Genomic DNA, 144,179 nt, shown 5'->3' with positions numbered 1-144,179 from the left:
GAGAAGGTACAAATAGTATCAAAAGTACCTCTGAACTCCAAACTGCTTACCTTGGGAGTAAGTGCTTGCTAACAATACATATCCACGCTAACAAGAGGTTAGATCCAGGAAGCTCAGTGAAGGCAGGCTGAAGAAGACAAGGGGTCAGAGTGCCCGAGAGCAGCATGGGCTAGTGGAGTTGATGAACTCTGATCTCACAACAGCTGTTGCTCTTGATTTTAAAATATTTCCTACTAAAGACTGAGTTGTCTCTGGGGTCTAATATACTTACCACTGTCTTGCCAATGGGATTCATCCCTGGGCAAGTTCGTTATGGATTCAGTGTGACCAAAGAAAATGATAGTAAAATGTTCCTTGGGTGAAAGGGTTATACCCAACTTTATTTCCAGGGGGCAGGTCAGTCACTAAAATCCTGTTCACTCAGAGTGAGTCTGCAGGCAGCAAGCTGGTCTCTCTCCCTCTGGGCCCCTCTGTCCTCATGGTCATCCCACACAGCCGTCCTCTGGGCCTCTCTCCTTGGCACTGCCACCACTGCAGCCTCTGCTCTGCTATCCTGCAGCCTTGCAGCCCTGCCACCATGTCATGCCCAGAGCACTGGGCAGAGCTCTTTTTTATAGAGTCAACAGCCATGTATTGCTCACAGGTGTGCAGTGAGCTAATCAACCAGGGACAGGTGAGAAGCCTGGCCACAGGAACTCTTATTTTATCCACACCAAGCACAGAAATAAGCAGCCTCTGAAAGGTTTCGGTCCCTATTTGAGGTAAGAACAGAGATACCAGAACTGCAGGCTGGTTAAACTCTGTAATTCCAAAATATTGACTGTACATTAGAATCACCTGAGGGGCTACTTTTAAAAATATTCCACGCTAAGTGAATCTGATTCAGTATATTTGGAGGTGGGAGTTGGCTAAAGTTTTGCAAGTAATTCTTATTCTTGTACAAATTCTTGTACAAATTCTTAACTTTGTACACTGGGATGATTCCCAGTGTACAAAGTACTGGTATAAACATTACCACTAATAACAATTCCTAACTACCCCTATTGAGTACATTTCATGTATTAGGTCCTCTTTATGTGCTTAGATTTAATTCATCAACAAAATGGCCTTGTGAAGACCAGGTGAGGAAATACAAGTGCTCATTCTCACTCAAAGGAAACAGACAAGGAAAGTTATCTTGACATAGAGGCAATAACTTTTCACTTAACTATAAAGACATGGAAAATGTGATTAGCACTGATTAAGGCAATAAAATGATTGGTGATGTCAGGCCTAGTCATGAAAAAAAGACTGAGAAAGGAAAACATGTTGAGGCAGCATGGAACAGTGCCTGAACTGAGATAAAGAGCCTTTGCCTCTCAAACATGACCAGTCCTGGGCTAGTATAACAAGTTGGCTTCAAGGATTCTGCACTATACCAAAATGAGTCTAAATTCCAAGTTCAACATTCTCTCTCCCTCAGTGCCAACTTAGGGTTACTACTAGGCAGAAAAATAGATATGGGCAGGTTGAGAGAGAATAGGCCAGTAAAGCTCACTAAAAGGGACTCAAAGAGTTAAGCAGATAAAACCAGAGAGCCACAAAGGACTCAGAGTTAACGAGTTAATTCCAAAGGCCAGGAGTAACTTAGAATGTCCAGATATTCCCCAGATAAAGTATCCAAGCAGAGCCTGTGTTTCCATTGTCTCAATTAGATCATGCATTGTAAAATCTACTTAGTCTGCAGAAATGGCCCAGCTTCTTTAACTTAACCTATATGCTGTTTTTTTCCTCTTCCTTCAGCCCCTAATCAAGCAACTTTGTAACCAGGGCAGGAGACAGACCTCCGATGCGTAAACAAACCCATGTGGACAAAGAATGCTGAAGTCCCAAACAGTCACCTACATAACCCGTCTTAAGACAAAATTTCAAAGGAATTATAAATCACCTGTGCACATCATGCCTTATGCTGATCTTTACCCAAAAAAGCCCTATAAAACCCCAAACTCTACACCCTTAAGTGTGCCTCCTCTCTGAGGTTGTCCACACTCACCTTTCTTCAAGCATGTCACTCTCTCTGTCCTGCTTCAGACAAGTAGAGAGAGGGGCTACTGAGAGCTCTGATTTGAGCTTCTAAATTCCCATCCCCTGGGTGATCCAGACAGAGCTGCAGCTATGCGATCATGCTCAGCAGCCTGCCTGAAAATCTTCCTTTGCCTTTAGGAAGTTCTCAGAACATAACCTCACTCCATCCAGTACTTGCGGCTCCCCCAAATCCTGGGGTGGTAGGGACTTAGTTCTCATGGTGTGCAGACTCCAGCAGACACGACACCAAGTGACCTGGCTTTAGGAGTTGGCAAGGGATTATGCTCTGTGCTGAGCACCAGTTCAATGAGCTTCCCTTTCCTCCCTGTTATTCCTTCCTCTCTTGCTTTATTCAAGTAAACCTGTCCTTGTCTATCTTGACTCTGGCCCACTTCTTCCTTAGAGTATATTCAAATAAAACTTTTAGTTCACTTCACTACTGTTTCTCTGCCCTTCAGTTCTTTGTTGTGGCGGGGACAAGAACCGAGGAAAAATAACTTAACACCCTTAACAATACTGACCCAAAAGACCTACACCCTCTAGGTCTGAGTAGAAATAGATTGGCTTCCTGAACATCCAAACCCTTAAGACTTCCCAGATCAACCTAAGAACAAGACTTCCCAAATCATACCTAGTTTGAGGTCATTCTGACCTTGAGTACTCACCATCATCTTAAAATGTAACTGGACTGCAGATATGCTATGAACACCTCGTTTATTTTATATTTAATTTCCTGCCTGTATCTTGTATGATCTTTTGTATTACTGACATTTTGGATCAATTCACAAAAGGTGTCTACATAATAGTACTTAGCACTGGCATACCTAATTACAACTGATAAATGTTCTTTGATAATGATGATATATGTAACCTAGGAGATAAGAACCACTACATACTACATGAAATTAGGATCATGAAAACCTTGAATATAAAACATTGACATTATGGTTAATATTTTGTGGGTATAAGGATTTAGCATCTCTTTATCAGGCTGACACTCAAGTCCAGGGACACATAGCTACAATATGAAAAAAAATAGAGGTCAGACTAAGCTAGAAGTTAAGTACCAAGTCATTTCCTAACTCCTATTCCTGAAATGAAGGCTACTTCTGACTTGAAATGATGCATTTCTCAAGTTTATGTGCCCTGTGCTCAAAATCTCCTCCTTTCCTTTCTTCCTCCATTAAACACCTCCATTTAACAACACAGCAAAGAAATTAAGCTTTGTTAACCTGACCTTTGTACAAATAGTCATTAGAGCTTAAAACAGTACTTCAGAATCAGAAACAAAAACCAATTACCGTAACATTAACGTTTATCTTCTCAGGTTGCCACACTTCCTTTAGTTACTACTTCCAACATCGCGCCTATTGTCGTTCTTAACTGTCATGTTAATTTGTCTATAAATACAACAAAATCGGTACAAAGTAGCATAAATCAGCATATTTTAAGCAGTTACTCTTTTTTTCTCCAGTCCCAATGAAATTTCTTTGGCTCTGACAGTATCTCTAGAAATGTTAGTTTAATTTAAAAAATTAAACATTTAGACAATGCTTCTGATAAGCAGAAAGGTAGAAAATTAAGCAGCTATAATATTATAAGATTCATGCTATTAAGAGGCAGGCTTAGAAGTCAGTATCCATAAAAATGGAAAAAAAATGAAAAGCTGGGCACAGATTTTAAACTAATGACATCTCATGTTACTTGTATCATGAAAACCAAACAATGGTCACATGAGTTTTCTGATCTTTACAAACATGCTTATAAAAAGTAAGGCTATCTGTAAGAGAATGAAACTGGATTATTGTCTAACCTCATACACAAAAGTAAACTCAAAATGGATCAAAGACCTGAATGTAAGTCATGAAACCATAAAACTCCTAGAAGAAAACAGAGGCCAAAATCTCTTGAATATAAGCATGAGAAACTTTTTCCTGAACACATCTCCTTGGGCAGGGGAAACAAAATAAAAAATGAACAATTGAACTTCTTCAAAGGAGAAATTCAGATGGCCAACAGGCACATGAAAAGATGCTCCACATCGCTAATTATCAGAGAAATGCAAATTAAAACCAGAATGAGGTATCACCTCACACCAGTAAGGATGGCTACCATCCAAAAGACAAACAACAACAAATGTTGGCGAGGTTGTGGAGAAAGGGGAACCCTCCTACACTGCTGGTGGGAATGTAAACTAGTTCAACCATTGTGGAAAGCAATATGGAGGTTCCTTGAAAAACTAAAAATAGAAATACCACTCGTTGGTCCCCTTCCCGCCTCAGACATGCAGATGAGAGGAGACGCAATGACATATCGAAGACCTGAAAGGGCCAGCCAGGGGACTCAAGGCGTAACAGCTCAAGAGCAATGCTGAAAAGGCACTTATATTTATTGGGTAAATGAACTTACAATGAACTCAAACATCATTCTCTGGCCTTGAGTCTAGCCCAAGGATGTGACGCTTCTCAAGGATACCAAACCTGTGTGAAGGTGGCTCCGAGCCATGAGAACTGCTTTGGTTCTCATCACTCAGTCCTTGATTACACATCAACAGAGTGTGTAGGAAAACCAATCAAGCCATGTGTCCTTATACATTTGGTTTCTGCATTCCCTGAATTATGTATTAACCCCATCAATCCCACATATCCCCTTTTTCTTTTAAGTAATACATAGACATTGGAGTATATTAAGTAGACAATTTCTAATGGAAGGTTTTTTTTTTTGACATAGTGCAGTTCTCTACATTCTACAGTATAAAATAAAAGTCTATGTTTTGAACTTATGTAAAGGAGAGTAAAGATAGAAAATAAATATAGTGCAATTACAAAGTAGGTGCAGGTGAGCAAGTCTATACCTATAGACTGTGTTTTGATCTGAGCCAGGCAAGGGCAACAAAACATCCATGGGCACAGAAGATTTCTCTTAAAACTGGGGGGAGTGAGGTTCTAAGCCTCACCTCTGTTGGCCCCCAATTCCTCACCTGATGGCCTCCCTGAGACTGTGCCTGTCTTAGGTTGTTCTTCCCTTGAGGTATCTTACCTGTCTCTGGCTAACCAGCCATCTTCTGGGGTCATACACAGAGATGTAAAGTTGGTGAGAGAGAAGCAATATTCATTGAAAAGGTTAGTTTTCCACTTCTTTACAGATTTATACCCCGTGGCTTATGTCCAACACTTGCTTTAACACATCTTTGCCAGTGAAAAGGATTATGAGGCACAGCAATTTTAAGTATAAGGCATGAATTCTAGTAAAGAGCTGTATTTTGAAAGGAAGAAAAAAAGCTATAGAAGTAGCAGATGGAAGAGAATATGAGATTGGTTTTTTTCTTTAACACGATTTTTTGTAGAGTAACATAAGCATGTATAGGTTTATTTTATTTTATTTTATTTTATTTTATTTTTTTTAAATAATTATTTTTTATTGAAGGGTAGTTGACGCACAGTATTACATTACATTAGTTTCAAGTGTACAACACAGTGGTAGAATATTTATATACATAATTCTAGGTTCCAGCTATCACCCTACCAAGCTGTTACAATATCTTGACTATATTCCTTATGCTATACATTACATCCCAGTTACTTATTTATTTTACCATTGGAAGTCTGTCCTTTTTTTTTTTTTTGTGAGGGCATCTCTCATATTTATTGATCAAATGGTTGTTAACGACAATAAAATTCTGTATAGGGGAGTCAATGCTCAATGCACAATCATTAATCCACCCCAAGCCTAATTTTCGTCAGTCTTCAATCTTCTGAGGCATAACAAACAAGTTCTTACATGTAGAACAAATTCTTACATAATGAATAAGTTACATAGTGAACAGTACAAGGGCAGTCATCACAGAAACTTTCGGTTTTGCTCATGCATTATGAACTCTAAACAGTCAGTTCAAATATGAATACTCATTTGGTTTTTATACTTGATTTATATGTGGATACCACATTTCTCTCTTTATTATTATTATTTTTAATAAAATGCTGAAGTGGTAGGTAGATACAAGATAAAGGTAGAAAATATAGTTTAGTGCTGTAAGAGAGCAAATGTAGATATCAGGTGTGTGCCTGTAGACTATGTGTTAATCCAAGCTAGACCAGGGCAATAAAACATCCACATATGCAGAAGATTTCTCTCAGAACAGGGGGGGTGAGGTTCTAAGCCTCACCTCTGTTGATCCCCAATTTCTCACCTGATGGCCCCCCTGCGACTGTGCCTGTCTTAGGTTGTTCCTCCCTTGAGGAATCTTACCCGTCTCTGGCTAACCAGTCATCTTCCGGGGCCATACAGGGAAATGTGAAGTTGGTAAGTGAGAGGGAAGCCTTATTGTTTGAAAAGGTTAGCTTTTTACTTCTTTGCATATTTATGCCCTGTGGCTTCTATGCCCAGCATTTGTCTTGAGGTATCTTTACCACTTGGAGGAGTTATGATGCTCGGTAAATTTGATATGAGGCACGAATTCTATTTAAGGGTTGTAATTAGGAAGGAAGAAGAAAAGCTATAGAAGTAGCAGGCGGAAGAAAACATGGGAAGATTGATTATTTCTTTGACATATCTTCTTGTAGAGTAACTTCAGCCTATATAGGTTTTAAGCTACTACTTAAATTGCGCACACACATTAACATAATAGGAGTATAGTTACATAACCAAAGCATATCTGTAATTACCAGCCATCTCCAGTGAAACCAAGAAAACCATTAAGGCACCTTAGGCATTTGTGAAAACTTATCTATGATATGGTGGATATTGTCCAACTGAACTTGAACAGTCTGAGAGAAATCAGACAAATTAAAACAACCCATTCCTGGGGACTGTTCACATGCCATATGTTCTTTTAACAGTAAATAGTCTGTAGTTGTAAGAGTTTGGAGCGCTACAATTTGCACTTCTCCAAATTCTTGGTTGAGTTCCAACAGTATAGATCCAGTCAAATTTGTTGTTTTACTGTATGCACAGGCCAGCTTAGATATCTCCTTCCTCATTCCCATGGCAAGTCCAGGAGCTGGTGGGATGAGTGCATCTACAGCTGTAGCAGTGCATGGATCTTTGTTGCGGTTTTTGATGATCATCTTCTGGCATGAGTCTTCCAGAGAGTGCTGATGTGGGAAGTTCTCTTTCATATCGTATCTTAGTTCATTTTCGGGGTAGCCCAATTAGGCTTTGATCTTCTGTATAAATGCAAACAGACCCTTTGCCTACACTTTCATATGCCCTTTATACCCTTGTGTAGAACCCATTGGAGTTTACCACACAGTAACTGCCCTTTTTGTTTTGTTTTGTTTCATTTTGTTTTGTTTTTTGTATCACTAATCTACACTTACATGACGAATATTATGTTTACTAGGCTCTCCCCTATACCAGGTCTCCCCTATAAACCCCTTTACAGTCACTGTCCATCAGCATAGCAAAATGTTTTAGAATCACTACTTGCCTTCTCTGTGTTGTACAGCCCTCCCTTTTCTCCTACCCCCCCATGCATGTTAATCTTAATACCCCCCTACTTCTCCCCCCCTTATCCCTCCCTGCCCACCCATCCTCCCCAGTCCCTTTCCCTTTGGTACCTGTTAGTCCATTCTTGAGTTCTGTGATTCTGCTGCTGTTTTGTTCCTTCAGTTTTTCCTTTGTTCTTATATTCCACAGATAAGTGAAATCATTTGGTATTTCTCTTTCTCCGCTTGGCTTGTTTCACTGAGCATAATACCCTCCAGCTCCATCCATGTTGCTGCAAATGATTGGATTTGCCCTTTTCTTATGGCTGAGTAGTATTCCATTGTGTATATGTACCACATCTTCTTTATCCATTCATCTATTGATGGACATTTAGGTTGCTTCCAATTCTTGGCTATTGTAAATAGTGCTGCAATAAACATAGGGGTGCATCTGTCTTTCTCAAACTTGATTGCTGCGTTCTTAGGGTAAATTCCTAGGAGTGGAATTCCTGGGTCAAATGGTAAGTCTGTTTTGAGCATTTTGATATACCTCCATACTGCTTTCCACAATGGTTGAACTAACTTACATTCCCACCAGTAGTGTAGGAGGGTTCCCCTTTCTCCACAGCCTCGCCAACATTTGTTGTTGTTTGTCTTTTGGATGGCAGCCATCCTTACTGGTGTGAGGTGATACCTCATTGTAGTTTTAATTTGCATCTCTCTGATAATTAGCGATGTGGAGCATCTTTTCATGTGTCTGTTGGCCATCTGTATTTCTTTTTTGGAGAACTGTCTGTTCAGTTCCTCTGCCCATTTTTTAATTGGGTTATTTGTTTTTTGTTTGTTGAGGCGTGTGAGCTCCTTATATATTCTGGACGTCAAGCCTTTATCGGATGTGTCATTTTCAAATATATTCTCCCATACTGTAGGGATCCTTCTTGTTCTATTGATGGTGTCTTTTGCTGTACAGAAGCTTTTCAGCTTAATATAGTCCCACTTGTTCATTTTTGCTGTTGTTTTCCTTGCCTGGGGAGATATGTTCAAGAACAGGTCACTCATGTTTATGTCTAAGAGGTTTTCGCCTATGTTTTCTTCCAAGAGTTTAATGGTTTCATGGCTTACATTCAGGTCTTTGATCCATTTTGAGTTTACTTTTGTATATGGGGTTAGACAATGGTCCAGTTTCATTCTCCTACATGTAGCTGTCCAGTTTTGCCAGCACCACCTGTTGAAGAGACTGTCATTTCGCCATTGTATGTCCATGGCTCCTTTATCAAATATTAATTGACCATATATGTCTGGGTTAATGTCTGGATTCTCTAGTCTGTTCCATTGGTCTGTGGCTCTGCTCTTGTGCCAGTACCAAATTGTCTTGATTACTATGGCTTTATAGTAGAGCTTGAAGTTGGGGAGTGAGATCCCCCCTACTTTATTCTTCTTTCTCAGGATTGCTTTGGCTATTCGGGGTCTTTGGTGTTTCCATATGAATTTTTGAATTATTTGTTCCAGTTCATTGAAGAATGTTGCTGGTAGTTTCATAGGGATTGCATCAAATCTGTATATTGCTTTGGGCAGGATGGCCATTTTAACGATATTAATTCTTCCTAGCCACGAGCATGGGATGAGTTTCCATCTGTTAGTGTCCCCTTTAATTTCTCTTAAGAGTGACTTGTAGTTTTCAGAGTATAAGTCTTTCACTTCTTTGGTTAGGTTTATTCCTAGGCATTTTATTTTTTTTGATGCAATTGTGAATGGAGTTGTTTTCCTGATTTCTCTTTCTGTTGGTTCATTGTTAGTATATAGGAAAGCCACAGATTTCTGTGTGTTGATTTTGTATCCTGCAACTTTGCTGTATTCCGATATCAGTTCTAGTAGTTTTGGGGTGGAGTCTTTAGGGTTTTTTATGTACAGTATCATGTCATCTGCAAATAGTGACAGTTTAACTTCTTCTTTACCAATCTGGATTCCTTGTATTTCTTTATTTTGTCTGATTGCCGTGGCTAGGACCTCCAGTACTATGTTAAATAACAGTGGAGAGAGTGGGCATCCCTGTCTAGTTCCCGATCTCAGAGGAAATGCTTTCAGCTTCTCGCTGTTCAATATAATGTTGGCTGTGGGTTTATCATAGATGGCCTTTATTATGTTGAGGTACTTGCCCTCTATTCCCATTTTGCTGAGAGTTTTTAACATGAATGGATGTTGAACTTTGTCAAATGCTTTTTCAGCATCTATGGAGATGATCATGTGGTTTTTGTCTTTCTTTTTGTTGATGTGGTGGATGATGTTGATGGACTTTCGAATGTTGTACCATCCTTGCATCCCTGGGATGAATCCCACTTGGTCATGGTGTATGATCCTTTTGATGTATTTTTGAATTCGGTTTGCTAATATTTTGTTGAGTATTTTTGCATCTACGTTCATCAGGGATATTGGTCTGTAGTTTTCTTTTTTGGTGGGGTCTTTGCCTGGTTTTGGTATTAGGGTGATGTTAGCTTCATAGAATGAGTTTGGCAGTATCCCCTCCTCCTCTATTTTTTGGAAAACTTTAAGGAGAATGGGTATTATGTCTTCCCTGTATGTCTGATAAAATTCCGAGGTAAATCCATCTGGCCCGGGGGTTTTGTTCTTTGGTAGTTTTTTGATTACCGCTTCAATTTCGTTGCTGGTAATTGGTCTGTTTAGATTTTCTGTTTCTTCCTGGGTCAATCTTGGAAGGTTATATTTTTCTAGGAAGTTGTCCATTTCTCCTAGGTTTCCCAGCTTGTTAGCATATAGGTTTTCATAGTATTCTCCAATAATTCTTTGCATTTCCGTGGGGTCCGTCGTGATTTTTCCTTTCTCGTTTCTGATACTGTTGATTTGTGTTGACTCTCTTTTCTTCTTAATAAGTCTGGCTAGAGGCTTATCTATTTTGTTTATTTTCTCGAAGAACCAGCTCTTGGTTTCATTGATTTTTGCTATTGTTTTATTCTTCTCAATTTTATTTATTTCTTCTCTGATCTTTATTATGTCCCTCCTTCTGCTGACCTTAGGCCTCATCTGTTCTTCTTTTTCCAATTTCGATAATTGTGACATTAGACCATTCATTTGGGATTGCTCTTCCTTTTTTAAATATGCTTGGATTGCTATATACTTTCTTCTTAAGACTGCTTTTGCTGCGTCCCACAGAAGTTGGGGCTTAGTGTTGTTGTTGTCATTTGTTTCCATATATTGCTGGATCTCCATTTTGATTTGGTCATTGATCCATTGATTATTTAGGAGCGTGTTGTTAAGCCTCCATGTGTTTGTGAGCCTCTTTGCTTTCTTTGTACAGTTTATTTCTAGTTTTATGCCTTTGTGGTCTGAAACGTTGGTTGGTAGGATTTCAATCTTTTGGAATTTTCTGAGGCTCTTTTTGTGGCCTAGTATGTGGTCTATTCTGGAGAATGTTCCATGTGCACTTGAGAAGAATGTATATCCCGCTGCTTTTGGATGTAGAGTTCTATAGATGTCTATTAGGTCCATCTGCTCTACTGTGTTGTTCAGTGCTTCCGTGTCCTTACTTATTTTCTGCCCAGTGGATCTATCCTTTGGGGTGAGTGGTGTGTTGAAGTCTCCTAGAATGAATGCATTGCAGTCTATATCCCCCTTTAGTTCTGTTAGTATTTGTTTCACATATGCTGGTGCTCCTGTGTTGGGTGCATATATATTTAGAATGGTTATATCCTCTTGTTTGACTGAGCCTTTTATTATTATGTAGTGTCCTTCTTTATCTCTTGTTACTTTCTTTGTTTTGAAGTCTATTTTGTCTGATATTAGTACTGCAACCCCTGCTTTCTTCTCACTGTTGTTTGCTTGAAATATGTTTTTCCATCCCTTGACTTTTAGTCTGTACATGTCTTTGGGTTTGAGGTGAGTTTCTTGTAAGCAGCATATAGATGGGTCTTGCTTTTTTATCCATTCTGTTACTCTGTGTCTTTTGATTGGTGCATTCAACCCATTAACATTTAGGGTGACTATTGAAAGATATGTACTTATTGCCATTGCAGGCTTTAAATTCGTGGTTACCAAAGGTTCAAGGTTAGCCTCTTTAGTATCTTACTGCCTAACTTAGCTCGCTTATTGAGCTGTTATATACACTGTCTGGAGATTCTTTTCTTCTCTCCCTTCTTGTTCCTCCTCCTCGATTCTTCATATGTTGGGTGTTTTGTGCTGTGCTCTTTCTAGGAGTGCTCCCATCTAGAGCAGTCCCTGTAAGATGTTCTGTAGAGGTGGTTTGTGGAAAGCAAATTCCCTCAGCTTTTGTTTGTCTGGGAATTGTTTAATCCCACCGTCATATTTGAATGATAGTCGTGCTGGATACAGTATCCTTGGTTCAAGGCCCTTCTGTTTCATTGTATTAAATATATCATGCCATTCTCTTCTGGCCTGTAGGGTTTCTGTTGAGAAATCTGACGTTAGCCTGATGGGTTTCCCTTTATAGGTGACCTTTTTCTCTCTAGCTGCCTTTAACACTCTTTCCTTGTCCTTGATCTTTGCCATTTTAATTATTATGTGTCTTGGTGTTGCCCTTCTTGGATCCTTTCTGTTGGGGGTTCTGTGTATTTCCGTGGTCTGTTCGATTACTTCCTCCCCCAGTGTGGGGAAGTTTTCAGCAATTATTTCTTCTAAGATACTTTCCATCTCTTTTCCTCTCTCTTCTTCTTCTGGGACCCCTATAATACGGATATTTTTCCTTTTGGATTGGTCACACAGTTCTCTTAATATTGTTTCATTCCTAGAGATCCTTTTGTCTCTCTGTCAGCTTCTATGCGTTCCTGTTCTCTGATTTCAATTCCATCAATGGCCTCTTGCATTCTATCCTTTCTGCTTATAAACCCTTCCAGAGTTTGTTTCATTTCTGCAATCTCCTTTCTGGCATCTGTGATCTCCTTCCGGACTTCATCCCATTTCTCTTGCGTATTTCTCTGCATCTCTGTCAGCATGTTTATGATTCTTATTTTGAATTCTTTTTCAGGGAGACTGGTTAGGTCTGTTTCCTTCTCTGGTGTTGTCTCTGTTATCTTTGTCTGCCTGTAGCTTTGCCTTTTCATAGTGATAGGAATAGTCTGCAGAACTGGGACGAGTGACGGCTGGAAGGACTTCCTTTCTTGTTGGTTTGTGTCCCTCCTCTCCTGGGAGAACAGCGGCCTCTAGTGGCTTGTGCTGCGCAGCTGCGCGCAGACAGGGTTCCTGCTTCCTGCCCGGCTGCTATGGAGTTAATCTCCGCTGTTGCTGTGGGCGTGGCCTGGCTCGGGCAGCTACTCCAAAATGGTGGAGTCGCGTTGGAGCAGGAGCTGCTGGGAGGCTATTTATCTCCGTAAGGGGCCTCCCTGCTCCCTGCAGCCCAGGGGTTAGGGTGCCCAGAGATCCCGGATTCCCTACCTCTGGATTAGGTGACCCGCCCTGCCTCTTTAAGACTTCCAAAAAGCACCCGCCAAAACAAAACAACGCCCACCAAAAAAAAAAAGAAAAAAAAATTATTTTAATTTAAAAAAAAAAAAAGTTTTTAATTAAAAAAAAGAAAAAAAAAGGTGGTCGTTCGTTTTTCTTTATTCTCCGGTGCCAGCCTCAGGCCTCTGCTCACCGGTCTTTCTGCCCTGTTTCCCTAGTATTGGGGTCCCTATCCCTTTAAGACTTCCAAAAAGCGCTCGCCAAAACAAAACAGCAAAAAAGCAAAAAAAAAATGGTCACGTGCTTTTCTTATGTCCTCTGTCACCCAGCCTCCAGTGCCCGCTCACTGTTCTTGCTGCCCTGTTTTTCTAGTATCGAGCGCCCTGCACTCTGGCCTGGATGGCTGGGGCTGGGTGTTCGGCAGTCCTGGGCTCCGTCTCCCTCCCGCTCTGCCTGCTCTTCTCCCGCCGGGAGCTGGGGGGAGGGGCGCTCGGCTCCCGCGGGGCCGGGGCTTGTATCTTACCCCCTTCGCGAGGCGCTGGGTTCTCTCAGGTGCGGATGTGGTCTGGATATTGTCCTGTGTCCTTTGGTCTTTATTCTAGGAAGGGTTGTCTTTGTTATATTTTCATAGATATATGTTGTTTTTGGAGGAGATTTCCGCTGCTCTACTCACGCCGCCATCTTCCGCCCCCTCCCAATCGCATGTATAGGTTTTAACAAGGTACTAACTAACTTGCATACACACATTAACAGAACAGGAATACGGATACAAAATGAAAGCCGACTTACAATTACCAGCCATGTCTAATGAAACCAAGAAAACTAGTTAGGTAACTCAGGCATTTGTGAGAATTTATTGATGATATGATGGATATCATCTAATTGATTTTGAATAATTTGAGAAAAAGCAGACAAATTGAAACAAGACATTCTTGGAAACTGTTCACATCTCATGTGTTCTTTTAACAATAGATAGTCTATAGTAGCACGATTCTGAAGTACTGCAACTCGTACTTCTAGTTCTTGGTTGAGTTCAGATAATATAGAAGCAGTCAGATTTGTTGTTTTACTGTATGCACAGGCCAGCTTGGATATCTTTCTGCATTCCTACAACAAGTCCAGGAACCAGCAGGAGGAATGCAGCTGCAACTGCAACAGCAGCAGGATCTGAAAGTTTCAAGTTGTCGTCACAGTCAGATGGCAGAGCTTGGAGAAGTCTCTTGCACTTATATCCAGGACGGTCTATTAGAGCAGGAAGAATGTGTCCCACACCACAAACACCTCGATAGTGTGAAGAAAGGCCTTGATAAGTTTTGTCATTACACAAAAATACCCAACCATTTGGAAGTCTATATCCAGAAGACCATTTTACATTGATTGTAGAATTACAGTAAGAGGGTACATGAGTACAATGAATACACACACAGTCAGTAATTATAGTAGTGCTAACAGGTAAATTTAATTGGGCATCAGGAGTAAGCACCTCACGGGGAAGAGTGATATTTTCTGTAACATAAAGCAGTAATTTTTTTATTCAGTAATAAAGTTTAGCACTATTCTTTTTGACAGTGCTTTCCAGGTAAGTAAATATCAGGTAAATAAGCCAAATTAATCAAATATTTTCTTTGATGAGAAGAAATTCCTCTGACATGTTCCAGAGTTAACTAGAGGTAAAGTACTTTTTTAAATTTGGTGTTGGGAAGCTGTCAAAAGTTTTTAAGACATTGCTTAAATAGAATTACAGTTATTAAATACCACTTGTTATTTAACCAGAATGATAATAAGAAGGCTTAAAAGCAAATACAGGTTACACAGTTGTTAACAACACTTAGCTTACTGTCCTTTTAATATTAAGATCTCATTTCTTAAGTACTCAGACAATTCATTGAGATTTTAAGCATAAGAAACTGTTTTAATAAACAATCAGAAAACTTTTTACAATCTTTCAACATTAAAGGTAGAGTAATAAACTTGTTATTTTAACAAACAAAAATTCTAGTTTTGCTGTGTACTTGATATCAAGATTTATTTGCTTCAATTTCACATAGCATGACTATATCAATTTTTTACAAACCTTTTACAACTTTCTTCTTACATTTAGGGTTTTCTTTTTGAAAAAACAGCTGTACTTTTGAATAGTTATCTTCTTTTTCAACACAATGCATTTCTATTCTTTATACCTTCTCTTATTAAAACATACATTCTTTAGCATACAGAAATGTTTTCCTTATTATATTAAGTAGTTTTCATTAGAACTTAAAACTATTTGGTACTTTAACCTTCAGTGAACACTGAAAAATAGACCATTATAAACTGTTACACCAGCATTCTTCAGATTGATACATTTATGAACATACTTTATAATTTTTGGAAATGTGACTTATAGCACGATTTCTCATTAAGCATAAAATATGTCTATATAACTTAGCAGCTTTAAGAATTTTGGTTACCACAAAAATTCTCAGGCTGTTTGCAGATATATACACTGTTATACATTAATACAGTATTATTATTAAGATGTTCATTTGCTACGCTGTTTACTTATTTTTAGCAACCAAGCAGACTACTTATAAAACTTTCACTAAACATTAGACAAAGTCAAGCTTTTCTTTAAGCGTGTTCTTGAAATATTAACAGGTAATATCAACTTAAATGACTTAAAGTAAACCTTGGCAGCTGATAACTATAAGGACATGTCTTTTTCAGTTAAACTGAAATTAGCATTAATGCTTAATATTTTTATTAGGTTTTCTGGAAGTTTTAGAATGCCCAATTTTCACAAGTGTTGTTTTTAAACCAATTTTTATTAATACTATCTGGAGGTAGAAAACATTTTTTATTTACACACTTAGACACACAAACATACAGACTGAGATGTAATGACTACAGTTAGCAACACTTTTCATATAAAAGTATATACACAAACTGATACAAAGATTTGAGTTACTAATATTCAATTGCTTTCTTTCTTTTTACTTTCTTGCTTAAAAGTACTTCAGTGTTCAAGAATACCCTCTAAGGGCGAGCAGTTTACATAACTGGGTTAAGGATTAGATGGCCCCGACTAAAAGGGCCGATGAAGGCTCTGAACTGATAGGGACTGTGTGTGTCCAGGGGGCTGGAAATGAAATACAAGTACAATTCTAGCAGCAGTTATTTAAAGCTAGGCTGTATTGTAAAAGATAAATTTCTTTTATCTCAGGGAGTCTACTTTAAGACTTCCCAATTTTCAAAGATAATGATGAACTTAATAAGTAGAATAGATTTTCACTAAAAGAATTAAGAAAACTAGTTTTATATTGTAGTAGTTCATGGGACTTTTGACTATTTTCTTTCCTTGTGGCAAAATATATTTAGCTGCATAACATTATATTGCATACTTCTTTCAAGGGCCAAGACTCTCTAATCAGAGTGTTTGTATTGAGGCCAGGTTTGTGTGCAGAAGATAAGACACTTCTTTTTTAGAGTTTAGGGATCGAATTGCTCCCAGTTAGTTTTCCTAGTTTTTTCTGCCCAAGCTTTAGTCATTCCTTGAGGCCCCTGCCTGTCTGATAAGTACAGGGACTGTGTGACTTTTCACCGCTTGAGTCTTCATCTGAGTCACAGGCTTGTTTCTCTTCCCTGGGGCTGCAGACAAGGAAATGCTTAGCTCTAGGACGACTGCCTCTAAGGAAAGGAGTTAATAGAATAGAGCTATTTACATGTTGGTCTGAGGGTTCAGCTTGATTACTTTACAGGCTCTATTTACATTATACAGGAGAAAGTGGCACAGGCCTACGAGGACTGCTTTGAATGGGGAGCAAGGTAAATTAATAAAAGTAAAGGTTTGTGTAAGTCAATTTTTAATAATTGAGCTTTTGAATGTGTTGTACTACCTCCTTAAGTTCTTCAGCTTTTAAGGTTAAGTCTCTAGGACTATTACGATCTGAGGGTCTTTGCAAAATACTGAAGAGATGTTGCAGTTTATATGTAGGAATATTTAATAATGGTTGGATCCAATTGATATCTCTTAATAATCTTTGAAAATATTTAACGTTTTAAGATGAGATGTCCTTATCTGAATTTTCTGAGGGATTATTGAATTTTCTTGAATTCTATTCCCCAAGTAATTCATTGGGTATTGTATTTGTATTTTATCAGGAGCTATTTATAAGCCCCATTGTTTTCATTCAACTTCGGTCTCATTGAGAATAGTAGTAAGAGATAGATGTTTATGTAGAGTTATGAGAATATCATCCATATTATGAATGATATAAGCTGAGGGCCATTTCCTAAAGATAGGCTGAAGAGTCCTATGCACATAATTTTGGCAAATTATGGGGTTTATTAGTATTCCTTGAGGAAGCCTTTTCCATTGAAATCTTTCTGAAAAGGCCTGTAAATTTAAAGAAGGGACAGTAAAAGCAAATTTTCCCCTATGTGTTATGGCAAAAGGAATTGAAAAAAAAAAACAATCTTTAAGATCAGTTATAACCATGTTCCAGTCTTTTGGAATCATAGTCAGAGAAGGGAGGCTATGTTGTAAAGGTCCCATAGGTTTAAGAATTGCATTAATGTGTCTTAAGTCATGTAAGAGTCTCCAATTTCCTGACTTCTTTTTTATAACAAATACAGGGGAATTCCACAGGTTCATGGGAAATTCTAATCTATCAAGCTGAAGCTGTTCTTAAACTGATGTGTGTAAGGATTCCAGGTTTTCTTTATTAAAGAACTATTGATCCAACCAAACAGGCACAGGGATAGTTTCCCTGTCTGTGAACCGTTTTAAAAATCTCTCATAACATTAGCCCAGTCTGTTTGATGGTTCCCTGTGGTGGCAACCAATAACAATGTTTCTTAATATATTTATAAAGCTGAGCAAAATCTCTTTTAGAAGTTTTCACTCCTGATGTCTTTAGGAGGGCACGGAGCAATTTTAAATAATCCTCCAGTTTAGCTGTTTTGGTTTCAGTTTGGCCCATTATAGTGTCCCTGACGTCTCGATCCTATCCCTACGCGCGATTTCCTGGGAGTCTTAATAGATCTACGGTCTTCGGAGCCTGCTCGCTCTGCTTTTCAAGGGTCTCCCGAGTGGAGCTTCCCCACTCTGGGTTTCAACTGTCGCCGTTCTGAGTTTCAACAGTGTCTGTTCTGAGTTTCGATGGTCCCTGTTCTGAGTCTCAACCGTCCCCTTTCCGCCTCTGACCCGCAGATAAGGGAGGAGACGCAATGAGATATCGAAGACCTGAAAGGATCAGCCAGGGGACTCAAGGCCTAACGGCTCAAGAGCAATGCTGAAAAGGCACTCCTCATATTTATTGTGTAAATGAACTTACAATGAACTCAAACATCATTCTCTGGCCTTGACTAGCCCAAGGATGTGACGCTTCTCAAGGATACCAAAACTGTGTGAAGGTGGCTCCGAGCCATGAGAACTGCTTTGGTTCTCATCACTCAGTCCTTGATTACACATCAACAGAGTGTGTAGGAAAACCAATCAAGTTATGTGTCCTTACACATTTGATTTCTGCATTACTTGAATTATGTATTAACCCCATCAATCCCAAACCATTTGACCCAGGAATTCCACTCCTAGGAATGTACCCAAAGCAAACAAGTTCTCAGATTCAAAAAGACATCTGCACACCTATGTTTACACTACTTACAATAGCCACGATATGGAAGCACTAAGTGTCCATCAGTAGATGGATGGATAAAGAAGAGGTGGAACATATACACAATGGAATACTCTTCAGCCATAAGAAGGAAACAAATCCTACCACTTGCAACAAGATGGATGGAGCTAGAGGGTAATATGCTCAGTGAAATAAGCCAGGTGGAGAAAGACAAGTACCAAATGATCTCACTCATATGTGGAGTATAAGAACAAAAGAAAACTGAGGGAAAAAACAGCATCAGAATCACAGAACCCAAGTATGGACTAATAGTTACCAAAGAGAAAGAGACTGGGGAGGACAGGTGGGAAGGGAGGGATAAGGGAGGGAAGAAAAGAAAGGGGGCATTACGATTAGCATGTAAAGTGTTGGGGGGGCATGCGGAGGGCTGTGCAACACAGAGAAGACAAGTAGTGATTCTACAGCATCTTACTATGTTGAAGGACAGTGACTGTGAACGGGGATGTGGTGGGGACTTGGTGAAGGGGGGAGCCTAGTAAACATAATGTCCTTCGTGTAATTGTAGATTAATGATACCAAAATGAAAAAAAAAATAATTAAATGAGGTAAATGCAAAATGGTTCAATATTGTTCATTTTGTTTCAAACAATGGAAAGGAAGCATTTCAGACTGAAACAAACAAACAAAAACCCCAACTCAACCCAGGCAATGCTTAGTTAACCTAAAGTGAAATTCTGTACACATGTAACCTGATTTGCTTTTTGGGAACTGTATGCAGCACATTGTGCTAAAAGTATGGAATAGCTAACACTTTCAGTCATTTACTGGAAATAAACATGTAGAAACTAAGCAAAAAGTTAAAAACTTTAATGCACAACTCAACTTCCAAGTTTTCAGCACGGAGCAATAAAGCAGGTAACTGAATAATTTAAGTAGATGCAAATGGACCGGACCTCTTCATTCACAATTCTTGGCAATCTACTCAGGAAAATTAATTTCTTGGCGCAGCTGAACAATTCCATTCCAATCTCATCTGAAAGAAAGAAGGTGATTATATTGACAGACAAAACAGGAAAGGAGGAGAAAGGCAAGGAAGAAGGGAGGGAGAGAGGAGGGGAAGGGGGGAGATAGACGGGGAAGAGGGAAAGCAGGAGGGAAGGAGAGGAGGGGAGGGGAAGAAAGGAAGATTGATTTAAGAAAGAAATCGGTGAGTTCTGTCAGTAACAAAGGCTTGAATAAAGTCTCTCAATGATGATGAAAAATATCTGTGTATTTTTGATCATCTACTCTTAGAAACCATTAAAGACAGGGCACACGATGACGACTTCTAAAAAAACCAGTGAATATTTTGGCTATGAGAGGGAGGGATCAGAAGAGAAAAAGGAGGGAAAAATGATATAGAAGTAAAACATCCCACAGGGGCAAGCAACAGCTTGTCAAAAGTAAACAGAACACACAGCAATGAAAAGGAATTAATTTTACATGATCAACAACAAAAAAATGACATTTCATTTTTCACAAAGACACAATTTTAACAGTGACTTACATTAAGATGCAGTGTCTGCTAAATTATAAAAATTGCTTTAAAAATATCTTGCTTAATTACAGTCATTTACTTTTATGTATTGACATTTTTCAAATACTGCATATTGAAATAAATTCAAAACATGATCATTACAACATGTGGCAAATAGCTTCATATCTGCCTAACATTGTTCTCAAATTTTAAACTAATGCTTAATGCATTAAACTTTACTGACAAAATACTACATTCAAATATTTCATAAAACCAGAGCTACCAGGGCCTTAGAAATCATATGCATGATATGCTGACAAATAATTTACATAGTTTCTATACAGCATTCTGTTTATACCAAGTACAATCTTGACATTACCAATTTTGGCTGTAGATACACTAAAGTTGAACTTACAATTTTAATACCTAAAATCCATTGTTCATGTCCATCATTTATGACAGATAAACAAAATGTTGTACACATTCATACAGTGAAGCACCATTCAGTTATAAAAAGAAATGAGGTTCTGACACATGTTGCAACATGGATGAACCCTGAAAACATGATGCTAAATAACAGAAGCCAGACACAAAAGGTCACATATTTCATTATTTCATTTTTATGAAATATCTGAAACAGGCAAAGTCATGAAGACAAAAAGTACATTATTTGTTCCAGGGGCTGGGGTAAGTGGAGAATTGGGGTCTCTTTTTGGGGTGATGGAAATGCTCTAGAATTACTGGTGATTGTTACAACATAGTGATTATACTAAAAACCACTTTTAAATGGCAATTTTTATGTTCTGTAAATTTTATCTCAAATTTTAAAAATTACCTCCCAAAAAGTCAATGTTCTAATAAAGAGTATTGTGATATCAGTAGACATATAGGGCCGTAAGTAGAATAATAAATCGATTTTCAGTCATCAAGACGTCACAATGGAATTATATCAATGATAGTTTTGATGACATATTTAGGGACATATCAAAGGATAAAACTGTTGTTCCTGTTAAAATACATGAAGATGATTTTTTCCCAGGAACTGAAATTAAAATGTTAACATGATTCCAAAATCCTCAAGCAATATAATCGTCCCAATATTGTCAAGCTTATAGGAGTTCACACACAAATACCGCCTATCTACAACATTAAAGAATTGTTTCCAGGAGGTGATTTCCTCTCCTTTCTGAGACAGGATAACTAAAACAGTGAAATTTTCATTAGACACCGCTTCTGGATGGTGAATCTTGAGTAAAAATTGTACACACAGGGACCTTGCTGCAAGAAACTGCCTGGAGGTGAAAACAATATTGTGAAAATCAGTGACTTTGGAATGTCCTGTCAAGAGGATGGTGGTGTGCATTCATCTTCTGACCTAAAGCAGACTCTGATTAAATGGACAGCACCAGAAGCTCTTAGTTAGGGGAGAGAACGTTCTGAGAGTGACGCATGGAGCTTTGGCATCCTCCTCTGGGAGACCTTCAGCTTAGGGGTCTGTCCATATGCTGGAATGGCAAGTCAGCAAGCACAAGAGCAAGTGGAAAGAAGATATGGGAGGTCAGTCTCTCAGCAGTGTCCGGAGCATATTTATAAAATAATGCTGAAGTGTTGGGATGACAAACTTGAAAAGTGCACTCAAAGTCAGTGAACTTCAGAAAGAACTGCCCTTAAGAAGAAAGTCCCACAGTGATTAAACAGTGCCAAACCCAGCCTTCAGGACTCTGTCCTCCAGCAGAGTAGTATTTTCTTCTCATTAACAATGAATTTATACCACATTGCCTGGAACATTCTTCCAAGGTTTTTTTTAAATTAACTATTTTAAAAAAAATATGTGCTACTTTAAGCATTGTAAATAAGAAAAAGGCTCTAAATGCAAGAGATCACAGAGATCTCTCTTTTTCACACCTAGGCCTGTTGATGTTTCTCAAAGGGTTTCAGTTCAGAGCTGGGTGTCCTCCATCCTAGACACTTCTATTCTACCAGGGCTATAAACTGCCTTGGAAATACCATGTTTGCAGGACACATTCCAAAAAAGCAGGCTTTCCACTCTGCGAAGACAATATTATATCTGTAAACATCACATTCTACTGGGAATTTTCTGGGCATCCTTGGGCTTCCCCCACACCCTGCCCTTTTTTTTGGCCAGACATAGGCCCTATTTATTATACTAGTAAAGTCATTTCCCTATATTCCACCATGCCCTCTTCCTTTGTCAGGGCATCAGGAAACTATTACATGAAATGCCCTCAAAGAGCACCTTCTCAGAGTTGAGACAGCTGATTTCAAATGATGTTATAGAGTGGTGACATCAAGAAGCAAGTCTGAAAAGTTACAGTGCTCTGGAGAAAAGAGCAGCTAGACTGGTGATCAACACCGAGAAGAAAAGCAAATATAAAACCAGCCTTCTTATCAGAGGTATACCTCATAAACACGCACATATTCTTTCTAATTTGATGATCGCATTCACCAACAAGGTCCTAATAAATGTTTCAACAGTTCTCAGATTCCTCATAAAAGAGCCCTCGTGATGGCAACAGATTTTTTTTAGAGAAGCCATAAACTACAAGCCCACCAAATTCATTATTTTTGGTTCAGTGTCTTCACCTCAAAGGAAGTATCCCCGAATTTAGTTCCCTTCATTTGCACGAGTGTCTGAAGCTGTCAGGATTTCATGATCCTACTTCTCACACATACACCCACACCACCCCGAGTAGAAAGACATATATGGGCGAAGGTGACAATTAAAAAAATGAAGAAAGAAGTTATAGGAAAAAGACAGGGACAACCCTCCTAATTCCTCATTATTCCTTCATTTACCTATATACTACTATCTAGAAATCCTTATCATGACAAACACAGTCCCTGAGATGTTCCATGTAGATAACATATGTCACAGTTAAAACAAACTGAATCTTAGCATACTCAGGATAAATGCATGTGTAGGGATAGTGCCACTTAGAGGTAAATGTGGCAGGGGAACCATTTAAATGCTCACGCCCATGTCTAGATAAAAAACAGCACAGCACACCGTAGCAAATATTTGGTCTACCGTAAGTGGAGGAACAGAAACAGACAAATCCTCTTGTTCTCTCCAACTATTTGGTGTCCATGAATACCAGTGCACAGAACTCACACCAAGTACTTTAAAGAGTATAAAGGATGATAATGAAGGGAAAAATAGTTTCTGTCTATCATTCCAATCTCCTAATGAAACTTTCACACACATTTAATGATTACTACACACAGAACCAAATGCAAGCATAATAAACCTACGCTCAAAAAATATGGTACAGCACACAAAGCAATTTATCCTTATACAGTATACTATCAAATGCTGTAAATAGATTGAATCTTCTTTTGAGGGCAAAAACAAAACAAAAAAAGCCAGTGCTATGTCTCATCAATCCCCAAGAGATGTACATGTCTCTATTAAAGTTAACAGAGTATCTGAAACACAGCAGGTAATAAAGAAAAAGAAAAATACTTGACTGTTTGATTGGAAGGAAGTGATGATGTAACTGCCTTCAACAAGATCACAATCTAAGGAGAGGGTCATATGACACACTTGTATATACACAGGAATCAGTTGCTAGGACTCTGCAGGCAAGCTGACACACACACACACACACACACACACACACACGTAAGCAATGGGGAACTACTGAGAAAGAAACTTAACTGAACACTCCCTACTCCAACACATATTACCAGCATCTAGGGTTATGCCTTGAACTGGCAAACATTCCTAAAATAAGCCATCTTTGAGCACTTAGTAGGCCAGTTTCCAAGTACAGACTGAAGAAAAAAGTCTCAGAACAGGAATTACAAATCAGTTGTTTACAGGAGTCAGTTCATAATGGAAACAAACGAAGTGAGCTGGATGGGGACAGACTGAGGTAAACTATAAAAAATAAAGACTCACTCTATATGAGAGGCACAAGTACCTAGGTGGGTCTTGCTGACTGGTGCTATGAAGAATTCAGGACACGATGTTGCCAGATTCTCCAGTTCTTCAAGAGGAACTGATACTTGGATTTTGTCAACTCTTCATTTTTAAAGGCAACCAATTTACAAAATGGTAAATATTGTGTGAGATCAAAAAGGTACACCTAACAAGCCACATTCTGCCCAAGGTCTGAGAATTTTCAACCTTGGTTTTAAAGGGTGAGAGAATTAGGACACATACGAAACCAGAGGTGAAAGATGGACCTGCAAAATGTATTAGGCCTCACTGGAGTGAAGGATTAGAATAGGAATGTAGTATATTATAAACACAGATGGAAAGGTTAGAGCTAGTTGCTTATGTTCTTTGAAACTAAGAATCAAAGTCCAAGAAGACTGAGCTTCTCAAAGTCTGTGAGCAAGTCTCAGTTTAGCACAGCACCTACTTCACAAAAGGACTCATGAATTGAAAACCACACACATCAAAGTAAAACTGAGAAGCTAAGGGATGGTTCTATCAGGAAAACTTCAATAGGCAGACTTTTAAAAGATGAAACTATGACCTATACCCCAAAAACTACAAGACACTCTTAAGAGAAATTAAAGAGGTCACTAACAGATGGAAACTCATCCCATGCTCCTCGCTAGGAAGAATTAATATCGTCAAAATGGCCATCCTGCCCAAAGCAATATACAGATTTGATGCAATCCCTAAGAAACTACAGCAACATTCCTCAATGAACCAGAACAAATAGTTCAAAAATTCATATGGGACCGTCAAAGACCCCGAATAGCCAAAGCAATCCTGAGAAGGGAGAATAAAGTTGGGGGAATCTCGCTCCCCAACTTCAAGCTTTACTACAAAGCCACAGTAATCAAGACAATTTGGTACTGGCACAAGAACAGAGCCACAGACCAGTGGAACAGAATAGAGACTCCAGACATTAACCCAAACATATATGGCCAATTAATATACAATAAAGGAGCCATGGACATACAATGGGGAAATGACAGTCTCTTCAACAGATGGTGCTGGCAAACCTGGACAGCTACATGTAAGAGAATGAAACTGGATCACTGTCTAACTCCATACACAAAAGTAAACTCCAAATGGATCAAAGACCTGAATGTAAGTCATGAAACCATAAAACTCTTAGAAAAAAACATAGGCAAAAATCTCATGGACACAAACATGAGCGACTTCTTCATGAACATATCTCCCCAGGCAAGGGAAACAAAGGCAAAAATGAACAAGTGGGACTATATCAAGCTAAAAAGCTTCTTTGCAGCAAAGGACCCTATCAATAGAACAAAAAGGTATCCTACAGTATGGGAGAACATATTCATAAATGACAGATCCGATAAAGGATTCACATCCAAAATATATAAAGAGCTCACACACCGCAACAAACAAAAAGCAAATAATCCAATTAAAAACAGGAAGAGGACCTGAATAGACAGTTCTCTAAAGAAGAAATCCAGATGGCCAACAGGCACATGAAAAGATGCTCCACATTGCTAATCATCAAAGAAATGCAAATTAAAACCACAATGAGATATCACCTCACACCAGTAAGAATCGCCATCATGGAAAAGACAAACAACAAAAAATGTTGGCAAGATGGTGGAGAAAGGGGAACCCTCCTACACTGCTGGTGGGAATGTAAACTAGTTCAACCATTGTGGAAAGCAGTATGGAGGTTCCTCAGAATGCTCAAAATAGAAATACCATTTGACCCAGGAATTCCACTTCTAGGAATTTACCCTAAGAATGCAACACTCCAGTTTGAAAAAGACAGATGCGCCCCTACGTTTATCGCTGCACTGTTTACAATAGCCAAGATATGGAAGCTACCTAAATGTCCATCAGTCGATGAATGGATAAAGATGTGGTACATATACACAATAGAATATTACGCAGCCATAAGAAAAAAACAGATCCTACCATTCGCAACAACATGGATGGAGCTAGAGGGTATTATGCTCAGTGAAATAAGCCAGGCGGAGAAGGACAAGTACCAAATGACTTCACTTATATGTGGAGTATAAGAACAAAGGAAAACTGAAGGAACAAAACAGCAGCAGAAGCACAGAACCCAAGAATGGACTAATAGTTACCAAAGGGAAAGGGACTGGGGAGGATGGGTGGGAAGGGAGGAATAAGGGCGGGGAAAAAGAAAGAGGGCATTACGATTAGCATGTAGAGAGCGTGGGGGGCACGGGGAGGGCTGTGCAACACAGAGAAGACAAGTAGTGATTTTATGGCATCTTACTACGCAGATGGACAGCGACTGTGAAGGGGTATGTGGGGGGGACTTGGTGAAGGCAGGAACCTAGTAAACATAATGTTCTTTCTGTAACTGTAGATTAATGACACCAAAATAAAAAAAAAGATGAAACTATGAGAAAAGGTTAAAGGCAAAGCAGCTAATAGTGTTCAAGAGACTAAATCAAGGATATGTAAGATGAATTTGGACTTTAGCAATAATAAGTAATAGTAAAGATACAGAGGATAAGCAAGCATAAAGGACTTTGCAAGTAAAAATTATGAGATAGGAAAAGAATACAGAAGAGTTTGGAAGGAATTAATCTTAGTCTAGAGCCACTGATTCCTCTCAGTGCATTTCCATACCTCTAATATTAATGTTTCTGAAACCAGGGTAATGCTTGCAAATCAATGTTATTTTCCTACTCACCCTTCCCCAAAAACAGTTCTAGAAATCAACAATGAATCTTAGTATTAATGATATCTTTGAATCATGAGAATGTGTCATATGCAGCAGCTCTCCTTTCTGTATAATGTAACATAAATTAAAAACAGAGCAGCTATTTGAAGTAGCCTGAGTTTAAGTAAAGGTGCCAATCAGGAACGCTGAGAACTCTAAGAAAATAAAAGGAAGAAAAACAGAAAGACCTGACCAACCCCAGAATGTATCCAATACGAGGCGACCAGAACAGCCAGAAAAAGGAAAAAAATCAAGAAGAACCTCACAAATTAAAAGTATACTCAAGAAGAAAGTATAGGACATAGTTGTCAACAAGAAATTGAACAGGATGAACATCAAGCTCAATGTACCTTTAAAGGTTATCTGAACTCAGAAGCTTTACTACAAGACCTCTAACCTAATACCTAACACCCAGGCCAGTCTTCTCATGCCTTTAGTCCTGAGAGATTATATAGACAAGTAAAGCACAAATCCATGGACCACGCAAATAAGAACTCCCAAGAAATCTACAGCATAACCTTCATAACATCAATTAGGCAGTGAGCGAAGAGCAATGTATAAAATCACAGTGAAAGTTCTCAGTGACAATGGTTGGGCCATTCTTAATGAAGATTTAAGAGGGAGGTTTTCCTGTTTCTTTAATAAAGAGGCCATGTGAAAGTAAAAAGCAAAATGGCAAACTAAAAGAAAGGTTAAGGTAAGTAATAAAAAAAGAAGATTGGCCATTTGATAGCTAAGTACTTCATAAACATTATCACACTGAATCCCCCCCAAAACCTCATGGAAACTACTATCCCCTTATTTTTGAAATGAGGAAACAGGTAGAGAGAAAGGTGGAAACAGCTGAGCAAGACCTGTTAGGTAGTAAGTGATGGAAACCAAATTCAAACTCAGATCTGTCTGAATTTAGCACTCCACCACCAAATGGCACCATTTCGGCAGAAATAAGTATGCAGACATTTATAATGGATGATCTGTCATGGTACCAGACTACTGGTTTTGTAATCTGAGAGAGAATCACTTATTGGCAATCTCAATAAAACCAATTTGCATTTCACAAGTAACCACCTTTGTCCTTGCTTGTGAAATGCTATACTCTGTAAGCACCAGCTCTGGCATGGCTCTAGCAAAAGAGGACAGAACTTTGGAGCTGATGAAGAGGAGGAGATGAGGGAGGGGGAACAAGGGAGCAAGAGGAGAAAAAGAAATAAATAAGAAAATCATTTTTTAAATGATATCTGGGCAGGAACACAGAATGGTACCTCTAGTATATGAAGCCCATACATGGACAACTACAGCATAATCTTATTAGAGAAGGTACCAAATACACATAATTGAAGTCTGAAAAAAAATCAAAGCAGTGGATCAAAATTAATAAAAACTAAAATTTAAATTAAAAAACGAAGAAAGATTAAGAGTTTATAGTTAACTAGAGAAGAAAGCAAAGTTGTTGGGGCAGGGGATGGGTAGAATTGAAGAATGGGCAATTAATGTATCTTTTTCAATCTCTCTAATTTAAAAAAGAACCTACTGAAGTCCAAATGCTCTGTCTTAACTCTCATTTACCCTCCTCTAGTATTCAGCTAACAAGCACACAGTAACAGAGCAGAAAAAGCACACCACTTGTCAGGAAGTTTCCTATCTGGCAGCTTCAAAACCCTGCTTTGGCAGCTAAAATAAATACAACAAAAAGCAACCCCTAATGCTCACATACTCTTACACAGAATGGGCTCTCAGACATTTCTCACTCCTAATTTAAGCAACTGCAAACAGCCTTGGTTATCTACCTGGTTTTGTAAAAGATTAGAAGCAGCAGATAATATTAGGGGGAGGGTACAGACAGCAAGCATACGTGATATCATTCAGTGGTGACAGCTAATATGGAAGCAAGAAAATAGGGTACAAAAAAAGTCAACAACTTCAAATACAGCCATCTCCAACCATTAAAAGAAGAGGGCAAATCATGCTACATACCTCCATAATCCTAAGGCATCACCAAATAAGAACCGTTCAGATGGTGATCTGAGTGCTCAAAAAACACTAAATTAGGTTCTGAACACTCTGTCCACTAAGATAGAGTGGACTATTGCTCACACACAATTTACTTAAGATGGCTAAAACGCTTTTAAAATTTCATAAGATATAACTACCTCGACAACAAAGCCGCCTATTCAAAATTCCAGAATTGAAAGCATGGACCATATTTTTAGACTTTAGAAAACACATGGGCAGTGATAGAAAAAGAGGCACAAAAACTTAAAAATCTCTGCATAACATCTTCATGAAAAAGCAAAATGAAGAACAGAGAACAGGTAAAGGGCAAGAAGACCTACGTTTGAGTTCTGGCTCTGTCAGCTAATATCTCTGTAACCCTCTTCAACTTAGTCTCTGCCTCAGTTTCTTCACCTATAAATGCAGATACTAACACCACCTACAAGGCTATATATATAGGTAATTTAAAAAGGTAATAAACTATCTAGAGATGATGGGAATGAGTGTAGAAGTAAAGCAGGTGTTCTTAAATACATCTTGATGCAAAAAAAAGTGTGGCTAATGTGCAAGCTTAAAATGAAAACAGCTTAAAAATAACTGTGAATCTTCTTTTGCATCTATACCCAAACACCTGGTCATCGTATTTACATGAAAAATTCTAGTTATATCTGGCAAAATGGATCTAGTTTCTTCAACATTCTCAGACCTTTATTTTATATTTCTATCTTTAAATGAAAAGAAGGTGAGAGAACACTCACCTTGACTCAAAGTCTTCATTTTCTGTGCTTGTCGGAGGACTTATGAGTAGACGACAAATTAAGAGAAAACAATTTGGGAAAGAAAAAAAGAGAGAACAGCATCTCATCTTTTAGTTCAATCCCTCAGTCCGCAGGCCTAATTGGCTCTGACCAGCCTGGTGGCCTCCAACTCTACACTCTACCAGCTCTGCTCATCTGCCCCATCATCCTGCCCTTCTATTCCCCATGCCCTAAGCCTAAGGGGCTTTGTTCCTCTTCTTCCTCTCAGTGCTAATACAGCCAGAGGGCATCTAAATCCCTTCGTGGCATAAAACAACCTCAGTCACCACAGAAGTGAAAAAGTAATCAAGTGTCCCACTTCCATATTTCACGTATTTGAGAGGGTTAACTGGAGAGACCACTTAAAAGCTAATAAGCCTTTCAGCATTTGGGCCATATACTATAAGGGTACAATTCTAAACATGACCAGTATCAAAGCTTTCCATTCTACTGATTAAAAACATCAATAAGATGAAAAGGATATTGTTTCTTCTCTTCCCTTCCTCCTGAACTCTCCCGTTTCTCTTTCCTTTCTATCTTTTCTTTATCATGCCTAGACTCCTATAAGGAGTGGCGGAATTAGTTCGGGAAGGGAAAACCAATTATGAAAAAACAGCTCAAAATCCTTTTTCATCACCCACCAGTCACAAATTTTTCTTCAAAAACTTACTTAAAAAATATGACACCAAAAGCACAAGAAGCACAAGCAACAAAAGAAAACATTGGACTTCATCAAAAGTGCAAAATTTGATGCATCAAAGAACACTAACAAGAAAGTGAAAAGGCAACCTACAGAATGGGAGAAAAACATTTGCAAATCATGTATCTCATAATGGTCTAGTACCCAGACTACATAAAGAATTCTTATGACTGAGCAACAAAAAGACAATCCAATTAAAAAATGGCCAAGGCATCTGAATAGACTTCTCCAAAGAAGGCATACAAATGGCCAACAGGCACATGAAAAGATTCTCAACATCAGTAGCCATTAAGGAAATGCAAATCAAAACCATGAGATACCCCTTTAAGCCCATGAGGATCGATATAATAAAAAGCAGAACAAAAACAGAAAATAACAAGTGTTGGCAAGGATGTAGAGAAATTGGCACCCTCACACATTGCTTGCAGAAATGTAAACTGTGTAGCCACTGTGGAAGTTTGGCAATTCCTCAAAAAGTTAAACATAACATTACCATGTAACCTAGAAATTCCACTTCTGGGTATACACACAAAAGAACTGAAAACAGGCTTTCAAACAAATACTTCACAGCAGCACACAGATGTTCATAGCAGCACTATTCACAATGGCCGAAAGGTGGAAAACAACACAGAAGTCCATCAACTGAGGATAAACAAATGTTGTACATCACACTAGGGAATATTATTCAGCCATGAAAAAGAAACGAAGTACTAATACATGCTACACAATGGAAGAATTCCCAATACATTATGACTAGTGAAATAAGTCAGTCTACATTATTATACAATTCCATTTATATGAAATAATCAAAATTGGTAAATTCATAGAGACAGAAAGCAGATTAGTAGTTGCCAGGGGCTAAAGGGAGGGGAGAAATGGAGAATTATTGCTTAAGGGGTATGGGGTTTCCCTTTGGAGTGATGAAAATATTTTGGAACTAGAGATGATTGCATTACATTATAAATATACTAAATGTCACTGAGTTCTACACTTCAAAATAATTAATTTTATGTTATGTGAATTTTACCTCAATTGAAAAAATACTTATTAAAAGGAGCAGACTCCCACTTAAGAAACTATTAATATATGGAATACATTTTTAATATGTACCATAATAATGCTTAATAAACACTTTAAACTTTTGTAATGACTTGCTTATTACTAAATTATTACTTTATGGCAAATGCATGAGATATATTTTGAATATCATCCACTAGTATCTAAGAAAATGCACACTACCTAATTTGAAAATCAAAAAAAGTTTGCCAACAAGTTTATCAGGAGAAAATGTTATAGAAATATGTTTAAAAACCACGGTTAATAAAGACTTTATGACAATGTAAGGATCAGGGAGAATACATCTGACCATCTTTTAATCTCATGAATGAAGAGAAACTAAAAGCACTGTTGGCAGAGAAAAAAGAGAACACAGAAAGAAAGGCTGAACCATGAACAGAGAACTAGGTGGGAGTGGAATGGAGAGGAAAGGAATTTTACAAGTAAACCAATTCTACCTTCCCAGTAATTTGGGACTGAACTGCCTCTAATTCCCCAAAAACCTGCCCTCCCTCAAAGCCTCCTCTTCCCACCTCCAAATAATTAACAGACTATTTGTGACTGCAAAAAAACCCTCAGTATTTGCTAACTTTTCAGAGTTGGCTTTCTAAGAAAAACTATATTGTTCCTTTGTTTCTCTAATTTACCTTTTTGCCAAAGGAGATTTTATCCATCTTTTCAGATTTAAATGAATCGCCGCTTTTTTCTCTGCCTGAAGATTTTGACATTTTTTCCCTTGTCTTTCTCATTTGGATAAGGAGACTCACACGGACTTTCACTTTTGCGCTTTGGGACCCCCACTAAAATTATAAAAAAGAATCATGAAAGCTTCTTCTCATTGAGGGTGGTGACTGCTTTGAAAGTATTAATAAGTCTACCTACTTATGCCATTTTCCTCTTTTCGTCTCTTGGTTAAGTCTGGTGGTACTTCACGGTCATTGTTTGAGCGATCCTAGAACCAAGAATCGTGAACTACATTGATCAAGAGTTTATGTTTTTGTTTTAATAAAATATTACTCTTACACAAGAAGGGCATAGCTAACTAGCATTGGAGAGTATCTGCCATAGTTTCACATACTTGGTAAAATGACATGAAAGACAAGCAGAGCTGGCAGAAATTATTAGGCTGAAGATGCTTATTACTGCAGAAGATTCACACTTTAAGATGAAAATACCAGTTATCAGACTGCCATGCAACAAACTAGTACTTTTAAAAAGGCAACAAAACATGCTACTGTATATAATAGCATTCCAAACTAGTTTTAAAAAAATTACAAACCCTTTTCCGCTCTTTCCTGTCCTTCTCATCTTTTTTCTCTCTTTCTCTGGATCTTTCCCTTGACTTGTCCAAATCTTTCTTGTCCATTTCTCTCCCCTTACTCTTGGACAGCCGTGGAGCATGATTAATGTAGAGCTGTTAAATTAAGGCAATATTACTAAAGATTATTAGTTTGCCAGTATTAGCATCATTTGCTTGATTGTTTATTTAATGAAAGATAATTGGTAGTTAGACCCAAAGTCAAAACTGGTCAGCAGTCTGGATTATGAGAGGTAAAATAAAAAGAGCAGGACACAAATTATGCAAAGATTTCGATTCCTGGCCGTATAAAAATGATCATTTAAACCCAATCAGTGAATTCTTGCCTCAACTGAGACTCATTAGTAAATTTGTAAATTAGTAAATAGCTCCAGTTCCTTATACAGCTCTATTATGAAGACCTGTAACTACCATTACAAGAGTCCATATATGAAAAATAGTAACTAGACTTTCTCTACTGTGAAAAAAATACAAGCCTCTACACAATCATAGAAATTTTGAATAGTTTTCCCATCCACTGATAGGCAATCGATGACAGTGAACAGAAGTATAAAAATAAAACCAAGCTGTAAGTTTACTGGTCTTTTCTGCCTCAGCATACACCATGCATAGATTATCCTAAATTATTTTTACAAATGTAAAGGCTGTACATTCTTTACTTCAGAAAGTGCCCCAATTTACATCAAATAATCACAACTGACTATGAAATTTGTCTAACTATTGGTTCTAAATAGCCCAGAAAACCATATCGTCATCTGAGAATGATGAAACAACTCAAAAAGACTGGAAAATGATGAAATAATGTTCTCTGCCTATTCTTTCTCTGCCAAAACGCCCAGAGGCAATAAAAACAGACAAAGATCAAAGATATGCTAACTTTAAATAATTAAAAAGATGACCTTACTTATGCAAGCTGTTAATATGGAAATCCATTATAAAAGAAAATATGAAGGAAGTAATCAGATGTCTAACCTTATGGCACTTATAACTGTGCTACAAGCTTTTTAAAGACATTATATGTATTAGTCAGCAGAATACGGACTAGAACTCATTACGTAACTACACAATTCTAGATACACCTTAGGCATGAAAAGAAAGGTGAGGCAAAAGTCAAGTATTTTTACATGAGGAAATCCTTTGATATTCAAAGGAATATATGAAAAGAGACAACCATCAGTCTGAAAATTGAAAGAAACACATTTTTTAACACCATCAAATATTTCCAATTTCAGTTGGCTCAGAAATACTGCCATAGCAACGCAGAAGTAGATTCTTTAAAATTTCATTGTGGAAAAGTTGTTGATCAAATGAAATAGACAAAATGTTTATTAATAACAAAGAGCAAGAGAATGAGAAACAATCATCAAAGTGCTTGTCCAAAAGGTACTCCTGCTGGGTATAATGACCTAAATGACACTCAAGATTTTATAACTGTAATGCTTATTCATGTCTTAATATTACTTATGAAACTGACAAAGGAAATTATATATTACTGCAATACTCAAGGATTTCCCTAAGGGAAGTATTGCCCAATTCTCTTGATTAAAAAAATTTTTTTTTATTACAAATGAGCAGGCACATGCACACACAGCCTCCACAAGAATGAAGTTTTTAACTGTCTAACTTGAATTCTGTATTGCAAGGAATTGAGAAAACTAGAAATTCTTAGTTTAGAAATGTACCCAATTCTATTTCTTCTTTCTAACCTTTAAGAACAGTTTGGATCACAGTACCCTTTTCTACAAAAACATATCATCTCTCACTGCATAGAGAATAAATGCATACAACTTAGCATGGACATTCCAAGTTCTTCACAATCTTTGCACAATTATGTCCTACTATGAAGCAATTCAATGTATTCGTGTTGTGACTACCACTGCTTCCTAACACCCTGTCCTTCCCAGCAGTTCTCAGGTGCTCCCTTTTATCTTAATCTCCAAAGACTAAAGACAGCTCAAAAGCCATTAACACTTCAACCATCCTTCAACTCAATTTCCGGTGAACTCTTGTATTATTTCATATAAACTTTTTTGTGATAGGTTATTTCCTATCAATTTCATGGCTTTTGTTTTTGTCCATACATAGTTTCCATATGATTGGGGAGCTAATATGTCTTTTCTACCTTTACACACTTCCCAGTGCCTTGTACACACAGTGAGTACTCAATACAAGTTTGCAAAATAAAATCATTGATTTGTTAAAGTGATCTGCATGTAGCATTGTTGGGTTTTGTTTCTGATTTGCTTTTAGTTTCGGCATTGGGATCATTAGGTCCAAAAAACAATTTGATAATTCAAAATCTGTTTAAGAGAACATTGCTTTTACTTAGGCTACAATGTATAAAGATGGGCTCAGAATTCAAAGCTGAATTGTTTTTAAGGTGGTTATTGTTGCCCTCTTAAATTACAGAGCAGCCTGTGGCATCTTACTACACTGATGGACAGTGACTTCGTGGGGCATGGAGGGGACTCAGTAATATGGGTGAATGTAGTAATCACACTGTTTTTCATGTGAAACCTTCATAAGAATGTATATCAATGAGGCCTTAATAAAAAACATTACAGAGCAGCCTGGTTAAAGTAACAAGCTTTCCTCACACTTTCTTCATCAGTATAGCTGCTGGAACAGCTAGGTGAAAACATAACTGACGAAAAGTGGAAATATGTCAGCTGGAGTTTGGGGGTTAAAAGGTGAACTGAGAGAAAAGATTTAGATACTGAATTAGACTTAGGCTTTTCTCCCTTTAATTAATCTTACTTGAAAGGACAAGTCCATGTTACTTTTACCACTGATTAGAAGGTGAAAATAGTAAATAATTTAATAAAAAAGAGGGTCCCAGGGACAAAACATAACTAAAAGGTTAAACAAAGGAGGGAAACAATTTTATATGTATGAGTGACAAGGTAACATGAAAAAACAGACACACGTCTTTCAAATCCTCTAAAAAGTAAGAGCTACCCCAGGAAACAGTGAGTTTATATAGAGCATCGATTTTAGAGATCAAAGCCCAGCAAAATTTTGTAAAGACATTCATATGCTATTAAATTTTCCTAGACACATGAAAACGCAACATCAACTCCTACGCAGACCAGTAAACACTGGATGTTTGACCAAAGGCCAAAGGCATTAAGAGTTCATCTCAAATATTTACTGATCACCTAACCATATTGTCAAGGTACTATATACTAAGCACTAAGGACCTGAAAAGTGGTTGATTCACAATTGTTAGAAGCGTATTCATATGCCATTTTCTAATTTTTCTGACTGAATGTGGAATAAAACTACTGAATTTTAAATGCCCACAAAAATCACCATCTTTTTTAAAAGGGGGAGGACAGACCGACTTGAATCAGTGTAATTTAAACAAGATGAACTCACTACAGCGGCTAGGAACCCTTTCAACTACTGTTGAAGCAGGTGCTAAGGATCAAGGAGCTATAATTTTTGTTGCAGCATTTTTTCATTGTGGTAGGAACATTTGAGGAACCTTAATTTTAGTCCAAGATTTGGCACTAACAACTTATATGCCACTGAGAAAGGATCAAGAACTTAGTTTGTCGGAAAAGATGCTACCACCTGCTCTATCTACCTCACAGCGCTGTTATAGCACGAAATGAGATAACACATGTTCATCTCACATAGGTTTTATTTTCAAAAGATTTTCACAAATATAAGAAACTATAATATTCATCAACGATCAGAAAATCCAGTCACCTGTAACAGCAGCTTTCAAACTGCTTTAAAGTATGTTTCAGGGAATAAATACTCACAAGGTAACATTGTTAATCCATGAATTTTAAATAGCCCACACAAGCCACTGATGGTTAAGACTAACACAAACAATCTGGTTATGAAAACCTACTATATTGCAATACATATTTAATTCAGCCAATAAAAAAGTTACTTTAAAAGAAAGCATTCGCAGTACAGCTGATAGTCTTGATTAATACAGGACAGGACAATCTAAAAACAATGCTATGAGTTCAGAACACAGGCACTTTGGCTAAAGTGTTAAAAATTAGTCCTCATTTGCCATTGATATTTCATTATAAAGCTACAGAGCTAAAAGCAGTAATGTCAACTGATTTTGTTTCAAAATTTCATTTTGCATCGGTCCACCAGTAAGAAATCATACTTAGCAGATAGAAAAGGAGGCAAAGTAGAAAAGCAGAGTGAAAAGAGGGTACAAGTTTTACCATAAAGACAAAATAACAGGAAAAATGGACAATTCAACTGCAATAAAATGAACTCGTAATAAGATACACAAACTGCACATTATTCTTCGTAGCAGAATACTCAAGAAAGTAGAATAATAGGCAAGACTTAATACTGACATGTAAACACAACCATCAAGTTGAGTATTCAACTCCTGGAGAAAGGTTGGTTTACATTAACCATATTTCTTGATATTACACAACTGCCAAAAAGGTAGCTTGGCAGAGGCAATAATATAAGACTTTTATGGATTGAGATGGGCTCACTTTTTAGAAAGTTGTGTGAATGCATCAAATTTATTTTTTGGTCTTTTGCATTGTCTAAAGACAAAATCAACTCCCCAAAACAAACCAACAACCCATTCCCCAAATGTTAAACTTATTTCCAGATTTTGAAGCATAATAGGATAATGCATAACACAGCAAGTAAGGAGAGATTATAGGAATGTCCCCACATCACACACATTTGGTAACAATCTCAGTAAAAGAGGCCACTCTCATCCATTGTTTGTAATAGGAATTTTTAAAGGTTATTCTATTAGCGTACTGAACACTTACTAGGGCGAGGGTCATCTACTAAATAAATGAAGTAAATAATTTTTTGTTTTACTTAGGCGTGATGATTTTAAAAGACTCAAACCTTTGCTGAAGACTTCTTGAGTTCGATGATACTGTCCTGCAGAAAATGAATGGAGATGACAGGTGAGCTGCCATAGTTCTCAGAACCCAGAGGAACTTTGGGAAATATGGCTGTAAGCTGGAAATAAACCAGCTACTTCTTGCAAGGATAAATCTTATGATGTCATTATTATACGAATATCAACAATAAAAAGCAAAAGCAAAACCATGTAATGGAATTGTAATGTTGAAAAAACAATTGTATGCACTCAATGTAACAAAACTCTTTCTCTGCTCAGAATTCAAAAATAAATGCCAATGCCACATTTTTCATAATACTGTACTTATTATAAGTAATATTAAGAGTCTTAAGAAAGCAAAACATTTTTCTGCACAAAATGTTTAAAATAGTGGAGGTCACTGTGGAAGAACAACATTATCTTACATTTTCATAGTTTGTAATCAGGAGGCTTCAAATTTTACTTCAGTTGTGACTCTACCATACACATTTTTTATCCTTGCCAGAAAACTCAGTGGCATTACAGTAACAAGAAAACAAAAAGGTATTCCATAAGAGAGTAATCACTTTTTTTGCAAAGTGACTCTGATGGTGAGTCTCATACCTCCCACAAAAAAAAGCACTTAAAAAAAAGAAACCAATTAGAGTATTCCACCACAGTGCTCTTGACAAAGAATTAGTTAACTTACAGTTTTAAAAGTTCAACATACTGCAAATTCAAATATTCCATGAAATTAGATGACTTTAGAATTAAAATTAAATATGGAGCAAGGAATGGCTACCCCGAGTCTTCAAGAAGTCTACACCCACGATTTTGTGCTGCAGTTGAATGCCTGGGATTTCTCTGCTGGGTGGTAGGACTGGATGCCACATCTGCTTTTATCGTACCGCAAGGTTCAACTTGTTGGGAAACCAATGGGTATAAACAAACCTCCAGGGGAAGATACAACAGAAGCTGCGTGCTCACTGAATACACACAACTACAGGAGAACTGATCACCAAGGAGACTTTAAAATGGAACTCCTTTCAAGACTCCTTCTTAGAAGGCACACATCGGTAGGATGCTCATCAAGAAGCTTGATGAATTCAGAGGTATCTTGTTTATCCTGTACCATCCAGGAAGTCTTCAGTGCTATAAATTCTTCAATATTTATGCTGAAAAATATGCTTCATTCTGCTGAAAAGACTCGTTTGCTTATAGCTACCATTGCACCCCAAAAATGACTGCTTTAAGCAGTGAGGCACTTCTGGGTAAAATTTCTCTTGCACTTTGAAATGCTACAAAATTAGTGCTAGGTCCTTGAAGTTTTAATATTTTTCTAATAAAAATACTCTATAAGAAAAAATATCAGTCCACCAATACGTAAAAATTTCATTTTCTAATGCAACATAAAACCTCCAGTGGCTCCAGTGAATACTTGGCACAAGACTTGAAGGAAGTCAGGACAAGTATTCCAAACAGGTGAGCCTAACATGGACGCTGCCTTCCTCAGGCTATACTAACCTTTACTGTCAAGGAATACGATGGAGAATGGTGTGTATCAATTTTGTAGCGTTTTTGTTCTGTTGGGAAAAAGAAATAGTGACAATAAGGTATATTTCCACTTTTTCCAAATACTTAAAAAAAAACCCACCAACTTTTAGGTAATTAAGTATTACTTCCCCCAGTAAAGTCCCTAGATAACTTGCCAAAACAAGGAAATTGAAAACAACCATGCATTACAACATGCAAAGGTAAACAAATATAAAGAAAGGTAAACTTGCCCCTTTCAGGCACTGCAATGACTGATCGGGGAACAGGTGACTTTAAGGACCCAGAAATTGGTGCTTTTTTTCCTCCTTTAGCATTTTCCTTTGATTTCATTTCCTTTACTATATCTCTTTCTCTGGATGGCTCCTTCTCTCTTTCCTTTTCTTGAGCAGATTTTGATTCTACATTGGGGACGGTGGTCTTGAATTTCTCATCTTTAGCTTTTTCTTCTTTCTTGAATTTTTCTTTCTCTTTGCCAGACTTAGGTGTTCTTTCCTTAGTTTCTCTTGCTTTCTCATCTTTATTTGGCCATTCTTCCTTCGGTTTTTCTTTACCATCTTTACCAAGTACCCTGGCTTCTGGAGTCGTAGCTGGAGTCTTTTCTTTTTTCTCTTTTTCTTTCTCTTTCCCTTTCTCCTTGTCATTTTCTTTAACAGCTTTGCTGCTTAGGAATACAAATATGAGATTTTAGGACAAATGGTCATAAAATACACTCCATGGAATGTTTTAAATCATAAACAAAGGTTTCTTAGTGGCTTCAAAAATTCTAGAAGAGTAGCCCTTTGAAAACTAAAGAACAACTTTAAATGAAAAAGTACTTCTTTATCCAGTAAGTAATAAATAACCAAATTCATGAAGAGCAGATTAAAAAGAATGATTTAAGTGATGTCAGGCCCTTTTCTTGCATATGTTCATAACCTTGGGAGATTACAAATGAACATAACCAAAAATTATCCCACAAGTCAACTGAAGGTGCTACTATCAGGAAGTGGATTACTTGACTGGATGAATCACTTGCTGGTCTAAATCAGCACAGGCCTCTCTTATGTAAATAATCCTTACCCAGACTGTCTACAGCAAACACTTAATCCTAAAATGTTTTTTAACTTCATCACCTACCTTCTCCTGCATGCCACAGCAGGGAAAACAGAGTCAGTCTCAGCTTATACAAAACATAATGAGGATGGTAAGCACATAACCAAAGCAAGGGTAGATACAAAATTTCAAAGCCCAACATAGATGACTTTCATTTCACAGCATTCAACTACCTTTCATTCATGTCTAATGAGGTTCATCATGTAAGAATTCAGAATTTTGTATATCAGTGACACTTCAATAAAATGAAATAAAAAGAATTCAGAATTTTGACATATAGCACAGTGTTCCCACCTTTTAGAGCGACTATTTCCATTGCTTGAATTTCCTTTTGGTGTAGCACTAGAAGCTTTATTAACAGCTTTCACACCACACTGAGATCTCTCCCTTGATTTATCTGAAATAAAGGTAAGGATTTATTTGACCACTCCCTAAATGTAAATAAACTATAATTTCACAGCAAAATGATTACAGATTAATTAGAAGGAAATAAAGGGCTGATTACTTTTTGATAGTTACATACTCCTACTTAGGGAATAAAAAGTAATACTAAGCTTTCATTTTACTTGTCATGTGATACAAAACATTTCAGTTTGTTACTTATAAATTTCGATAAACAAGCATACCAGTCTCATCATTACTGCTTTCATCAGATTTAGATGCACTTCCTGTCGATGATGGAGAAGGCCCACCACCAGGCCCATTTTGTACACTGGCAACTGCAGTCCTCGGAGAGGGGTCTTTGTGATGAAACTCATTTTCAGTTATCATGTATGACTTTCTACTTTTCAACTGCCCCGAGTAGCTGGAGGTCACACAAAGGGTTTAAGTATACAAATACAAATAAAAAAATACAAACATGGGGTTTAAAAGAATAAAATTATCAAGTTATTCACTCCGCTACTTGGTTCCAGAAAATAAAAAATATTAATTTTCAGTGTTATTGAAGGTCTTTATAGGAGCCCTAGATGCTTCCTTAAAAATAAAAATTTCAGGGCTCTTGTCCCCTCCTGGCAGGAGCCAGGAGCTCCGTCCTCTCACTCTATCTCTCAATAAAAGCCTCTCCCTGGCTCTACCTTGGGTGTTTGCTAAGTTTGTTCTTTGACTCTGCGAACAAGAACCCCAGCACCATCTTTGGGAGCTTGTCCAGGATAGCCTTGGAGAAGCCATAAAACTGAAACTAGTAATAGAAATGGAACCCAGAATAGAAGTGCCCATATTCTGAGGCCCTCTCGACTGACCAGTGATGGGGACCTAACTGCACCCTTTACTGCACCCCCTCTCAGCATGAAGCAGCCAGAGTGGTCATTGCCCCCTTTTCCTAGCAGCAGCTAGGGTCTCTATCTGTAGAGGGGGAAATGAGACAGGGACCTTGGGTGTAGTCAGAGTAGGGTGAGGACCTCCAGAAAAAGCAAGGCAGGATATTTACACTCAGAGCAATGTAACTACATACAAGGAAACCCCCTACCAAAACTCTGTGTTAAACATTAAGCTCTAGAGTCATTCTTCTGTGAGATCAGTTCATATTCCCCAGATAAAGGAAAGTAGCCTGTTTTTTATTATGCTAATCATTTGCAATCATGTGTAAGATTCACTTTAGCATGCTAAAAGAGACTTAATGTCTCATCAAGGACAAACATCCTAAGACCACTTTTAACAAGTCCACACCCCTAAGCCCTTTATCAGTTCCCCAAAATCCTCAACTGCCTATAAATGCCCTAGACAAGCACCACCCCAGGCTCTCTGGTCCCCTCCTGGCAGAGCTCTGTCCTCTCACTGTATCTCTCAATAAAAGCCTCTCCTAAAAAAAAATTTTTCAATGTAAACTAATCCTTAAATGAAGACGCTTTTTTTTTTTTGCTATCGATGAGCTGATTAACTGATGGTGAAATGACATTTCCTTCAAACCAAGATATATTGGATGTGACTTTTGAAACTATCATCCAGTATAGACTGGAAGCTGATACTTGGAAGTGACAACTCTCACCAGCCTGTGGGAACATGAACGCATAATCTCCCATAATTTCCTGAGGTAAGGCAGAAGATAAACTTCAACACTAAATCATTTTAAAGTCTTCAGAATCCTTCTGTCATCCAGTCTCATAAATCACATTAAAGTATAATTGTGTTACCCCATAGCCAATGCATATAGATCTGGCCTCTTCTCTTTTTCTTCTTGGCAGATTTTATGTACTCTTCTTTCCAAAACCTGACCCAGATTCAGTACTTTTGGGTACCAAGGAAGTATTTTTGTTAGCACAATCAAGATATTCCTGATGTGAGTATATTCGCCTGTTTCAAGGCAATGCACTGATGCCTACAACAAACATTTTAAGATATGTCATTATAAAAGTCTAAGTATGGAGAAGAAAAAAACACCTTTGAGAAATTCTTTTTTTTTTACCTTGGTTAATTTGTAATGCCATTTATGTACAACATGACGAAAATTTTCATAGTCTAATTGATCAGCTTTATTTCCCCCATCAAATGCAGTTGCCCGTAATATAGTGAGGAATCCTGGATAATTTCCACATTCCTAAGGGGAAAAAAAGGTTTACTTTTCAAAGAAAAGTTCTGTTCCTCAAAATAGCAGAAGCTGAAACTTACGTAGACTAGATTAATGATTCCATGTGAAAACGTGATGCGTATTTGAATGATAGGTAGTGTTCATAGGATGGTTCAGCTTAGTCGATGATATTAATTTTGGAATGTCAACATAAGGTAGGATTTTTAAAAATAGCACTTTTTAATAATGAACAAATTGTGCTTAAATTTTAAACATTGTTTTACAGCTGAGTCTTAAACTCAGTTTCCTTTAAAAACTGAACAACCTAGCAATTACTAGAAGTGGCTATTAGAGACATGGATAAAATAATGATATTTATTAGTCCTACCTTTTCATATGTGGCTCTATCACTGTGCCACCTGGTCACAGTTTCTAACATGCAGCAAAGAAATCTCCCATATCGACAAGCTTCATTTTCAGTATAGCTTGCGACTGTGTAAATTATGTCAGAGAAAACCTACAAGAAAAAATATTTGAAAAATAAAAACAAATCAAGGTCAAAATTAGTTCAAAATACTAAAAGATCATGCTATAGCAAATCATAATTAACTAACAGATAAGTTTTAGTCACAATGTATTGTCCCCTTTGATACGCACAATTTCTGAGACCTTTAAATATTTTGGCTTTTGTGAGGGAACAGCACATTAATAAAGCAATGACAACAAAATTTTTATTTAAAAAGCTGATTAACAATGACAGAAGAAAAAAACTACCATTATTATTACATCATTCACTGCTTTAACAGAGACTTAGACACAGATACTACCTGGGGTTAAAGGAACAGTAAGGAGAGAAAAGGCTAATAGAAAACAGAAATAGGCAGCTGACATGCTGTAACGTATAGTACATTTTTAAACCATGAAAATGCAGTAATTTATTACAAAGAAAAAGCCAGATGCAAAAAATTGTGAATGTGATCATACTGAAAAGCGTCCCTGCTTTTTTATGTAGGTGCAAAGGTGTATTTTGAGGGTAAAGTTAAGAGTGGAGAAGAGAGTTCTACCTATTATGACAAACATATAAACCCAAATGTTAAAAGATTAACTAGAGGTGCTTATTACATATCAGGCACTATTCAAAGTACTTTTGCGTATAGTGATTCATTTGATTCTCACAAGAATCTTATGAAGCAGGTGTTATTATCCCACTTCACAGATAAGAAAATTGAGGCACAAAGAGGTTAAAAACTTGCCAGAGATCATGTATCTAGAAAGTGGCAGTTAGGATTCAAGTTCAGGGCACTTGGCTCTTGGGTTCATGCTTTTAACCAGACACACAGTAACACCTCTATAGATTATAATGTTTAGCTATCTTTGTGTGAGACTTTTTTTAAAGGTTGCAATGAAAAGAACTTACACGATCATAGCAAAGAAGTGTGGAAAAATTTGGAGTTTTCTGTTGATGCACCAGTTCAACAAAACGAGCACAGTAAACAGCATCAATTGCTGAAAAAATACATCGAGGAAATATACACAGCTGTAGAAATTTTGTGATGGTCTGATTTTTGGTAGATTCTAAAAATAAGGAAAGAATATATTAAGTGGTAAATTTCGTCCTCAAGTGCCTCAAAGCCACTAAACATAATAACAACATATTAATTTTACCGTAGAGAATGCTATAGAACCACAAACTATAGTTTGTAACTAAAGGTCATGCCTGGGATGAGACTTGTTTTCACTCTGAGGATATTTTTCTACCTGTAATTTCTCCAGAAGTGTGATTTTATACAGAAAAGTTGAATGATAAGCTGCCAATATTGTAGTTGTAAGTTAATTTCGCCAGCAAGCTAAATCGGTTCATTTAGTGAACATATGAAGTCGACTCTGAATTATGAGTAACCAAAAATTGGGATAGTGAACACTGAGTCGAAATAAAAACACAATACACTTCAACACCTCCAGAATTATTAAGGTTTGCTTTCGTAATTCAGCAGCAGCAGGAATGTAACCATTCTAACTTACTCGCTAAAAGCCAGTTGTCCTTTTCCAGTTTCAGTCTCTGTAGAACTCGCTGTACATGTTCCATCTGTTTTTTTTCTTCTTCAAGAAGCTTGTCCTGAAGGGCAGTACAGCGCTCCTTCTCTTTTTTCTTTTTATTTGGAGGCTACAAAGTATAAGTTAGATACTTCTCTAAGTACAGGCACATTACCTCCCTTTCTTTTAATTAAAAGCAGAGATAAATGCTGATATATTATGTCAACAGGGATATTTACGGATGTTTACCTCCATTCAACAAATCTAAGACAAAGTCATCCAGTCCTCATACACCATCAAAACAGGCTACCTTCCCAACACTGGTACTTTTAGTCTAAGGCATGGAATCACCTTTGACTCTTCCTTCTTATTCATTCCAAAATCCCAATTGCTTACAAGTCCTGTGCTTTCCCAGTATACCTCCACCAGTCTACGTTCTCACAATGAAATACCCAAAAAGCCACTTTGCTGGTTTCCAGCCTAATGCTAGTCGTTTCCCCCACTAAATGCATCCTTTATGCTGCTGTCACAAGTAATCTTTCTAAAGTACCATTTTTACCATTATTATTTCCCTGCTCAGGAATTTAAAATAGCTCTCAATTTTATCAAGCCTTCTCTTCTAACTTTCATTGCTCTACATAATCTGACTCTATTCAAATTATCCCTAAGCCAATTCACTACAGTAGAAGTGGTCTCCTTAAACCTTAGACTACTTTACACCGTTGCTGGAGCTCTAGAGTGGCCAGTCTGCCTCCAAATTTCCAAACCTAATGTACCTTCAAGGCCCATGCAGCTCAAGACTTACCTCTTCAGTAAAGTCTTCTCCGAAAGAGTTCTCCTTTTAGGAATTCCTATTGCTCTTGCAATTGCAATTGTAAAATGATCACACAGACCATGTAAAGTTGCTAACCCAGCTCTCAGTAGAAAAGCAAACTCAAAAACTTTTGACTGATGCTAACTTCCAAGTACTCATCCATACCCATGCTCCTACCCAGTGAGAGGTCACCACTAAACCCACTTAAGAACATATGTAGCAAGAAGATCATAGCTTGTTAGTACAAGTTTAAACTATGGGAAATGCTGAACTAATACCATAAAGTTATTACACTTGAGCTACTAGAACAAAAACCTACCATTTCCTGATTGTCATCAATGGCTTTCATCTGGACTTTAAGTTTATTGACTTCCCGTTCGTAGCTGGTATGTGGAACTGCAAGGTCGTACATCGTCAATGACCAGAATGTGGCATAAAATTGAGGGCTGATGTCATCCCAGACCTCGGAAACATGTAAGGAGACCACTGCTTCATGGACAGGAGCCATCACCATTTCACATGATGTAATGTACTTATGAACTTTATGCTGCTGTTTACTTCCCTTTTCTGATTTTTTAAGTTCATCATACTTTGACTAAAGATAAACACACACACACACACACACACATTTTTACAGCGGTCACTTTCATAGTATAAAAACCTATGTTCCCTTTTCAAGAGTCAAAAGATGACCAATCTAAACAGCTGTAGGAATTCTACTTCCTTACCAACATTGATTTTAAAATAAATCATCCCTGGAAACTGCTCTAATCTTTGCTCCTGGGTGCTCATTAGGAGCTTTTCAGGAAATTGTTACTGAACCCAACCTGTTCAGTAAGGGGATAGGTATGTGTGCCTCTTGCCCTTTCCCCCAACCATACTCTCTCTTACTGCTGCACAAAGATTAAACATACAGGGTTTCCACTCCGGCTTCTGAGATAGTCAAGGGAACCAAGGAGCGGGTCTTAACACTAACGAAGAGGCAGAATGGAACTAATAACAGCCAATCTGGACAGAATGTGTTATCACTACACATACCCATATTGCCTGTTACAATTTCTTGATGAAGCTGGATCAATGCTAAGAAAGGTTATGAAAAATTTATCATAAGACTGATAAGTAGGGTGACCAACTGCCCAGTTTTGCCAGTGACTACGAGGTTTCCAGGGATGCAAGACTTTAGTGTTAGTACTAGGACGTCCCTGGCAAACTGGAACCAACTGGTCACTAGACTGCAAAGCTAAACACGACTTCCTGTGAATGGCTGTGGTATATTAGAGTTTAAAGGGTGTGGGAACTGACACTATGGTGGGTTTTTATTTTGTGGCCCGATTGGTTTACCCTAATTTGAGGGGGTGTGTGATGGGGGATGGGGGCATGCCAGAGGGAGGCCATACTCTTAGTTGTACAAGGGAAGAACCTGTTAGTACCAGAGGGGGGTGGGAGGGGTAAAGGATGGGACACTACAGTGTGCATGCCAAATGCAAAGAAGAAAATAATACAAAGTAGAGTTGTATATATATATAATACAAAGTACTCACCACACCCATGCTCTATGCTATATATATATATATATATATATATATATATATATATATATACATATAATACAAAGAATTGTCTCTCTCTCTCTATATATATATATAATACAAAGAATTGTCTCTCTCTCTATATATATATATATAATACAAAGAATTGTCTCATGTCCCTCAGTCTCTTGAGGATACAAGAGCTCTCACCCAAAAAATTTTGTTTGGGTTAGGCATAATCCTGAAGATGAACCTAGGAGGAGACCCAAAAAGAGTTTCTTCTTTATGTTAGAAAAACACTTAAATCATTCATTGTTTGGGCTAAACATGGAACCCAGAACTAGAAGGTCAGAGGTCAAAGGATCCACTTCCAGTTTCCATCATGGCAGAACAGTCTTGACTCCCCACAGTCCAGCTGCCTTCCCTCCTAAGTATGTCTATACCCCAGGCTCACGAGACTGAAGAAATACCAAGTGCTTTTGGTTCCAGACGGTATCTCAAGCAGGCTCTGAGAATCTTAAAATTATTCTGGAAGTGAGAAGATTTACCTCCTCCCACCCCATTTTAGAAAGCACACTGATAACTACTGAGACTACACAGGTGACTATGAAGAACATTGCTTACAAGAGAGAGGTCCCAATTACAACAGAGACCTAAGAGCAGAGCAGCTGGGATAAGAAAGGGTTTAAAAATTTGAGGGTAGGTACTATCAAGAGTAAATAATAATGACTCTATGTGAGCAGAATGATATCATCTAAGGTTCTAATAAAACATAGCATAGGGTTGAAACAACCTGCATAAGATTGTTTATAGCAACCTGACTTAGACAAGATCTAGAATATGAAATGGGGGAGAGCCTTTTTTTCAGACCCACATTGCAAGGTGAGTCTCAATAATTATAAGTGAAAATTAGGTTATAGGAATGAGAGGGTTATAGGATAGCCCATCTCCCCAATCCTCTTCTAAGTCGGTGACTTGTTACTAGGTACTCCCCTAGTCCCTATCTTGTTAAAAAACAACAACAGTTTTGATCAGAAAAGATATCTATGCTTTGTATTTACCTACAATGAGTATTTGTCTAAAGTCAGTTTAACTCCCTCTTCAGGCTCACATCTTCAGTCAAGCGGAGAGGCATAACAGCTCTACAGCTCAACGCACTGGGACCCTAGATCTATGGAACAGAACTGATACCCACAATTATTGCTGTACTTCTAATTACTATTCAGAAAGCTCTTCCTGGCCCAATATTCTGAGCAGTGTTTGGTCAGCTGAATTATTTCCAGGAGAGAAATCAGTAGTTAATTTATGGAAGGGACCCAGCAGTCCTCCAATACTCATTCTCTCATCAAAGGCTTTACAAGACAGGCTTTCACTCAAGAAGCGAAAGCAAGGATCCCCAGGAGGTTGGATACTCCTCCAAAGTGCAGGCAAGGTTGCCAAGAACTCCCTTTCCAGAAGACAGAATACAGCCAATGGGGAACAGACTTAGCTCTGACTGAGCTATCTAGCCACCTCTGTATAGTTGTTTTCCTCCTCAACCCTGACAGGCAAACGACATTTATTGTTTAGATTTTTGTAATTCTTAAATGACAAAGACACAGTATTTTACACAGGCTACAGAAAAGGTAGCTACTGGTATGAATGACTGGCTCCATTTTTTGACCTGGAAAAGTTCAGCCAACCTCAGGCAGCCAAAGTGTTCACTATCACAGATTAGTGTGTTCACTTCTCAGTACAGCACAGGGCAGGGCAGAATTCCTGAGATGAAGCAATCCTCTAACCTCACTCCTTCAAGAAATCAGGTCCCTTGTTGTATAGCTGAAACTGATCTTCTTGGGGAAGAGGGGGAGCAACAACACCGGGTATAACTATGCAAAGGGAGCATACCATTTTTGGGATTGAGAAATTCTAAGAGGAAGAAGAGGCCTTATCCCCTTCCCCTAAAGAGTATAGCACAGAATTGCTGCACAATGCTGAAGTGATAATTAAATCAATTAGCATTTAGTCAATTCTTAAAGGGAAGTGTGAGACTGCAGCAGCTGATATGTAAATACGAATAGCTGCCCGCTGATTGCCTAATCAATGAGAACCCAGAATTTCTCAGGGCCTTTCCCCCCCCCCACTTCTACCGCACAGCCCTGTATTCCCACTGGGAACAAACATGGAATCCTAGTTTAAGAGAAAAGACCGAGCTCTTTCCCCAACCCATACAGTTACAGACTTTAAAACAACAAATAAAACAGAAGGGGAAGAATCCAAGCCTGCACAAAAGTGAAGAGTCTGCTGGGGCTCCAGTCAGAGTGGGGAAGTATCACAGTTTCCAAATGAGCACTGGCCATGGCCCAAGGCAAAAGGAAGAGTGAATCACCATTAGTGGGCACTGCTTTGCAGGAAAGCATGCAGGTGGCATAGAGGAGTAGAGGAGAGGGCAGGCTGTCTCCTTTCGCCCACATCCTTACTTGAATTTCAATACAGTCATTACTGGGCTATCCTGCTAGGAAGGCTCTAGTTTACTTCTGTTGTTATTTCATTTATACGGAGATAAATAAAACAAGAACCAGGAATACACCTTTCCCAGGTATTACACCACTGAGGTTGCAAGAGTTTTTAGAGTACTTGCGGTGGTTAAGTCTTTCTCTCCATCTGTCTTTATGACTTTCAAAGCACTCTGCATATCAACAAGTCAGTTATCTGACAGGATATTATCAGTGAAGGAAAAGGGCTCTGTATTCAACAGGAGTGTTTTTCAATAATGTACCACATTTGCCTAGAACGATCTAGTGCTTGTTAAAAAAACAAACAGCAAACAAACAAATTCCCCCGGGTACTATTCAAGTTTCTAAATTACAATTTGGGAACATGGGATTGAGTTTTTAAGATGCTTCCCTGGTAATTTTCATCTACACTAATGTTTGAGAGCTGTAGTTCTAGAGGGTCCACAAGACATCAATCTGATCAACTGGTGATGCAGTAACAGTAAAATCACACAAAAAGTAAGGCTTATTTTCTTAAAGGGGCATTCTCATTGTATACTGCTCAGAGCTGAGTATTAACAAAGAGTAACTCCAAGAGACACGATCTACATCTATGTCAGGCTAAAATGCATTTACAAATAAAACAGGTAAGAAATAATTTGAAGTCATTCCTGAACGGCAGCAGAGAGTATTTATTTATCTTACCGAAATGTGCTGTGCATACATTGGCCTAGACAGGAAAAATGCTGCATCGTAGGGTGCATAAAATTCATTACAGAGCACATCAATTGAAGGTACTCGCTTTATGTAATCTTCTGTGCTTAGATTAGATGTTAAAAACCAACCAAATTGCATCAGGGCATCATGACACTAAATTTAAAAAAAGACAAAAGACGAATGCTACTGGTTTTTACAAAACCAGTGTAAACATTTTCCAAAACGATTAAGATATGTCATTTTAACAATATTTTGGTTAACAATCACAAATTCAAAGTTCCAACTTGAAAGAACTTTAGAGACAATCTACAAACATACTCACATTACAAAGAAAATAAACGCCAAGGCCCTGAAAAGTTGACTAATCTAAGGCTTTAACAGTCAACAAGATCTCAAGTTTCAAACTATTCTTGACCACTTTTAGTAGCAGAATATATTTACCTAAATCACATACAACAATTTTATGTATATAGAAGTCAATTCTACTGTCCTTGATAGATGAAAACTTTATAAAATACATGTGGATCTCTTTTTCTCTTGGAATATAGTCGGTGATTAAAAAAACACCTTGTAGGCTAATCATAGGTTTTGGTGCTTAGTATGCAGAAATATATTTTATTAAGATCACATCTACTTTGTTGTGATTGAAATGTCAGATTTCCAGAAATCAGGTAAGATATGAAAGCAAACAACTTGAAGTTATATGCTTGACTGAAAACCTTATACATAATACATATATATATATATATATATATATATATATTCATACACACACACACACATATATATATATATATACATATATATATCACACATATATATATATATATATATATATAAACACATTATCCAAGGGCCATCTCTTAAACATAATTTGCACAAATAGCCCCTATATTTCCAAAATATCTATTTTACATTAGGTCTGCTTCACATTCCTATGATGTGCAAAATGGCATTTTTCAAATTATATAACATTCCATATTTTCCCGTATTAGGATTTTTAAAAATCCACATAAATACAAAAGCCACTTTAACTTGCCTGATCATAGAGCTTTCCCACAAGTTTCAAATGTTTCTCTCCACCTTCCTGAAAGTTGACCCCATTTCTCTGCTGAGCCATAAGCAAATACAGAGGAAGAGCAAGGTCGTGGTCCAATAGTGCATCCTTTAATCTCTGGGAAGATTTTTTAGTGTTTCTGATCTGGCCAAAATAGCCACCCTGCACAAAAGAAGACAAAATTTACCAGCATACAGTACATAACACAGGCCATCTGGTTTGAAGACAGAAAGAAGAAAAAGTTCAGTTACAATTCAGTTCAGGAAGATTAAGAACTCATATACTTGCAACATTCCTTCCCTTTCTTCACAAATTTATTTCAGTGACAGTGTTACTGATTATAGTCAGTGGCTGAAAGATAACTGATAACTGAATTAAAACTTCTGCGCATTCTCCATTTTATACCTTGCGGTCCCTTACAAAGGAAAAGGAATATTCTTTATTCCAAGTGGAGCATATTCAACAACAGAATAACTATGTTCAGATTTATGCCAGTTATATCAAGGACCACAGAAGGTGGTATTTATTTCTCTTACACATCTATTACTGTCTTTTATACTTTGCTTCGGCTGAAAAAAAAATCAAAACAACCAGTTTACCTCAATTTTTAAGGGGAGGTGGGGGTGGTTAGGAGAGAAGGGTACTATGGTTTTGTTTGGTTTTCTATACTTACGTATTTGGATTCTTCACTGTGAGAATATGCACACATTTTGAATTTAAAAAGTCAATAGACAAAAATAGCAACTCTCACCTCAGCTTTTAGCTGCTCTCCACCAGTCATGGCCTCTAGTTGCTCCATGGTCATTTCCTCTGTAATTTCTATTCCTGCCATTTTCTGTACCACTTCTTTCAATATAAGCAGGTCAAAACTATTTAGAAAAATAAGAAACAGTTTATAGTTGAAACTTCAAACATAAAAGTAAGAATATATTGTAATTAACATACTGAAAATCCCTAAATTATTTGCACACAAATATAGGGGTGAGGGGCTGAAGCAGTTTATATGGAAAAACTGCACTCCTAGAACTATACTGAAAAATACTTGGGGCATGTAATGTGTTTATGCTCAACTTTTTACTTGGAACTAATTTCAAACTTACAGATAAGATGCAAAGATAATAATAGTACAAAGCACACTGATACACCCTTTACCCCAATTTCACCTATTAACACTTTTACTCCTGTTTGCTTTATCATTTTTTGTTCTCTCTTCCTCCCTCTCTCTATAGACACACACCCACACACACAAACACACACCCACACCCACACACACACACACACAATTTTTTGAACCACCTAATAACTTACTTATTTAGCAACATCACTTAGGGGTACGTTCTACCCCTACAATTCCTAAGAATGTGTTTCCTAAGAACACAGCTATTCTCTTATATAACCACAACATAGTTACCAACTTAGTAAATCTAACACTGATACAATACTTTTATCTAACCTAAGTTCCTATTCCATTTTTATCAGTTGACCCAGGAATGTCTCATAGAATTTTTTAATCCTCCAGTACAGGATGGCCAATATGTATTCTTGTTGGCTAGAGCCATCTCTAAATAATCACACACTTGGAAGGAATGGAGGGAGGGAAGGAGAGGAGAAAGGAAATAAGGAAGGAAACAAAAGTATCAAGTTGTGGTATTTGGGCCTAAGGTGGAAGTTTGGTGGTCAGCCTTAACCACATTCATTACTGTGTTGACAATCATGCATTTTAATTCTCAAAGCTTAGGACTTTCAACAGAAATAACACCTTATAACTTCCAAGATCTTTAATTAGTTAAGTAATGAAGATAAAATGAAAACATTATTTCCTACAAAACCAGTATAGATGTCTTTCCAAAGGGAAAGCTACACATACCCAAGACGCAAGTTTAAATAGACAAAGGAAGAATTTTCTAAGATTCTTGTTGTTTTATCTTGCAACTTGACTTGACTTCCCTTAACATGATTTTTGAAACGAAGAGGGCCCTCATGCAAATTAGAATGCAACAAGTACCAATGCAATATTTTAATTCTTCTTTAAACTATCTTTTAATTAGATGGTCACAAAAACTATACTCACAGGACAGAGAACCGAGTTACGGACTTACAAATAACATGTTCTCCTGGCCTACAAAGAGTAAATAGAGTATATAGGAATGATCACTAGATGAGCACAGTATGAATGACACGCTGATAAAATCCTGAATCTAAACAGTACTTTTTTTTAAAGGTTTTCCCTAAACCAAAGTAATAATCTGTCAAGAATTACTTAGGTAATACTTCTTTGGAACACCAGATAGCTTTATAAATTTTTTCATTTTCTACCAGAAAGCTTTTGGAAACAATTTTCAGTTCCTTGATTCTAGTCAGTCTACTGCAGATGAGGTTTAATTCCCATACATACTAATTCAAACTTTTAGCACTGGTATTGGTCCAGAATAAAATATTACACCTCAGCATTTACAAAGAAAATGGGACACTGTCCAGAAGGTATGTAAGCTTTACATATCTCTAAAGTTCAAGTTCAATAATTAATAGTGTCTTAAAGATACCACACCTGCAAAATAAACATGTCGTTAACCAAATGCTTAATGTAAAGGTCAATTACTGTCCAGTAGCAATAATCAATAGTACAATATGTTTTGTCTTAAGAGGATTTACAATACACTATACTATTTATTCAAAAGCCTAACAGGTAGTCAAAACAAGTTAGTCTTTTTAATCACATATGTAGCCAAATATTACATTTCTTTCTGTAAAAAAAAAAAAGTTTATGTATTAAATTACAGTTTTAGTTACAGAATTCAATATAAGTGAGCAACTATTCTAATAAGACTGTAACAAATACATTTTCAGGATAATAGCAATCTCAATATCCCAATAATACCACCAGAAGAACTCAAATTACTTAATTTCATTTACATATAATTTGCTAAGAATACCTTTTGCCCGCCTTTAGCTGATTAGCCACATATTGAAGAAGACCAACAAGATCAATTGGGTATTTACGAAAAACCGCACCACAGAAACTAGCCAGACCTATATGAAATTAAAAAATAGGGCTTTTTAAAAACAGTTCATTAAACAAAAAAACACAATACTAAGTGTGTGATTTCTTCAACTAACTCAATTTCTAAAACAAAATGAGGCTGTAATAATTGTATTGCTAATGCCACTGAATGGAATTTTATAATAATAGCTAATATTTATTGAACATACATACATAAGCCAAGCACTGTACTAAGCCCTTTGTTAATTATCTCATTTAATCTTTGCAATAATCATCTCAGGTTGGTACAAACCTATCAGTGAGGAAAATTTGGGTAACTTGTTCATGGTCGCAGAGTTGGTATGGGATGGAAAAGTGATTCAAACCTATCTGGCCTGATTCCAGGGCTTATGATATTGCAGATCGCTCCATAGAGTTGTATGATCAACAAAACACCCGCCTCTAAAACGTTTGAGTCATACACACACAAAAATCTTTTTATCTGGGAACATGCTACTAGTTGTGGAGAGGCAAGGAAACAGGTAAAGCATTGCCAGAGCAAGAAGCAGACAAAGACCAATTTTAGCCAACAATCCATTATCACTGAATAGTGAGAAAACCCCAGTCAAGACAAGAGGAGGAGATCTGAGTCAAGTCAAGTAATCCACAGCCTTTTCAACAATTATTTGCTGAGCACCTAAATGAACAAACCTAGGTCCTACCCTCAAGGAGCCTACAGTCTAGTGAGGGACACAGAAAAGTAAACTGAAATCACTATGACAAATAAAAGATTCCATGGGAGTACAGAAGAGGGACACCTAATACTGACTTCTGGTGGGAGCATTAACAGGGAAAGAGTTCCAAAGAAACTGACCTCTAAACTGAAATCTAATGAGCAAGTAGAGATGTGGTGGAGGAGATGAGTGGGCACAGAAGAGTATCCCAAGTAGAGGGAATAACACGTGCAAAAGGGCATGCAAAGTGCAAGTAGTTCAGTATTAATGGAACCTAGAATATTAGGGAAGAGGCAAAAGACGAGGCTAGTACAGTGAGTAAGGACCCAACTCTGAAAGAACTTACTTGTATGATTTCTACAGATTTCAGATTCTAAAGGGCAATGAGGATCTATTGCAAGATTCAGCTATCAGACACAATAGGTTGAAAGAAAAGTGAACTAGCTGCTAAGGTACAAGAAATAAAAAATATATGAAACAAGACTAGGTTTTTTGTTAAACAAGAGAAAATTTTTATTTCTTTTAAGATGACTGGAACCTCAGGATGGTAAAGATAATCATTCCTTTAAGATTAATTCCTATAAAATAATAGACCAGAAGGGAATTTTCATCTCCCTACCAATGCTTACCCAAATACTACCACAGCCAATACCGGCCTCTTGAGTTGGGAAGTACATAACATATAAACATCCTAACACAGCCAAGGACTTGGACATTCAGTAGAAATCAAGTGGCTAGATGTTCTAAAGAGCTCTTGACAAGTAGGTCCTTAGTACAGGTAGTAGAATACATCGAATGGTAGTCATGACAGATGAAAATTTCATCCTCGGAAAAATAAAAATACTTACTCTGAAGCCAGCTTGAGATGGTTGTATCATCGTGTTTCATTTTCTCCTTCTCTGGATTAGCTAACGCTTCAATGATACAATCTTTCATACATTAAGAAATAATTTTAAGTCACTATATCTCTAACAAAGACCCTTAAAACAACAACAAATGCTGCATCTTGGGAAAAACTAAGCTTCAAGTTATTACAAATTATTGAAAAATACACACACTGTAGTACCAACTTTTCTTTTTTAGCTTCTTTTCCATCTCTCAGCAAGCAAGGCAGATTCCACCTATTTCAAGGTGTTTAGTAAACTTAACATTGTGTCTCTCTATATAATGCACTCACTCACTCACTCACTCACTCACTCACTCACTCACTCACTCACTCACTCCTGACTGGCCCACCTTCAGATCAGCCAACAGAATCATATGCAAATAGTTTCTAAAGGAACTCAGAATGAAAATAAAATGTTCATCATTAACACCTATGAAAAATGAAATGTACGCATTACTTCACTCAAAAGGATACAGGCCAAGACATCATAATTCAACGAAGTGAGATATTTCAATGAATCTACTACAGGTGTTATTAAGTTATCATACTTTTGTATTTGTGACAAGATCTGGAAGACAGCAACAAAGAATAGATGGCGTTAACTAATTAAAAGAGAACTTGGTGCTATCTAAATAATGGCTACACTTTTTATTTTTCAAAAGAAGTAATGCTTAAAATTTGTTTCCTTCCATTTTGTATTTATATACAACCTACTATTCTACCATTTACTTAGAAAATACTTTGTTAGGCTGTATTTTCCAATTAGCAAATAATTCCAGGGCATCTAAACTTGAATTCTGGAATTACAGAGGCTACTTTCATGCTAAATGTTTTAGAGATCTCAAAATATGAAAGTGTTGTATCTGAATCACAATGAAATGTTATTCAGATGTTTCTAATAACTAAATCAACAACTAATCCATCTCTTTACTATGTTTCAATAAATCAAAATGACTGATAGAGTGTTTTAAACAGTAGCACTGTTACATATTACTAGAAAAATATATCAATGTATTAAATATATTGTGTATCAAGTTTCGTTTCTGAAATAACCATTTGCTAAAGGTTCCACCCCAAGACTACCACACATTTTAAAAACTACATTATTTCATTTCCACCTCTGCTGATTTAAAGATAACAAACAGAAAAGTCCCTTAAAATAATGTTAACCTCAAAACGTACATAATCAAACAAAATGGTTGGATTGCTGTGGCTCAACTTTCCAATTTGTCTTCCAGAAGGCTTCACATTTTCCTTGGTTAGACGCCTACAAGGGGAGAAAAAGGTGGCAGGGATCATCTTACATAATTTTCCCTATAATGTTGATAACTTTGTTACATCATGAAAAAAAGAATTCTTTCCCAAGTATCCAAAATGAATCCATGTAAACAACCACATTCATCATATACTTTACTGCAGGACTTGGGCTATTTTAATTAGGCATTCTCCCAGGGGATATTAAGATTTTGTACTAATGCTTAATATTTATAATATATACATTTCCTTATATAGTAATAGTAGTAAGCATTACAACTCTTAATGTGCCCTACAAGTACATACAACTCTTCTTATAGAGAATCATTACTTTACATTTAGAAAGGCTCATTTATCACCTTAGGGATTAAGATATCAAATTTGGTGTAATGCAATGAACCACCTTGTGCCATCTGTCTCAGTGACCCCAAAAGAGTAATAGCGAAAGCTGCACTCCTTGATAAAGGAAATTCTCTGGTTTTTATATTCAAAGTAAACAACTTTTGAAAAATAAATTTTACTCCTTTTCTTCCTGTTTAATTTTTCCTCTGTTCAGTATTCTTTTACTAACATTCTGGAAATTCATATCTATGAAGTACTTAGAAATCAAAACAATTATTATACAGCACCTTCAACTCTTCTGGTGAGATTATTACATAATAAATCTAGAAACTTAAAAAGCATACACGTGACAAGAAGCTTTCTAGACAGAAAATATAATGAAGCAAATAATCAATTCAGTTGATAGTTCAAGGAATGTGACCATTCTGGAAGTGGAAAACTTGATATACCTTAAGGAGTTTCTTATGACAATACTGACCCATCAATCAAAATTATTTCATCAAGTGTTTCTCTTTCCCATTCTCCATGGCCCAGTTTCTTTTTTGCCATGGTAAAGAGAGACCCATCAAGTTTTAAACTTTGGTGATACTCTCTGTTCTACCTTCAAACGTAATACCACATGTCCTTACTTTTAACCCTACTATTTCAGGTGGCCTCACTACCTGAAAAAGCTAACCTCTGCTCTCCATACATTTTTTTATCACATTCCTTTCTGCCTCCACCACCCTGGGGGGAAAAAAACAAAAATAAAAGGAATACTTTCTTGATTATGTCTTCTCCTCAATCTATCATGGTGTCTTGTATATGGAACACAATCAATGAGAATTTATGGAATGAATTACTGGATTCCCTACAGCAAATTCATGTCTTAAAGAGTAATTAAAAACTTATAAAATTCTGGAAGTAATACATTAATACATTCTATTCTCAACATAAGGTTCAATCAATAGCAAAATCACATTGTTCAAGCCTGGTGAAACAGTTACAGCTTAAAAATGCAACAAAAATTCAAGTGTATTAAGAATTCTACACATATTCTTCTGTGATAAAGATTTTAGTTAATTAATTAGTCAGTCCCTTCATTCATTCATATTAATGTCTTCTATGAGAGGCCAAGTGCTAAGCATTAGGGATACAAGGACGAATAATAGATCCTCTCTTAACTTCAGTCCAGCTGGGTAGACAGATTTAAAACCATTTAAAAATTATTATATTCTTAAATATAGCAAATTATAGAACAGTACTTATTGTGTGCTGTCAATACTATAAAAGGGGGGAATAATATATTTGTATTCACTTTCACATAAATAAAAATTTCTGGAAGGATCAGTAAGAAAATAAACAGTGACTACTTCTTTTTCCTTGAGAGAACCAAGTGGACAGGCAATAGGCTGAGAGACATTTTACTGTCTACCTGTTTATACTTACTGAAAATCAAACCATGTGAATGGATAAACTATTCAAACAATTAGAAGATTTTTAAAAGAAAAATAATCATAATATATCAAGGGGTATGATACCACTATATGCATTTGGGACAGTGGTGTCACAAATAAAGAATCAATTGTGCTTGGTGGTTTGTGCAAACAGAGGGCTTCACAGAGGAGGTGCCACCAGAGGCCCACCCTCTGAGGATGAGGTCACCAAATGGAGAAAGGAAACAGATATAAGGTAAAATCTGTACACAAGAAACAAAAAATATATGCAAATGAAAAGGAGATCATAGCACATTTCAGGAAAACATAAGTGGCCTCACTGTAACTGGAGGCAGAACTGGTGGGAAATGAGGTTGGAAATAGGAAGGGACAGGTCATGGAGGTTCCTTTACAACGCCATGCCACAAAGTCTGACATATAACCTGCAGGGTTTGAACAAAGAGAGTAATACAAGGTGCTGTAATACTCCAAATAAAATAACTAAGTTAATGGCGAGGAATGGAAAAGACAAATTTAAGAGATTTAATAATATTAGATATATTATTAAGTAATCCATATAAAGCACTTAATTCAATGCCTGGCACATATAGTAATGGCTCCATAAATATTAGCTGCTGTTGTTAAGATAGAACCTCTATTTGAGAAATTCTTAAGACTGGAACTCTTTCAGAAGGATCAGTTCTAATAGATCATCTCCTTTCATGCTCTCCCCATTTCCACAGGATCAGATGATTCACTCTCTTTTCTTTCCCCTAAGTCTAAACATACTGTACAACAGCACCTATTAAACCAGATTATGACTGTACATACATGTTTCCCCCACAGACGGTGACCAAAGACAACACAACTGGGCAAAGATAGTATCACTGCATACTGTTAAATCTAGTTAAAACTACAGCACGCGCTACTTTTAATGAGAATAGCCATACCACCAATGTGAAAGAAAAGACAATAAACAGCCTTGCTGAAAACACTGGGAATACAGCAGTGTGTTTAGTATCTTAAACCAAAATAATCTGAAGTATATAATTTTTCAATTAAACTTCTCAGTTTACCAGGAAGTAGAATAAAATAACTAGTAAGTTTTTAATGACATGAAAATAAAGCACACAAATGAAAAAAACAGAAAACTTTCAAAAGTTGACTCCCTGTGGAAACAGTTCTACATAATTCCATTAGACCTTCCAAAAAAAGAAAATCACTATAACTTTAGCAGAGGAAATTTGCAGAACCTTGACTATCTAGTACCAACCACTAAATGTATTTTGTAAACTGAGCAATGGCCACAGTATGCTGTCCTTTAAAAAAACTCATCCTATGATGCATTAAAGAGGATTTTCATTAGATTTTATAACTATGCAAACATGACAACTACAAAATCTTGGTAATCAAAATACCACAAAAATTGATAGTCATTTTACCTGCAGTATCCATACAATCAGTTATACCATTAGCAAATACTCCTGGGCTCCCTCAGAATTGAGGCTCACACACAAACTGACTGAAAGGAAGTAAAATAGTATTCAGATATACTTTAGATTAATATGAAGAAAAACAAATTAAGACTTACTTCATGATATATTTGGCTCTGTCTATTGTTTGAGCTTTAACTTTTACTAAAAGTGGATGATTGTTATAAGTTTCATTCTTCCATTGGCCATACAGACGATATCTTAAAAAATGATGAGATGAAGAATTAGGAAAAGTTAAACACTTAGAGGTTAATGCACTAGAACAGTAGTTAACATATATTATGTATTTACCTATGCTGATATGGAAATGCTTTAAACAATCCCCATAGTTCCTCAGACATACAAGCATTGCAGTCCATCAACGAAAGAGATGGAAGTAGTACCTGCTCAGTAATGCTAAGCAAACAGCTAAGGATAACTTCCTAAGAAGAAGGGAGGAAAAATTATTTCAGTACCAGGTCCATATTAATCCCCCCTCCCCAAATAAATTTATGTCAGCCTTGGAAAAACTGCCACATCTACTTTCCCACACTATCACTGTCCTTTCCACAGTGGCTCGTTATGTCTCTCCATCTAACAGAGCAAATGAGGTGAGGGAAGGAAAGGGGTAGCAAGAGAACAAGGGATTTTTATCCCTCTTCCTTTCTCAACATGGTAGTCCTCAAGAACAGGAGGCTACCACTCTCAAAATAACCGTATCATATGCCAAAAGCTATATTCAGTAAGAAATGTATAAAATGATTATTCACAAGGGACGAAAGCTGGCTCACAGGAAAATCTGCAGTATGTGGCACCCAGACAAACATCGACACACTGGATTTTTCTAGTCTTACCATTTTCTCTTTATCTTCTTGTTTGCCTCCATCAGACTGAAACTAAAAGTTAAAAAATATATATAAATAAAATGCAAAAAGGTTAAGATTATGCTGTCACAATTTAGTTTCTATTATGAAAAAATTAATTTGCACAGGGTTGTGAATTATTTTCTTACTTTTTATACACATATAGATTTTAAATAGCCAGCACTACCAATGAACATTTTTAGACTCCATCTATATTTCTAACCTCCAAATAATTTGGGACATTCATGAATTTTAAATGTCAATTTTATAAGCCAATTATTTTCTCAACCTCATTATCACAAACGAAAGCATCCTAAAACCACAGCCAATGTAATTTAGTTGGGATGCATCTGCATTTTCCCATCTAGATGTTCTAGTTTTGCCTCTACAGAATAAAACCTAACACTAAGGCAACAATTAAAAACAATTAAACCCTAAGAAATTTAAAGCTATGTTTCAATTCAACAATACTTAGCCATCACTGAGAAATAAGCCAAAAATATTAATAACACTGCTGAAAAAAAGACAAAACCACTGCCTAACTTCAACAGACTGAACCAAAATGACGTGGTCGTTATTATTACCAGTGATTTGCATGACAGCCAGAAGCGCCTCGTCTGACAGTGCTGACTGGTCATTCTGAATGAAGTAGTAACACTTGTGTATATAGGCAGGTGGGAGGTCAGAGGATTGTGCAAAGGCCAGCAAGACTACTGAAGCACTGATACTCAAGAACAATTGATTTCAGGGAAGGAGTGAGCTAAATACCAAGTCAGGGAGGGGGAAAAGCTGATAATGCACCTAACAAGCTTATCTCCTTAGCAGATTAGGGAATTCTGTGCATGTATGTTTTCATGCATGAATAATTTAACAGGTGCTACTACCGGGAGGTCAAACCTCCGTGCAAGATCTTCACATACCCTCATTTAGAGACTGCTGCATTACCCTGATGGGAAAAGACACTTCATTTTTTTAACTGGCAGGTTAAAAAGATATAAGGCCCTTTCACAGCAACCATTACTAAATCAACATATATCCTGCTCAGCAAATAAGGCATCAGGTTATGAAGGAGTGACCTGGCAGAAAACAAACTAGGTTGTTGTTTTCTTCTGTTTGGTTGGGGGTGGGGAGGGTAGATAATTCTCACGGCATATGGAGTATATGTTGGGAGGCAGAAATAAGGGTAGGCCATAATTTGAAGAACTAGGTTTACAGTATATTATGTTGGATATAAAGGCAGTTAAGCTACTCCTTTCCTGGTATACAACAATGTGAAGAAACCTAATAAAGCTACACAGTTTTCTCCATAGAAATAAAACATTTTCTTAGTTCTAAGCTGTCCTAATTCCCTACTAGATATTTATGAGTTTCAAAAGTCTGTATGTCAATTCTCTGTATTTCATATGTAGGAAAATTTGAAAGAAAAATAAAGAAAGCACAATAAAACCATCTAGAAGAGCAGCTAAGAAACATTTTTATCAAACATTAATTATAACAACGATGAAGACAAAAATAAATCAAGAGGGGAGAACCAAGATGGTGGTGTGAGTAGAGCAGCAGAAATCTCCCCCAAAACCATATATATTTTTGAAAATACAACAAATACAACTATTCCTAAAAGAGAGACCTGAAGACACAGGACAACAGCCAGACTACATCCACACCTGTGAGAACCCAATGCCTCGCGAAGGGGGTTAAGATACAAGCCAGGTCCCGGTGGGACCCGAGCGCCCCTCACCCCAGCTCCGGGTGGGAGGAGAGGAGTCGGAGCAGGGAGGGAGAGGGAGCCCAGGACTGCTAAACACACAGCCTTAGCCATCCGCACCAGAGCAAAGACACACAGTGCGTGGTGTGCTGGACACTAGGGAAACGGGACAGTAAGACGTGTGAGCGGGTCCCTGCAGCCTGCCCACCTGGGACAAAGAAAAGCGAGTGCTTTTTGAAAGTTTTTTAAAGGGACAGGGACCCCACAGCTGGACGGAAGCATCCCAGGAAACTTAGCCCAGAAGCTGGGAATCCCAGGGAATTCTGGGCGCCCTAACCCCCTGGGTGGCAGCGCAGCTCAGAGACCCCTAACGATAAACAGCCTACCGCCCGTTCCCCCTTGGATGCAGCTCCGCCATATTGGAGAAGCAGCCTGAGTCTGGCCACGACCACAGCAACTGCAGAGCTCCACAGCAGCTTGGCAAGAATTAGATACCCCGGCTGCTCGCAGCTACCCAGCACGCGCCACTAGGGGTCGCTGTCCTCCCAGGAGAGGAAGGCCACAAACCAGCAAGAAGGGACTTTCTCTTAGCCAACACACATGCCAGCTCCCCACAAATACCTCTATCGCCATGAAAAGGCAGAAGAATTTGATACAGACCAAGATCACAGAGGCAAATCCTGAGAAGCAGATAGACCCAACCAATCTCCCTGAAAAATAATTAAAAATAAAGCTCATAACCATGCTGATGGAACTGCAGAGAAATATGCAAGAGGTAAGGGATGATGTCCAGAAGGAGACTACATAAATGAAAAACAATCTCTGGAAGGATTTATAAGCAGAATGGATAAGATGCAAGAGGCCATTGATGGAAAAGAAACCAGAGAACAGGAACGCATAGAAGCTGATGCAGAGATAAAAGGATCTCCAGGAATGAAACAATATTAAGAGAACTGTGTGACCAACCCAAAAGGAACAATAGCCACATTATAGGGGTACCAAAAGAAGAAGAGAGAGAAAAAGGGATAGAAGGTGTCTTTGAAGAAATAATAGCCCAAAAATGTGTTTTAAGAAGACTTCCACGTATATTATGTTCAGCGAAATAAGCCAGGCAGAGAAAGACAAGTGCCAAGTGATTTCCCTCATTTGTGGAGTATAACAGTGAAGCAAAACTGAAGGAAAAAAATAGCAGCAGACTCAGAGACTCCAATAAGGGACTAGTGGTTACCAAAGGGGAGGGGTGTGGGAAGGTGGGTGGGGAGGGAGGGAGAAGGGGATGGAGGGGTATTATGTTTAGTACCCATGGTGTGGGGGATCATGGGGAAAACAGTGTAGCACAGAGAAGGCAAACAGTGAACCTGTGGCATCTTACTACACTGACGGACAGTGACTGCATTGGGGTACGGGTGGGGGACTTGATAATATGGGTAAATGTAGTAACCACATTGTTTTTTCATGTGAAACCTTCAAAGAGTGTGCATCAATAATACCTTCATAAAAAATTTTAAAAAAAGAAGACCTCCAGCCGATTCTGATACATGCTAAGGTTTGAGGATCAGCACACTATTAGAAAGCCCTATACTACTGTCGGAGTCCAGGGGTTGCATTTGAGGTTTTGGGGCAATGCAAAGAGCAAAGGTGGCAGCGGGAGTTGTCATGGAGGGTGCTCAAAGAGATCACTTTATTCTGCACAAAGCTGTACCTCTTATATGCTACAGTGCTAAGTCATGGTTACAGAAGTACTGAAGACGCGTATGCATGTGACCTTCATGGCCAGGTGCCTGGCCTTCAGGGCCCTTATTAGCTCCTTCACGGGCACAACATGCTGTGTTTTCAGGTTTCTCAAGGCCAGACGTACCTGGCACCATACAAGGCCAGATATATTTGGGGTGAAGCAGCGGACAGCTGTCCTCATAGAACACTAGAGAAAGTGGGGGGGGGCCTTCCCTACAACTATGCACCTCCAATTTAAGGAATACACACACAATCAGAGAGAGAAATGACTACAAATAACTTCAGGCTGGAAGAGTATTCATTTAAATAATATCTGGTGTTAAATACATAAGCTTCTTTCTAAAAAAACATACATAATTTGATGTTGGATGGAAAAGAGGGAGAAGGAAGGCAAAGTGGCAACCTCCCACAGGCCCACCAAGGAAGCACCTCCAGCAAACACAACTAACCCTGAAAACGACCTGAAGACTGCATGCAGATCAGGCCACCTACACCTGGTGAAGAGAAGACTACACGGAGAAGGGTAAAGTGGCAGGGCCAGGATCGGTCAGGACCCAAGCCCTTACCCCATCCCACAAACAGGAGGGAGAGGGGATAAGCAAGCACTCAGGAGCTCTGCACACCTGGCCCCAGAGAACACGAGTCCACATTGCACTGGGTTGTGGTGATTAGTGGGGCTCAACACCAGGGCGCATTGGAACACTCTGAGAGGCTGAGACTCCAGGCACTTGTGGAGGACAGGAATGCTCCCTCAGTCTTCCTGGGACCCAACACAGAGGCAGCAGTCTGAAAGATTAACCATCAGTGGGAAGTGTACCAGACAGACGGAGGTCAGAGGGAGCTCTCTCTGGAGGAGAAAGGGCAGGTGGTTGATGCTTCCCCATTCCTCCTTTAGCCCAAATGATCTGGGAAACCAGCTCTAAAGGATCCATCTCCTTCACTGGCAGCTCAGCCCCTATGTATTTCCCTGCACACCCACCTGCCTGCTTGGCCAGCCTGGCCTAGCAGCCATTAGACTTTGCTGCCTGGCAGGCAGAGGGAGGCCTCCCCAGCTTTCCTGGCCCTCTCTCAGCCGAACAGGTGAGGCACCTGTCAGAGCCAGCACCAAACACTCCATCTCCCTTGCTGGCAGCTCAGCCCCATGTCACAATCTCCTGCACACCCACCCCACTAACCCAACAGCAACCACCATTGCTGCCTGGCAAGCAGAGGGCAGCCTTCCCACAACGATCCAAGCAGAAGTGCTTCATAGCACTCAAAGGGCCCACAGGGGCACCTATCAGCCTCTGCTGACAGAGATCAGCTACTGCCAGCAGATAGGCAGAAAGGTGGTCCCACCCACAGCCCACCAACAGCAACTGCAGGTCCACCACAAAGTTGAACAAGGCATGGGTGAGAGCAAAGAGTCTTGAGCTTCTGGGCACCACAGGACACCTTCTCCATAAAGCCATTACTTTCTAGACCAGGAAGCATAGCAGATCCATCTAATACAAAGGAAAAAACACAGAAACCCTGACAAAATGAGGAGGCAGAGGAATATGGTCCAAAAAAAAGTACAGGATAAGACACCACAAAGAGGGCTAAATGAAATGGAGATTATCAATCTTCTTGAAGATTTCAAAGTAACTGTCATAAAGATGCTTGCTGATCTACAGAAAAGTACTGACACTCTCAGAGAAGACTTCAACAATTACAAGATTTGAAAAACACCTACTCAGAGCTGAAGAATGCAATAACTGAAATGAGAAATATAATGGAAGGCATGAATAATAGACTGCTGGAAGTACAGGAGATAATCAATGAGATGGATATTAGAGAAGAGGAAAACAATGAAGCTGAGGACCAGAGAGAAAAAAACAATCTCTAAAAATGAGAAAATGCTAATACAGCTGTGTGACAACTCAAAACAAAACAATATTCACATAATAGGGGTCCCAGGAGGAGAAGTGAGAGACAAAGGAGTAGAAAGTCTCTTACAAGAAGTAACAGTTGAAAACATCCCCAATCCAGGAAAGGAAATAGACACCCAGGTTCCTGGAAGCACGTAGAGCCCCTAACAAAAGGAAACCGAGGAAAGCATTAAGAAATACAGTAATTAATATGACAAAGATTAAAATAAAGAGAGAATCTTAAAAGCAGCAAGAGAGAGGCAGACAGCTACCTATAAGGGAAACTCCACAGGCTATCAGCAGATTTTTCTGCAGAAACTTTACAGGCCAGAGGGAGTGGCATGAACTATTTAATGTATTGTAAGGGAAGAACCTACAACCAAGAATCCTCTACCCGGCAAGGTTATCATTCAGAACTGAAGGAGAGATTAAAAGTTTCCCAGATAAACAAAAGGTAAAAGAATCCACACCCCTAACATGGCCTCATAGTATATGCTAAAGGGTCTTCTGTAGACAAATGTCCTTAAGCCCAAATATATTCATCAGTGAAAATAAACATACAGTAAAGGTAGTAAACCAATTACTTACTAAGCAAGTATGAAGATTTAAAAAAAGCAGTAAAATCAACTATATACAAAATCAGTCACAGGATACACAAAACATGTAGATTATGTCATCACATACGTAAAGTATGGAGGAAGAAGAATAAAAAAGTAGTACTTTTAGATGTGTTAGAGAGACCATCAACTTACTATAGACTATTATACACTTAGGAAACTATGAACATTATAGTACCCCCACAAACCTAAAGCCTATAATACAAACACACAAAAAAATGAAGAAACAAAAAGAGAAATCCAAGCATAACACTGAAGAAAACAATCAAAGAGAATGGTATAAGAGAGGAAGAAAGAAACAGAGAGGAACTACAAAAACAACCAGAAAACAACTAATAAAATGGCAATAAGTACATACCTATCAATAATTACCTTAAATGTAAATGGACGCAACATACCAATCAAAAGACAGACAGTGGCAGAATGGATAAAGAAACAAGACCCAACTATTCAGTACTGACAAGAGACTCATTTTAGACCTAACAACATACACAGACTGAAAAGAAATGGATGGAAAAAGATATTAGATACAAATAAAAGGGAGAAAAAAGCAGGATTAACAGTACTTATATCAGACAAAACAGACTTCAAAACAAAGAAATAACAACAGACAAAAAAGAATATAACATAAAGATAAAGGCATCAGTACACAAAGAGGATATAACAATTGTAAATATCTATGCACCTAATAAAGGAGCACCTAAATATTGAAAGCAAATACTAACAGAACTAAAGGGGGAAACAGGCAGAAATACAATCTCATTAGGGGATTTAACACCCCTTAAATCAATGGACAGATCATCCAGACAGAATAGGTAAACAGAGGCACTGAATGACACATCAGATGGACTTAACAGATATATACAGAATGTTCCATTTAAAAGCATCAGGATACACATTTTTCTCTAGTGCTCACGGAACATTCTCCAGAATGCATCACATATTAGGACACAAAAAGAGCCTCAATAAACTAAAAAAAAACTGAAACTGTATCAAGCACCTCTTCAGATCACAATGTTATGAAACTAGAAATCAATTACAAGAACACCAATGAAACCCCACAAAGACATGGAGGCTACACAACACACTTCTAATAATCAATGGAGCAATGAACAAATCAAAGAGGAAATCGAACAATACATGGAGACAAATGAAAACAGAAACACAACAGTTCAAAATATGTGGGATGGAACAAAAGCGGTTCTAAGAGGGAAGTACATAGCAATACCAGCCTACCTCAAAAAACAAGAAAATTCCAAATAAACAGTCTAAACTTATAACAAAAGTAACTAGAAAAAGAACAAATGAAACCCAAAGTTAGCAGTAGGAGGGACATTATAAAGGTCAGAGCAGAAATAAATAGAGTAAAACAATAGAAAAAAAAAATCAATGAAACCAAGAGTTGATTCACTGCGAAAATAAACAATGCAGAAAGACACCCTAGCCAAACTTATCAAGATAAAAAGACAAAACAAAAAAAATCGGAAATGAAAAAGATATTATAACTAACAACACAGAAATACAAACAATTATTAGAGGACTCTATGAAAAATTATATGACAATAAATTGTACAACCTGGAAGAAATGGGAAAGCCCTAGAAAAGTACAACCTTCCAAGACTGACCCAGGATGAAACAGAAAATCTAAACAGACCAATAACCATTAAAAAAAAATAAACTGGTAATCAAAACATTCCCATCAAACAAAAGTCCAGGCCCAGATGACTTCACAGTTGAATTCTACCAAACATTTAAAGAAGAGCTCATACCCATCCTTCTTAGAGCATTGCAAAAGTTATGACAGAATACTTCCCAAGTCATTCTATGAGGCCAGCTTGACTCTAATACCAAAACCAAAGACACTACAAAAAAAGAAAATTTTAGACCAATATCCTTGATGAACTTAGATGCAAAAATCCTGAATATTAGCAAACCAAATTCAAAAATACATCAAACATCATCCATCATGACCAACTTGAGATTTATTGCTGGGATGCCACAATATTTGTAAATATTGTGATACTCCACATAAACAAAAGGAAAGATAAAAACTGTATGATCATCTCAATAGATGCTAAGAAAGCATTTAACAAAACTCAACATCCATTCATGACAAAAACTCTCAAAAAAATGGGTACAGAGGGAACATACCTCAACATAAAAAAGTCCATATACAACAAAGCCACAGATAACATCAAACTCGATGAAGAAAAGCTCCTTTAAGATCAAGAACAAGACAAGGATGACAAAAACTCTCACCACTTTTATTCAACATAGTACTGGAAGTATTCACAATATAAGTACTCACAATATAAGAGACAAAGCAATCAGACAAGATAGATAAAAGGTATCCAAATTGTAAGGAAGAAGTAAAACTGTCACTGTTTGCAGATGACATGATAATATATGTAAAACCCTAAAGACTCCACCAAAAAACTATTAGAATAATTGGATTCAGCAGTGTTACATGATACAAAATCAGTATACAGAAATCTGTCGCATTCCTATATACTAACAACAAACTAGCAGAAAGAGAAATCAGGAAAACAACTCCATTTACAATTGCATGAAAAACAATAAAATATCTAAAACTAAAACTACCCAAGGAGGTGAAAGACCTATACTCTGAAAATTACAAGACACTTATGAGAGAAATTAAAGAAGACACCAATAAATGGAAATCTATCCCATGTTCATGGATAGAAAGAATTACTATTGTCAAAATGGCCATCCTTCCCAAAGCAATCTACACATACAATGCAATCCCCAAAAAACACCAGCAACAAACTAAAACCGTCTAAAGTTCATATGGAACCACAAAGGACTCCAAATAGCCAAAGCAATCCTGAGAAAAACAAAGCTGGGGGATTATGCTCTCTGACGCCAAGCTATACTACAAAGCTACAGTAATCAAAACAGTATCATACTGACACAAGAACAGACCCACAGATCAGTGGAACCGAATAAAAATCCCAGAAATAAACCCTTGCATATATGGCCAATTAATATATGATAAGGAACCATGAATATACACTAGGGAAATGACAGTCTCTTCAGTAACTGGTGTTGTGAAAACTGGACAGCTACATGCAAGAGAATGAAACTGGGATACTGTGCAACTGCATTCACACAAGTAAACTCAAAATGGATTGGAGACCTCAATGTAAGATATGAAATCATAAGGCTCTCAGAAGAAAACACAGGCAAAAGTCTCTTGAGCATTAGCATGAACAATTCTTCTCTGGATACATTTCCTTGGGCAAGGCAAACAAAAGTAAAAATGAACAAGTGAGACTACATCAATCTAAAAAGCTTCTGTATGGCAAAGGACACCATCAGCAGAACAAAAAGGCATCCTACATCATGGGAAGATGGCGGCGAGAGTAGTTCGGAGGAAATCTCCTCCCCAAAACATATATATTTATGAAAATACAATAAATACAACTATTCCTAAAAGAGACACCAGTGGATGCAGTACAACAGCCAGGATACATCTACATCTGTGAGAACTCAGCATCACACGAAAGGGTAAGATACAAGCCGCCACCAGGCCGGACCCAAACACTCCCCCACCCCAAAACCCGGCAGGAAGAAAGGAGTCGGAACGGGGAGGGAGTGAAAGCCCAGGACTGCTAAACAACCAGCTCTAGAAATCTGCACTCAGAACACAGACACAAGGTGCACGGTGTGCTGGATATTAGAGAAGCAGAAAAGAAAAACCTGGGGGCAGGTCCCTGCAACCAGCGTCCCTGAGACAAAAGAAAAGCAAGTGCTTTCTGCAAGTCTTAAAGAGACAGGGACCCCATAGCTGGATGAAGTTGTCCCGGCAGCTGGGAATACTGGGGAAACTTAGGAGACCCAAACGGAGGCAGGGCAGCTCTGAAGCCCCTCACAGCAATAAGCAGCCTGCCAGTCATTCCTCCAACTGGTGCGGACCCCAAAACATGGGCCCAGTAGCAGGAGAGTGGCAGCGCGCACCAGGGACAGCAGTGCCGGAAGGAACCGAGAGCAGATCCATGTGCCACAGGAGAGGCATTTGCTAGCCCGCAGCGGCATGACCGAACAGCCGGGGCACGGCTCGCACGCACCGGTGGCAGTGAAGCCAGAGCCCGGTAGAAGCCTGTGTGGAAGAGCCCCACGCGCACCTGCAGCGGAGCCAGAGGGAGCAGGCATGCTCCCAGCAGCCGACCAGAATCCTAGCCCAGCACACAGCCACCAGGGCCAGACCCAAAGGCTGATGCTGTCACACAGCTGACTGGCAGGGTCGCCACTAGCACGGAGGAGTGCACCTGGAGTGCCTGCCACTCCCCGCAGGGCCCCACACTGCTCTGATGGACACCCCGCCCACAGGAGCTTAGGGGATTAACCCGGTGGCTGCTCCAGGAGTGCAGGTAACCGTCACAGGCAGCAGAGAAGGGCAAGGCATCCAGCAAGCAGGAAAGGACTTTCTTCTCCCAGCTGACACACCCGCAACCTGCCTACAGCCATTGCTATCACACTGAAAAGGCAAAAACTTCTGGTCCAGTCCAAGATAGTTACACCTGAGAAAGGATCTGCAGAGGCAGACCTAACAAGACTCCCTGAAAAAGAATGCAAAATAAAAATCATAAACATGCTGACAGAGCTGCAGAGAAATATGCAAGAGCTAAGGGATGAAGTCCGAAGGGAGATTACAGATGTCTGGAGGGAGATTACCGAAGTGAAACAAACTCTGGAAGGATTTATAAGCAGAATGGATAAGATGCAAGAGGCCATTGATGGAATAGAAACCAGAGAACAGGAACGCATACAAGCTGATGCAGAGAGAGATAAAAGGATCTCCAGGAATGAAACAATATTAAGAGAACTGTGTGACCAATCCAAAAGGAACAATATCTGCATTATAGGGGTACCAGAGGAAGAAGAGAGAGAAAAAGGGATAGAAAGTGTCTTTGAAGAAATAATTGCTGAGATCTTCCCCAAACTGGGGGGAGGAAATAGTTGCTCAGACTACAGAGGCACACATAACTCCCAAGAGACGGGATCCAAAGATGACAACACCAAGACACATAATAATTAAAATGGCAACGATCAAGGACAGGGACAGAGTATTAAAGGCACCCAGAGAGAGTAAAAAGGTCACCTACAAAGGAAAACCCATCAGGCTATCATCAGACTTCTCAACAGAAACCTTACAGGCCAGAAGAGAATGGCATGATATATTTAATGCAATGAAACAGAAGGGCCTTGAACCAAGGATACTGTATCCAGCACGATTATCATTTAAATATGAAGGAGGGATTAAACAATTCCCAGACAAGCAAAAGTTGAGGGAATTTGCCTCCCACAAACCACCTCTACAGGGCATCTTAGAGGGACTGCTCTAGATGGGAGTACTCCTAAAAATGACACAGAACAAAACACCCAACATATGAAGAATGGGCGAGGAGGAAAAAGAAGGGAAAGAAATAATCATCAGACTGTGTTTATAACAGCTCAATAAGCGAGTGAGGTCAGACAGTAAGGTAGTAAACAAGCTAACCTTGAATCTTTGGCAACCACAAATCTAAAGCCTGCAATGGCAATAAGTACATATCTTTCAATAATCACCCTAAATGTAAATGGACTGAATGCACCAATCAAAAGACACAGAGTAACAGACTGGATAAAAAAGCAAGACCCATCTATATGCTGCGTACAAGAGACTCACCTCAAACCCAAAGACATGCATAGATTAAAAGTCAAGGGATGGAGGAAGATTTTTCATGCAAACAACAGAGAGAAAAAAGCAGGTGTTGCAATACAACTATGAGACAAAATAGACTTCAAAATAAAGAAAGTAACAGGAGATAAAGAAGGACATTACATAATGATGAACGGCTCAGTCCAACAAGAGGATATAACCATTATAAATATATATGCACCCAATACAGGAGCACCAATATATGGGAAACAAATACTAACAGAATTAAAGGAGGAAATAGAATGCAATGCATTCATTATGGGAGACTTTAACACACCACTCACTCCAAAAGACAGATCCACCAGAAAGAAAATAAGTAAGGACACAGAGGCAGTGAACAACACGCTGGAACAGATGGAACTAATAGACATCTATAGAACTCTACATCCAAAAGCAACAGGATACACATTCTTCTCAAGTGCACATGGAGCATTCTCCAGAAGAGACCACATACTAGGCCACAAAAAGAACCTCAGTAAATTCCAAAGATTGAAATCCTACCAGCCAACTTTTCAGACGACAGAGCTATAAAACTAGAAATAAATTGTACAAAGAAAGCAAAAAGGCTCACAAACACATGGAGGCTTAACAACATGCTCCTAAATAATCAATGGATCAATGACCAAATTAAAATGCAGATCCAGCAGTATATGGAAACAAATGACAACAATAACACAAAGCCCTAACTTCTGTGGGATGCAGCAAAAGCACTCAGTCCTAAGAGGAAAGTATATAGAAATCCAGGCACATTTAAAGAAGGAAGAACAATCCCAAATGAATAGTCTAATGTCACAATTATCAAAATTGGAAAAAGAAGAACAAATGAGGCCAAAGGTCAGCAGACGGAGGGACATAACAAAGATCAGAGAAGAAACAAATAAAATTGAGAAGAATAAAACAGTAGAAAAAAATCAATGAAACCAAGAGCTGGTTCTTCGAGAAAATAAACAAAATAGATAAGCCTCTAGTGAGACATATTAAGAGAAAAAGAGAGTCAACAGACATCAACAGAATCAGAAACGAGAAAGGAAAAACCACGACGGACCCCACAGAAATACAAAGAATTATTAGAGGATACTGTGAAAACCAATATGCTAACAAGCTGGAAAACCTAGGGGAAATGGACAACTTCCTAGAAAAATACAACCTTCCAAGACTGACCCAGAAAGAAACAGAAAATCTAAACAGACCAATTACCAGCAACGAAATTGAAGTGGTAATCAAAAACTACCCAAGCACAAAACCCCCAGGCCAGATGGATTTACCTCAGAATTTTATCAGACATACAGAGAAGACATAACACCCATTCTCCTTAAGGTTTTCCAAAAAATAGAAGAGGGGGAAATACTCCCAAACTCATTCTACAAAGCCAACATCACCCTCATACCAAAACTAGGCAAAGACCCCCACCAAAAAAGAAAACTACAGACCAATATCCCTGATGAACGTAGATACAAAAATGCTCAACAAAATATTAGCAAACCGAATTCAAAAATACATCAGGAGGATCATACACCATGACCAAGTGGGATTCATCCCAGGGATGCAAGGATGTTACAACATTCGAAAATCCATCAACGTCATCCACCACATCAACAAAAAGAAGGACAAAAACCACATGATCATCTCCATAGATGCTGAAAAAGCATTCGACAAAATTGAACATCCATTCATGACAAAACTCTCAACAAAATGGGCATAGAGGGAAAGTACCTCAAGATAATAAAGGCCATCTATGATAAAACCACAGCTAACATCATACCGAACAGCGAGAGGCTAAAACCTCTTCCTCTGAGATCAGGAACAAGACAGGGATGCCCACTGTCCCCACCGTTATTCAACCTGGTACTGCAGGTCCTAGCCACGGCAATCAGACAAAACAAAGAAATACAAGGAATCCAGATTGGTAAAGAAGAAGTCAAACTGTCACTATTTGCAGATGACATGATATTGTACATAAAAAAACCCAAAAGACTCCACGGCAAATCTACTAGAACTAATATCGGAATTCAGCAAAGTTGCAGGATACAAAATTAACACACAGAGATCTGTAGCTTTCCTATGCACTAACAATGAGCTAATAGAAAGAGAAATCAGGAAAACAATGCCATTCACAATAGCATCAAAAAGAATAAAATACCTAGGAATAAACCTAACCAAGGAAGCGAAAGACCTATACCCTGAAAACTATAAGACACTCTTTAGAGAAATTAAAGAGGTCACTAAGAAATGGAATCTCATCCCATGCTCCTGGCTGGGAAGAATTAATATCATCAAAATGGCCATCCTGCCCAAAGCAATATACAGATTCGATGCAATCCCTATCAAATTACCAACAGCATTCTTCAAAGAACTGGAGCAAATAGTTCAAAAATTCATATGGAATCGTCAAAGACCACGAATAGCCAACGCAACCCTGCAAAGGAAGAATAAAGTGGGGGGGGGGGATCTCGCTCCCCAACTTCCAGCTCTACTACAAAGCCACAGTAATCAAGACAAGTTGGTACTGGCACAAGAACAGAGCCACAGACCAATGGAACAGAATAGAGACTCCAGACATTAACCCAAACATACATGGCCAATTAATATACGATAAAGGAGCCACGGACATACAATGGGGAAATGACAGTCTCTTCAACAGATGGTGCTGGCAAAACTGGACAGCTACATGTAAGAGAATGAAACTGGATCACTGTCTGACCCCATACACAAAAGTAAACTCCAAATGGATCAAAGACCTGAATGTAAGTCATGAAACCATAAAACTCTTAGAAAAAAAATAGGCAAAAATCTCTGGGACATAAACATGAGTGACTTCTTCATGAACATATCTCCCCGGGCAAGGGAAACAAAGGCAAAAATGAACAAGTGGGACTATATCAAGCCGAAAAGCTTCTGTACAGCAAAGGACGCCATCAATAGAACAAAAAGGTATCCTACAGTATGGGAGAACATATTCATAAATGACAGATCCGATAAAGGATTGACATCCAAAATATATAAAGAGCTCACATGCCTCAACAAACAAAAGCAAATAATCCAATTAAAAAATGGGCAGAGGAGCTGAACAGACAGTTCTCTAAAGAAGAAATCCAGATGGCCAACAGGCACATGAAAAGATGCTCCACATTGCTAATCATCAGAGAAATGCAAATTAAAACCACAATGAGATATCACACTAGTAAGGATGACTACCATCCAAAAGACAAACAAAAACAAATGTTGGCGAGGTTGTGGAGAAAGGGGAACCCTCCTACACTACTGGTGGGAATGTCAATTAGTTCAACTAGAGTGGAAAACAGCATGAAGGTTCCTCAAAAAGCTCAAAGTAGAAATACCATTTGACCCAGGAATTCCACTTCTAGGAATTTACCATATGAATGCAGCAGCCCAGTTTGAAAAAGACGGATGCACCCCTATGTTTATCACAGCACTGTTTACAATTGCTAAGAAATGGAAGCACCCCATGTGTCCATCAGTAGATGAATGGATAAAGATGTGGTACATATACACAGTGGAATAGTATTCAGCCATAAGAAAACAAATCCTACCATTTGCAACAACATGGATGGAGCTAGAGGGTATTATGCTCAGTGACATAATCCAGGTGGAAAAAGACAAGTACCAAATGATTTCACTCATGTATAGAGTATAAGAACAAAGAAAAAAACTGAAGGAACAAAACAGCAGCAGAATCACAGAACCCAATAATGGACTAACAGTTACCAAAGGGAAAGGGACTTGGGAGGATGGGTGGGAAGGGAGGGATAAGGGGGGGAAAGAAAGGGTCCATTCTGATTAGCATGCATAATGTGGGGGGAAGCATGGGGAGGGATGTGCAACCCAGGGAAGACAATTAATGACTCTACAGCATCTTACTATGCTGATGACGGTGACTGTAATGGGGTTTGGGGGGGATCTTGGTGAAGTGGGGAGCCAGTAAACATAATGTTCCTCATGTAATTGTAGATTAATGATTCAAAAATAAAATAAAAAATAAATAAATCAAAAAAATTTGACCAACTATGTATTAAATGGTAGATCAAATATTTCAGTAGCCAAAGGATTGATATACAACAGCTGTTAAATTTTCTAGGCAGTTACTATTATCAAAAATAAAAATTAACATGGATGGAGCTAGAGGGTATTATGCTCAGTGAAATAAGCCAGGTGGAGAAAGACAAGTATTGAATGATTTCACTCATCTGTGGAGTATAAGAACAAAGCAAAAACTGAAGGAAGACAACAGCAGCAGACTCACAGAACCAAAGAATGGACTAACAGTTACCAAAGGGAAAGGGACTGGGGAGGATGGGTGGGAAGGGAAGGATAAGGGGCATTATGATTAGCACACATAATGTAGTGGTGGGGTATTGCGAAGGCAGTATAGCACAGAGAATTAGTGACTCTATAGCACCTTACTATGCTGATGGACAGTGACTGTAATGGGGTATGTGGTGGGGACTTGATAATGGGGGGAGTCTAGTAACCACAATGTTGCTCATGTAAGTGTGTATTAATGATGCCAAAATTAATATATATATATATATATATATATATATATATATATATATATATATATATATACACACACATATAAATCAAAATTAGATGCAATTACCAAACAATGGAGAAAACTGCTATTGTGCTTGTAACAATTACCAGTCTTTTGGCTGCCTTGTTTTACAACTGAAAAGAAATTGTGTATCCTTTTCAGCTTTAAGACCTTAGATTACACGAAGATTTCTTAGACTATAAAAAGCAAACCATAAAAGTACTGCTAACTTGGAATCAAAATTAAAAGTTTTTTCTTTTCAAAAGACAGTTCATAAAATGAAAAGGCAAATCAAAGTGAAAAGTCATAATAGAAGACAACCCAGCTAAAAATGGGTTGCAGATTTAAATGGACATTTCAATATAGATGATTGCAAATGGCAAAGAAGGACATGAAAAGATGTTCAACAGCATGGATCACCAGGGAAACATAAATTAAAAGCACAACAGATACCACTACACACCCATTAGAATAACTAAAATTTAAAAAGACTGAAAATACCAAGTGTTGATGAGTATGTGAAGCAACTGGAAGTCATATACATTGCTTCCAGGTATACAAAATGATACACACATCTTGGAATAGTTTGGCAAAAAGTTAAATATACACTTATCTGTATGGCCCAGCAATCCCATTCCTGGGGAAAAAATGTGCCTTCCACCCCCAAAGACTTGTATAAGAATATTCACAACAGCTTTACTTATAATAGCCCCCAACTAGAAACAACCCAAATGCCTATCAACTGGTCAATGGATAAACCCTGGTATGTCTATATAATGAAATATTACTCAGCAATCGAGGAACTACTGACCTATGCAACAACTTGGACGAATCTCAAAAGCATCAAGTGGAAGAGACCAGACAGAAAAGAGTATTTTCTATAGAACTCCATTTACATGAAGTTCTAGAAAAAGCAAAACTATAGTGACAGAAAGCCTACCAGTGGTTGCCAGGAACCAGAAATGAAGGGTAAGGAATTGACCAAGAGGGAACTTCCTGGGGTGATGAAAATATTTAATGTCATCATTGTGGTGGTGAACACACAACGTGTGCACATCTGTTAAAACTCATCAAATTATACACTTAAGATGAGTGAAGTTTACTGTATGTCAGTAATAACTCAAAGCCGATTTAAAATAAAGCAGCACAAATGGTTACTCATAGAGTAGCGACCACAAGGGAGTACAAGGAAAACTCTGGTGCACCAGTACTGTTGTATTTCTTAATCTGGGTGGGGGACATATGGGTATTCCGTTTGGAGGAAGCCACTGAGTTGTACAATTATGATCTGTGTACTTTATTTCAATGAAAAGCTTACTATAAAAATTAAGGAATGGGTCCTCCTCAACAGTTTGGCTTCATACAAATCATGGCAATGATTCAAAATTGCAGCTAAGAAAATAACTGAGCAGAAGAAAAGCAAGAGGAACTAATTATAAGGTGATTCAAAAGCAATCACTTGTTCCAAAGCATATTTTCCTATGTGGGCGACAACTAATAATCTAGCTAAATTTAAGTTTTATATATCTATATATGTGTATATATACATACATACATATATATATATATATATATATATATATATATATATATAGAGAGAGAGAGAGAGAGAGAGAGAGAGAGAGAGAGAGAGAGAGAGAGGATACAATGGACTTTCCCCGAAACTTTAACCATCAACCTTTTTTTCTTAAGTTCATGTTATTCTTATTTCAAGAGAAATACATAAAACAAATAAGCTCAGAACATGTTCACTCCACAACTTAGTTTTCTGCTTGGTAAAAAAGACTCTTACTAACCTCCTTCATAAATGATTTGCCAATGCGCACCACTTTGGCGAATAAAATGGGATCATGAGAAAGATGAGGACCAAGATATAACAGAACATACTGAAGACATCTCTCCTCAAGTCTTCAAAGCTCTCTGCTTGTTTTGGTGCTCTCTTAGTTTGCAAAGCATTAACAGGTGAGCCTTTAGCACCTTTAGGAACACCAACTCTATAAAAGGAAGTAAAATTCTTATTAATACTATTGAATAGCCCATTTTAAATTAATACAGTCATATTAATCAGTAAGTAAAACCTTTCTTGCTCATATTTGCTTTCTATATTTCAACCGTGCCTAACTTTACTCTACCAGATAATTTAACTAGTAGAAAATACAAAACCAATACTCATTTGAAAAAAAATCAAGAACTCAGAGGAGAACGCTTTAAATTTACTGTGTAACAAAAGGAAATAAGAAAAATGCAAATTTCAAGTAACACTTAACATACATCATATGAATTTGCTTTTAGTTAAACTTGGCCAGTATCAGGAATTTGAATATGGGCATGGGGAACAAGGGATGGATGTCAGAGACACTGGAAGATGAAACAGAAAAATATGGATAAAACAACACTGATTTAAGTCAATAAACATTCCTCAATCTGTGTTCCACTAGCTAGACGGAGTACGAGATAGGTGGTGGGAGGGAAGGTGAGCGGCATAATGAAAGAGTGTGTCACACTAAAAAGCACAGCATGCCCAGAGTTCTCACCTGCTGTGGAGTCACAGGGGTCACTCTCTGAGAACAAGCCTTCATGGTCCACAGCCCAGGTGGCACTGAAGGCAGCAGCCAGCCGCCAGCCGCTATCCACAAGTCACAAGGCTGGGGCTTTTGAGGCAGGCTCTGCTCTCTGGGGCGGAAGCCAGAGCTTCTGCCAATACTGCTCCTAAGTATCCTGCAAGTAGGCTGAGGACTAGAGGACTGGTCGACACAGTAACTAGGGATGATGAGAGAGGCTGCACTAGCAATTTCCCCAACAGCAGCCTAAATGCCAGGAAAGGTAAGGCAAGAAGAGCGGCAAAGGCCTCACTCAGAGCCACTCAACCCAGGATAGAGGAAAATACACTAAGTAAAAACCTTAGAATTCTCTACCCCTCAGATAGGAGGAAAAGTAAAGAACAGAAGAATGGAGTTTTCACTCTCAATGGAACAAACTCAACCTAAAAGTCTAACCTATACTTTTTAGACGACACTGCAGCACACATTCTGTAACACCTGATATAGACGTTAGGAGACAAGTCACTAATTAACACATATCAAACCGATACACTGAGAATAATTTGTATCTTCTGATAAAACATACTAAAATATATGTTTGGTTTGAAGAGACACGATAAACATGCAGATTTTTTTATAGTCCTAAACTAATTCTACCTCAATGAGTACTAGAGCATATGCTGACATACCTTCGGTAGAGCGGCTCAATAGCTATGTGAATAAGCTTGCAAATAGCAAGGGCTACTAGCTTATGTGAAGCTGCATAGTATGGAGGCATCTGATCCATAATGTTCTGGGCATGCAGCCAATCACCAATCTTTAACAAGGCTTCCAACAAACCAAGTTTTTGGTTGTCAGGTGGCTAAAAATAAACAATTACAGTAAGAACACAGACCAGACACCAATAAATCCTAATTTTTTTTATTTTAAAAAAATTGAGCTAAATAATACAACAATGTATGTCAACTATGGCTGCCATTCATGGTAAATGCAATGGTATTTTCCAGAAAATACAATCAAGCTTCTTACCACCTGAAATAAAAACAGGATCTGTTTTTTCATTTAGCAGACACAGTGTGACAGTTTGTAGACTAGGGATTATACTACACTGTACTTAATGTTCTGTGCCACAGCAAACTAGAACTCATTCACCTTTGAGAACCCCTTGGGACTTAAGAGACAGAGCACAAATAAAAGTCACAAATACATTTGTGGTTTCACTTAGAACTTATTTTGAAATGTATGTAAGAAATCAAACCACCTTTCTTCACCACAATCAAAATTAATAAATTGTTGATTAACTAATTAAATAATTCTAAATCCAGAAGACAATGTTGATTTTACTAGAATGAACCACATACCTTCTCTACTTTCTCCTCTTCTTTTTCCTTTTCTTTCCCTCGCTCATCAATTTTTTTGGAAGACAATACAACCACTGTAAGTTTTCTAACAATTTGCTTAGCTTCCACAATTTCTCGTTTGTGTTCCTCCATAATGCAATCATCAGCTGGAAGAAGCTAAAAATGGTTCATTAAAATTTCATGTAACAGGTAATACTATTTGCACATAAAAAGCAAACACTACACTCAATTAATAAAACTGAAAATAACAAAGTCAAGCTTATTCATGACCATGATATCCCTTCTAAGTAAGTTTCTCTCCATTATAATTTTATAATCTAATTAAGAGCTTAAATTTTGTATACCTTTTAACATCTGGTAGCAGTTCGAAGTTTCATGTTAACACAATACTATAACAGTGATGCTTACCACCGAACTTGGTTTACCCAACAAATGTATACCTGTTCCATTAAAAATATCAGATTACCCCTCTAAAGGACAAACTCCAAATTAAATAAAGTACTACATACAGATACAATTTGGGAGAGGTGAGCTACTGAATTACGTAACAGCATAAATTTGATTCCTCTAAATGAAAAATCTAAAGTAGAAAAATTATAAACAATTTGACATCTTAGTTGTCATTTCCTAGATAACTATATGACTTAAGTCACAAACTAGTTTCTAGTTTATTACAAAAGGGAAAGTAATGCGTATAGCTGACCCTCCAACATGGAAAAGGATTGAGTATCTCAAATACAGCCATCTTGTATGCATGGAAGACGGTTAATGTGGACATTTCATAAAGTAACCCAGACACAAAGAAAAACACAGCCAACAATCCATTATTTAGCAGTTTCTGATAGGCACTATAGTGAGCTATAAAAGTGTACCTGCCCCAAGAAATGCATAATCTAATAATTCAGTAGCTAAATCTAATGCAATGTAAACCAGCAGCAAATAAAAAAAGTCAACAGTGAAATAATAAACTACATATTGTAGACTTCGTCCCATTAGTCAAAAGAGGGGGTGGAAGAAAAGTCACTATAGACTGGTACAAGGAGTTAAACAAACTTTTGTCATTCATTATGCTCTCCACTGCTTATTCTTTATGCCCTCTATTTTTATTGTTTTCCTATATATCTGCTGTAGGTCCCCATCTTTTATATGGTCCCCATCTTTTATATAGAGTACTGCCAATTGTCTCTAAAGTTTCTCATTACAATGGATGAACTTTAAGCTTCTTAAATTTCTATTTCTAGTTTTGTCTATTTTGGGAATGTATTACTAGGTGCATATAAAGTTACAACTGCCATGCCACATCTTGCTAGTGAACACATGTTTATTATGAAGTGATCACAGTTCAGCCCCAATCTATTTCTCCATCTTCATTTCCCATACATACCAGCCCAGGGTCCAATGACTTTGAGCTTCCTGATGTTCCCCTGAGGTGATGATAAGGCCCTTTCAAACCTCCACCTTCATACCCAGTTAATTTTACTTACAAAGCTTCCTACCTTGTAAGCTTAGCCAACACCTACACATCTATCAAGATCCCAGTACAACATCACTAGTCTGGAAAAGCCTTCCAACACAGAGAGTCACTATCTATTCTAAGACCTAACAGCACTCTGTGAATACCTCCAGCAGAGTACTTACTATATAATGCAAAATGTTTCTCCCTTGCTAGACTATGACTGCCTCCAAGGTAAAGACCAAGTTGTAGTCAACTCTGTAAACCACAGTACATGATAAGCAAGAAAGTCAGAAAGTGACTGCAAAAGCAGTGAAAGTTATGTCAGATTTGGACAAGTTTAAGTTCATAGATATCCTAGCACACAACCTAATAAAACAGTAATTGGTATACTACAAACTTAGTTTTATTTAAACTGACAGGCTAAATTGTTGTTAAACTAGAGGCCATCAATCACAATCTCATACATACTCTTCTAGATCCCGGATCCGGCAACTCATCCTAAATGCCTAAAATTAACATTTTGGGGAAAAGGAACAAGTATCTAGGTAATCCCATATTTCCTGTGATTTACATGTAATAGAGAAGTCTAAAACCACACTGATTAGAATTTGGCTTCTCCCCCATGAGATATGCCTTGATGACAATTGACAATGTCATATCCAACTTTGAATCCTGCAAGGATGATTAAAGTATCTGATTTCCACAGTTTGTCAAAGCATTAAATTCATTCCCTTTATAAAGTAAACACGAAGCAATAAAGCATTAGGGCTTCAAAAATTAAGACGTGAAAGCCTAGGACCAACCTTGGAGTGCTATAAAGGCTGTCTACTCCTCCCCGCACCCCTGGGATGGACAACTAAATATTCTTAGCAGCCTATTGACTTACATGTACATAAAGATCATCTAAATCAACAATATTAAATTGTAGAAGTACTGCTGCAGCTCTGTATAAAGATGAAGGGGTCTCTCCATTTAGTTCCTTGAAGAACAGAAGAAAAGTTTCTTCTTAGTGCACAAAATACAATTAAAATCATATCCTTTACCTACCAATAATTAAGAACAAAGAGACTAAATAACTCTAGGTTAACAATAAGCTTCATTCTTCTTCCTGATCATACATAACATCTGAATGCAGGACAAAGATCCCTTTTCATATTAGAACATCTTCTAAAGAGCATGAGGAAGGATTTCAAAATGGATACACTATACAATGCTTGCTAATAGTTTAATAAAATCTGGAAATTGAATAGAGTAACATCTTATACTGCATAATACTTAGTTTGGGTTTCTGTTTTTGTGTTTTATTACCTGGCTTTTTTAGGTATTCTCAGTGGAGATGCAGATAGACTAACAAATTGGTAAGTGCAGCACTTTCTGTGTCTGCTTTAATTTTTTCTCCCTATTCTTTTATTTCTTGGTTTTGTGCTATGTAAATCAGCAGATTTCCCCTTCAAAACAGGTCTCTATGCATATTACACATGGATAAATCAACATTTTAAAATAAAAACGGTCAATTCTAGGCCAGCCCTGCAGACCCTGCATAGAAACAAGGATATCTGAATGCTGTCAGGAAGATCTTAGCCTAATTTTTAAACTGCTTGTGGTCAGATGAATGGAAGAGTGAAGTGAGGACAATTGGCAATTACTAAATGGCCAAAAGAAAATAAAAAGCAAACAGGTAACAATATACTGTTTTGCTTCTCAAAACTGAAAATGAGATCTTTGTAAGGCTTCCCCCACAACTGTGACAGGTGTTTTGCACATACCATATGAACCTAAAAAAGCAAATAGGTTTATCTTAAAAAAAGGCATTGTTCTACTCTAATTTTTAAGACAGATAAGAGATGTCATCAACTTAAGAGTTTAATTCTAAACTTTTGTACATGGTTACTTAGTATCAAAACATGTTCCCATAAAAACAAATGGTAGTCAGGATTTCAGAGCAAACCCACAAAAGCTCACTACCTGACCTGAATCCACCAGGTATTATTCTCATTATTTCCATTATCTTTATTTAAATGAGTCACCACAAGCCCCCAACTCCCAGCCATACGTCAGCTTCCATACTCTGCTCCTGATACTGCCCTGCACAATCCTTGTTCTGTCCTGTCCTTCCCACCTTTCCACATTCTCAAAAAACTTCCATGGAATCCTCTGGAATTCATGACTCATCCTCAGCAAAACCCCCTATATCTGAACCTCTCCTCTAAATGTCCCCTCCACCTTCATGCCTGAACAGAGCCTAGCACTCTCTAGGAACACCACTCCCACTGTAACCTGGGGGCTATTTTCCCCAGGCCCCACACTACTAGGCCTGGAGGTGAAGTATGAATCATCTTTGCTTTTAATAGTTGTTTTCAGTCTATTTTTTTCGCCTGCACCCTCACTAAAACCCACCCAGCTTTGGATTTCTTATCACTCACTACTGCTGTTAACTAGTTTTATTCCATCATAGTCAAATAATATGTTTTGTACAAATGTACTGAGACTTACTTTGCCATCCAAGGGGCTTCCCTGGAGAATGTTATATGTGCAGTTAAGAATAATGTGTCATCTATTGTTAGGTAGAGTGTTCTATATATGCCTGTCAATTCTAACTGGTTTATAGAGTGAAGTCTATTTAGCCTGATATTAGAAGAGCTACCCAGCTCTCTCCTGGGTGTTATTTGCATGGGATACCAATGCCCACACTTTCACTTTCAACATATTTGTATCTTTGTATTTAAAGTGAGTCTTACAGATAGCATAAAGTTGGATCATGCTTTCTCATATATTATATCAAACTGTCTTTTTTTATTGCAAAGTTTAATCCATTTACATTTAAAGTGTTATAGTTTACCCTTGAACAATGCAGGATGGCTAGGTTAGGGGTTATGACCTCCACACAGTTGAAAATCCACACATAACTTCTGACTCCCCAAAAACATAACTACTAATAGCCTACTGACAAGAAGCCTTACCATTAACATGAACAGCTGATTAACATATTTTCTGTTATATGTATTATATACTGTATTATTACAACAAAATGTTTTTTTTTCAAATTGTCACAAATCTCAAAAAAATTTCCCAATATATCTATTGGAAAAATTCCCCATGTAAGTGTATCTCAACAGTTCAAACCCATGTTGTTTAAGGGTCAACTGTAGTGACAAGGAAGGCTTTCTGCCATTTTGCTATTCGTTTTCCATGTCTTACATTATTTTTTGTCCCTCATTTCCTCTAGTATTGCTTTCTTTTGTGCTTGTTTTTTTAGAATGTACCATTTAATTCCCTTCTCCTTTCCTTTTCTGTGTGTTTTTTAGCTATTTTCTTAGTGGTTACCTGGGATATTACAATTAACATTTTAAACTTGTAATAACATAGTTTGAATTAATACCAACTTAGTTTTAACACTATATGAAAACTCAATGTAATAGTATACAGAAAGCACGTATATATCTCTATCCCTCCAGTGTTACACGATGTGTGCCAATTACATTTATAATTACTGTTTTATTCCTTTGTCTTTTAAATCATATAGGAAAAAAGGAAGGCCTACAACTAAAAGATACAGTAATATTGGTTTTATATTTACCTATGCAGTTAGCTTTACCAGGGTTCTTTTTCATTTCTTTATATGGCTTCAAGTTACTACCTAGTGTCCTTTCATTTCAGTCTGAAGGACTCCCTTTAGCATTCTTGTAGGGCAGGTCTACTAGTCCAGCTCATGATCTCTCATTTTTGAAGGGCAATCTTGTTCTGTATACAATTCCTGGTTGTCAGTTTTATTATTTTAGCATTTTATATACACCATCCCACTGCCTTCTGAAGAGAAATCAGCTGTTCATCTTATGACAATCTCTTGTATGCAATGGGTCACCTGTTTTGCTGCTTTCCAGATTCTCTGTCTTCTGATGATTTGACTAAAGTGGGTCTCAGTGAAGATATCCTTTGAGTTTATCCTGCTTGGTATGAATGGAAAGTCTTAGATGTGCACATTCATCTCTTTCTTCAAATTTGGGAAGTTTTCAACCATTATTTTTTCTGTCCCTTTCTCTGTCCGCAGCTTTTGGGACTCCGTAATGCACATATTGGTACAGTTGATGGTGTCCTATAGGTCTCTTAGGCTCTATCATTTTCCTTCATTCTTTTCTATTTCAACTCCTCAGCCTGATCTACTTCAATTGACTTATCAACTTAGCTGATTGTTTCCTCAGCCTCCTCCACTCTGCTCTTGTACCCCTCTAGTCAATTTTTCACTTCAGTTATACTTTTTGACTGCAGAATTTATTTGGTTCCTTTTTTATGATTTCTATTTATTGGTATTCTCTACCTGGTGAGACAGTGCTTTCCTGGATTGCTTTAGTTCCTTGCCCATAGTTTCCTATAGATCATAAGCATATTTAGAAATGTTAGTTTAATTGACCTAGTAAGTCCATCACCTGGGCTTCCTCAGGGACAGTTTCTACTAATTTATTTTTCCTTGTGAATGAGCCATGCTTTGTTTTTGCATACCTCATTTCTTCCTGAAAACCAGACATTTTGAGGATCATGTGACAACTCTTAAAATCAGATCCTACCGCCTCTCTGAAGGGTTTGTTGATGCTGCTTATTATGGGTTATTGTTGCTTGCTTTTTTAGTGACTTTTCTAAACTCACTTTGTAAAGTCTGTTTTATTGTCTTGTGTGTCTAATTAAATCTGTGTTGTTAACTTTGAATTTTCTTAAAGGCCTGAAGCCAAAACAAAAAGAAAGAAAAAAGAGAAAAAAAAATACTCTTCTGGGCTTTGCACACTGGCTGTATTGTTAGGGCACTCCTCAACACTCGGCCAGGTCATTTGCAACTCTGCCTTAGTTTTCACTTCCCACTTGTGCAGAGCCTGAAGGTCAGCCAGAGGAAAAGGCTTAGGGGTCTTCTCAGCTCTTTTCTGAGCCCGCCTTCAGTTCTGAGCATGTACGTGGCCTTTTTGTCTGCAATTCCCTGGTATATGCAGGAGCGTTTTAAAAATCCTTATTCTCCCACATATCTCCTTATTCAACTCCTTCCTTTCTAGGCTTTCAAGTCTCTCTATTGCTTATTTGATTGTTGTCTCTTGCTCCAGGCTGCTAAAGCCAATGGTTGTGCTTTTAAATGCTTTTGTCAAAACTACCCCAGCCCTGGGGATAGCGCCAGTCTGGTGAAACAAAGACAGGCCCTTACACCAGTTCTTCAGGAAGCAGCCAGACAGGTCACAACCCACAGCTCTTTGAGAACAATTCTTTGTATCCTCTGGCATTAGCAATCTGCACTAGGAATGTGGACTTCTATCGTCTTCACAGACACCACCAATCTGGGTGTGAGCGATAGTAGGCAAGCAATTTAAGACACCACAGTGCTCTCTTACCCCAGACCAGCATCTTCTTTCTTCACCAAGCCTTTTCTTGGTCGCTTCAAGTTTTTTGCTAAATTCCAGAGTTCTGTAAAAGTTGACTGAGAGTTTTTGCCAATTCACTGGTTGCTTTTATGGAGGGACAGAGTTCTGGACTTCCCTACTAAGCCATTTTCAGTGATGTCGTATTGCTGCTATCTGTGGACCCCTGGTCACTATCCTTCATTTAGCAATGGCCTTCACTGTCACTGTCTTAACTCTATTCATTTCTTAATTTTTGGAGATTTTCATACATATGTAAGTGATCCTTCCATCGAGCTGCCTTCTCAGTTCCTTGAATTCCTCTCTTCCAAAGACCTTCTCCTCTACACTATTTCAGCCATTAGCTCCATATCCTAAACTTTAAAATTACCAATAGCTACAACCCCTCCGATATGCTGATTTCAAGTATCCACCCTCAAGTGGGTCCTTAGTGCTGCTGGCCAATCATACTCTATTTTCTCTTATCCATTCACTGTCCTACACAACTATTTCCTACCCTCTTTCTTAACCTCCATACCTCCTCTTTCATCCTCTCTGTCAGAGCCTGACCCTGCTTCCTATTTCCGCAAGAAAACGGGAGCAATTAACAGGACTGCTATAAACTTTCACCACCATATCTACCCAACTACCAACAATTGTACCTACATATGCTGCCTTTCCACCTATTATTATAGATGAACTCTCTATGCTCATATTTAAAGCCAATCCATCCACTTATGCCATAGACTCCAGTCTATCTTACTCAAAACACTATTCCAATAATTCTCTCCTCTCTCCTACATCTCCAGTTTTCCTCCTCTCCACTCAGTCATTCCCATTAGCATACATATGTTCTCTCTCCCATATTCAAAAATGCCCTCAAGCTCACATTCCCCTGCCGGCTATAACCTCAACTGTCTGTCCCTCTTTGTAGAAACTCCTTTATACAGTTATCTATTCTGTCTCTAATTTCACTCTCCCCATTCTCTCTTAACACCACCCTAACTCTACCAAACTGGCTACTTTAGACCTCTCTGCTGATAAATCCAATGATCAATTTTTAGTCATCTCAAATGACCTCCCAGAGGCATTTAACAGAGTTCATCATTCCTTCTTCTATCTAGCTCACAAAAAAGATGCTATATTCTGTTTTCCTCTTACTTTATATGTTCCTGCTATACCTGCTTTGCTGGTTCCTCCTCTTCTCCCAGGCCCCTTAACATTGGCGTACCCCAAGGCTCAGCCATTGATTCTCTCCTCTTGTCTCTCCATATTGAACCCTTGGTGATTTTATACAGTATCACCACTTTAAATATCTACATGCTTTTGACATCAATATTCTATCACTAGCCCATTCTGTTCTCTTGGACACCAGATTCATATATCCAGTTATTTACTCAACATCTGCACTTGGATATCTAACACAACCTCAAACTTAACATGTCCAAAACCAAATTCCTAACTCCTATTCCCAACACTCCAAACCCATTCCACCTAAAATTTACCCTATCTCAATGATGACAACATCAACATCACCTTTTTAAATGGTCAGTGCAAAAAAAATGTTAACATAATCCTTAACTCTACTTTCTCACATTCTGTATCTAATCCATTAGCAAATACTACTGGCTCTACCTTCAAAATATGTTCAGGATCTCGTCAATTTCTACTGCTACCATAACCATATTGATTCTTTGAAAACCTAAGCCAAAACACAAATGCACTCTGTCTTTTTGTCTCTTTTGTCTCTTTCTCACACACTCACCACTCATGTCACCATCAGAGGTGGCTACTAAAGAAGCTCCTTACTCTGCCAGCTAGTAACTAATGGGGGAAAAACTAAAGCATTTTCCCTGGCTTTCATAGGAACTTCATTTCAGGGTAACCAAACAACCCAAGTTTATAAGGGACAACTCTTCTTTATAGAAGAATGACAGCTAATAAATATAGAGGGCGTGATAAAATTAGTAAATGAAAAATTTGGAACTACTAAGGAAGTAAGTGATTCAGGAAAGGATCATCCATTATTCTAAGACACTTAATGTAAGGTTGATGAAAAACTGGATATTCACATGGTACAAAAGTGACAAACTACAGATTACTTGCTATTGACAAGGACGGAAATATTATTGTATAATAGAGAGATTAGACTGTCACCAGTATTCTGGAATGTTAAAAGTCAGACAGATATTAGACATTATGTTATGTGAAATATACAGTACAACCTATGAAATATTTCTGAGATAAAAAATTTCACCTGAACACAGTCAAGACTTTAGACTTAACTCCAAATATGTAAGACAGGGGACAAAGAACAAATTAAACCAATCATGAAAAAGTAATTACATAAATCCAAAAGGCAGAGTCTTCTATGGGAATGGTCTCTTCAAGAAGTCAATGCCATTAATGGTAAGGCGGGCACTATTCTAAACTAAAAGTGACTAATGAATCCTAACAATCAAATGTAATGTTTGGTCTTTGGATTATCACTTGAATGAACCAGCTATAAAATTTCAGGGATAATTTGGGAAATATGAATGTGGTCTGAGTTCACTATAACAATGGCAATCTAGTTAGATATGAAATTGGTATTATGGTACACAGAAAAATGACCTTTTAAAAAGCACACACTAACGTATGTAGGAGTAAATGTTCATGATATCAGCAATACAAATAATTATTTCCAAAAAAGTGTACCAACATGTTAATAAACTCGCTTCTAAGTGATGGCCTATGGGTATTTATTTCACTATTCACTCTTCCCTATGTGTTTGAAAATGTTCATAATAAAGTGAAAAAGTAAAAGAGAAATAAAATGAAAACACAAAGTCAGAGCATATCACTCTCCTACTCAAAATCCTCCACTGGCTTCATCCAGCATCAAAGTTGAAAACCTTGCACTAGGCTCTGTGTAACGTGGCCCCTCGTATTAGACCTCATCCCCACCGCTCTGCCAGTTCAATCACCCTGCCCCACCCACACTGGTCTTCTTGCTATTCTTCAACACATCAGGCATGCTCACACCTTAAGGCCTTTGCACCGGCAGTTCTCTTAACCTGAAGGTTCTTCCCCAGATTTTGTGCACATTTACACCCTCACGTCTTTTGTATCTTTGCTTAAATCTTACCTTTTTAACAAGCTACACTCTCTCCATTCTACTCAAAATTGCAGCCTACCACTCCCAACACTCCCAGTCTTCCTTGTCCTACTCTATGTTTGCCCCATCACAATGATCATCTTCTGACATACAATGTAACTTACTTTGAATGTGAGGATCATGAAGGCAAGGATTTCTATTTGTTCACCCCAGCACCTGAAACATTGCCTAGCACACAAGAGGTGCTCAATCATTATTTCTTAAATGAATGAATTTCAGTTATAATAGTGCCTAACCATGGCACCACTATTACTATTATTATTTTGTCTTGAATCCATGAATGAAGGGGCTGTGATATGGGTGAGAGTGATCATCTTGCTCCTCTTTCTGATGGCAAGACAACTCCAGCCCAAGAGTCCTGGGGTACCCTCACACCTTCTAGTACTCCTTCCTTCCTGTCCTTTGTGCTGACCCTCATGTTGTCCCTAAACCCTCCATTACAGTAATCCCCGTTAGGAAAATCAATCAAATGTGCCTGCCCAATTTTCCAAAATGGTCGTGTGCACTAAAACTGCCTATATCCCCTACTATCATTCCAAGTCAAAACATCCAGTACGAGCAGGTTGAATCCAGAATAAAATCACTCTCACTGACTTCACAGCGAAATAATGAGCTGTGCCAAAAAGTCTTAGCAATGGGGGGAGTGGGAAGAAGCCTGTCAATCCAAATAATTCCCAACTGGTGAAAATATGGGCTGTAGACAGGAGGAGTGAACATTTTCAGGTAGTGATAGGAAGAGGGGAGGGAGGAGTAAATTAAGGGACCAATAAACAGGGTGACCATACATGTCCAGGAACCAATTCCCAGGGGTGTAGCCCCTAAGCAGTTCCTGATTTTTATGACTTTCCTTCCTTTACCTCCCACGCTATAAAACTTCTAACACTAACACTTTTCTTCCCTTAACCTCAATGGTCCTTAAGACTGCAGACTGTCACAACAAGATAACTTGGGCAATAGAAACAAGGGAATGGTGTTATAATTTGAGGGTTATTCTTTCTGATAATAGGTTATTTCTAAATCAAGTATTTTTTGGTTGGGCATTTCTCATATAAGAAAAAGACATTCTATTTTTGAAAAAAGGATTATTCCAACATTTTCAACACCCCCAGGGATATTTTAATTCATCCCAAAAAGTGTTAGGTTACCATTATGAGGAATATTTTCATATAAAAATTTTAGTTCTAAAACTTGCATTCAACTAACAATACTTAATGTTATGCAGTGGATTTTCATTATTCACTGCAATATGGTCCAAGACCTACAATTTCCAAAGCCCTAACCTATACTCTAGTCATGCATGCTCAAGTTAAATTTCAGCTACCCTGTCATGTCAGCAGTTGGCTTCATGTTCTCAAACCCAAAGCAATCACAGTGCCTCTTAAAATGTGATTAAATACTTGAACTTCTCTTTGCCTGTACTAACAGTGGCCTCCCTGGCTGCTGGTGAAACAGGGGACAGCTGCTATCATCAATTCTTGAACAAAGATAAAGTGCTCTTGCCTGAAAACCCTGCCATGAGTCTTGTTTGGTATCAAAATGGTATACGCTTTCAAGTTCTCATCTGACTTCTCTTCTGGAACATCCCCAAAAATTGGAAATCAAAGATAAGCAAAGGCAGTAGGTGATATTATCATTTGAAAATCCTTAAAAAACTGTATTATTATCCTAAACTTGACCTTCAGACAACAGGAATACACACTCTTCACCGGGGTATCCTCAGTGCCTAGCAAAGCAACACCATTATCATAAACACTCAATAAATGAGTATTTCTTGACTAGCTAAGGACCCCAGGCAGGAAAACAAATTAGGAAAGCTATACCAACAGGACAATGGAGGCCTTATTATGTTAAAATCCTCCATGCTATCAACAGTTATCTTCCTAAAACATAGATCACTCATTTACAGTTAGTGAGCATTTACTATAGGCTAAGTAGTAAATTAATTCAGAAAAATTAGTAAAACACAGACCTTCTCCTACGTGGCTTACAATCTTGCAAAGGATGTAGATATGTTTTATTCTAATATAACCTGATAAGTACTAGAATTCTGTGCCAAGTTTTATGAGAATAGAGATTAAAAAGTGACTAATTCTGCATGGGTGAGGTGTCAGTGAAGAAATTACAGAACAAGTAGAACTTGATTTTAAAGAATAAATAGGAGTTCACAAGATGAAAAGACAGGTGAGATGGCTGGGTAAGAACACTTTTCTAGTTATAAAGAACTGCATGTAAACAAAGGTTTATACATAGCACTGTCTTTACCTAAATGCAGGAAATGGCTAGGAATTTCTTATGATGAGAATATTAGGTCTAAGAAAATAAAATCACTAAAGATGAGGGTGGAAGGAAAGAATGGGGCTAGATTGATTGTGAGGAGCCTTTCTACCATGTTTGGAAGTTTGAATTTCAGTCTGCAGGCAAAGGTTTTTGTGCAGTGTGTCAATTACATCTATTTCAGAATGTAATAGTAATAATATGAATAATGGATTGAAATAGAAATAATCTAAAGCATAGATTTGTTAGATAATTATTATAGTGTTTTAAATGAAAAATTATGTTAAGATATACCGTAAGAATTTATTCACATCCATAAAAAATTCCAAAGGTCACTGCGATGGGTACTATCTATTCAGTAAAATTCTAAATCAGCACAGATATCAAGGGACCTTGACAATCTAAAGTGCACCTAACTTTCCAACTTCACTTCTGGTCCCTTCTTTTCCCATCTTACAATCCAGCCACATCAGATTATGTACCATTTCTTCAATCTGTTGCATACATTCATACTGTCATGTCCTCACTCTCACAGTACTTGTTACGCCTGCATGGACAACTCTCAAAAAACTTCTACTCATCCTCCAAGAACCAGGTGAAAAAAAGGTTGTATCTGTAAGGTCCTCCCTGACTCCTTCTCTTGAAGGGCAAGTATTTATTATGCTTTCCTCTAGGCTTTCACATCAAACCATTCACCCTACTAATATAGCACTGATCATATTGCTTTGTTACCTATCCGTTTATCTTCTCTCCTCTGCTTGAATGGCTGAGCTGGAGCCAATCATTTACAAACAAAATCAAATTAAACCGTACATATAAAATGATGAAATTAACCTCCCCCTCTTTCTCCATTGATATATAGGGATACACATATACACATTTTTTTATTACCTGATAAAACTTGAACTTGGATATAAGAATATGACACAGTGTTTGCGGTTCACACATACTCATATAAGATTCTAATAAAGATATAAAGAATTCATCGTGTTCTGGCCTGCATTCAAACACTTCTAAAATGACATCCAAAACTCTATTGGGATCCAGATTAAAGCATCCTGCAAGAGATGAGATACACACAAATTCAAAAGTGATTATACATCATTTCTACTGAAGCCATTAACTTCCAGGGAAAACCTACATAACAAGATAAAAATGTTTCTAAAAACAACTTCTTTTATCAATTTGCTTCCCCTTCCCCAGAAGAATATCTCCATAATTTTCAAGATCATCAAGTCCATTCCCCACATTTTACAGATAAGAAATGTGACTTTCCCAGCATTACAAAGTGGGTTAGTGATAGAGCTGAAGCTCAGGATCTGCAACACTAAGTCAAGCAAACGTTCCTCTTTGCCTCACTGTGTCATCAGTTACTGATTACTCTCACTAGTGAAAGAGATGAACATTGTTAACTCTTAGCAAAATATGAAAATCAAACAATGCATTTTACAAGTTAAGCAACTAAAGGAGATTTTTTAATGTTTTATACAGAAGTACTTTGAAAGCTTACAAACAGTTAAAAGCTCAGATTCATGAAAGCAGAACATATTGTTAGAATCATTTTTTAGTTTATTTTACATACACAACAAAGCTACAGAAAATAATTGTACCACTGATTTATACTTATGGTTTTGGGCAGCATTTATAAAGATAAGCAAGAGAGAAAGAAAAAAATAAGGTAGAGCAGGAAAAGGGAAAGAAGCACTGAGTAAGTGCAGACGGCTACTTATCCTTGCTAATCCCTTAAGGTAAGCTCAAAAGGGCCAATGGACACAGATTTAATAAACCTGCCTATCAGCCACCCTACTCTTAGTAAATTATTACCTCTATTTGCATTCAGCTTCAGCTGCTGCCTTATTATATTATAGTGCAGTGACATCACGTATGCATTTAATTTATGAGAATACAAACATTTACACACAGCAAAAAAAATGATAGAAATAAAAATTAAATTAAATGATACAGGCAATTCTACCCACCATTCCTCTCAATAAAATGTATACTTATGACCCAAAGTCAGCATGAGATGTTAATCTGCTATGCCGCTTATATCAGTTCCCACATGTCTTATGCATTAAGCCAAATAGAATTCTAGTGTTTTAAATTACATATTTTTTCATTAGACACAACCCGTACATGCTAGCTAACCACTTCACAGTGGCAAGCAAATAAACACTGGCTAATGCAGCAGAAAATAGAACTGTGCTGAACTTAGGGAGAGGCATTATGTCAAACACTGTACCTAACAGATGACTTTGGGGATTTTTCAAAGAAAATTCTTACATAACCTATTTTATAAGATTTCCAGAGTTACTCCTATTAACTCTGCAGCTATATTAAACGCTATAAAACAAATGTCTGATTCACACTATCTTGGCAATTACTTAGAAAACCAAATTCTTCAAATACTGTAAGTATTTCTTTCCACTTTTTATGAAATCTGAAGTTAAGAACACATTTTTTTCCATTTCACATACTAAGGAAAAAATGGACTAACACATTGATCATGGCTTACTGAAAAGAGTTCCAATTTTCACAAATTTTCCAAAACGATGTTTACTTAAAGTTCTGGGAAGAAAATGTCTAAATATTTTAGCCCTTCCCTGTATCCCCAAAAAGTATGGCTCTAAAATAACAACTGAAAAAGTAAAATAAATGTAAAAGTGACTCCAAAATAGCAATTAGAATTTTTAAATGCTACTAGAAGAAATATAAAATATGAAATGGTACAACTACTTTGTAAAACTAGGAGTTTTCTTAAAAGTCAAACTTACACCTACTATATGACCAAGCCATTTCAATCCAAGGTATTTTCCCAAGGGAAGTAAATATCTATGTCCACACAAAGACTTGTACACAAATATTCCTAGAAGCTCTATATACAACAGGACACACTCAAATGTCCATCAACATATGAATGGGTAAAGAAATTGTGGTACAGTATATTTGTAGTATATACAGTGGACTACCACTCAGGAATAACAAGGAAAGAACTATTAATATAAACATGCATGAATCGCAAATAATGATGCTGAATGAAATAAGCAAGACAAAATAGAATATTCTCTATATGATTCCATTTATAAAAGAATTCTAGAAAATGCAACCTGGTCTATAGAGTCAGAAAACAAGTCAGTGGTTGCCTGGTGAGGGAGTGAAGGGGAATGAAATAAAAAAGGAGGAAACTGGGGGGTGGGGGAGGAGGTAATAGAAACAAGCATTATCTAAGTTGCAGTGAGGTTTTCACAGGTGTATACATATGTTAAAACTCAACATGCACTTTAATTTGGTCAGTTTATTATATGTCAACTATGCCTCAATAAAGTCGGGAAAAATGCCTCCAAACTGCTAGTAACATTGACAATAAAGATTATCAAAGTAAAATCTAGCAAATTCTCCAACCTTATACCTACTCCTACATTTACTAAATGTAAAGATTCAATCATTATATAAAATGAATAATACTCTAACAGAAGGGACAAAAGATACACTGAATATAATTTTGAAAAAAATGGCTGGCTTATAATTAATTACCCATTAAGCTACATATACAAAACGTGTATATAAGAACTAGAACAGCAACATGTTACATGGAAATGTTGTTTCACTCACATTAAAGTTCACATTTTTAGTTTCCTATAATATGAACCAATGACATGTTTTATGAAGCAGTATTACTCTATTGAGACTTCTATCAATGACCTGCACTGTCAACTATCTACTAACTTCTTTCTAGGTGCAATTTAAGGCAGTAATCTAGAAAAGGCAGTATATGCACTTCTATTTATAACAGGTATCAACCTTGCATCTTTCAAAAAGAAGAACTGGCTAATGAATTTACTACTAAATGTCTCAAATGCCATCAGTTAGACCAATCAATTGGAGTGACCTTGGCTACATAAGACAGAAAATGTAACCAAACCAAAGATTTTTAAAATGCTTTTTAAAACCTTACAGATTTGCTAAGTAACAGCTAAGCTATTTCATATACAATGGGACTCTAGTAACAATCAGTAATCTTGAATGTCCAAAGTAATTTTTTTCTAATGGCAGCTGTGGCAGAACATTGGCACTCTTGTGCTCAAGCATCTTATAAGGCTCTTGTCCACCCTAACCATCAGTAGTCATGTGACCTTACACGAGAACATAAGCTTAGCTCCCTACCTCTTTCACCAGCTACATTAAGGAATATTTATAAGCACATATAATATCTTTATGACTTTTGAGGAACAAACAAAGGAACCATATCAGAAGGGAACAAGTGGAAAAATACAGAAATGGTGAATCTGTAATGGTGAAATTCCTTCATTTAAATAAACATAAATACCTACTATATACCAGATGCTTGTGATACAGAGATTAATAAAATGCCTTCTCAAATCCTGAGGACTTCACAACTTTTGGGTGATACATCTTTGAAAAAATGCACTGAAAAGTAACTGGAGTTTCCTCAAAGATGGACAAGACAGCCAGTGTATTAGACCAAGTGATTTTAACTAGAGGCAAAAATATAATTAAACTGACAATGGTTGTTTTAGGAAAAGGCCAAATTGAGATTCTTAATAGGAAAAAAAAATCAATGTAATACTGCAAACATGATTGGGAGAGATTTCTAGCCCATAATGTCAAACAATATGATAGCTCCAGTAACCATGTTTCTGATGTAACAGACCTTCCAATACAGAAAAAAAACATATTTTGAATAAAACAACATGATCTGGCATCTAGAATTCACTTTAGAAATAGGCTATATCATGGTCTGAATGTTTGTTCTCCACCTCTCCCCCAAAAAATTCCTGTGTAGAATTTCTAATGCCCAATATGATGGTATCAGAAGGTGGGACCTATAGCGAGGATGGGGTGGGGTGGAGGGGATGACTAGGTCATGAGAATGGAGCCTTCATAAATGAGGGCAATGCCCTTTAAAAAAAAGAACTCCCTTGCCCCTCCAACCATATGAGGATACAGCAAGAAGTCAGCAGCCTGCAACCCAAAAGAGGGCTTTCATCAGAACCCAAACATGCTGGTGCCCAATCTTGGGTTTCCTGCCTCAAGAACTGTTAAACGTAACTTTTTGTTGCTTATAAAGCCACCCAGTCTGTGGTACTTTGTTACAGTAGCCCTAATAGACTAAAACAGGCAAATAAAAGCCTACGTTAGACTATTTCTAAGAAATAGTATTTGCAAAACCCTGCACATAGGATCAAGGCAAGAACCAAAGATGCCGTTGACGAATCTTGGGCTTCCTGCCTCAAGAACTGTGAAACATACCTTTCTGTTGTTTATAAAGCCACCCAGTCTGTAGTACTTTGTTACAGTAGCCCTAACGGACTAAAACAGGCAAATAAAAACCTGTATTAGACTATTGCTAAGAAACAGTATTTGCAAAAAACTGCACATAGGATCAAGGCAAGAACCAAGGAACCAAGATGCAGAAAAATGAACCTTGCAAAAAAAACAAACAAAATGAAAGTATAATTATAAAAAACTAGCGATGAGAACACCAATTGCTATCTTCTTTTTCATAGTAGAGAAAAACAACCTCTTCATAACTAGTATACAGTTAAGAAACTTCAATAAAGCAAAAAATTAAGCAGAGGAGGCAGTCAACTGGCTTCCCTTTCAAAGGGACAGCAGACAGCTAACACAGTAAGATGTTTCTAGGCTGAAGGGCCCTTATATTCAGACTGGACCCAATACAAAATATTAAGCATACTTGAGATAACATAGTCAAGGGGGTTAAATGTCCCATAATCTGTCCAAGAATAAAATAATTTGGCTTGGGTTTTTATTTTGTGTTTAATGTTTTTGTGGTCATTTGACAAGCAACCACATTTAACCTGTGAGACTCAAGAGGCAGAGACTCTCACCCTACCCCCAGCCAAAGCTACAACCTTGGACACCAGGCAACAAATGAAGGTCCTGAAATTTGATGAAGAGGTCTCTGACTGAGGGTGAGTAGGACAGGTCTAGAGCCTAGGCCAAAGAGATCCTGAACCACTAAACCCAAAACCAGGAAGAACCATTTTCATTCTTTAAAACTAAACTCAAGTAAGCTAGGTCAATAAATAATGTTAGCCAGCACTTTTGATTTAGAGCAGGGATTAGCACACTATAGGCTATGGCTCAAATCCATTCAGTTTTTGTAAATAAAGTTGTACTGGAACACAGAAACAATCATTTATTTAGATACTGCCTGTGGCTTCCTTCATAATACAATGGCAATGTTGAGTAGTTCCAACAAAAACCACGTGGCCGACGAAACAAAGAAAAATTACTATCTCACTCTTAACAGAAAAAAGTTTCCTGACCACTAATTTAGAAGAATACCTAGCTACTACTTTCTTTTGAAGGGCATTCAGAAGAGTAAAGTGCTTATGGTTTAGTTCAGCAATCAAAGGAGTTCAGTTCTAATATCCTCGTCTCTAATTTATTGTAGATGTTTTCTGCCATCTTGATGCAGGGATGGTCTGTGTGGGATCTATCATGACAGCCCAAGAACTTACTGATCACTATCCTATCCACTCCTATTTGACAAGTTTTTCAAATTTAGTGTCGGGTTTGAAAACACAACCACATGCAGGCTCATAAAAGTTCTGCTTCCTTGCTTTTTCATGCAGTAAACAACCCCAGGCTATCGACGGGCTAGAAACTTTTCTATATTTAGGATAAAAACATTTTGATAAACGAGAATCTTGTAGGGAACAAGTAACTACCCTTTAGTTACAGGGTAATAAATAAGGATGCTCCTGATCAGACTAAGTACCATCCTGTTCCCCCACCACAATGTCAGGGGAAGGAAGGTAAGAATCACTACAAACCGTACAAGAAAGGGGGGAAAATGCAGTAAATTTTCAACAAGTATTTATCCAGCACCTATATATCAGGCACTGAGGTTAGAGCTACTAAAGCAAACAAACAAAAATCCATGTCCTCATGGAGCCTACATTCCAGTGGGGTTGGAGAATAAAATGCATTGCATGTTATATGGTGGTAAGTGCTCAGAAGAACAGTGAACACGAGGCAGGCCTGGGTGAGATGGCAGGGAAGGCTACACCGAGGAGGTGACGTTTCTGTGCATCGTAGTATGCTTGATGAACTAGAAGTTTAGCCCATAAAAGCTAATTGTTCATACTCATGGAATATCCATTATGTCATGAGCTTGCAGTTATGATTCCCAGACTGTACTTCAGAGACAATAACACAATCAGTTCTCTGAGGGCAAAGTTCAAAAAAATGTAAGTAGCATCCATTTTCCCAGTTAGATAAAAGCACACCTTCAGGAAAAACCCACTTTCAAATGTTGCCAAAATAACAAGGGACCAAAATAAAAAGGTATAAATTCACAAGGACAAAGACTAGAAGAAACAAGGCCAGATGAGATGACAAGATATAGGCAAACAAAGTGAAAAAAAAAAAAAAAACAGGTACTTACACACCACAAAATTCTTACGTGGGAAACACCATCTTAGGAAAGTACATAGCAGGCCATAAGGAAAGACAAACCTATAGGAAAGCAGTACTGACAGGCATCTCAAGCTAGAACAAAATGCTGCAGGAAAAAGGTACAGCCTACCCTAGAAAGAGAAAAGGAAACCCTACAGGAGGATTTTTTTACACATGCCACTGCCACCCAGGTAAGGAAGAGCCCTGCAGGCCTAGGGGAATACAAGTCTTGGTGTGAAAACAGGAGGAAGTAGCAGAGAGAGTAAATCAGATGCAAAAACTAAACTTACTTCAAGGAAAGTAGAAATTTTAAACTAAAAGCATCTTACCTTCTATACCAAAAGCATAAGCTAAAAACATGATTTTTACTAAAGATGACTGTAGTTAAACCTAGTTTTATCTGAGTTTCTACTCAGTATAACATTGGAAAAACTGTGTAAGGATCAGGATACTCCCCACTCTTAGTCATACATAAATTTAAAAAACAGGGAAAGAAGTTAGGCATAAACATCTTTTAAAATATAACCAGAGAGGATTAAAGATGGCGGCATGAGAGGAGAGACAGAGGCTTCCTCCTAAAACTGGATACAACAAGAAAATATAGTTGGCGCAACTAATCCTGAGACAGCAACAGGAAAGAGGACGGCGCCAGAGTGCACACACCTGGAGGGAAGAGCAGACCTCACTGAACAGGGGTTGGAAAGCTGGGGCAGGTGGAGTTCCTCGGAAGACTGGGTTTCCGGCTGCTTGTGGAAAGCAGGGATCCATATCCGGCTACTCTGTGACAAAAGCTTGTATCTGTGTGCTTGGTCCACTAGCTCAGGCAGTGGAGACAGGCACAGCAGCTGGGAAGTGGGGTACAGCTCTTCCCTACCACCAGGCACCAATACCACTCCACTGCGACCACCGACATTGCTTCAGGGGATGAGCAGCTCCAGAATAGAGCGTCTGGACACTAGACGGCGCCATGTACAAATATGAAACACCAATGAAACCAGGTCCAGAGTAAAATTACTAATACAACTCCTGAGAAAGATTTCAATGATATGGACCTCGTGACTCCTCCTGAAGGGTGAGTTCAAAATATAAATCATCAACATGCTAATGGAGATACAGAAAGATATTCAAGAACTCGGGAATGAATTCAGGATGGAGATCCAATCGTTGAAGAGCACGATGGAGGGTATCAAAAGCAGGTTGGATACGGTATAGGAGACACTAAGTGAAATAGAAACTATGGAAGAGGAATACAAAGAAGCTGAGGCACAGAGAGAAAAAAAGGATCTCTTAGAATGAAAGAATATAGAGAGAACTGTGTGACTAATGCAAACGGAACAATATTCCCATTATAGGGATACCAGAAGAAGAAGAGAGACAGAAAGGGATAGAAAGTGACTTTGAGGAGGTAGTTGCTGAAAACTTCCCCAGTCGGGGGAAGGCGATAGTCTCTCAGGCCATGGAGATCCACAGATCTCCCAACACAAGGGACCCAAGGAAGACAACACCAGGACACATAGTAATTAAAATGGAAAAGATCAAGGATAAGGAAAAATAGTTAAAAGCAGCCAGAGACAGAAATAAGATCATAGACAAAGGAAAGCCCACCAGGCTAACATCAGACTTCTCAGCAGAAAACTTACAGGCCAGAAGGAAGTGGAATGATGTATTTAATGCCATGAAGCAGAAGGGCCTGGAACCAAGATTACTTAATCTGGCAAGATTATCATTTAAATTTTGAGGGATTAAACAATTTCAAGATAAGCAAAAGCTGAGAGAATTTACCTCCCACAAACCAAACCATCTCTGCAGTCTATTTTGGAGGAACTGCTATAGATGGAAGTGTTCCTAAGGTTGAATAGCTGTCACCAGAGGTAAAAACACCACAGTAAAGAAATTAGAACAGCTAATTACTATGCAAATGCAAAATTAAATTAACTATCCCCAAAGTCAATCAAGGGATTGACAAAATGTACAGAATATGATACCTAATATATAAAGAATGGAGGAAGAAAAAGGAGGAGAAACAGAAAAGAACATTTAGATTGTGATCGTAAAACCATACTAAGTGAGATAACTTGCACTCTTAGATAATAAGGAAATTAACCTGGAACATGTGGTAACCATGAATCTGAAGCCTGCAATGGCAATAAGCACATGCCTATCGATAGTCACCCTAAATGTAATTGGACTGAATGCACCAATCAAAAGACACAGAGTCACTGAATGGATAAAAAAACAAGACCCGTCTATATGCTGCTTACAAGAGACTCACCTCAAACTCAAGGACATGCAGAGACTAAAAGTCAAGGAATGGAAAAAGATATTTCATGCAAACAACAGGGAGAAAAAAGCAGGTGTTACAGTATAAGTAACAGACAAAATAGACTTCAAACCACTGAAAGTAACAAGAGATAAAGAAGGACATAACATAATGATAAAGGGGTCAGTCCAACAACAGGATATAACCATTATAAATATATATGCTCCCAACACAAGAGCACCAGCATATGTGAAACAAATACTAACAGAACTAAAGGAGGAAATACAATGCAATACACTCATTTTAGGAGACTTCAACATACAATTCACTCCAAAGAACAGATCCACCAGACAGAAAATAAGTAGGGACACAGAGGCACTGAACAACACACTAGAACAGATGGACCTAATAGACATCTATAGAACTCTACACCCAAAGTCAACAGGATACACATTCTTCTCAAGTGCACATGGTTCTCCAGAATAGACCACATAGTAGGCCACAAAAAGAACCTCAGTAAGTTCCAAATGATTGAAATTATACCAAGCAACATTTCAGACCACAAAAGTATAAAACTAGAACTAAATTGCACAAAGAAAGCAAAAAGGCCCACAAACACATGGAGGCTTAACAAGATGCTCCTAAATAATCAATGGATCAATGACCAAATTAAAATAGAGATCAAGCAATATATGGAAACAAATGACAACAACAACACAAAGCCCCAACTCCTGTGGGACGCAGTGAAAGCAGTCTTAAGAGGAAAGTATATAGCACTCCAGGCATATTGAAAGAAGGAAGAACAAACCCAAATGAATAGTCTAACATCACAATTGTCAAAATTGGAAAAAAAAGAACAAATGAGGCCTAAAGTCAGCAGAAGGAGGGACTTAATAAAAATCAAAGAAGAAATAAATAAAATTGAGAATAATAAAACAATAGAGAAAATCAATGAAACCAAGAGCTGATCCTTTGAGAAAATAAACAAAACAGATAAGCCTGTAGCCATACTTATTTAGAGAAAAAGTGAATCAACACACATCAACAGAATCAGAAATGAGAAAGGAAACATCACAACGGACCTAACAGAAATACAAAGTATTATTAGAGACTACTATGAAAACCTATATGCTAACAAGCTGGAAAACCTAGAAGAAATGGACAACTTCCTAGAAAAATACAACCTTCCAAGACTGACCAAGAAAGAAACACAAAATCAAAACAAACCAATTATCAGCAAAGTAATTGAAGCGGTAATCAAAAAACTACCCAAGAACAAAACCCCAGGTCAGATGGATTTACCTAGGAACTTTATCAGACATACAGAGAAGATATAATACCCATTCTCCTTAAAGTTTTCCAAAAAATAGAACAGGAGAAAATACTCCCAAACTCATTCTACGAAGCCAACATTACCCTAATACCAAAACCAGGCAAAGACCCCAACAAAAAAAGAAAATTACAGACAAATATCCCTGATGAACTTACATGTAAAAATACTCAATAAAATATTAGCAAACCGAATTCAAAAATTCATCCAAAGGATCATACACGATGACCAAGTGGGATTCATCCCAGGGATGCATGGATGGTACAACATCTGAAAATCCATCAACATCATTAATCACATCAAGAACAAGGACAAAAACCACATGAGGATCTCCATACATGCTGAAAAAGCATTTGACAAAATTCAACATCCATTCATGAAAAGAACTCTCAACAAAATGGGCATAGAGGGCAAGTACCTCAACATAATAAAGGCCATAGATGATAAACCCACAGCCAATATCACACTGAACAGTGAGAAGCTGAAAGCTTTTCCTCTGAGATCCGGAACAAGACAGGGATGCCCACTCTCCCCACTGTTATTCAACATAGTACTGGAGGTCCTAGCCACGGCAATTAGACTAAACAAAAGAAATATAAAGAATCCAAATTGGTAAAGAATAAGTCAAATGGTCACTATTTGCAGATGACATGATATTGTACATAAAAAACTCTAAGGAACCCACTCAAAAACTACTAGATCTGATATCGGAATACAGCAAAACAGAATGATACAAAATTAACACACTGAAATCTGTGGCTTTCCTATACAGTAAAAATGAACTAATAGAAAGAGAAATCAGGAGAACAATTCCATTCACAATTGCATCAAAAATAATAAAATACTTAGGAATAAACCTAACCAAGGAAAGTGAAAGACCTATACCCTGGAAACTATAAGACACTCTTCTAAGAGAAATTAAAGAGGACACTAACAAATGGAAACGCATCCCATGCTCTTGGCTAGGAAGAATTAGTATCACCAAAATGGCCATCCTGCCCAAAGCAATCTACAGATTTGATGCGATCCCTATCATATTACTAACGACATTCTTCAATGAACTGCAACAAATAGTAAAAAAATTCATATGGAAGCACCAAAGACCCTGAATATCCAAAGCAATCCTGAGAGGGAAGAATAAAGTGGGGAGGATCACGCTCCCCAACTTCAAGCTCTACTACAAAGCCACAGTAATCAAGACAGTTTGGTACTGGCACAAGAACAGAGCCACAGACCTGTGGAACAGAATTGAGACTCCAGACATTAACCCAAACATATATGGTCAATTAATATAAGATAAAGGAGCCACGGACATACAATGGGGAAATGACAGTCTCTTCAACAGGTGGTGCTGGCAAAACTGGACAGCTACATGTAAGAGAATGAAACTGGATCACTGTCTAACCCCATACACAAAAGTAAATTCGAAATGCATCAAAGACCTGAATGTAAGTCATGAAACCATAAAACTCTTAGAAAAAATAATAGACAAAAATCTCTCGGACATAAACATGAGCGCTTCTTCATGAATATATCTCCCTGAGCAAGGGAAACAAAAGCAAAACTGAACAAGTGGGACTGTATCAAGCTGAAAACCTTCTGTACAGCAAAGGACACCATCAATAGAACAAAATGGCACCCTACAGTATGGGAGAATATATTTATAAATGACAGATCCGATAAAGGGTTGACATCCAAAATATATAAAGAGCTCACACACCTCAACAAACAAAAAGCAAATAATCCAATTAAAAAATGGGCAGAGGAGCTGAACAGACAGTTCTCTAAACAAGAAATTCAGATAGCCAAGAGACACATGAAAAGATACTCCACATCACTAGTCATCAGAGAAATGCAAATTAAAACCACAATGAGATATCACCTCACGATCACCACCATCCAAAAGACAAACAACAACACATGTTGGCGAGGTTGTGGCAAAAGGGGAACCCTCCTACACTGTTGGTAGGAATGTAAATTAGTTCAACCATTGTGGAAAGCAGTATGGAGGTTCCTCAAAAAGCTAAAAATAGAAATACCATTTGACCCAGGAATTGCCCTTCTAGGAATTTACCCTAAGAATGCAGCACTCCATTTTGAAAAAGACAGATGCACCCCTATGTTTATCGCAGCAGTATTTACAATAGCCAAGAAAAGGAAGCAACATAAGTGTCCATCAGTAGATGAATGGATAAAGAAGATGTGGTACATATACACAATGGAATATTATTCAGCCATAAGAAGAAAACATATCCTACCATTTGCAACAACATCGATGGAGCTAGAGGGTATTATGCTCATTGACATAAGCCAGGTGGAGAAAGACAAGTATCAAATGATTTCACTCATATGTGGAGTATAAGTACAAAGAGAAACTGAAGGAACAAAAGAGCAGCAGAATGATAGAACCCAAGAACGGACTAACAGTTACCAAAGGGAAAGGGACTGGGGAGGATGGGTGGGAAGGGAGGGATAAGGGCGGGGAAAAAGAAAGGGGGCCTTATGATTAGCATGTATAATGCCGGGGGGCATGGGGAGGGATGTGCAACACAGAGAAGACAAGTAATGATTCTACAGTATCTTACTACGCTGATGGACAGTGACTGTAATGGGGTTTGTGGGGGGGACTAGGTGAAGGGGGGAGTCTAGTAAACATAATGTTCTTCATGTAACTGTATAATAATGATAACTAAATGAATAAAAAATATCTAAAGAGAAAATATATATATATAACTAGACAAGCAGGAAATACAACTTCTCCAAAAGGTCTCAAAACCTAAGACATCTAGCTGTTAGATAATCTTCCCTAAGTTAGCACAATACCTAACCATTAAGAGCGACAATTCTTTCCTTTCTTGAAAAATCAGGACTACCTATTTTTCTACCATTCATTCCTCCTTTTTATAGAAGCCAACTATTTCCTCTATATACTCAATGCAAGTAAAAAGAATAATGCTAAAGAAATATTTATTTTTAAAAATTCTCATATAAAAATAACTTTCCTGTTACACTTTTATACCACCTGCTGCACTTACTTTAACAGGCTGCTGTAAAGATAAAATAAGCTGTGTTCAATGTCCCTGATAAAGATACTTTGTAAATCAAGTTCACAAAAACTAAACATCTCTGCATTTCAAGAGTTCAGCAAAGACTTTATTGATGTTTCAGCTGCTTACTTTATTTTCTGCTCTCTATAAAATTACTGAGAAATACTTAAAAGTTGAAGAGAAATACCAGAGAAAGCAGAAACTAATACAAACACACAGGTAACAGTGACAAAAAGATTTGTCATCATCAACTTAAATTTTTTATTACTGATAAAATCTTAAAAGAACAAGTTTAAAAACACATGCTCTCATTTCTTAATTTAAAAAAAATTGTAGGGAATGCACTCATTTTGTCTTTATGGATATCTTGCAATAACTAAAAAACTCATTTCTTATTAACATACTACGCATGTCTTACCTATTAAAGATTTGATATTTTCTAAGATTAAATCACTAGTAATATTTCCAGATAAATCTTGCCCCAATTCAGCAATCATCTTGGCATAACCTTCATTCTCTTCTCTTAACAAATTGAATTTTTGCTGCTTAGAACTGAAATTAGATAAACATCATACAGGGGATAAAATTAATTTCAATTAGCAAGCTTAATTAAGAGTATTTTGTTCTTTTCATTGAATATTCTTATATCTCTCTCTCAGATAACAATACTAAGAATTGTTGTTGAAAAATTTACCTTTGTTTATCTTTTAGGATAGAATGATAACAATAGTTCAAAGAGACAGTTACACAGGGAAAATGAGTAACACAAAGAACAGATATTGCTAATCCCAAGGAGCAACAACATACCACTATTTCCATCACTCAGGATATACCCTAGAATATAGCCAGTTGTAAATTATTTTAAAGCACTGAACACTATTTCAACTTCTAATATGGGAACAAATTTATACTGGTTTCACACAGGCCACGTTCAATGCTGACTCAGTAATTACAGGCTACTTTTAAAAGGAAAAAATAGGAGACACATGGTAAGAGCAACATAAAAAACCTTCAACTGCCTTTAGAAATTCTAGTATTCAAAATGAGAGCTAAGAAAACACACTCAGGTAACTTGATCTGCAACAGAAAGGTACGTGTACTTACAAGAGTTTTGTCTTGATTTTAACTGACTTCTGATTGAACTGCTGTGATTGTTTGATAAGCCCTAATGATTCCAATGTTTCTGGATCCAGGCGTTCCTTTAGAACTGTGTCTGAAACTAAATACTGCATTAAAAAATATTAAAGGCCATTTATTCCTTAGCATTCCAACTACACAACCACAATATTTAAAATATATTATATATTTATTTATATTGAGTATATTTCAATATATTCAAAACAGCTTTTCCCAAATACTAAAATAACACAAAAACGTATCAATTTGTAACAATAAAAAAAGCTTAGAACTTCAATTGAAAAAATGAAGACTGCAAATATTGAAAAATATGACATAGCTCTTTAAAAAAACACTCACTAAAAAATTAAATGCATGCTGTACACGGCCTACAAATGACAAGAACAACCGATGAAATTCTGATTAAAATTGAATCTGTCAACTGTATTTTAAGATAATACAGCACTTCGGTCAAATTCTAGCACAGCAAAGACAAGGACATTCTTCCAGGTCTGAGTAACGGCATTTCTCCTTGATTCTAAATGTATAAACATAAAATGGTTTATTAGACAATGATTATGACAAGTTCTAGAATTTATTATTTTCAAACTACCTTCATTTCTTTTCTCCATACCTAATCATTTAGGAAAAATTGCTCAGTTTAAAAGCTGTCCACATAATTTCTACTCACTTGATAGATGTTTACCTTTCTCTCAGGAATTTATTAGGTCAGGAATACCACCTAAGGTTTTATATGTATAGATAAATGATATGCAAGCATGTCTACTTCATAGAAATAATTAGTATGTCCAATTTTACAAATCATTCCATTTCAAAACCCCAATCTCACCTTAAAATGAATAGTCAACTAGATGTCAACATCCTCCTCCATTATCGTGTTTACTGCAATTACAAGTGTTCAATGGAAAATGTAGAAAGTGCTTTTTAAAACTTACCAAACATGCTAATACCAATTGTGTAAAATAGTCTCTCTTGCTTTTTTCTTCTAAACAATTTGTCTCAGTATCTACAGTGAAGGAAAAAAAAGATGAAAGTCTGACATATTTTCCTAGACTCTCTCCAACACTAAAATAAGATACTTAATTTTCTTTAAAACTAGCTAATTTTGAAATGCTCATTTGGAAAAAATATCTGAAACTATGGTAAGCATGAGCTGTCCTCCATATGCTTATGAATGCTTAGAATTAATTTCTCCTTATACTGGAGACTGACCCTGTGACCAAGGGCATACCCATAAAATGGTAAACCCATAAAATGGTAAGTAGATTACACAGAAGCTGCGTGCTATGGCATTGGAAAAGCAACAAAGCTTCAAAAAAAACCCACTGTTTTAAAAAATGGAAATACTAAAGCAAAATTTAAATGACCACATGTCACAGATGCTAAAGAAGAAATTCCTTTCTTGAGTGTTAAGTGGAACTGGGTGACAACAAAGATCTCTTCTGACATTAAAGATCCTATTACTCAGGAAGTTCAAAACTCTTGACCATGGCCACCTTGTTACCATGTACCATGTTCTATTCAAGCTACCTGGCCATCAGTTCTATGAAAAGACAGTATTAAAAGATATTTTTAATATCCTATTTTGAGTTATAATTCTAGTCAGCAAACAAAAATGTATTCAAGATTTTCATCATTTTCTTCCTACTGAAATCTTTTTTAAAAGCTGAGACCTCCTTGTTGTATATCTGAAACCAATAAAGATTGCATATCAACAATACTTCAATAAAAAAAAGACTTATTTGTCGAATAATTTTCTGAAGTATGAAAGAAATAAAACAATTAGCTCCAAATGCCAAGCATCAAAAATTTCAACTAGAATTAGCAAGATTACAAAGCTGATTTTAGGATTATTACTTTAACTAATTACATACTATTCTTTTAAAGTCAACTCATACTTTAGAATGTGCTATAGAAAGCAGCACTGATTTTAGGGATGTATTAAAAGTTGTCCTCTAAGTATTGTAGGGCTCTCCCCAGACATCCTACCACCGCTTTGTTTCGGTTTACTTTCTACCACCATCCGTGAGAATTGAGAGAAGGGGATTTATCATGAAATATACCCATGTTTTCTTTGCCCTTCTCCATTTACCCTTCCTGGACAGTGCCATTTCCCAATATCCTGGCCAATGTAGCTAACTTCAGAAAACTTAGCCTTTTTATTTGAAATGACTTAATTTAGCTTCATTTTATATAAAGATACATTCTGAAAACTGAATTATAAACTAAAACTAGCACTAGTTTATAAACAGTGATTATACTCACATTTGACTTAAAATACTATAGTCTCTATAGAGTAAAAAGATATATATTCTAGATTTATAAAAACATTTCTACATTGTAAAATCCTTACTTTGGAAGAAAACATTTTAACATAGTACATTAATTTAATAAACAGCACTTTTTACAGGTGAAATAAAGGTTTAATACCTACCTAATATGCAGAATACATCAGCAAGAATGGAAGGCATATCCTCATGAAATTCCTAATTTTAAAAATATAATTATTCATAATAAAACACTACAATAGCACACCAGCAAGTATTATGGTTTCAGAATAAGAAAACCCCAACACCACTGTGTTGACATGTAATGAAATTCTTCATGTTTCATAATATAGAGAAAATAAAGAGACAACAGTTGGAAAAAATGTTTGAATTTCTATCATTAAATAACTTGATAAAATAGAAACCTAAATAAAATAAACACCAGGAAATATTAAAGAGCACAACTGATTGAAATTTTTCCAATGAATTTTCATGTTAGAAACCACTGGAATTTGCAGTACCTCATACCTACCTAAAGCAAAACTGTTAAAAATGGTTTATTTCTCATCCAAAATTTCAAATATTGTGCCCATCACTGACCTATGCAAAAATCATAGTAGTATCAGAACAGAAATCTAAAAAATATAAGAACAATCACAAGCTGGTGTTCCCTAATTCAAGATTCTCTGAAGATAATTACCAAAAATCTATATTTATTTTCCTTATGCTCTAACAGTTGTAAGCCTTTGGAGAAACTGACCCAAAAATGTCCCCTCATTTCTGGATGAAAACTTCAACATTTTTACCAGATCTGTCTCCTAATTTCCCACTCCCATGCCCCATTTTAGAGCAATTTTTCATTAGGAAGGACATAATTCAATTGTCGCAGTTAGTTTGCTGGCACTGTAGTAACCCTGAAACTAGCCTATTTTCAGAGACTAAAAGAAAGAAATGTAATTCTAAAGCAAAACCTGGCAGCTGTAAGAGACACACAGGATATGCTCCTGTGGCTAAGAAGTGGGACCGTGAGATTCAGTACTATGAGAAGGTCATGACAAAGACAATCCAGCTGCAGAAGAATATGTATCACGAAGGACTGAAAGGAAGGGTGAGCTAAGGAAGAACAAAACACACATTTTATGGCGACAGATGGTAACTGCACTTGTCATGGTGAGCATTTCGTAATGTACATAAATGTGAAATCACTGTCATACATCTAGAACTAATATGTCAACTATACTTAGTAAAATTTCTTTAATAAACATTAAGTTCATTTAGACTGTTCATTTTCAATAAATGAGAAAAGTATTATAATCAAATTCCATAAATACACTAAACCCTACACCAATGCCCAATTAATGGAATGAAATAACCTTAACTGTCAACCAGATTTTAACCTCAAATTTCTTAAATGGCTATGAACTTTGGCTATGTCTACTTGAATGCAAATACTCAGGATACCTGAAGACCAGAAATAATAGAGCAAGACAAGAGTTTTCAAACATGGAAAACTCACTGTTGAAAGACATGAACTAATGTTGCTTTCCCATATAGAAAATTTAGTGATAAAAGAGAAATGCATATTGAACCTCTACTGCTCAAATACATCTCAATGTGAGGGGAAAAAATCACAACAGCTAAACACAGAAGTTCCTTAGAACCATCCGCGGGAAAACACAAAAATATAAAGGAGATGACCTACGCTAGCATGAAAATGCCACAGAAGCTTAAAGCAACACAGGGGAAAATGCATGTTGATATCCAGAAGTGCCAGGTCCTACCTCAGTAACAGTTATGAAAGTTGTTCTCAACTGGGCAGATAATTTTATTTCTGCCAGTTTAAAATACAGCCTAATAGAGTAATACACCACTTGTAAAAACTGAAACTTAACTACTGGTTTACAATAAACATGACTACAATTTGACAATTCATCTTTCAATTTAAATATCAAACCACAATGACCAGTATCTGGTCTGAAGTTAACTTAAATACTCTAAAGAATAAAAGAGTGAAACAGAATAACCACTTAAATGTTGGGGGGAAAATCTAGTTAATATTTTCTAAAATAAATGGCAAAAACATGAAAATTGGTATCAAGTGAAGGTCCTCTATGCAACCTCAATTCAGTATCACTGAATCCTCAATTTAAAAAACTACATTTAATTTCTAAACATAAAGGCAAACTAAAGAAAATACCTTGAGAGATGCTATATTGGGAGAAAAACATATTCTAGCCAAATTATTTTTTATACTAGCACTTTTAATTGAGTATACCTTGACTTCAGTAAAATGCAGGCTTTTTTTTCTTGCTCTCCCAGCTTACCTAACATTTTCCATTTTACTCACAACCAGACAAAAGATTAAAATGTGTTTCTGCCTAGCAACAATGACGTATCACTATTACCTTAAAACATTCACTACTGTTGTTGCTGAGCAGCTAGTTGAAGAATTAGGAGAAACCTCAACCTGGATGGAGGAAGCCTACTTAATTCTGGGTGAGAGAGAATTCTCAAACAGATCAGCCCAGTGTAGGTAAGGAAGGAATTCATTAAAGCTACAGCAGCAGGGAATGGCAGCTGCCTTGCAGGCACCAGAGAACAGGAAAGTACAAGGGAAAGAGGGAAATTTCTTGGCCTAGGACAGATTCCCTTGCCAACTCCTGAAGCCAGAGTCACCTGGCATCTTGCGTCCACCTGGATCTGCACAGCATGGGGACTAGCCCCTACGACTCCAGGATTTTGGGGAGCCACGGAGCACAGAATGGAGTAAGATTATGTTCTGAGAACTTCCCAAAGAAAGGAGATTTTCTGGCAGGCTACTAAGAACAGATCACACAGCGGCAGTTCCGTCCATGCCACCCAGGCAATGGGCTGGAAACGTGCAGGCCCAAATCTGATCTCTTAGCAGCCCCTTCCTACTTATTAGGAGTAGCGAAGACCGCAATAATCTGAGCAGTTAGAAAGCTTTATCTGAAAGTACACACTTAAAGAAAGTGCGGACGACCTCAGAGAGAAGGCACACTGAAAGTTTGGGGATTCTGCCTTTTAAGGCTTTCAAGAATGGGGAAAACGGCAGAGGGGGATTGTTGGGCATAGGCTTGACTTGTGGTCTCAAGGTGCTTATCTCTGGTGAGAGACACCGTGTCTCCTTTCCTTTCTTATCAGTCCTCCAGATAATTCTGCTAAATAAACCCAACAAAAGGAATTTATTTATCCAGTTCTTCTCCAAGATAGGGTTACCCTCAAGTAGTGGGGACATATCAGTTAAGACTGCCTGCCCTGCCTTAAGATAGGCTGTTGGGCTACTGTCTCATTACCAGAGAATATGTTAGGAATCTTACTTCTTCAACTCTCTGCTTTTTAAAATGGAATCTTAGCTTTAAGATGGGGTCCCTCCTGTTCTTACCATACTGTTTATATCTCAGAATTTTTCATCATAGGTAGGAAAAGTTATGATGCTTGTCCCATGTCCCTGCCCTACCTCACTATAATTCTGAATAAAATGAAATGCCAATTTATACACTTCAGGGATATTTGTATCAAAAAAGAACACACACACACAACTTACACTAATGTCTTTAAGAACATTAGATGCATGTTCATGCTTGAGATTTCCATTAACGACATGGCATGATAACTCATAAAGAGCTTGCTGGAAATCTGTAGAACATAATAGAAATAATGTGAGAACACAGACTCTGGAACATGAAATGTAGACCCTCGAGGGTTAGATCTATGTATTTCCTACTTCTAAGAATTATTATAAACATCAACAATGGTATGAAAAATATACTTCTAATACTTTTCTCTAGATTTTTTTCCTTTTATTTTCACAAAACAAAATACTAAAAGAGTAAAAAAAAGTGAACCTTGACTATACTACTATAACATAACTACTGCTTGAGAATTCCCTCCCCATCTTTTCCTTTATGTCAACATACTTTATATATTTGAATTCACAAGGCACATCATTTGGTATTCTAATTACCCCACTAACTCTTTTAAAAGCATTTTCTCTTGCTACAGAAGTCTCCAAAATTACCAAAGTCTCCCCTTTCTTTTTCCCTGCACTTATCCCTCCCTTCCCACCCATCCGCCCCAGTCCTTTTCCCTTTGGTAACTGTTAGTCCATTCTTGGGTTCTGTGATTCTGCTGCTGTTTTTTCCTTCAGTTTTTCTTTGTTCTTATACTCCACATATGAGTGAAATCATTTGGTACTTGTCTTTCTCCGCCTTGCTTATTTCACTGAGCATAATACCCTCTTAGCTCCATCGATGTTGTTGCAAATGGTAGGATTTGTTTTCTTCTTATGGCTGAATAAGAAGAAGACTGAATAGAACTCCACCATGTGAATATAAACTAAATTAGCCATTCCTCTCATAAGCACATTTCACAGATTTTTCTAAATATATTCAGATTATAGTCAATTCAATCTCAGGGCTACACTGACAATAAGTAAGGAATAGAAGTAAATATAAAATCAAGTTTTACCCATATCCTAAGGTCAGAGAAACTTCTCCCCAAATATCAATCTTTTTTGTCCTCTATTTCCATCAGAATTCAAACTGAAATAATTACATACATAAAACAGCAGCTCTATGAGAACTGTCAACCACAAGTACTATCATTCACTATTAAAATTAGCAAGTAGTCCCCTTTCCAGGAGGAAGAATCTCTTTTGTGTGTGTGTGGGTGGGGGGCGGGTTGTTATTGGTTAGGTAAACACTTCCTTCCAGCTATCATTTTATTTAGTTTCATACAATAAAAACTTGCTTCCTTTCATCAAAAGGAAAACAGGCAGCCCTAAAAACATTTATGCAAAATAAAGTCAATTTATAATCCCCTTTTAAAAGGAATCAAAAAGTTTTCAGGGCAAAACAGCAAATAAAAAACTAAATATTTAAAATCTTCTCTCTTGGTTTTACTGGTCACAAAAAGAGAATATAATAGAAATCAAGACATATCAATCCCCCTTTAAACAATGGAAATAGTATTCTACAATCAAATAAATTTGTCCTCAAATTATTTGTTAATGTACTATAGCCCAATTGTCCCAATTCTTTATGAAGAATTCATTATTAAATAATCCCACCTTTTTCACAAATATGCCTTAATTATGCTTAAAATAAACTATATAAAAACTAACTTGTTAGCATGGTAGGAATATGAAGTTAACTTAATGCTTTGAATTTCCATCAATAAAATGCTTTTACAGCAAATAATACTCATGTAAAGTTATCCAGATAACTAAGATTTCTTAAAAAAGCAATCACTCTTAGGAAAAAACAGCTGAATATCAAACTAAATTTCCATAAGAATACAAGCTGACAGAGGCTGAGGGAATTCTAATCTTAATCACAGGAGACTATAAAACAGAGAACAAAGAGCCCAGGTCATTTTGCTGACAGTAAAGGACATAAAAACAATCACAACGTAATCCACAAAGATGCAAAAACAGTCCCCAACTCACATATTCTTTAAATGCCCATTTAACTGGTTAGGAAGTCCTACTGTATTTTTTTTCAGTGGATATACTATAGTAGTAATTTTTCTTATTCATTTTGTTATCATTAATCTACAATTACATGAAGAACATTATGGTTACTAGACTCCCCCCTTCACGTAGTCCCCCCCACAAACCCCATTACAGTCAGTGTCCATCAGCGTAGTAAGATGCTGTAGAATCACTACTAGTCTTCTCTGTGTTGTACATCCCTCCCTATGACCTCCCACCCACATTATACGTGCTAATTGTACGGCCCCCTTTCTTTTTCTCAGCGCTTATCCCTCCCTTCCCATCCATCCTCCACAGTCCCTTTCCCTTTGGTAGCAGTTAGTCCATTCTTGGGTTCTGTGACTCTGCTGCTCTTTTGTTCCTTCAGCTTTTCTTTGATCTTACACTCCACATATGAGTGAAATAATTTGGTACTTGTCTTTCTCCGCCTGGCTTATTTCACTGAGCATAACACCCTCTAGCTCCATCCATGTTGTTGCCAATGGTGGGATATGTTTTATACTTATGGCTGAATAATATTCCATTGTGTATATGTACCACATCTTCTTCATCCATTCCTCTACTGATGGACACTTAGGTTGCTTCCTTTTCTTGGCCATTGTAAATAGTGCTGCGATAAACATAGGGGTGCATCTGTCTTTTTCAAACTGGGCTGCTGTATTCTTAGGGTAAATTCCAAGAAGTGGAATTCCTGGGTCAAATGGTATGTGTATTTTGAGCTTTATGAGGAACATCCGTACTCCTTTCCACAATGGTTGAACTAATTTACATTCCCCACAACAGTGTAGGAGGGGTCCCCTTTCTCCACACCCTCGCCAACATGTGTTGTTGTTTGTCTTTTGGATGGTGGCCATCCTTACTGATGTGAGGTGACATCTCATTGTGGTTTTAATTTGCATTTCTCTGATGACTAGCGATGTGGAGCATCTTTTCATGTGTCTGTTGGCCATCTGAATTTATTGTTTGTAGAAATGTCTGTTCAGCTCCTCTGACCATTTTTTAACTGCATTATTTGCTTTTGGTTTATTGAGGTGTGTGAGCTCTTTATATATATTGGATGTCAACCCTTTATCGGATCTGTCATTTATGAATATATTCTCCCATACTGTAGGGTACCTTTTTGTTCTATTGATGGTGAACTTTGCTGGACAGAAGCTTTTCAGCTTGATACAGGCCCACTTGTTCATTTTTGCTTGCGCTTCCCTTGCCCAGGGAGAAGTGTTCATGAAGAAGTGTCTCATGTTTATGTCCCAGAGATTTTTGCCTATGTTTTTTTCTAAGAGTTTTATGGTTTCATGATTTACATTCAGGTCTTTGATCCATTTTGAATTTACTTTTGTGTATGGGGTTAGACAATGATTCAGTTTCATTCTCTTACATGTAGCTCTACAGTTTTGCCAGCACCATCTGTTGAAGAGACTGTCATTTCCCCATTGTATGTGCATGGCTCATTTATCTTATAATTATTGACCATATATGTTTGGGTTAATGTCTGGAGTCTCTAATCTGTTCCACTGGTCTGTGGCTCTGTTCTTGTGCCAGTACCAAATTGTCTTGATTACTGTGGCTTTGCAGTAGAGTTTGAAGTTGGGGAGTGACATCCCCCCCCACTTTATTCTTCCCTCTCAGGATTGCTTTGGATATTCGGGGTTTTTGGTGTTTCCATATGAATTTTTGAACTATTTGTTCCAGTTTGTTGAAGAATGCCGTTGGTAATTTGATAGGCATTGCATTGAATCTGTATATTGCTTTGGGCAGGATGGCCATTTTGACGATATTAATTCTTCCTAGCCAAGAGCATGGGATGAGTTTCCATTTGTTAGTGTCCTCTTTAATTTCTCTTAAGAGTGTCTTATAGTTTTCAGGGTATAGGTCTTTCACTTCCTTGGTTAGGTGTATTCCTATGTATTTTATTATTTTTGATGCAATTGTGAATGGAATTGTTTTCCTGATTACTCTTTCTATTAGTTCATTGTTAGTGTATAGGAAAGCCACAGATTTCTGTGTGTTACTTTTGTATCCTTCAACTTTGCTGTATTCTGATATTTGTTCTAGTAGTTTTGGAGTGGAGTCTTTAGGGTTTTTATGTAAAATATCATGGCGTCTGCAAATAGTGACAGTTTAGCTTCTTCTTTACCAATCTGGATTCCTTGTATTTCTTTTGTTTTGTCTAATTCCCGTGGCTAGGACCTCCAGTACTATGTTGAATAACAGTGGGGAGAGTGGGCATCCCTGTCTTGTTCTGGATCTCAGAGGAAAAGCTTTCAGCTTCTCACTGTTCAGTATGATATTGGCAGTCGGCTTATCATCTACGGCCTTTATTATGTTGAGGTCCTTGCCCTCTATACCCATTTTGTTGAGAGTTTTTATCATGAATGGATGTTGAATTTTTTCAAATGCTTTCTCAGTATCTATGGAGATGATCATAAGGTTTTTGTCCTTCTTTTTATTGATGTGGTGGATGATGTTTATAGATTTTTAAATGTTGTACCATCCTTGCATCCCTGGGATGAATCCCACTTCTTCATGGTGTATGATACTTTGGATGTATTTTTTAATTCAGTATGCTTATATTTAGTATTTTTGCATGCAAGTTCATCAGGGATATTGGTCTGTAATTTTCTTTTTTTGTTGGGCTGTTTGCCTGGTTTTGGTATTAGGGTGATGTTGGCTTCATAGAATGAGTTTGGGAGTATTTTCTCCTGTTCTATTTTTTGGAAATCTTTAAGGAGAATGGGTATCATATCTTCTCTGTATGTCTGATAAAACTCCGAGGTAAATCCATCCGGCCCGGGGTTTTTTCCTTGGGTAGTTTTTTGATTACCGCTTCAATTTCTTTGCTGGTAATTGGTTTGTTTAGACTTTGTGTTTCTTCCTTGGTCAGTCTTGGAAGGTTGTATTTTTCTAGGAAGTTGTCCATTTCTTCTAGGTTTTCCAGCTTCATAGCATATAGGTTTTCATAGTAGTCTCTAATAATACTTTGTATTTCTGTTAGGTCCATCATGATGTTTCCTTTCTCGTTTCTGATTCTGTTGATGTGTGTTGATTCTCTTTTTCTCTTAATAGGTATGGCTAAAGGCTTATCTGTTTTGTTTATTTTCTCAAGGAACCAGCTGTGGGTTTCATTGATTTTTTCTATTGTTTTATTCTTCTCAATTTTATTTATTTCTTCTCTGATTTTTATTATGTCCCTCTTTCTGCTGACTTTAGCCCTCATTTGTTCTTTTTTTCCAATTTTTATAATTGTGACGTTAGACTATTCATTTGGGTTTGTTCTTCCTTCTTTAAATATGCCTGGAGTGCTATATACTTTCCTCTTAAGACTGCTTTCACTGCGTCCCACACATGTTGGGGCTTTGTGTTGTTGTTGTCATTTGTTTCCATATATTGCTTGATCTCTATTTTAATTTGGTCGTTGATCCATTGATTATTTAGGAGCATGTTGTTAAAGCCTCCATGTGTTTGTGGGCCTTTTTATTTTCTTTGTGCAATTTAGTTCTAGTTTTATTCTTTTGTGGTATGAAATGTTGCTTGGTAGAATTTCAATCTTTTTTAATTTACTGAGGCTCTTTTTGTGGCCTAGTATGTGGTCTATTCTGGAGAATGTTCCATGTGCACTTCAGAAGAATGTGCATCCTGTTGCTTTTGGATGTAGAGTTCTATAAATGTCTATTAGGTCCATCTGTTCTAGTGTGTTGTTCAGTGCCTCTGTGTCCTTACTTATTTTCTGTCTGGTGGATGTGTCCTTTGGAGTGAATGGTGTGTTGAAGTCTCTTAAAACGAATGCATTCTATTTCCTCCTGTAGTTCTGTTAGTATTTGTTTCACATATGCTGGTGCTCCTCCGTATTTGGTGCATATATATTTATAATGGTTATATATCCTCCTGTAGGACTGACCCCTTTATCATTATGTAATGTCCTTCTTTATCGCGTTACTTTCTTTGTTTTTAAATCTATTTTATCTGATACTAGTACTGCAACACCTGCTTTTTTCTCTCTGTTGTTTGCATGAAATATCTTTTTCCATCCCTTTACTTTTAGTCTGTTCATGTCTTTGGGTTTGAGGTGAGTCTCTTGTAAGCAGCATGTAGATGGGTCTTGTTTTTTTTATCCATTCAGTGACTGTATGTCTTTTGATTGGTCCATTCAGTCCATTTACATTTAGGGTGATTATCGATAGGTATGTACTTAATGCCATTGCAGGCTTTGGATTTGTGGTTACCAAAGTTCAATCTTAATTTCCTTACTATCTAAGAGTCTAACTTAATTCACTTAGTATGATGTTACAAACACAATCTAAAGGTTCTTTGCTATTTCTCCCCCTTTTTCTTCCTCCTCCATTCTTTCTATATTAGGTATCATATTCTGTATTCTTTGTCTATCCCTTGATTGACTTTGGGGATAGTTAATTTAATTGTGCATTTGCTTTGTAATTAGCTGTTCAACTTTCTTTACTGTGGTTTTATTACCTCTGGTGACAGCTGTTCAACCTTACGAACACTTCTATCTATAGCAGTCCCTCCAAAATAGACTATAGAGATGGATTGTGGGAGGTAAATTCTCTAAGCTTTTGCTTATCTTGAAATTGTTTAATCCCTCCTTCAAAGTTAAATGATATTCTTGCTGGAAAAAATAATTTTGGTTCCAGGCCCTTCTGCTTCATGCCTTTAAATACATCATACCACTCCCTTCTGGCCTGTAAGGTTTCTGCTGAGAAGTCTGATGTTAGCCTGATGGGCTTCCTTTGTATGTGGATCTTATTTCTGTCTCTGGCTGCTTTTAACAGTCTGTCCTTATCCTTGACCTTTCCCATTTTAATTACTATGTGTCTTCGTGTTGTCTTCCTTGGGCCCCTTGTGTTGGGAGATCTGTGGATCTCCATGGCCTGAGAGACTATCTCCTTCCCCAGATTGGGGAAGTTTTCAGCAACTACCTCCTCAAAGACACATTTTATCCCTTTCTCCCTCTCTTCTTCTTCTGGTATCACTATAATGCGAATATTGTTCCGTTTAGTTTGGTCAGATATTTCTCGCAATATTCTTTCATTTCTCGAGATCCTTTCTCCTTTCTGTGCCTCAGCTTCTTTGTATTCCTCTTGTCTAGTTTCTATTTCATTTATCGTCTCTGCCACCATATCCAACCTGCTTTTAATACCCTCCATCATAGTCTTCAACGCTTGGATCTCTGACCTGAATTCATTTCTGAGTTCTTGGATATCTTTCCGTACCTCCATTAGAATGTTGATGATTTTTATTTTGAACTCCCTTTCAGGAAGAGTCACGAGGTCCATATCATTTAAATCTTTCTCTGGAGTTGTATTAGTCATTTTACTCTGGATGAGGTTTCTTTGGCATTGCATATTTGTACATGGCACCCTCTAGTATTCAGAAGCTCTATTCTGGAGCTGCTCAGCACTGAAGGAATGTCAGGCGTCGCAGAGGAGTGCTATTGCTGCCTGGGTGGAGGAAAGAACTGTTCCCGGCTTCCCAGCTGCTGTGCCTGTCTCCGCTGCCTGAACCAGTGGGCCAAGCACAGAGATATGCTTTTGTGCCAGAGCAGCCGAATATGGATCCCTGCTTTCCACAGGCGGCCGGAATCCCTGTCTCCCCAGGAACTCCACTGGTCCGAGCTTTCCAATCCCGTAATTAGAAGAGTATGATGAAAACACCATGAAATGTAGGTTTGTGCTCCCAGAGCAGATCTCTGGAGCTAGGTATTCAGCAGTCACAAGCCTTCCACTCCCTCCCTGCTCCATTTCTCTTCCTCCTGCCGGTGAGCTGGGGTGAGGGAAGGGCTCGGGTCCTGCCAAGCCACAACTCTAGTACATTTCCCTGTTCAGCGAGATCTGCTCTTTTCTCCAGGTGTATGCAGTCTGGCGCCGGCCTCTTTCTTGTTGCTGTCTCAGGATTAGTTGCGCCAACTATATTTTCTTGTTATATCCAGTTTTAGGAGGAAGCCTCTGTCTCTCCTCTCATGCAGCCATCTTTAATCCTCTCCCTCTTCTACTGTATTTTGTCCATAGAAATAGTAAATGGTACCTGGAGACTACCATGGCTAGCTCCACAAAATCATAAAAAAATCTACACTAAAGTTCAAAAACTTTGCATTTACAATGGAGTGGAAAGTTTAAAGCCCTTATACATAAAAAAATGAACAAAGGATTTTATCTTAATGCTTACATTTCAGAAAAAGCAGTTTTAAGAATAGCCACAAGTAAAAAAAACTTCTAGACATTCTTACAAGTGCTTTGTGGGATTTGAATATTGAAGATAACAGTTCTTTGTTATGTTGAATGTCACTAGGATTACCCTGGTTTATCAGCCATCATTACAATGTTATTTTACTGGGGAAGAGGGATGTATAAAAGAACAAGGGAAGTAGTGTGTGCAAGGTAAACTGCCTGCCTGAAATGAAATGAAATCAATTGAGAGGAGCAGAAAGGGAAAGGGTAGAGAGAACCCTATCCAAACTCAATCCCCGAGATAGAACAAAAGAAATTCTGAAGAAATGACATGCAATTTCCAGCATGGACTACAAACTGGGGCCCTCAGACCAAAGCTTGATTGGTGGCAGCTATCAGCCAGAGCTTTAACGTGTTGAAGAACGACAAGGGCAAGCAAGAGAGCACTGGCAATCCAGCCAATGAGGCCACACTCAAATACTTTTCGTTTCATATGTGAATCAGAACAAACATTCAAAAAGTAACAATAATATGATAGTTAGATCTGATAGAAGATCCACCCAGTTCCATTTAAAACTAAAAGAGTAATCCCCTAGGTTATATTATGCATAGTTCTTCTGAGAGTTCTTATTTAACCCACTTAAGATTTCAATTGTAAACAAGATCAAAGTTAACCAAGAAGTCACACACTTGTATCAAACACAGGAACGAAAAAAATTAAGTATCCTAGTGCTTTTAGGAAAGAGTCTTTTTTTACGTTCTTATACTTTTTCAGTGAACTGATTTATTCAAAAAGAAGGCATTTTATCAACCTCAGAAACCTTATGAACGATCTTACAATTTTATAAGCAGGAGGAACTGGAAAATAACTTTGGGAATGTGAGCTTACAAATGTTAAATCTTACAACAGATCTAACTCAAATGACAGGGGGAAAATGGTTCATTCATTTGTTTCAAGTCTTCCCATTTGAATGCTTTCCATTAAAAAATTCAAATATTCTTTAAAAAGTATATACTTTCATATATTTCATCAAGGTAATATTTTGATTAAAGTAAACATTTCTATAGAAGTATTTTCTATTCTTAATCATCTATTCACAAAAGCATAATTTAAATAAAATTAATTTTATCCAATAATTTTTCTCTAAAATAGAACACTTGTTATAAATCATTTTTTCCAGATTGAAAAAATGTCATGGTTCCCACCCACAATGAAAGCTACACAGGAAAATTCTTTAAACATAATGGACATAATTGTTTTGTTTTTGCCCCACCTTTTCTAAATCTAAATTTCTTAAAGGCCTAATTTTAAATTAATGAGTGTTAAATAGTAAAGTCCTTTAAAATTAAAGTTCACATCCTAGTTAATTACATAACATTTTACTAATAAACAGTATTTGTGATGTGCGTAAACAATTCCTTTGCTTTTAACGTTTTCCATGACAACTGCCTTTAACAAGATCCCCAGATACCACCTAAACATAACCAGCTTTAGTAAAAACACTGAACCTCAGTTTCTGGAAATTTCCTTGTGCAAACAATATCAAAACAGTTTTCCTTTCCATGCTAGCTTTTCTCTTCTGTTTATGACTGATAGCTAGTTTATATAATTTTTAATACAGCTAGCAACTGTTGAAATGTAGCTAAATATTCCATGTCATAATTATAAAGTCAAGCAATATCATTATGACTATTATACAGGTTAATGACATCCATATAGAGATTTCTAGTCTTACGGTTTTAATCCTAACTGTAATATATTCATATAAAAGCTTTATATAGTGTGAACTATCTTATAGCTTTGTTTTCGTTTGCAACAATTTAATGGAAAACAATATTTATTAATTTTGGCCAAGCCAAACATAACAGCTTTGATACTCTTGAAAGTCTTACCTCTATAAGATGAACAATCATGGCTTTTATTTTCACTCAGGACACGGCATAAATGCAAACTAGAATAAACCAGAAATAATATTTATTAATTTCAATACTACCACAGATGTCTTTAAAGAGCAAGTCATTTCAACTAAAAATATCTGGAAATATATATGTTAAATCCATAATAAAACAAATCTAAAAACCCTAACTGGTCAGAACTGACGGACACTAGTGAATCAATTGATTATTTTGAAAACTGGTAAATAAAAACCAAGTACTTACTCTGCCTTTCATATATGAACCAACAGTTGATAAGAAATGTCTCTGTATTGAAGTATTTCAGCTAATAAAAAAATGCTAGAACTAGAACATCATCATTTTAAATCCCTAAAAATTGAAGAATATACACAGGCATCTAGCAATGGCTATTCACATCATAAGAGACAATCTGACATTAGTGCCTCCTGATCCTAATGAATTAACACACCACCCACCTGTGAAGTTGTCTTTTTTTAAAAAAGGCATGAACCTAAATTCAGACTATGGGAAACTCTACGGTACAATAACCCAATCTCTTCAACAAATACATTGCAAGGAAAAATAGAAGATAGTGGGGAATCTTTAGGGTAAAAAAGGCTTAAGGGATGTATCAATCACAATGTATGGATCCTTACTTGGATCCTGTTTCAAGCAAGTATTTTTAAAATTTACATTTATGAGTCAATTATAATATTTTATAGACTCTTTATCTTTAAAAGACAGACGCTGAAATACTTACAGATGAAATATTTACCTCAGTAGAATGGGAAAATGGGTGATGGGGTTACAGATGAAACAAGCAGTTGATAACTATTAAAGCTGGTTGATGATTTCACGGGGGATATACCATCCTACTTCCTCATATGTTTAGAAATTTTTTTCAATAATAAAGTTTAAAAACAAAAACTGAAAATCTGAAAAAAAATACTTGTATTTTTAATACTTCCTCATTAGAGTAAGTAAAGTAAAGAAAGATATACAGGATACAGTGAAGAGGTATACTTAAATGGAATCCTAGAAAGAAGAGAGAAAACAGGGCAAAAATAATATTTGAAGGAATTAAAAGCCAGTAATTAGAATTCAGTTTTCCAGAACTGAAGTGAAATCCACATCTGGACATGACATTGTAAAACTTGTTTTATCTAAGGTAAGAAAAAGACAAAATCATTTAAGCACCTAAGGAAAAAAAAGACAATATTATCAACATGACTTCTCAAAAAGAACACAATGCCAGAGATTATTAAAGATGCATTCAAGGTGCTAAAATGAAGTATCTGCCAACCTAAAATTCTGTACCCAAAAAACACAATTCTAAGGGAAGGTAAAGACTGAACTTCACACTAGAAGAAATGCTTAAGGAGATACTTTAGACAGTATAAAAATGATCCCAGATAGAACCTTACAGTTGCAGCAAGATGATGATGAGGAAAAAACCTGGCAAGTACATGGATAATTCTAAGTGAATATTAACTTCAATAATAATAATAGTGTTTTGTGGTATTTAAACATGTAGTATTAAGTATATAAAGAGAATATATAAATGGAAAAATAATATTGAAATACATCAAGACTAATGCAGGTTTATCCCAAATATTTGTTCTAATTAATTCATCACATTAAACAGAGTTTTTAAAATTACATGATAGTTTCATAGATGCATAAAAACACTTGATAAAATTCAATATCCATTCACTATTATTTTTAAGACACTTAGAAAACCGGTAGTTCAGTGTGCTTCACAAACTTCCTGATCCAGAGACAGTTCCCGGAGTTCTGTGAGGTCAAAACTATATCCATAATACCAAGACTTCATTTTCCTTTTTTGCTGTTTACATTTACACTAATTGTTCAAAAACAAAGGAAGGCAGGACTCCAGGCACCTTAAAATGTATCAGGGCAGTAGCACCAAACTGTTTCATTGATTCATTGTGATAAAGAAATCAGAGAATAAAGCCAGTCTCAGGTACGATGCAAACTGTTTCATTTTATTTTTCATGACCATTCACAAAAAAAGCCAACTTCACTTAAGAATGTCCTTGATGGAAGTGACATCAGCAAGATGGCAGAACAGGAAGCCCCAGGTCTTCCTTCCTCCCTCAGAAACACCTGTTCAACAATACCCATACCAATTCCCTTTATGAGAACTCAGAAATCAGTTAAAGAGGCTCCTGCACCCCAGGTGCTACTAAACCAGCTGCATCAAAGATGGTAGGAAAATTCATGACACCCATAGTCCCTCCTCCCAGCACAGCACCACACAACTGGAAGTAAACTGGCCTCCAGATTTCTCCTGGGGAGGGAAAGAAGACTGGACTTTACATCTAACATCCTAACTTGGCAGGGAGGGGAGGGGAGTGCGGGGCCTGCTTGAGGGACTAGCTTCTTTCTCCACTTCTTGGAGCACAGACAATAACTGGCACACCCTAGGTGCCTGGGGCCTACTGAGAACTAAAAAAGGAGTTGGGTGGTTAACTACAGATCCAGAGAACCCACGGGACAACAAACAGACCAATACAGCTCAGCAACTTCTCCCTCATGGGAGAAAGGGAAGACTGGTGGCTGTGTCCAACATTTCAGTTTTCTGTGGGACTGCCTGTGGGGCTGGTCTCTTATCTAGCCTGACTTAGGGCGCTAACAGTACCTGGCATACTTTAGCTATCTGGGGGCCACTAGGAACAAAAAGAGCTGGGTAGTGTGCTCCTTCACAGGACCCATGGTACAGAAGATGCAAGAGAGAACAAGCCTCCAGGGCAGGAAGAAAAAACTGGAAAATCCCTCTGATTTGGAATCTACATATACAGGTACAGAGAAGACAGACCCAGAGAAAAGGCTGGCGAAGCCCCCACAATCTACAGCCAGGCTGACTAGTAAAGGCCTTTCTCTGTACTCAGCCAGAACGTAAAGACTGGAAGAGAGGAGTGTTTTTTCAAATGCAATGATACCAACAAAAAATTACAAGGAACATAATAGAAACAGGGGAAACAGTCCAATAAAAATAACGAAATAAGTCTGAAGAAACTGACACTAAAGATAGAGGTATATGAATTATCCAATAAAAAATTTGAATTACTCATCATAAAGATGCTCAACAAGCTAAGAAAAATGATACATGAACAAAATGAGAATTTCAACAAAAGGACTATCCAGACAGACAGACAGACAGACAGACAGACACACACACACACACACACACACACACACACACACACACACAAGAATGAAACAGATTATGGACAATCACATGCCAAAGAATGAAATTGGACACTTATGTCATACACAAAAATCAACTCAAAATGGATTAAATACATCAACATAAGACCTGAAACTGTATGCCTAGGAAAACAGCACAAGGAGAAAGGTTCACGACACTTGTCTTGTCAATGACTTCTTGGTTATGACACCAAAAGCAGATGCAACAAAAGCAAAAACAGACAAGTGGGACATCAAACTAAAAATTGGGTGCACAGCAACAGAATGAAAAGGCAACCTATGGAATGGAAGAAAATATTTGCAAACTATACATCTGAGAAGGTGTTGATATCCAAATTATATGAGGAACATCTACAACTCAATAGCAAGAAAAAAACATTAAAAATTTGGCAAAGATCAACAGAGGTGAGGCTTGGAGCCTCACCCCCCCGTTCTGAGAGAAATCTTCTGCATATGTGGATGTTTTATTGCCCTTGTCCTGCTTGGATTAACACATAGTCTACAGGCACACACCTGATCATCTACATTTGCTCTCTTACAACACTAAACTATGTTTTCTACCTTTATCTTGTATCTACCTACCACTTCAGCATTAAAAATAATAATAATAAAGAGAGAAATGTGGTATCCACATATAAATCAAGTATAAAAATCAAATGAGTATTCATATTTGAACTGTTTATAGTTCATAATGCATGAGCAAAACCAAAAGTTTCTGTGATGACTGCCCTTGTACGGCTCACCATGTAACTTATTCAATATGTAAGAATTTGTTCTCCATGTAAGAACTTGTTCGTTATGCCTCAGAAGATTGGAGACTGACGAAAATTAGGCTTGGGGTGGATTAATGATTGTGCATTGAGCATTGACTCCCCTATACAGAATTTTATTGTTGTTAACAACCATTTGATCAATAAATATGAGAGATGCCCTCACAACAGCAACAAAAAAGTACACACTTCCAATTGTAAAATAAATAAGTAATCAGGATGTAATGTATAGCATAAGGAATATAGTCAAAATATGGTAATAACTTGGTATGGTGATAGCTGGTACCTAGAATTATCATGTATATAAATGTTGAATCACTGTGTTGTACACCTGAAACTAATGTAATGTAATACTGTGTGTCAACTACCCTTCAATAAAAAATAATTATCTACCAAAAAAAAAAAGTTTGGCAAAGGATTTGAATAAACATTTATCCAAAGATATACTAATGGCCAATAGGTATATGAAAAGATGTTCATCACCACATCAAAGAAATGCAAATCAAAACCACAATAACTTATCACTTCACATTTGCAAGGATGGCCATTATAAAAATTTTTTATAAAAACAGTAACGACACATAATAAAGGACTGTTCCTCAAAATATAAAAGGAAACCTTAAAACTCAACAATAAGCCAAACCAATTTAAAAATGGACAAAGCCCTTGACACCTCATCAATACACAAATGGAAAATAAGCATATGAAAAGATGCTCCAAATGTCATTAGGGAAATGTAAATTAAAACAACGAGACACCACTATACAGTTAGTAGAATGGCCAAAACTGGAACAATGTCAACACCAAATGCTGGTGAGGATGTGGTGCAACAGGAACTCTCAATTATTGCTAGAGGGAATGAAAGTGGTATAGCCACATTGGAAGACATTTTGGTGGTTTCTTAAACTAAGCATACTCTACTTTAGGATGTGGCAATCCCACTTCTTGGTATTTACCCAAAGGAGGTGAAAACTTCTGTCTACAGAAAAACCTGCACACCGATCTTTAAAGAGGCTTCATACATAACTTCCAAAATTTGAAAATAACAAACAAGTCCTTCAGTAGGTGATTAGATAAACAAACTGGTACATCCACACAATGCAATATTATTCAGCACCAAACAGACATGAGCTATCAAGTCATGAAAAGACATGGAGAAATCTCAAACGCACATTACTAAGTGAAAAAAGCCAACCTGAAAAGGCTACGTATTTTATATTTCCAACTACATGGCATTCTGGCTGAGGCAAAACTATGGAGACAGTAAAAAGATGAGTGGTTGCCAGGAGGTGGAGGTAGGAGAACAGATGAATAGGTAGAACACAGAGGATTTTTAGGGCAGTGAAAATACTCCAATACTATAATGATGGATGCACATCATCAGACATTTGTCCAAACCCACTGAATGTACATCAACAGTGAAGTAAAAGGTTAAACTATGAACTTTGGGTGATTATAATGTGTCAATGTAGGTTCACAATTCTGATGTACTGAATGTTGATAATGGAGCAAGCTATACATATGGTGGGGGCAAGGAGTAAATAAGAAATTTCTGTACCTTCCTCTCAATTTTTCTGTGAACCCAAAACTGCTTTAAAAATTCAATTCTTAAAGAAAAGGCATTGGGAAAGATGTGCAGACATTGGAATCCTTGTGAACTGCTGGTGGGAATGTGAAATGGATGGTGCAGCCACTACAGAAAATAGTATGGAAGCTACTCAAAGAATTAAAAAATAGAACTACCACACAATCCAGCAATCCCACTTCTGGGTATTCATACATAAGAGTTGAAATCAGTATCTCAAAGAGTTATTCGCACTCCCAAGTTCACTGCAGCATCATTCATAGTAGCCAAGAGGTAAAAACTACCCAAATGTCCATCAACAGATGAATGTATAATGAAAATGTAGATTATACATATGATGGAATATTATCCAGTCATTAAGAAAGAAACCCAATCATATACCAAAACATGGATGATCCCTGAGACTGAGTGAAATCAGTCACAGAACAATAAATACTGTATGATTCTACTTATATGAGGATCTAAAGTAGTCAAAATCATAGTAGCAAAAAGCAGAATTTCAGTTGCTGCTAGGCAGTTAAGGGCAAAGAGAAATGGGGGAGTTGCTCAATGGGCATAAAACTTCAGTCATGCAAGATGAAAAAGATCTATAGGTCTGTAATACAACACCACACTGTTTACTTAAAAAACTGTTAGGGATTGATCTGTTATGGGTTTTATCTACAATAAAGAAAATGTCTTTCAGTGTAGCACAGAGAAGACAAGTAGTGACTCTGTGGCATCTTACTACACTGATGGACAGCAACTTCAATGGGGTGTGGGGGGACTTGATAAAATGGGTGAGTGTAGCAACCACATTGTTTTTCATGTGAAACCTTCATAAGAGTGTATATAAATGACACCTTAATAAAAAAGAAAAAAAAGAAAATGTCTTTAATGCAGTAAAAATTATTAATTTTATTAAATCTTCAGCCCTAAAAACGTCTTTTTTAGTACATTTTTAATTTCTATGTAATGAAATGGAAATTACATAAAGAATTTCTGCTGCACATCAAAATACTGTTATTGTCTCCAGGAAAATCACTTATGCAATATTTGAATTGTGAGCTGAACTAGCTGCTTTCACAGAATACCATTTTTACTAGAAAGAACTGATAAACTATGGTTATTCAGACTTGGCTCTTTCGCAGACATTTTCTCAAAAAGGAACTTCAAGGAAAGCAAATGAGAGTATTTGTTGCCAATGATAAAAGGTAAGGTTTCAAACTAAAACTGGAATTTTGGAAAACTTGTATCTGCAGCCATGGATTTGTTCCCAGATGGTAACAACTTTCCTGATTAGTTCAATGTGTTTTTTTAATGTAATACGATGTACTGTGTCAGTATTTGAAAGAGCTGCATCATTCAGTGAACCGGTATTTTCCAAAGGACTGATAAGTGATGTTGCAAAATAATGCATGGGTAGAAGACACCCAGTAGAAGAGAGACAAATGCATTTAAATTTAACAAAGTACACAAAGTTCACAGATGTGGTTTTGGATCTGGCATTACAACAAACCATTAAGAACCTACCACTAGACAAATTTTAACATGGTATCAAAGAAGGGTATCTACAATTATCTCAAAAGGGTATTAAATTCCTTCTGCCAACAACTATCAGTGTGAGGGTGGATTTTCTTCATATATATCAATGATAATGTATTGCTGCTCCCACTTCCCGGCAGACGTGAAATCAATTCTAGTTAGGTAAAACCTAAAAATGAAAAGCAAAATAATGTGTTTCCAGAAAATCATAAGAGGATTAAGTTCACTAATGTTGGAATGGGGAAAGACTGCTAAACACAAAAGAGTACTAATCATACTGCAAAAGTCTGATAAACTGGGCCACATTAAAACGAGTAACTTCTGTTCTTCCAAAGTCACTATTATAAAAGCAGAAATGCTAGCCAAAGAATAACAACATATTTGCCACACACAATGTAACCGACAAAGGGCACAAATACAGACTACATAAAAACTACAAATCAATGTGAGAAATGCAAAACAATCCAACAAAAAAGTGGGAAAAAGATATAAATAGGCCTTTTACAAGAAACCGGAAATCTAAATGACCAATAACATATAATAAGATGCCCATGAAAATAAAAGTCCCAATAAAATACCATTACATACTTATCATATTGACCAAAAATTTCAAGTCTGACAATATTAAATGTTAGCCAGGATGTGAAGCAAAGTAAACTGTCTGTCATACACTGCTGATGGGAGTACATTTTGAACTAGTTTGACAGTATCCACCAGACCTGAAGTTAATCACAATCTAGAACCCAGTAATTGTACACCTCAATATATACCGAACAAAACACACAATGTGTACACCAAGATACTTGAATAAGAATGCTCCTATTAGTCATGGACATACAATGGGGAAATGACAGCCTCTTCAACAGATGGTGCTGGCAAAACTGGACAGCTACATGTAAGAGAATGAAACTAGATCATTGTCTAACCACATACACAAAAGTAAATTTGAAATGGATCAAAGACCTGAGTGTAAGTCATGAAACCATAAAACTCTTAGAAAAAAAAATAGGCAAAAATCTCTTGGACAAAAACATGAGCGACTTCTTCATGAACATATCTCCCCGGTAAGGGAAACAAAAGCAAAAATGAACAACTGGGACTACATCAAACTAAAAAGCTTCTGTACAGCAAAGGACACCATCAATAGAACAAAAACTTGTCCTACAGTATGGGAGAATATATTCATAAATGACAGATCCGATAAAGGGTTGACATCCAAAATATATAAAGAGCTCATGCACCTCAACAAACAAAAAGGCAAATAATCCAATTAAAAAATGGGCAGAGGAGCTGAAGAGACAGTTCTCCAAAGAAATTCAGATGGCCAACAGACACATGAAAAGATGCTCCACATCACTAGTCATCAGAGAAATGCAAATTTAAAGCACAATGAGATATCACCTCACACAAGCAAGGATCACCACCAACCAAAAGACAAACTACAACATATGTTGGCAAGGTTGTGAGGAAAGGGGAACCCTCCTACACTGTTGGTGGGAATGTAAATTAGCTCAACCATTGTGGAAAGCAGTGTGGACGTTCCTCAAAAAGCTCAAAATAGAAATACCATTTGACCCAGGAATTGCACTTCTAGGAATTTACCCTAAGAATACAGCAGCCCAGATTGAAAAACACACATGCACCCCTATGTTTATCGCAGCACTATTTACAATAGCCAAGAAATGGAAGCGACCTAAGTGTCCATCAGTAGATGAATGGATAAAGAAGATGTGGAACATACACACGATGGAATATTATTCAGCCATAAGAAGACAACAAACCCTACCATTTGCAACAACATGGATGAAGCTAGAGGGTATTATGCTCAGTGAAATAAGCCTGGCAGAGAAAGACAAGTACCAAATGATTTCACTCATATGTGTTCCCCACACCACCTCACTGAACTTGTCACTTACAGAAGACTTCAAACGCTACCCCCCTGCCGAATCCTAACCCTTCAAACATCCCTCATTGAAGATCCCCCTCTTACCTTTTAAACCTGCCCCCCTCACAATCTAGCCAAACTTCTATCTACACAACACCCATCCCCTTACACTCCCATTCTTGCATGCAACTCCTAAGCAAGTGAGTCCCTCACCCCGCACATCTGCAGGAGGGAGCCCTCCCTCAAGCCGATTACACCTGGTTCATGGACAGGAGCTCTTTTACCCATAACCACACCCGCATTGCAGGATATGCAGTAGTATCTCTCACTGAAGTTACTGAGGCCCAAACCCTTCCTTCCAACACCACTAACCAGCAAGCCGAACTCATTGCTATAACTAGAGCCTTTACTGTTGCCAGTGATTCTTCTCTTACAATCTACACTGACTCCAAGTATGCCTTCCACATTTTTCTCTCCCATGCAGCCATCTGGAAAGAGAGGGGCCTCCTTACCACAAAAGGGACCTCAATCACAAACCGCCCTCACATCACCACACTTCTCAAAGCATCACAGCTCCCAAAAGCTATAGGCCTAGTCCATTGCAAAGCACACCAAACAGACCAATCCACCACCTCTGGGTAATAACCAAGATGATGAAGCAACAAAAAAGGCAACCCTAACAGCAGCAAAACTCCTCTTCACCACTCCCAAAAATACCCCTCTTCAATCCCTATGCCTCAATCCCTTTTTACCTACTTACATAAACTATTTCATGCAGATGCACACATTTCAGCAGTACGTGAAACCTTTCATCCCCCTCTCACCGAACAGTATCAAATTCCTACAGCATCTCGCCTCATCGTGTGAAGTTTGCTAAAAAACCAGTCCTAATACCTCATCTCACAAACCCACTTTTGCCTCCCACCAAGCCTGAGGGAATCTGCCAGGCTCCTACTGGCAAACTGATTTTACTCACATGCCCTCGATAGAAAACACAAATACCTCCTAGTCCGAGTAGACACATTTACCGGCTGGGCTGAAGCCTTCCCCACTACCAGTAAGAAAGCCTCTACTGCGTCCAAACTCCTCCTCAGTGATATCATCCCTCGTTTCGGCATTCCCACATTCATACAATCAGATAATAGCCCAGAATTCGTTTCCGAAATTACCCAATCCCTAGTCCAATCACTTGGCATTCCCTGGCATTTCCACATCCCATATCACCCCCAATCCGCAGGAGAAGTAGAAAGAACGAACAGGACTCTAAAGAGTATACTCACCAAACTATCCCTCGAACTTCACCTAGACTGGATTCAACTCCTTCCTCTCACACTCTTGAGATTACGTAGCTTACCAAAAAAACCCACCCTCCTATCTCCCTTCCAGCTCCTATACGTAAGGCCAGTCTTCCCTCCAGGAATCCTTCCAGCGCCCCTCAACTGCCCCCCACCTACATGACACCTCTTCTCCAACTTATAAGAAACCTCCTATGGTCTCGTGCCAACTTTCTCACTCCTGCCCCAGTGCAGCATTCCATGAACACCTATCACATAGGCGACAGAGTTTCTATCACCCCTCCTCATAAAAAACATAACCCCCTAACCCCCAAATAATGGCAGGGCTCCTACCAAGCCATACTCACAACCTCCACAGCAGTAAAGTTAGCCAACTTTCCATACTGGCTCCATAACTCTCATGTCAAACCTTACCAGTCCTCTCCTCCCCACTCTCATCCCACAGACCTTCATTCAATTACTTCTACTGGACCGTTGACCCTCAAACTCAAGAAGATCCGCTCCACTCCTCGTGCACCCATCGCCGAAGAATAAACACTCTCGTGCGTCCTCCTATCCTGAAAGAAAGATGCCATCTAGCCTAATCTCATCCCTCCTTCTCACTCTTCTCATTCACACATCCATCCCAAAACACTGTACTTCCCCCCCTGGCCAGTACACCTTTGAAGTCTGGAAACTTCACGATGGAGAAAAAATTAAACTCTTAAATTCCTCCTCATGTCCTCTCTCAAACTGCCCATCTATCTCCCTAACCTTTAATGACCTCGAAACCTGCGTAGACCATAGCTGTCCTCTTTCTGCCCACAACATCTTTGCCAGGTATCTTTGCTTCGCAGAAGACCAAGACTCCGCCTTCTGCAAAAGTGATCCCAACGGGTGGGTGGGGTGCCCCTCGTGGAGCTGTAAATAGCACTACTCCTACCCCACTGTAAAACAAACTGGAGCCTGGGGAATAAATCCCACCCGCCTGTGTCATCTAATAATCAACCCAATGTCACCTTCACCATTAACAACTCCACATCCTGACACTCAGACCGAATCACAGCAGTAGGCCTCCACAACGCCAACCCCCCCGACGGGAGAGGGAAAATTATCATCACAAAAACGCTGCAGCAGTTGCGCACAGACACCGAGTCCGATTAGTCGGGGCGAGCCTCATCACAGCTATGACAGCTGCTGGGCTACCATCAGGGTGTCTAGCCCACTCGTTATTATCCTCCCACCGTTTCACTCAAGACCTCTTAGACCTCACCAACAAGCTAGCAAGTACTGTAGAAGTCACTGCTCAATCCATTCAGTCTCTTCAACTCCAACTTTCCTCTCTAGCAGAAGTTACCCTACAGAATAGGAGGGCCTTAGATCTCCTAACTGCAGAAAAAGGTGGAACATGCCTCTTATTACAAGAGTGCTGCTACTATGTTAACCAATCAGGTAAAATTGAATACAATATCTAGCAGCTAACTAACCTCTCAAAAGAACTCCTTAATAAGAGAAGAAATCCCAATAGCAGCCCGAGATGGCCTTTTTCTGACCATTTTCTAAATATTCTCTTACCTCTTCTCTCACCCCTACTAGCTGTTTGCGCCCTACTCCTACTAGCCCCCTGCTTCCTCAACTGCCTCCGAGCCTTACTCCTTACTCAAATCTCTAAAATCACCAATGAAACCATCAACCAAATGCTGACCCAAGACTACTAACGGTTAAAGACTCAAGAAGACCAGATGCACAGAGACTCAGACACGGGCGCCACCTCCAATTGCTGAGAGACCTTCGAGTGCAGACTTACACACCATCCCTCCACTTCTCTTTTCTTCTTTTCCATACCAAAAGAGAACTTTACACCAGCAGAGAACCTCCGTCCTAAACCCGCAAGAAGTAGCTAAGAAAACACGATCCCGACCATTTTTCCCACTACCAATACTCCCTCTCAGAATACCATCAACAAACAGTGGGAATGTAATGAGAACACCCACATCCGAGAGCCAGCTGCCAAGAAAAACAGCCCCAACAAACTTGTTTCCATTTCCCTGTAAGGCAACGCTTCTCAGAAAACACCTGACCTACTTCCTCTCCTCAAGAGAGTATATAGGCCAGGGAGCCCCTACCCTAGCTGCTGCTCTCATTTCAGCTCTGAGGCAGCCACTTTTGTCTTTGCAGATAATAAACCCTGTTGCGAGCCCTGTGCCTGCTGTCTCTTCTGTCCGCCACCTCGGGGGTCGCAGGAAAAGACTTACGGGAATTTCAGGAGACCAGGGAAGGAAGGAGGTCAGCGGCGGTGACCAGCACCGCTCCTCTCCGAGTTCGAAACAACAATACAACCATCCCCGCCCGTTGCGCGATGGGGGAAGGAGCACTGCCACCCCTCTCCCAACCTCCCAGCACAGGTGAGAGCGTAGTTGACGCCCCGGCCCGTGCCCGCCTCCAACCTGGACACTCACAATTCGCCTCTCCCTGATTTCTCCCAGTTCTTTATCCACTCGACAGGAAGCAGGACAGCAGCAGCCACCATCTTCCCCGGACTAGTAGCAGCAGAAGCCCGGATATGTAGCAAGGGAGCGAAGGGTCAAAGGTAAGCACCGTCTACGTGGAATGCTGGGAGTATAGAAATCGGTTTTCGGTTTCCCGCACCACTATCCTCCTCACCCGCGGAATTCTGAGGCCCAACCGCCAGCGTGGCGGCTGAGATGTGTGGGTTTCCACGCGGACTGCACCGGCCGCGTCTTCCGCTACCCCTGCCGTCACTTCCGCTTAGAGCAGGAAAAGTGCAGTCCGCTGATTGACTTGTAGCCCTTACCTTCTCTCCTAGCGTCTGTTGCATGCCACTAATTGAAAAATGTAATTTTCAAGCACCTAATAATATGTGACCGACACTGGGGACAGAAAAGCAATAAGTCGTGATGACTACCCTCAACAAGCTCAGTCTGTGGGAAAGACATATAGGCAGATAATTACAATACACATTCTAACTGCTGACATAAAAGAAATGAATCAGGTAAGAAACTGTCATTTACTGTGTGCCAGGCATTATGCTAATACAAGGCATACAATCTAGGGGGAAGACAGAAATTGGCCCTGGGAAACAGCCACCAGAGCTGACACGCTGGGTCTGCCACTGTCATTGTAACCTTGGCAAAACTAGGGGGAGCAAGTACCCTGGAAACAACTTTACGTTATTTGGTGTTCACGTATCTCCCAACAGGTACTATTTCAAACAGCGAAATATTAACGTTGTGGTGGGAAACCACGGCACACACTATCCTATGGTGAAAAGAAGCACCTCCTGGAAATTAGACGGGCAGCCTGTGCCTCGTGAAAAGGTACTAAAACATCACCAATATTCACACAGCAGGAATTTCCTCTTGAATGCACATCAGACAAACACATACTGAGGGACAGTCTACAAAATTACTGGCTTGCACTCCTCAAAACTGTCAGTCACTAAAGACAAAGACAGACTGAGGTACTCTTCTAGATGAATGGAAACAACTGATCCCCAGCCAGGAAAAAACTTGTTTTCTTTTGCTAAAAGGGGCATTGTTGGGACACTTAAGCAAATTTGAACATCTGTAGACTAAACAATAATATTTCATTAGTGTTCAGTTCTTAATTTTAATACTTGCCATTAAGTATCTTGTCTATCTATCTATCTTTTTCTTTCTTTCTGTCATTAATATATAATTAGATGAGTAACATTATGTTTACTAAACTACCCCCATCACGAAGATGCCCCAAGCTAATCTATTGCACTCATTGTCCATGAGCATAGTAAGATACTGTAGAATCACTTACTTGTCTTTTCTGTGTTGTACAGCCCTCCCTGTGACCCCCCCCTCCCACATTATACATGCTAATCGCAATGCGTGCTTTATTTCCCTCTCCCCCCATCCCTCCACTCCCAACTATTCACCATAGTCCCTTTCCCTTTGGTAAATGTTAGTCCATTCTTCGATTCTGTGAATTTGGTGCTGTTTTGCTCATTTAGTTTGTCTTGGTTATCCTTATCCACAGGTTAGTGAAATCATTGATACTTGTCTTTCCCCGCCTGGTTTATTTCACTGAGCATAATACCCTCTAGCTCCATCCATGTTGTTGCAAATGGTAGGATTTGTTTTCTTCATATGGCCTACTAATATTGCTCTGTTTATCTGCTGATGGACACTTAGCTTGGCTATTGTGAATAGTGCTGTACTAAACAGGGGTGCACATGTCTTTTATAAAATGGGCTGCTTCATTCTATTATTTATTTTTTATGTATGTATGTATATATGTATTCATTTATGTACTTATTTATTCTTTCTTTATTTCTCATTAGTCTAAAACTACATGAGTAACATTATGTTTACTAGACTCATCACAACACCAATTTACCAAAGGCTAAGGGACTAGGAAGGCTGGTTGGGAAGGGAAGGAGAAGGGTGGAAAGGGGGCATTAAGATTAGCTCCCATAATGTGGGAGGGGTTCCACTGGGGAATTCAGTGTAGTACAGAGAATTCAAGTAGTGATTCCTTAGTATCTCACTATGCTGATGGACGGTGACTCTAATAGGGTATGTGGTATGTGGGGCACTTGATCCGGGGAGTCTACTAAGCATAATATTGCTCATATAATTGTTGATTAATGATACTGAAAATAAAAGCCGTGTATTCCTGACTAGATAACGATGAGACCCTGAAAAAAAAAATATCGGAGATGTGAGGGTTACAGCAGGGTGAGCTCCTGGCGGGCGTCCCGCCGGTCCCTGCAAGCTGGTGCGCTCTCCCGGTTGGGTTAGCAGGGCTTCCCTGGCCGCCCCCGTCAGGCAGCGCGCCACGGTGCCCCGGGGTCATTTTCCCAAGGCGCCTGCGCGGCGGCCCAGCCATCCCCGGTACCCTGATGCCGCTTGGTTACCGAGCCACCGCCACCAGGGCCCGCCTCCGGGGCGACCGCGAGGAACCGCCGGGCCGGGGACCCGCGGGTGCGTGCGCGGGCTCGGAAGGCGCTCGAGGGTAGGCCTCCTGCCTGGCCTCGCTCAGACGAACGCTCCTCCCTCCACAGGAAGCGGCTGCCCGCCGCCACCTCCACCGCCACTGCCGCCGCCGAAATTCCCTGAAAGCCTTCATACGGTGGAAAGTGTACAGCCAGCGGGGCGGCCCTGAGAGAGCGGCCGCTGACAGCTCCCCGCGCCCGGTGTGGCCGCCCCTCGCCGCCTCCTGCCTCTGCTCCGTGGCGCCCTCAGCCACGCCCGTGCCACCGCCCGAGCGGCGTGCCTACAATTGTAAATTTTTTGTATTTTTTTTGCATAAGGTTTTTTACTCAGCATGTTTGTGAGATTCAATCATCTTGTATTGGTGATTCAGTCCTTTCTATTGATGAGTAGTACTTCATTGTATGAATAAACCACAGATTTTTAAAAAAGTCTGTTTGTAGTTTTGCCTACTATGAATATAGTCTCTGAGAAGGTTGGTGTATAAGTCTTTTTGTAAGCATAAGCACCCATTTTCATTTGGGTAAAAGCCTACAAGTGGAATTGCTGGGCCATAAGGTCTGTATGTTTTTAAGTTTATCCAAAGTGCCGGATCTTTTTCCCAAAAATAGTATACCATTTTACATGGCCACCAGTTTGATCAACAGTTGATGTCCCGCAGTGTCAGTTTGTCAAATTTTAATCATTCTGATGTAATTGTGATTTCACAATGTTATTTAAATTTGCATTTATTTGATGACTAATGTTGCTCAATGTTTTTCCATGTACTTATTGGCCATTTGTATACCTTGTTTTATGAAACATCTCTTCACTTTTCTCCATTTCTTAATTCAATTTACAATTATGTTTTATTTTGTTATCATTAATCTACAATTAAATGAAGGACATCATGTTTACTAGGCTCCCCCCTTCACCAAGATCTCCCCACATACCCCTTCCCAGTCACTGTCCATCAGCGTAGTAAGTTGCTGTAAAATCACTACTTATCTTCTCTGTGTTGCACAGCTCTCGCCATGACCCCCGACACTATACATGCTAATCGTAATGCCCCCTTTCTTTTTCCCTTCCTTATCTGTCCCTTCACACCCATCCTCCGCAGTCCCTTTCCTTTTGGTAACTGTTAGTACACTCTTGGTTTCTGTGATTCTGCTGCTGTTTTGTTTCTTCCGTTTTTCTTTGTTCTTATACTCCACATATGAGTGAAATCATTTGGTAATTGTCTTTCTCTGCCCAGCTTATTTCACTGAGCATAATACCCTCTAGCTCCATCCATGTTGTTTGCAAATGGTAGGATTTGTTTTCTTCTTATGTCTGAATAATATTCCATTGTGTATATGTACCACATCTTCTTTATTAATGCATCTACTGATGGACACTTTGCTTGGTTTTGTGAATAGTGCTTTGATAAACATAGGTGTGCACATGTCTTTTTTAACTGTGCTGCTGCATTCTTTTATGTATGTATGTATTTACTTACTAATTTATTTGTTATTTATTTATCATTAGTCTACAACTACATTAGTATCATTATGTTTACTAGACTCCCCCTTCACCAAGATCCCCCCACATACCCCTTCACAGTCACTGTCCATCAGCATAGTAAGATGCTGTAAAATCACTACTTGTCTTCTCTGTGATGTACAGCCCTCTCTGTGACCCCCCCTCCCACATTATACATGCTAATCGTAATGCGTGCTTTCTTTCTCTCTCCCCTTTTCCCTCCATTCCCAACTATCCACCCCAGCCCCTTTCACTTTTGTAACTGTTTGTCCATTCGTGGGTTCTGTGAATCTGGTGCTGTTTTGTTCATTCAGTTTCCCTTGGTTCTCCTTCTCCAGAGGTTAGTGAAATCATTTGAAACTTGTCTTTCTCCACCTGGCTGGCTTATTTCACTGAGCATAATTCCCTCTGCCTCCATCCATGTTGTTGTAAATGGTAGGATTTTTTTTTTCGTATGGCTTAATAATATTTCACTCTACGTCATCTGATGGACACTTAGCTTGGCTATTGTGAATAGTGCTGTGATAAACATAGGGGTGCACATGTCTTTTATAAATTGGGCTGCTGCATTCTATTATTAATTAATTTATTTATTTATTTATTTATAATTTTTAAACTTTTGTTATCATTCATCTACAATTATATGAAGAACCTCATGTTTACTAGGCTCTCCCCTACCCCAAGTTCCCCCCACAACCCCATTATAGTCACTGTCCATCAGAATAGTATGATGTTGTAGAATCACTACTTGTCTCCTCTGTGTTGGACAGACCTCCCCTTTCCCCCACCCCCCACATTATACGTGCTAATCATAATACCCCCTTTCTTCTTCCCGGCTCTTATCCCTCCCTGCCCTCCCATTCTCCCCAGTCTCTTTCCCTTTGGTAGCTGTTAGTCCATTCTTGGGTTCTTTGATTCTGCTGCTGTTTTGTTCCTTCACTTTTTCCTTTGTTCTTATATTCCACTGATTGGTGAAATCATTTGGTATTTGTCTTTCTCCACTTGGCTTATTTCACTGAGCATAATACCCTCTAGCTCCATCCATGTTGTTGCAAATGGTAGGATTTGTTTTCTTCTTATGGCTGAATAATATTCCATTGTGTATATGTAAAACGTCTTCTTTATCCATTCATCTACTGATGGACACTTAGGTTGCTTCCGTTTCTTGGCTATTGTAAATAGTGCTGCGATAAACATAAGGGTGCATCTGTCTTTTTCAAACTGAGCTTCCTCATTCTTAGGGTAAATTCCTAGAAGTGGAATTCCTGGGTCAAATGGTAAGTTTATTTTGAGCATTTTGAGGAACCTCCATAGTGCTTTCCACAGTGGTTGAACTAATTTACATTCCCACCAGCAGTGTAGGAGGGTTCCCCTTTCTCCACAACCTTGTCAACATGTGTTGGTGTTTGTTTTTGGATGTTAGCCATCCTTACTGGTGTGAGATGATATCTCATTGTGGTTTTAATTTGCATTTCTCTGATGACAAGCGATGTGGAGCATCTTTTCATGTGTCTGTTGGCCATCTGAATTTCTTCTATAGAAAACTATCTATTCAGCTCCCCTGCCCATTTTTTAATTGGATTATTTGCTTTTTGATTGTTGAGGTGTGTGTTCTCTTTATATATTTTGGATGTCAACCCTTTGTCGGATCTTTCATTTATGAATATATTCTCCCATACTGTAGGGTACCTTTTTGTTCTATTGATGGTGTCCTTTGCCATACAGAAGCTTTTCAACTTGATATAGTCCCATTTGTTCATTTTTGCTTTTGTTTTCCTTGCCTGGGGAGATATGTTCAAGAAGAGGTTACTCATGTTTATGTCCAAGAGATTTTTGCCTATGCTTTTTTCTAAGAGTTTTATGGTTTCATGACTTACATTCAAGTCTTTGATCCATTTCGAATTTACTTTTGTGTATGGTGTTAGACAGTGATCCAGTTTCATTCTCTTACATGTAGCTGTCCAGTTTTGCCAGCACCATCTCTTGAAGAGATTGTCATTTCCCCATTGTATGTCCATGGCTCCTTTATCGAATACTAATTGACCATATATCTTTGGGTTAATGACTGGACTCTCTAATCTGTTCCACTGGTCTGTGGCTCTGTTCTGGTGCCAGTACCAAATTGTCTTGATTACTATGGCTTTGTAGTAGAGCTTGAAGTTGGGGAGCGAGATCCCCCTGCCACTTTCCCACTTTATTCTTCTTTCTCAGGATTGCTTTGGCTATTCGGGGTCTTTGGTGTTTACATATGAATTTTTGAACTATTTATTTCAGTTCATTGAAGAATGTTGTTGGTAATTTGATAGGGATTGCATCAAATCTGTACATTGCTTTGGGCAGGATGGCCATTTTGACTATATTAAATCTTCCTAGACAAGAGCATGGGATGAGTTTCCATTTGTTAGTGTCCTCTTTAACTTCTCTTCAGAGTGTCTTATAGTTTTCAGAGTTTAGATCTTTCATTTCTTTGGTTAGTTTTTTCCTAGGTATTTTATTCTTTCTGATGCTATTGTGAATGTAATTGTTTTCCTGATTTCTCTTTCTATTAGTTAATTGTTTGTGTATAGGAAAGCTACAGATTTCTGTGTGTTAATTTTGTACCCTGCAACTTTGCTGAATTCCAATATTAATTGTGGTAATTTTGGAGGGGAGTCTTTATTGTTTTCTATGTACAATATCATGTCATCTGCAAATAGTGACAGTTTAACTTCCTCTTTACCAATCTGGATTCCTTGTATTTCTTTGTTTTGTCTAATTGTCATGGCTAGGACCTCCAGTACTATAATAAATAGCAGTGGGGAGAGTGGGCATCTCTGTCTTGTTCTCGATCTTGGAGGAAAAGCTT

At 37.9% G+C, this 144,179-nt stretch overlaps 1 protein-coding gene across 1 annotated transcript; it reads right to left on the bottom strand.

Moving 5' to 3' along the window:
- Positions 1–31,930: 31,930 nt before the first annotated feature.
- LOC118926481 (THO complex subunit 2-like) lies at positions 31,931–137,553 on the bottom strand. Its single transcript, XM_057496714.1, is given in 36 exon segments — positions 31,931–32,046; positions 32,129–32,198; positions 32,526–32,660; positions 37,419–37,513; positions 39,180–39,607; positions 40,336–40,438; positions 40,668–40,846; positions 42,174–42,358; positions 42,446–42,577; positions 42,936–43,064; positions 43,965–44,122; positions 44,570–44,711; positions 45,715–45,990; positions 50,104–50,268; positions 51,155–51,334; positions 51,924–52,041; positions 54,106–54,202; positions 55,735–55,815; positions 56,247–56,340; positions 56,955–57,039; positions 60,375–60,476; positions 60,568–60,698; positions 61,110–61,151; positions 79,137–79,214; positions 79,217–79,334; positions 80,570–80,742; positions 81,242–81,397; positions 83,584–83,676; positions 94,392–94,558; positions 108,002–108,135; positions 108,688–108,809; positions 109,656–109,726; positions 111,155–111,206; positions 114,556–114,647; positions 124,578–124,636; positions 137,309–137,553. Coding segments are annotated over 36 exon segments (4,629 nt in total). The 5' UTR covers positions 137,380–137,553.
- Between the last annotated feature and the right edge of the window lie 6,626 nt (positions 137,554–144,179).

This window comes from Manis pentadactyla, unplaced genomic scaffold (genome assembly GCF_030020395.1).
Source record: "Manis pentadactyla isolate mManPen7 unplaced genomic scaffold, mManPen7.hap1 scaffold_289, whole genome shotgun sequence".
Taxonomy (NCBI): Eukaryota; Metazoa; Chordata; class Mammalia; order Pholidota; family Manidae; genus Manis; species Manis pentadactyla.
This window is presented reverse-complemented; position numbering and strand designations above follow the sequence as displayed.